A 128796-nucleotide genomic window follows, 5' to 3' on the forward strand; every position below is an offset into this window, starting at 1 on the left:
GCCGACAACGTGGAGACTTAATTACTACATACAAAATATTAAAATTCAATTTTGGAAATCTCAATGAAATGTTTACCATAAATCAAGATGAACCCTTCAGAAAAAGAGAACATTTTTACAAGATCAAGACAGAACTCTCTACCATATAGAGTTTTTCAGTGCTGGAATAACCTTAATAATAACATTGTCTCTGCACCATCTACCAACGCGTTTAAAACAGACTTGACCGTTTTATATTATAGTTAAAATATTGTTTTTATTTTAAACCAAAAATTCTAATTCTGTAATTTATTAGTAGGTTACTAATGTAATTTCTTTGTTTTTGGGTAAAATAGAGACTTGCTCTCTTCCCTTACTTATGTAAAATAATAATAATAATAATATTAACAATTTTTTGGATCTCATACTAGTTAATAAACGTATTAGACAAACAATACTTATTAATGTGGCGACACCCAACACCAATAATTTACGTGTTAAATATAATGAAAAGTACACAGATGTAGAAATAAAAATCAGGAGACAATGGAGAATGGAAAGTACCCAGACGGTACCTATTATCGTTGATTTTGGGTTATTCAATCAACGCTATTATTCTATCTACTACTGGTGTTATTCCCAAAAACCTCCTAAAGAACATAAAATAGCTGGGTCTTAATGAACATCTCTATAAGGTCATGCAGAAAGCTGTACTACTCGCGACGTCCAGATGTGTACGAAAATTTTTGGGAGATACTCCAGCACACCAAGTCACCTAGGGCTTGATAACACAGAAAGAGACCCACCAGAGCTCAATCCTTTTGATACCGTAGGTATCTGGGATGAGTGAATTTTCCTCTTAGAGGGAGTGTGAGCCGTATGGCTAAATCTGCATTAACAATTTATATCCACTTCGGCTGTATCTTTATTCGCGGTACACCATCTTTGATGCCATAAATCAAAATATGTTCATATTTTATAGATTTTACCTCATAATTCGATAATTTATAGGTGAGTGTAAGGGCTGGGCTGCATAGGTAGAAATTACATAAATAACAACTAATTCGACTGGCGGAAACGATCCTCTTAGGGTAAAGATGGGTCGTCATTGTGAATGGGTAGTTTTTTTAGTTTAAAGATAATCTTGTTATATAGTAAGTCATTCTGTATATCAATTATGATTTTTTTGTTATCAGAATAAATAAAAATCTTAACTGATTAATTTAATATTATCGATTTAAAATACAAGTGGTTTTGGTAGCACTGCGTATGTGGAACGAACCCGTTCAAAAATTAAGTGAAGTTCAGAAAAAAACTACAAAAAATGAAGCCAGGCACAATAGGTAATAATAATTATTTATGCATTTACAATTTTTCGTGATCTTGAAGTTATATCTTGAATCAGATAAATTATACATACGCACTTGTATATATTTTTCTTTTTTATATATGTAGATTCACTATGTTTGTTGGGAATTACCCGCAACTTTATTTTAAAATAAGTTTATTTGAAGTTATTATATGTATATGTTATTAAAATGGATCCAAAGTCATTGCCAATTCTTTCGATTGATTTTTCAATATCTTAAATCTCATTGAAATGAGTTTGTATTTATTTCTCCTATATATTTCAGTTGTTATTACCTTTATTTAAATTTTTTTTCTTTCTTTGTATAAATAGATTTTTATTACTTGTACTTTTTTTCTTTTATTATTATTTACTTAATTGTATTTACAGCCTGTTCACTTCTATAAGTACTTTTTGTTTGGCCCATGGTGCCAGTGGCGTAACCATAACATTTGAGTCCCGTGGCAAATTCATTGGATAAAGCCCCAATTATTAATTATTTATCCAAAAATATGCATTAAATAGGAGATTTGAGGAATACTTTTTGTATGCTTGATATCGGGGGGTTTATAAAAGGAAACTTTTTTCTAAATTTCTTCTGCAACTCTGTTCATTCCATGTGCTAAACAAGTAACGAGTGTTAAGTTGGTATACAATGTTTTTAAATTTTGTGCTGCCTTGACCATATATGGTGCAGAATCGGGTAAAAAATTATAATTTATGGCTAAAAACAGCTGCAGGAAGAGTTTCTTCTTGTACAAAATGTGATATTGTTGCAGAGTTGGTTTTTTCTAATTGCTTACATGAAATTAAATAGGATTTTAGTTAGATCTGATCGCTTAGATCACCAATCATTAAATGAACGATATATCTTCCTGACGAATCAGTGGTTTCGTCAACACACACGTAAAAGTAATTGTCACTAATATTAGTTTTTATATTATCTATTACTGATGAGTACAATGAGTTGACATGGTTTCTCTTTAGAGTCCTTTCACTTTTAATATCCAATTTACAATATTAAAAAAAGTTAAGTTTTCATTGGATAATTTTGAAAGCGGTATATTTAAAGAGATTAATGCACGACACAAGTCTTCATTAAAAGTATCTTGTTCGTTTCCTTCTTTCGAACTTGACCGAAAAGACTTTTCTCCAGAATTAGTTTTGTCTTTTTTTGGCTACATGTGAGGCAGTTCTGACATTGATCTATCTGAAGTTTATTTTAGCCATGCAATCTGTAATAGATGTTTTAATATAAATATGTAATTACCGTTCGAACCGATTTCTGTATAATCTTAAAGTAAAGGCATCAACAGATGAAATTCCATTCAAGTAACTGCACGATTATTGCATGGCAGTCATTAATATTTTAGCAATAGTTAAAATATTTATTTTATAATAAAATATACATAAATAGGTATTGGTATTATATTAAAATTTAATTATATTATTCCCGTTTTAATAAAATTAATTTATGCAATCATTCAAATATTTTAAAAAACATCAAAATATAGAAAAGTATTAAATATTTAGTACTTACACACATGTCCAAAAGTTTGGAATACGTACAAATAAATATCTACGCCTATGGTGGTTTTAAAATTGTTATTAATATTCATTCCAGAGCATTTTTAAATGAAAACGATAAAAAATTTGAATCGTTTTTGTATGATTTTGGTCACATTCTGGTACACATACGCTGATTAGCGTATTTACACATTTTTTCAGTTTTTGTTTAAATTTGAATTGGGTCATTTAAAAATGCCTAGAAACGTGATATCTCATTTTGACATATCTAGAGTAATTGCTTTGTTACAACAGGGCTTTAAAATTTAAAAAAAATTCCAAGATACAAATGACGTTAAGGATCGTCCCAGAAGTGGTAGAAGTCGATGTACGACAGCAGCACAAAACCAGCAAATAACATTGATAGCTCGTAGAAATCGTCTGGAATCTACAAGTGGTATATCCAGAGAAATTTCTAGGCTTCAAGGTCTGAATATTTCACGGCAAACAATAACACGCAGACTAAATGCGGTAAATTTGTATCGTAGAAGACCGCTACGTGTTCCTAAACTAAACTACCAATACAAAATAGTATGGTTGCAATGGGCTAGAGAAATGGTGTATCATGGTTCTAACTGGAATAACGTGATGTTCTCTGATGAGTCAAAAATTGGCTTGGTATCTGATTCACGAACTCAAACGACAAACGACAAACCCGAGTAGAAACAGCCCAACCGCGTGTGCCATTTGAAGGTGGCAGTATTATGGTTTGGGGTGGTATTATGAGTGGTACACGGACGCCACTGCTGGTTCTAGAGAAAAGAATCACTGGTGCTGTGTACAGCGAGGAAGTTTTAAGTGCTATTGTACGTCTATTCCGAGGGGCAGTAGGTGTGATAAATTTGTGTTTATGCATGACAACGCACATCTTCATCAAAAAGCAGCAGTACAAAATTTTCTGGAAGAAGAAGGAATATCTACATTACAGTGGGCCTCGAATTCCCCCGACATGAACGTTATTAAACATGCTTGGGAGATTTTCAAAACACGCATCAAGAAGCGAAACAATCCACCTATTACACTTCGAGAACTAAAAGATGCTGCCCGTGAAGAATGGGAGAGAATTCCGCAAACCCAACTCGACCAGTTAATCCGCATCATGCCAAATCGCCTACAGGCATGCATACAGGCTAATGGAGGAATTACTAATTATTAGTTTTAGTAAAAATTATTTTTTTCTATACTTATTTACTTTTAAATGTAAGTTGTACATTGTAAGTTTTTCACTCCAAGAAAATAAATATTTTTTCGCATATCGTTTATCTGGTTTTGAGATTTATTTAGTATTGCTAAGAATTGAAACAAAATGATGTTTAACTATTCAGAAGAGATTATATATAAAAATCAATAAAAAGATGAAATATTCCAATATTCCAAACTTTTGGACATATTTTGCCACAAACTAAACACTAAAATTTGTCCATATCCATATGATCTCTTTGATATGATATGAGCTCTTTGTAAGGTTTAATCCAAGTAGTGACACCAGTGCTTTTCGGCATTTTAAAATTAAAATAGTCAACAATAGAACAAAATGATTTGCAAAAGGACAATTCTATTCATATCCCATGCAATAAACTTTTGAAACACCATTGAAATTTCCAGTTACTTAGTCATACTATTATCTACGGTTAGATAAAAAATATTATTTAAAATCCGCAAGTCGAAATAAATTGACTTTTATGCACTTTATGCATTTTTTTTGTATAAATATGTAAAATCTCCAAATATTTGAATAAAATATGCAAAACATGCAATATATGCATTTTGCATATTAGCCTAAGTCTAATTATCACATTGTAATTTAATTTTAATAAATCACTGAGTCTAACATATTCTTAATAAAATAATAGTTTCATTGTTAATGTTAAGATATTTAGTGATAAAAGTCTTTTACCCCAGCTTAATGCAAAGATATGGCAATAATTTTATTTTTACATGAAAGCCTTAATCTACTTTTCTACATAATTTCCGTGAATATTGAGGCACTTGTCATAACGTGGCACCAGTTTTTGAATACCCTCCTGATAAAATTCTGCCGCCTGACTTGTTAACCACTGCATCACAAATGTTTTGACTTCGTTATCGTCTTGAAGACGCTGACCGGCCAGGTGTTTCTTCAAGTGCTGGAACAAATGGTAGTCGCTGGGCGCCAGATCAGGGCTGTATGGATGATCTAGAGTTTCCCATTTAAATAATTTGATGAGATCTTTGGTCTGATTAGTCACATGTGGACGGGCATTGTCATGCAGCAAAACGATACCCTTACTCAACTTGCCACGTGTTTTGTTCTGGATTGCACGACGCAGATTTTTCAATGTCTCACAATAAGACGCTGCATTGATTGTCTCATTACGAGGCAGAAACTCCACTAGCAATACTCCGGCGTGACTCACGATTGTTGGAGGCATCTTAAACACTGGAGTAAACAAGTATACAATGAAGAATCAGACTGTAATGGCGTCAGTGCGTAGACAAGAGATGTAGGTAACCAGCGCTCATGCGCGGAACGCCGACCGTAGCGCTGCGGCGGCGGAATCGCAAAACGGTACTTACTTAAAAAAAAACATGCCTCTAGTTAAAATTTATTAAATAGGTTTTTATTAATTTTAGCTTCGAAAATAATCTTTTAGCACTAGCTAAATACTAGGTATTATAACAAATCACATTAATGCAATACATACTTAAAAAGCTGCATGACATAAAATGATGCTTTGTTATTAGTAAATCAGCAAGTTGTGTAATACACGATAAATTTATATTTTATCCCTAAAGGTGGGCCAAAAACTGAGAATTTTCTGGCAAATGATTCAGATATGTCTTTTATATATTTCAACAAACTAGTGCTTTATTTTAAGCACTAGTTTGTTGAAATATCACCTTTTCATTATCATTATAAAGTGACAAGTTACAAAAAAATTGCAATTGGAAACAATTTCATTCATTATCAAAACGCTTATCATAGCAAAATTCATCAATACATATTTGATTATGTTAGTGTAGCCATGGTCTATTCGGCATTCTAGCAGTTTTTTTTTAATTTTCTGATGGTTTGTGGTGGTAAGATTTCTGGTAGTCCACGAATATCAGTGCCAATTGTTGTATTTTGCAGACTTCTTTTTCAGGTTCTTTATCACTAGTAAGTGGTCGTTACTGCTGCATCTCAATTTAAATCCAGCTTGGTCTCTAGGCCGATAGAAGTCTAACATAGCGTCCAGTCTTTTTCGATAATTTTTGTGAAAAGTTTATATATGTGTGAGAGCAGACTGATAGGCCGGTAATTTTTTAGATCTGTTATGTCTCCTTGCTTGTGTAATAAAACAACGATTGCATTGTTTTATGAAAAAGGAGTTTTTCCTTGGTAGATGCGTTTGGTAAAAGGCTTGGCCAAAGCCTGGATAATTTTATTTCCACCTAGTTTGATCGCCTCGATCACTACTTTATCATCGCTAAGGATATATTTTGGCATAGTTTATCTTTATGTATCAGAACGATCGGTTAGCACTTCAAGTCTTGTATATGTCTGATTAGTGTATCTTTATACAGGTCGTTGTTTTCTGGGGGAATTCATTTTTTTTCGTGTTTTTAAGATCATCTTTGTTCTTTTCAATTTGACATTTAATAGTATCTTAGCTCGGATTAATTTGTAGTTGCTTCCTACTGAAAATTTGTTAAGTACTTCGATGTCGTTGGCTGGTTTTTATTTCGTAGCTGTGATCCCAAGTATCCTTAATATTGCAGCCCAAATAGCATATTTTTCCACTCTTTCTAACGGTGTATATCCTATTGTAATTTGGGCGTTTATGTTGGTATTCTTACTAATGATCATTATTTTTGTCTTCTAGCAATTTAGTTTAAGATCGTATTTGTTACATGTTTCTACAACATTTTCTATCATCCTTTGGAGCCCCTGCGTACTATCTGCCAGCAACACTGTATCATCTGCATATCTAATATTGTTTATAAGTTGGCCATTACAGCAATCCCATCTTCTGATTCGTCCAAGGCCTCTCTAAAGATGTTTTCAGAGTATATGTTAAATAATGCCGGTGACAATATACAACCCTGTTTAACTCCTTTTTCAACTGTGAAGATCTCGGACAGGTCTTTTTTTAATCGCACTGTTGCTTTTTGTTGGAGATATAAGTTTGAGATCAGTCTTATATCCTAACCATCGAGTCCTTATGTTTTCAGAATATCGATTAGTTTCCCATGTGGGACTTTATCAAATGCCTTCTTGAAATCAATGAAACATGCAAACATATCGCAGTTGACATCCCAGGCTCTCTGTATTAGAACTTGCAAATTAAAAAGTGCTTCCGTCGTTCCCTCCTGCTCTGAATCCAAATTGAACTTACCTCAGGTGTTCTTCTAATTTCCTGTAGATGCGCTAGTGAATGATAAGGAGTACTTTAAGTACATGGCTCATCAAACTAATTAATCTATGTTCTTCACATTTTCTAGCATTGGTTTTTTAAGAAGTGGAATGAATATTGATAGTAGCCACTCTTTTATTAAGTAACCAGTCTCGTAGATGTTGTTGAATAGCTTCGTAACAGCTGTAAATTGGTGTGCCTCTAATAGCTTTAAAATTTCACCATGCACCTCATCAGGCCCTGGTGATTTCCCATCTTTAATTCGCTTAATGGCCACTTCTACTTCATCTTCAAATAATTCTTACATATATTCTTTCCATCTTCATAATTTATCTTCAATGGTAGTCAAAATCTGGTCTTCAGTGGCTACAACTATGCCTGTATTTCGTTATCTTCTGGTGTTCTGTACATATTTAATTTTTTTGCTCATATGGAAATCGTCATGTTGTGTAGCGTTGTAGTGTTTTAATTTCCGTACATTTCTCCGTCAGCCATGCTTTTTTTTGCTCCTTTTATCTCCTTTAGTATAGTCTTATGAAACTTTTGTATGCGTTGTCATTTCTACCTTTTAATTTTATATGCTCTTCTATCATCTGCAATATTTCTTTTCTCTTTTTGATTTTGGATGTTCACGCGAAATTGTGGTAATAGATGTCTTCATTTCGTTCCACTGTTCTATGCCTTTAGTAGTGTCTAACTTTAATATATTTTAAGTACTTATATAAAATTTATATTTTTTAACAAATTTTGTTAAAAATGTTATGTCACTTCTGAGCTCGTAGCCTCTCCGGCCATGACCCGTCAGGTCAGAGGCTCGTGGCATTTTGCCAGCTCTGCCACCCTATAGTTACGTTACTGTATGGTTCATTAAAAAATCAGTCTAATGCCATAAATCAAAATATTTTCATGTTTTATAGATTTTACTGCATCAACAGACAATTTATAGGTCAGTGTAATGGTTTCATAGTAGACCAACTGTTTTTGATAAATTTGGTGAAAACTCTATCTAATAAACAAAATATGCAAAAGTGTAAACTTACTTTTTTTACGTATAAACAATATATAAACAATTTAAGACAGCTATTTGATTTTAAATACTAAAAGTGAAGACCGCTAAATTATATTGAAAAGTGGCACACTTTTACTAAAAAAGCATAGAAAATCCTTTCAAATGAGGGTTCGTTAAGGTATTTGTGTTAATTTGATGCTTAAGTATTGCAAAAAAGTAGCTACAAAAGGTAATTTTTTGAAAATTATTAATAACTTTTCTAAAAATGCACAGAAAACTTAATTCATATAATTAAAATTATAAAAGTCGCCATATATCCGGTTCTAATCAACAAAAATTAATGTTTTTCTTTAATTTGGGGTACCTCGTGGCATAGATTATAAAAATGCATTTAGTTAATTTGTTAATTCTTTATTGAACCGAGTAATTTGTTTAAAGTATCTATCTATATAAAAGGCTATGATGACAAGTCACACCCCTTGTCCAGTAATGTAACGACGCCATCTAGGACAGAAATATAAACTACCATATTTCAATCATATGTTGTTCTTGAAACGATACGTTTAATTAATAATACTGTAATAATTTTATATTACTATAATTAATAATTAATTTGAATAATATTTTTAAGGTAAAATTTAATACATAATAATTTAAAGCTTTATATTAGTTTAGATTTAAAACCTAGCGCCATCTAGGAAAGATAATCTGAACTACCAAAATCTGACATTTCATTAATTTTTTGTTCTTGAAACGATACGTTTAATTATTAATACTATTTTAATTACATATTAATTTAATTGAAGGGCTTGGAAGGTCAAGATGCTATGTTACAAATAACTGAAAATGAGATAATCCAGGTTAAAGTTTTTTTTTGTTGCATTTTTACAAGAACATGTTAAAAACAAATTTTGAATTTAGAATCTTTGGATAACAAAAATTCTTGCGGTCAATTTTTTTGGAAAAATATACATTTTACCCTTCAAAAAAAATTCAAATATGTACATAGCACCTTTGTGCACCAACCTATTAGGATGTAGGGTATATGAAAACAAGTACATGGTGCTATGTGTAGATCAGAAGACAAGCCAAAGTCACAAATTAGAGTTATATTTTATTTAAAATAAATCAAAATAACATTCTGTTAGTCAATGCAAAAATGGTATACAAATATGTAGGACGCTACCCTTTTTAATTGCCCTGCAAAATTGCTTCGTAATACCATCTGTGTTCAAGGGGTACATATGGCAATAACTGCTTGATGTCTTCTTTGTTCTCTGCAGACAAACTGCCAATCTTCTTGTTTATTCTTGGAACTACAAAGTTTGGGGATATAACACACACAGTTTTATTTGTCTTATTGGTAGACCAATAACGTCGAATATCCACTTTCTTGAACGGCATATTGGGGTCGTAGCTATATTTAAATAGATAACTACCAAATTCGTCTACCCTTATCCATTTGATGCCATCTCTAAATTGAACAGTCTCTCCCAGAAAATTCTTTTTCCGGTTTACTAGTTTTAGAGATGTAGCTAATTCCTCAATGTTCCTAAAATGGGGTTCCATATTTATAACCTGGTTTTCTTTGGTTATTCGCAGTATAATCTGTCGATACGCATCTGGTAAGAATAAATTAGGCTGTTTCCGTAGATTCTTTTCGATGCGATTAAAGTCACGATCTGAGTCTAAGTAAGAGTGGCCCACCTCTGAAAATTTATGGTCAATAGTTTTGAAGTACCCTTTTAAAAGCATGTACTGGTACAGACAAATAATCTGGAAATTCTTATTTTGTCCGGCACAAGTGTCGGACCACACTTGCAGATTATTTTTTTCTCGAAGTGTTCTATCACTTTCAACCGCATTCAACAGTGAACTTGCAACTTCTGTACTGCCACGATTTGCTACGTCTTCTGTCCAGGTAAAAAATAGGCCCGTGTTTACATTTTTTGAAATTATATGCAGGCCGAGATTGTAAAACCACATCTGTCTTTTATAAAAAGCTTTTGATGTGGACAAACGAGGCAATGGCATAGTCTGTTGCAGATGCATAGTGACATATGCAACATCGTTCAACACATTGGCACTTTCTCTGTCAGCTTTTTGAGCCTCAAATGCAGATTTATAAAAATCAATATGTTCTTCTGTCCACTATCACATGTACTTATATTTTTTAACAAATTTTGTTAAAAATGATGTCACTTCTGAGCTCGTAGCCTCTCCGGCCATGACCCGTCAGGTCAGAGGCTCGTGGCATTGTGCCAGCTCTGCCACCCTATAGTTACGTTACTGTATGGTTCATTAAAAAATCAGTCTAATGCCATAAATCAAAATATTTTCATGTTTTATAGATTTTACTGCATCAACAGACAATTTATAGGTCAGTGTAATGGTTGCATAGTAGACCAACTGTTTTTGATAAATTTGGTGAAAACTCTATCTAATAAACAAAATATGCAAAAGTGTAAACTTACTATTTTTACGTATAAACAATAAATAAACAATTTAAGAGAGCTATTTGATTTTAAATACTAAAAGTGAAGACCGCTTAATTATATTGAAAAGTGACACAATTTTACTAAAAAAGCATAGAAAATTCTTTCAAATGAGGGTTCGTTAAGGTACCTGTGTTAATTTGATGCTTAAGTAGTGCAAAAATAGCTACAAAAGGTAATTTTTTGAAAATTATTAATAACTTTTCTAAAAATGCACAAAAAACTGAATTCATATATTTAAATTTATAAAAGTCGCCATATATCCGGTTCTAATCAACAAAAATTAATGTTTTTCTTTAATTTGGGGTACCTCGTGGTATAGATTATAAAAATGCATTTAGTTAATTTGTGAATTCTTTATTGAACCGAGTAATTTGTTTAAAGTATCTATCTATATACAAGGCTATGATGACAAGTTACACCCCTTGTTCAGTAATGTAACGACGTCATCTAGGACAAAAATATAAACTACCATATTTCAATCATATGTTGTTCTTGAAACGATACGTTTAATTAATAATACTGTAATAATTTTATATTACTATAATTAATAATTAATTTGAATAATATTTTTAAGGTAAAATATAAAACATAATAATTTAAAGATTTATGTTAGTTTAGATTTAAAACCTAGCGCCATCTACGAAAGATAATCTGAACTACTAATTTTTATTTAAATTTAATTAATTTAAAGTTAATTTAAGTTTAATTAATAATACTATTTTAATTACATATTAATTTAATTGAAGGGCTTGGAAGGTCAAGGTACTATGTTACAAATAACTGAAAATGAGATAATCCAGGTTGAAGTTTTCAGAAGACAAGCCAAAGTCACAAATTAGAGTTATATTTTATTTAAAATAAATCAAAATAACATTCTGTTAGTCAATGCAAGAATGGTATACAAATATGTAGGACGCTACTCTTTTTAATTGCCCTGCAAAATTGCTTCATAATACCATCTGTGTTCAAGGGGTACATATGGCAATAACTGCTTGATGTCTTGTTTGTTCTCTGCAGACAAACTGCCAATCTTCTTGTTTATTCTTGGAACTACAAAGTTTGGAGATATAACACACACAGTTTTATTTGTCTTATTGGTAGACCAATAACGTCGAATATCCACTTACTTGAACGGCATATTGGGGTCGTAGCTATATTTAAATAGATAACTACCAAATTCATCTACCCTTATCCATTTGATGCTATCTCTAAATTGAACAGTCTCTCCCAGAAAATTCTTTTTCCGGTTTACTAGTTTTAGAGATGTAGCTAATTCCTCAATTTTCCTAAAATGGGGTTCCATATTTATAACCTGGTTTTCTTTGGTTATTTGCAGTATTATCTGTCGATACGCATCTGGTAAGAATAAATTAGGCTGTTTCGCAGATTCTTTTCGATGCGATTAAAGTCACGATCTGAGTCTAAGTAAGAGTGGCCCACCTCTGTTGGATTATCTTATGGTAGATAATATTAATTGATGGTGTGGACTGTAAATTATCTTTTGTGTGAGTAAATAGGATTATTTATTAACTTTTTTTACAAACTAATTATTACAACATGTGAATTTGTGAATTACTAGAAAAACGTGGCGTCTTCTTGGAAATTACTTGATTAATGTCAAATTGTCAATTGCCGACTTGATCCCGTCAGATTGTGTGATCTTGAACATAAAACGCACAGACATATGACAGGCTCTATGTTGCCGCACTAAACTAATTTTCTAAAAATGTCCTAACAACCTCTGGAAATTTATGGTCTATAGTTTTGAAGTATCCTTTTAAAACCATATACTGGTACAGACAAATAATCTGGAAATTCTTATTTTGTCCGGCACAAGTGTCGGACCACACTTGCAGATTATTTTTTTCTCGAAGTGTTCTATCACTTTCAACCGCATTCAACAGTGAACTTGCAACTTCTGTACTGCCACGATTTGCTACGTCTTCTGTCCAGGTAAAAAATAGGCCCCTGTCTACATTTTTTGAAAGTATATGCAGGCCGAGATTGTAAAATCACATCTGTCTTTTATAAAAAGCTTTTGATGTGGACAAACGAGGCAATGGCATAGTCTGTTGCGGATGCATAGTGACATATGCAACATCGTTCAACACATTGGCACTTTCCCTGTCAGCTTTTTGAGCCTCAAATGCAGATTTATAAAAATCAATATGTTCTTCTGTCCACTATCACATGTACTACATGTATCACTCTTGGGTCGTCCAATGGATAAATTGAACTCGTAATCATAAATAAATCTGTACATGGACTCTTTTACTAAGAATTCGTCTGAAACTTGGTCTAGTATGCATTGTTCAATGTAAAGTTTGTACATTTTAGGTACGGACAACAACGGTGATACGTATTTTTAACTCAGCAGGAAACGAAGCAATATGTTCCATAACATATTTTTTTACATCTGGATCAAGTTTAGTAGGCCTGTTATTATGCTTGCCCCGATTGTCTAACTCCGGCGCTGACAAACCTTTTTTTATCTGATTTTGGATAAGAAATACTTTCTTTCTGCCTATTTGGTACAATGACATTAGGGCTGATTTACAAATTGGCACATGAGTTCCATTTACTGTAATACTGTACTTAAAATATGCAGTTTTATGTCTGTTTGTATCCCTATGTTTTCGCTGAGGTTCACTTATGGAAATTGATTTAAAAAAAATTACATTTTTCCCGTTAATACCATGTTTGTAGAAGTCATTAAAAATTGATACTCTTGTATCCTGGTTAATCCTAGTTGAACATTTTAATCGACGCTTCTCATTACAAATAATATTATCCTCATTAATGCGCTTGGCAGGAATCACTACACCTTTACGAGATAAGTAACTTTCTCCACATTCTCTTGCTTTAGCAGCCACATTTCTTTTCCATTGTTGTTTGTTTTTATGTCGTTTCCTGGACAATATTTGTTTTTTTACTTGTGGTTCTACATCTAAATGAGCCTGGTCACTATTAATAGTGCTACTCACATGGACGTATAAACATAGATGGACCCAGCAATAAGATACCTTAAACACACACTGTTTTGAAGCTTCGATATTCCTGGACAAGAGGGTAAAGGGGAGTAAAACGGGTATCGATAGACTGTGATACTTCCTCAATGAGCACAAGCGTGCTTGAATTTTTACTCGCGGGGATAATTATTCAGACGTTAATAATTGGAAGTAGTAATAATGTATAAAAACACGTTTTTATAGAAAAAATAAAATACAATTTTATTTGCTTTAAAATTAATACAATAAAATATAGTTGAGCTCAAGTTAATTTTTTAATAGGTATGAAATAAACCTACGATAAAAAAAAACAATTAAAAAATATACATTTGTCAAATTTAAGTACATACCTATTTATTGATAATGTGTTAAAACATATTTTTTCAAATTGTGACAAATTTGTTTTAATACAATATCAATAGATTCCACGTAGTAGTTCCCCGGTTTCTGCTACAAAATTATTTATTGATCATTCCAAAGCTCTTGCTGGCATTTGACATAAAATTATTTGCAAATATACCTACTTATTAAAAAGTAGGCGTGAAAATGTATAAATTATTGGAAAGCTATTTACCGAACAGAAATATTAAAGTAAAAATGGTATGATGAACTCATGAACGTTTCATGATGAATTCCAATTTTAAAATATTTCTCAAGAACCAATTTTAAAATTTGCATAGAGTGACCATCGATTGCATCTTCATCATACATATGGTCGCCAAAATGCTCATAGATTGATTTTGGGACATTTTGTATGGATTTATTAATCAAAATATTCATAAGGTTTTTAACTAGTCTGTTGTAGATATTTATAGTTTTATTAAAAAATCTGAAATATTTTTCAGCTTCCTTACAAGTTTAAATAACCAAAAAGGGTGCTTTTGAAAGGTTTTTCTATACTGTTTTCTCTGTTCTCTGAAGTTTAGAGTAAGTTTCATCATTAATCAATATTATTTGGAAACCTACATAGAAAAATAAATGAGTTTTATTCATTTCACTAATTTATTGTTAATTCATAAGAAATATTAAATTAAAAAGCTACTAAACAGATCTTTTTAATCAGATGATGTCTACTTACAATTTAAAAATGCCTATACTAATTTCATGAACTAATATCTTGTTCAATACATTAATTAATATGAATAAACCCAATGGTACGCCTATGAAAGACATATTTTAAAATGTAAACACACAGGCTTCCTCAGTTCCTCATCTTAAATAATGTAAACAAACAGTACTTACAAATTAAATGAGACATTGGGATGTAAATATTTCGTTTTTTTTGCAAATGCAAAACTGTAGCACCATTATTATAATTTGTTTATTTCACTATTTACAAATATCACTTAAAATACAGCCAAAATATCGAAAAACAACTTTTCCTCATCTTGGGCAAAAAGTAAACAAAACATGGACATGACATGGAACAGCATTTGAAGTTTGACGTAGAGCCATAAGACAGAGAAATGTAAACACTGTTGCCATTAATAAATAGGTTTCAGTGCTTCTACATATAAAATAATTGGTTGATATCTGTTATACGTTATTATTAAATGATATGCACACTATGTGCACATTTGATGTTATAATTACAATTAAATATATTAATATAATAAATTATTATTTTGGTTTGATAGCACCTGTAGAGTTTAAAATAAATATACTAATATTTTCAGCGATACGTGAATAAGATATTTTAATAAAAAAATGTGACAACATTTGAAGGTGCTGAGAATGTGACCTAGTCAAATAATTTTGGCTTCACATTTTTATGTAAATAACTGAGTCCATCTGTGTTTATACGTCCATGGCTACTCACCACTCTATCCTCAACACACCTACTGTTTGTAATTGAAATGGGAATTTGTAGGTTTACCACATCACTTTCCGCATCAGACTGTGGATGTATTTTTGCTGTAGAATTTGTACTTGTTGAAGGGGATTTTAGAAAATTAGTTTTATCTCGGCAAAAAAGAATCCTTCTAGAAGAGGAAATGCGAGCACATCTTGTATAATCATCATCACCATTATCCTCACTATCACTAACGATATCTGAGTCCGGTACATATTCATCACTTGATGGATCGTCGAAAATGCAACTGACATCTTCATTTTCACCTAAAACCAAACAAATATAGTAGTCTATATCATTGTTCTATAAGATAATAATTATAACATTGCGTTTATTTTGTTATTTGATAAAATATTGTCTACTTTAACTTTTAACACCTTTGATGTGAGAAAAACAATATTTTAATTTATTTTTAATGGTAATTTACTGTAGTATATTATTTTAGGTTAGTTATTTCATCAAGCTACCTTCATAACTGTCTTCTTTTGCCTGTTAAAGAGCCATTTATAATATTTGTTTACTTCTTCTCATCTTGCACTTTATTTTACAACGTCAACAAAGCACAGTGACTAAGTGGATGAAGGTGTTATGTGCATGCTGAAGACACATGGCACCTTCTCCCTCCAAACATTTTGAAGAACTGAATAAATACTAAGTAATGGCTAGAAGTGAATGGGAGATAGTGCTATGAGAAATAATAACACATAACGCCTTCATCCACATAGATATCCCAATTTTCAAGAAAATGTAACATAACACCTTCACCTTCCAAGCTCTTTAATTAATAATTAATATTAATAATATTTTTAAGGTATGATTTATTACAAAATAATTTAAAGCTTTATGTTAGTTTAGATCTAAAATCCTAACGCCATCTAAATAAAGAACTTTGAACTACTGACATTTCAACCTATGAGTCAATCATGTTTGGTTCTTGAAACGATACGTTTAATTAACTGGTTTTTGTACGTCGATTTTTAGGAAAAACAAAAAGAAGCTACAGTCAGCCCTAATAACAGATACCCCCATAAAAGACGCCACAGAGAAACAGCATAAAGAAAGATTGGCTAAAAAACACTTTCAGAAGAAAAAGAGGAGGCTTATTTTAAAGCCTAAAAAAGTTAAACGTCAAGTCTTTAATGACGACATTATTTCCAACAGTGATGTTAGTGAAGAGATTTGCAACGATTCTAGCGATTTAGAAAGCTTCACATCAGAAAATCAAGATTTATCTATTCAAAATCAGGAGTATGTTATAGTAAGATACATGACAAAAAAAACCGTTAAACATTATATCGATTTTGTATCGATTTCACAAGACGTCATTTAACTGTTTTTAAACTTTTTTAAATAACTCGAGAAATAACGGATATGTTTGGGTAATTTTGATTTTAAAATATTTGTATAAATATACATATGTATACCATATAATACAATAAAATAAAATTAAGTAAATTTATATAAATTAAATTATGTAAAACCGAATCGAATAAAATACAATAAATTCAATTAAAAACCATCGCTCCGTGCTTAGACAATAAGAAAGCTATGCTTCTACCCCCAGAATTAGAAACATATATCACTTTTTGATTAAACCATTATTTAAAACCATTTTAAGAAAATATAATGATAATCAAAATGAAGTAATTAAACATACATACACAATAATAATAAAAATGTAAATGATGAATAAATTCTATTTTATATTTAATAAATTTTGAAAATTACTAACAAAATTGGCAAAGGAAAAAGTTGTTCTAACTTTTAAATAAAGTGAAAATAACCATCAAAGAAGAAAATATATCCTTTGTTAGTTATTGGGTCGCGGTATTCTTAGTATTGGTTATAACGATGATCTCGGGTCAGAAGTACACCAGACCATTCTTCATATTTATAATACTTGGATTATATGCAAAAAGTTTATTATTTTAAAAAATTAATGACAAATTAATAACAAATATTTATCTTGCAAAATTTTACTTTTCTTCTATTATTTTAAGCAGAAAAGATTATGACATAATAAGCAACCTAAATATGTATGTATTATAGTTATAAATAATATCTTTAAACAATAGATTTTACAAAAATTAATTTTTATTTTAAAATCAAATCTATAGTATTTTTAATATAAAAATGCGCGCACGTCACAATTTATATAAAGTGAGGATATAAGAATGATTGTTGGATATTTTTAATAAGGTGAGAAAGTACATAAATTTACATGTAAATTGTGGTAACTCACCAGAATCTTTTGAAAGTTTTATTTTTCATAAAACAACATAACTTCGACTGCGCATAAGCTAAATAACTTCTTGTAACTAAAAACTCATTCCATTCCAAAAAAAAAAAAAAAAAATAACTGAACTCTCTTCCTTCATAAGATTCTGCCCGCCGCAATTAAACTCCACAACCTTTCTTCAGAACGTTCTGTTCCAAAAATGACCAGAATTTTAGAATGTCCAGAAGGAACAAATAAGGGTCTAACCACCTTCGGTCGGTGTCTCCGGGTGCTCTGTAGGGGGCTTCGAATATACTGTCGAGAGCTCCTCTACTTAAGTCCATTTTCGGGATATGGACTTGGAAAATATTTATCTTCTGTGTCTTGCCTTGAAAAAGGCAAGATATTTGTTACATGACAATTTATTCGTCGAAATAGTCAAGTTAAGTTGAAACAATTCTCAGCCACAGAGTATGGAAAATAAATGCAGGAAGGACTTGGCTGACCTGAAAATTGCCAATATTTATATGCGCTGTTCGAGCGATATATAGGGATTTCCAGGTCAAGAGCCAATGGGAAAATTCGAGGCGGGGCGATGCGCATCGAAATGCGTACTAGTCCACAGACTACGGCATTCGATGACAGTAAGTTGCCTACTTCAACGGCGGCAAATTAGTAGCTATCGTAGGGATTCGGTTTGATTATTTGACTGTGATTTTGCTAACGTTCGAAATGTTAGATTATTAACGATCGTATCGTTACAGTACCTCAAATAAACAAAAACATTAATTTTCTTTTATAAGAACCAGAGTTATTGCGACATTTATTTTGAATTTAGTAATTAGGTTTTTGAAATAGTAAAACCGAGAAATAAAAAAAAACTGCTAACTTGGGTTCTGAGGATCGTAGGACATTGAATTTTGTTTTAAGATTCGTGTAAAAATGCCGACATTTTAAATAAAAAAAATTACCTTTCTATATCTTGATGCGTTGTGATGAGTTATTTTAAATGTTTATAAGCTTAAAATCACAGAATTTTTTAAACCTATTTTACAATATTTAACATACTTTATGTAATCATTAAATTATTTAATTTGATAAAATAAGGCTTTCTCTTTAGTTTGGTGCTTTTAGAATTTATGAAGACCTAATAGTTGAGGCGTAATAACGTTGTAGATAAAAGCTTTCTGCGATAAACAATTTCAAGAAGTCGGTCCTGACAGGTATACTAATTAGTGCGAATTTGTCAGCTCCAAACAAAAACTGTTATTTATATAGTAGTTATTGATTAAAATTTTTTTATTTTATCAATATAAGTGCATAAGAGTGTGTTCTCTTCCATCCTGTAAGTACTCTTTAAAATTATATAAAACAGAGTCATTTCACAGGAATTTATTGTATTTATGATAAGTCGACTTCGTCGATATAAAAACTCCAAACAAGTTTATTCGTTATCTATAACGACATGATAAAATTGCCTGTTGTAAAACAGGTCCGTATTTCAGGTCTAAATTAAATTTTAAATTATAAAGAAAAGATGTTAAATCCACTGACGGGACTTCTGACTACGGAAGCTCCCAAAAGGAAAACCATACTAAAACTTATTCATCTGCTGTGATTGAACAACAATTTCCTACCAAAGATCAAGCTATTATATTCCCAGCTATTGAAAACCTAAAACTTCAAGATTACTTGATTCCACTAGGAATGTTGATCGAGCCCAAAAATATTCTATCTTCCTCACGGCTTTCTAACAAAAGAGTGTGTATGTACCTTGCAAACAAAAACATTGTTGAACATTTTATAAATAAGTATGGAGGGTTTATCGAAATTAATAATCAACGAGTCCAAGCACGCAAACTCGTCACTCCAGCAGAAAGACTTATTCTGTCAAATGTTTGTCCCACCATTCCGCATGCTTTACTAACTCAAGAAATTGAAAAATTGGGCCTTAAAACCATGTCTCCCATGTCATTTCTCAAGATAAGTGCCGGTTTGCCGGAATTCAGCCACGTTTATAGTTTTAGACGACAAATTTTTATCACACCACCACCTTCCTCAATACCTGAATCCATATTAATAAATTATGATAACACCAACTATAGGATTTTTTTGTCACAAGATTCCTTGGTATGTTTTTCATGTAAAAGGCAAGGCCATACTGCAGCAAATTGCAAAACAACCCAAGAATCAGTTTCTTAAAATTATAACCAAACTCCTCACTCTCAAACATCTTCGCAATCCACACCTACCCAAATACTTCCAACTAACCCCTCAAAAACTCCAACCGTACAACCAATCATCAATATAGATACAACCCAGTCTACACAAAATAGCTCAAAACGCAGTTTGGAAGAAATAATCACACCTCCTCCAGCGCAAGATGCTGATTTAGTCTAGACCCGTTTGTTAAACCAAATGATGCTCCATCCAAAAAACCAAAAAAAAGCAAGGAAAAGACACCAACTCACATACTCATGGAACTGGCCAAGGCATTCATCTGAGAGCAAAACCCTCCATTTATTCTTGATTTTAATCAAATTTCCGATCTATTTGAAAATGTTTATGGTGCACAGGATCCAGTCAGCCATAAAAAACTACACTAACGATTTAGAAGCTTTAGTGAAAATGCTAACAGCAATATACCCTTACTTCAAACAAAGATCCAATAAATCTAGATGTACAAAAATAAGAAAGAAACTACTGATACATTTACAGATGACCTACTCGGATAGTGAGACATCAGAGACTGAAAGCGAGTTATCTCAGGGATCGAGTCATAAACTTCTGTAACAATCCCAAGTTTCAGTTTTTATTTATTATACACGGGCTTCTCTACAATTTTGCAATGGAACATTAACGGTTTTTACAATAACCTTCCGATGCTCCAAATAATTCTGGGTAGATACAATCCAGACATAATTTGTCTTCAGAAAACTAACTTCAAAAATGAAAAAATACAAGCTTTAAAACAATTTAAAAGTTACTGCAAAAATCGAACTAGCCAAGAAAAAGCCAGCGGCGGAGTAGCTATCTTTGTAAAAAAGTCAATTGAAACCACTGAAATTTCTCTCCAAACTAATTTAGAAGCAATTTGCATTAAACTTAACTCAAGTCCAAATATCCACTTTTGTAACTTATACCTACCTTCATCAACGCAAGTCGACTCAGAAGCATTAACTGAACTATTACAACAAATTCCCCAACCCAGACTTATTTTGGGCGATTTTAATGCCCACAACTTTTTATGGGGCTCTTCTACTATAAATACTAGGGGAAGACTGCTAGAAGAGATATTAGAACAGTCCAACCTTTCAATCTTAAACGACGGCAGGCCCACTAGATTCAATATACAGAACGGTGAATCTTCATGTATAGACCTTACGATATGCGAACCAGGTCCGACCCCACAGCTCACCTGGGATAGGCTCGACTTTTTATACAATAGTGATCACTATCCACTTTTTATTCATAATAACAAAAACCAAGGTGGACCGACATTTACTCCAAAATGGAATTTAAAAAATCTTAACTAGAATCTTTTTTCCAATTTAATCGAAAGCAGTATGACCACATTTAAAAGTACCCCAAATATAGAAGAGACACTAGAGAACCTTGTTACCATTATCACAAAAGCAGCAGAAAAAGCAATAGGAAAGACCACATGCATAAAACAACGCAACCCTGTCCCATGGTGGAATCACGAATGCAAAACACCGGTGGAATCTAGCAAAAGAGCTTTTAACCAATACAAGCGCTACAAAACTGTTGAGAATAAAATTGAATTCAGAAAACAACGTGCTATAGCCAAAGAGACAATTAGAAATGCTAAACGCCAGTCATGGACTGAATATGTATCAACGTTAAATGCAAAAACTCCCATGACTGAAGTATGGAACAAAGTCCGAAGAATATCCGGATTAAATAGCAATCAGAATATTAAAAGCCTTGAAATAAATGGAAAGGCAGTTACTAGTAATACTGAGATTGTCAAAATCCTTGCTAACATACAAAAACCGATCCAGTAATACTAATTATAAAAAATCTTTTATTAATTACAAACAGCAAGAAGAAAATAAGGAAATGAGCATTATACCTAACACAGGTGAACCGTTAAATTTACCCATTTCTGAATTAGAGTATACAGAAGCATTATCAAATCTCAAAGAAACTAGCGCTGGTGCCGACGATATTCCTAGTATTTTTATCAAACACCTTCAAGATAGCGCTCACAAACAACTTCTAAATCTGTTTAATATTATTTGGCTACAGCACAAATTTCCAGAAAAATGGCATGAATCCACTGTTATACCTATACAAAAACCTAATAGTATTAAAACAAGTTACTAGAAAAAATTATTAAAATTAGACTAAGATGGCACCTGGAGAGACAAGATTTAATTATTCCAGAACAAAGTGGTTTTAGAGAGCAAAGGTCAACCATAGATAATATCATAGATTTAGAAAGTGACATTTCTGAAGCATTCGCACTAATCTCTAGCGGTTTTCTTTGACATATCAAGAGCTTTCGATACAGCCTGGCACGATTATCTAATAAAAAAATTACATAGATGGAACATCCAAGGTCACTGTTTTTTCTTTATTTAAAACTTTCTTCAAAATAGAGCTTTCAGAGTTAGGACAAACAACACAACATCAGATAATGTATCCAGAAAATGGCATTCCTCAAGGCTCGATTATAAGTCCTACTCTCTTTATAGTGGCAATCAATGATATTCTCAAAAATCTAAAATCGCCTATAAAAGCACGCGTCTACGCGGATGATCTTGTAGTTTTTTGCAAAGGTAAAAATATACAAAATATATTTTGTCACACCCCCAACCTAAGACTATGTGATGAGAACCTAAAACGTGTAACGTCAATAAAATTCGTGGGCATGAAATTCGAAGAAACTCTAAGCTGGAAACTTCATATAACAAATTTGATCTTATCTTGTCATAAGCGATTAAATCTTCTAAAAACTCTGGCCAATAAAGAATGGGGTGCGGATCGCCAAACACTTTTAATGTTATACAGAACATTAATCAGATCAAAATTAGATTATGGATCTACTGTGTATTCTACAGCCACTAAGACACTACTAAAAAAACTTGACAGTCTTCACAACCTATCTTTACGTATAATATCTGGAGCTTTTCGCACAACACCAATCGAAAGTATTTATTGTGAAGTTAGTAAACCGTCCTTAGAAGACAGAAGACTTTATCTAAGTGTAGCATACGCCGCAAAAATCAGGTCTAACCCAAAAAACCCTACTATTTACAATTGTTTTACAGAAAAATTCCCAAATCTCTTCATAAATAAGCCAAGAACTGCCAAACCTTTCTACGCAAGGATTAGAAGCTATTTAAATTATTTAAACTACACGTTCCCAGAATGCTTTTCCTCCCAATCGTCCTCAATTCCTCCATGGCAAATAAAGAGCCCTCAGTGCCTAACCCGCCTCATTTATTTCACACAGTTAATCAAATCTGCGTTCAACGATATGCTTCACAACTACAAGGATTATACACATATATACACAGACGCATCTAAATCAAATGAAGGTACTGGTGCTGCAGTCATAACCCCAACATCGACAAATAAATATAAACTCCCTTCAGAGTACTCCATTTACTCTGCTGAACTATATTCTCTGTACCAGGCCACCATTGCTGTCAACAAATCCAACAATACCAATTATATTATACTCACAGACTATCTAAGTTCCGTACAGTCAATCCAATATGTCTATCCAAGTAATCCTTTAGTCATCAAGATAAAAGAAGAAATCCACACAGCTCAACTGAATGGAAAACACATTATATTATTCTGGATACCATCCCATATTGGAATCCCAGGAAATGAACAGGCAGACAATGCTGCAAAAGAAGCTGCAAGTAGTGATAGTGCGGAGTGTACTAAAACATTTACGAGTGCGGACGTGAAAGCGGCGGTTAAATATAAAGTGCGATATATGTGGGAAGAAAAGTGGAAAGTGTCATCGGCCAAGCTATGCGATGTTAAAAAATCGATAAAACCCTGGCCCACATTACCAACAAGTCGGAGAGACCAGGTAATATTAACGCGACTCCGACTGGGTCATACGCGAATAACTAATAGCTACGTGTTCTCCAACAAACAAGAACCAAGATGTGACAACTGTGATGAAAAATTAACAACCAAACATATATTAGAGAAATGTCCAGCACTAACGCCAAAGCGCATGTTGTACAATATACCAAACAAACTTAGTGATATTTTAGGTCTACAGTACAATATTTCAAACAAAAAGTTTCTTAAGCTCAATTAACGTTTTAAATGCTATCTAAACTAACATTATAAATGTAATACAAATTATTGTTCACTATTCTTGTTTCGCTAATAGCCAATTTGGCTGATGCGATTTTGTTAATTAAAAAAAAAAAAATTTCAAGAAGTGAAAGTTGTTGAACTTTTTATAGCTGAATACATGTAAAATATTGTCCCTATTATCACGCAAAATTAAAGTTTTTTGTGCATTTTTAAAGCAGTTATTAAGAATTTTTAAAAAATCGATTTTGCAATAATTAAGCAACAAATTAACAAAAATATCTTTATAAGTTTTATTTTAAAGTTTTTTTTTAAAGTTTTATTTTCTATAATTTTTCAGTAAATTTATATCTTTTTTCCATATAATTTGCCGATATTTGCCTTTAGTATTTTAAATCAAACAGTGATTTTATATTGTTAATATAATATTGTTTAAAGTAAAAAATTATGTATAATCTTTGGCATATTTTGTTTATTACGTATTGTTATCACCACATTTATCAAAAGTAGTTGTTAGATAAGTGTATCAAAGAGTGTCTCGAAAAAAGCTTTTTATTTGGTGATTTCTCTGGTCTATAGGTAGAAATTACATAAATAATAAACTAATTCGACTGGCGAAAGCGATTCTATAAGGGAAAAAGATATGTCGTTATTGTGAAGGGACAGTTTTTTTGGTTTCAAGATCTTCTACTTATGTAAATTATTCTGTATAGATATCATTACTGATTTTTTTGTTATCAAAATAAAAAAAAAACCTTAACTGATTAATTGAATATTATCGATTTAAATTACAAGTGGTTTTGGAAGCGCTGGGCATGTAAAACGAAACCGTTCAAAAATTAAGTGAAGTTCATAAAACAACTATAAAAAATGAAGCCAGGCACAATAGGTAATAATAATTATTTATGCATTTACAATTTTTCGTGTTCTTTATACATTTATAGTATATTCATTACCAATTCTTTCCTTTGAATTTTAAAAATCCTCAATATCATCGAAAATCTGAGGTATATATTTATTTCTACTATATAATTAAGTTGCTAGCTATTTATTTGCATTATTAATACCTTTATTTTACCTTTATTTATATTTTGTTTCGTTTTTTTGTATCACTAGATCTTAATAATTTTATTTTACATTTATTATTATTTATTTAATTTTATTTATTGTTTGTTTACTTGGCACTATAAATACGTACTTGGTCCATTAAAAAAATTGAAGGTAAGGTGGTCCATTAAAAAAATCCATCTTATCTTCTATTGTCCATTCGAGATTTCAAAAGCTTTGATCCAAAATTTCTGATAACAAAGCCAAGGTATAAAGATTTTTTTATGTGTATTTACATATTTACATGTCTCACAGCCCTTTCAGAGAACTTAGTAAACAGGGCAGTAAACGAAACATAACCGTAAATTGATGATGAATGACTGGTTACGATGTTAGCCAGTAACCTAGGTGTTTAAACTTTTTCACAAGTTCTCCATTTTGACATACTTTTTTATGCCTGGTAATGGAGTATTTCTCTCACTAATAATCATTATCTTCGTTTTGATAGTATTTATTTTAAGGCTTAAATAATCTCCTTCCTGAATGATCTAATTAGAGAAGTTATTGAAGGGAATACTACTTGTCAGCAGTACCATAATAACCTTTTGGAGCATTTTAACTAATTAAATGTATAACTAATCATATTTGCTATTGTTTTGAAGCTATTGTCTTGTGGCATTTTAAAGTAGTTACTATTTAAATGGGAATACGCCACAATTAAAGGTTAAAGTAAGTTTATTAGACTCTAAATATCGATTTTGCGAACGATTTTCGAAGTGGAAATTGAAAACGTCAATAAGCTTACTTTAACTTTTAATTGTGGCTTATTCCCATTTAAATAGTAATTAATCATGTCTTGTAATTAATCAGTCTTGCCATCGAGTCCTTAAATGAAACGAATTTGAATGTTAATGTTTTTATTAAATTTTTATTATACTTATGTATTTTTTAGCATTAGTTTTAGAAGGCGTATATTGTAATTATTAATTAAAGTTACTTCTTTTAGTATCAAAGTTGGGTATCCGTCATGTTGAAGCCGGACTTCTTTTTTTACTTACAACCGTCATCATCGGTATGCGCGCACAACTTTCTATGGCCATGGTTGCTATGACAGACTTAAACAAAACCACCACTGCAAATCCCGATGTTCCAGTAAGTAAAGACAAATAATAAACTTAAAGTAAAATCATAATATTGAGTTTCCCAGAAAGGCGACGGTGTTATCAAGCGACAGTCATATGTCTTGATGATAAGAGATTACAAAGATAGTCCTCCTTACTGTGATTAAAACTGTAATACTTGACAGCGTCAACTAGGTATTAGTTAATGTAGAATAGATGATCTAGACATTCATTGCTTTACTTGGAAGATGACAAATCATTAGATAATGTAAATTACTGTATGTATAAAAGTGAATTTATTGTAAGTCAGCTATAGAAAACTCTCAACGAGAGTCATCCCGTGAACTAACTTAAAAAATACTCACAATACTATTTCAAAATAAATAATTTAAAATGTATGCATGTTTTGGCCTTCTGGCGTCTTAATGCAATCTAGTAGGAGTCAATATGTGCGGTTACGTCTTATCTTCCATCGCACTACTCATCTATTGGATGAGCCTTAAGCTAGCAGGGACAAATGAGCGATATCCAATTTAACCTACGTAATATTTTTTCTACTCGTGACTTGCTGCTGTTCTCTTGATTATTTCGATTACAGTTTCCATACTCAGGTCCTGGTGGAGGTTGCTGTTACGGATATACCAAGGAGCATCAACAACGTTTCTCAGTACTTTGTTTTGAAATGTCTAGATAATATGTAGATTACTAGCTTTGGTACAGCCCCAGAGTTGGCACCCATATCCCATATACCCATACTGGCCTCAGTACTTGCTTGTAGGTGGATAATCTATTATGAATGGATAATGTTAAATTTTTTCCAATCAGCCAATACAATTTTTTATATCCAATATCAAGCTTCTCTCTTTTCTTTTTGACATGGACTTTCCAGCGCAGCTTCGCGTCTAGGGTGATGCCCAAGAATTTTGCTGATGTTGCATAAGGAACTTGGGTATCATTTATTCTAACTGGGAAATTTTCTATTTTTTTATTTGTAAAGTTGATGTGTGCTGATTTAGTCTCATTTAATTTTATTCGCCATTTTGTGGTACAGTTATGTGTTTTATTTACTGATAGTTGCAACTTATCAGTCGTTTCTTCACTAGTGTCTCCTATCGCTAGTATGGCTGTATCATCCGCGAAGGTGGCAATAGTGTTTTGTTTTAGCTCTGGATTGTCACACGTATACAATAGGTACAGGACCGGACCTAAGACACTCCCTTGTGGCACGCCTGCTTTGATCTCTCTTGTCGGTGTACGCTTCTTTTTATTTTACTCTGAAATATCTATTCGCAATGTATGATTTTAAGATTTATGAGTTCTGTTTAGGCATGAACGTTCTTAGTTTATAGTTTAAACCCTCATGCCAGACTTTATCAAACGCCTGTGCTACGTCCAAGAAGATTGTAGAGCAGACTTTCTTTTTTTATAATGTTTTTTTTATTATATTCGTTAGTCTGTCAACTGGATCTATAGTGGAATGTTAATTACTGAAACCAAATTGATGATTTGGTATAAGATTTTTGCTTTCTATTATTGGTTTTAATCTTTTCAATAGAAGTTTTTCAAATATTGTTCTGAAGCTATTTTCTTGTGGCATTTTAAAGTAATTAAGTAATTACTATTTAAATGGGAATAAGCCACAATTAAAGGTTAAAGTAAATTTATTGACGTTTCAATTTCCACTTCGGAAATCGTTCTTGATTTCTTTTGAATTTCCGAAAGTGGAAATTGAAACGTCAATAAACGTACTTTAACCTTTAATTGTGGCTTATTCCCATTTAAATAGTAGTTTTTCAAATAGTTTTGACATCACCGGAAGGAGTGATATTGGTCGATAGGATGTCACTTAATTAGGAGGTTTACCTGGTTTGGCGATCATAATGACTTCGGCTACTTTCCAGAGTCTGGGAACATAAATCTCAATCTAAAAGCAGCATTTATTAGGTGTGTCAGCTTAACTATGGCTTTTCTTGGTAGATTTTTTAATAGTTCTTCTGTTATGAGATCATATCCCGGAGCTTTCTTAGGATTTATATTCTCTTTTATCTCTAATGATACTTCTCTAAATGATGTCAACGTTATTCTTTCTTCAGTTTGGAATGGTTCTTCCCATCTCAGTTCTTAACCATCATTGTCGTTGGATTTGAACATGCTTTCTAAATGATCTGCAAATTGTTCTGCTTTCTGTTTGTTACTTCTAGCCCAGCTTCCGCATAATAGCTTAATATTGATTTCCCACAAGGAGTAGTTAAGGGGTGAAAAATTACATTATTAGTACTTCAAAAATATTTTTTTAATTCTGCTGGCTCGAATATTTAGCTAGCGGAACGTTTCCAAATAAGATTGCTTTAGTGAAAATTATCAAGGTGATGAAAGTATAGCAAAAACTTACCAGATCACTTTTTTATTTCAATTATATGTAAGTAGAGTACAGTGAAATATAAAAAAGAATTTTCGCCATAAATTTTAACTTAACAGAATTATTGATTGATAGAGTACAGTAAAATTGTAAAAATTGATTTTTCATCGCCTTAAATTTTTAGCTAAAAATTGTTAACTTTCCACGTGGGTTATTTGAGGGTGAAAAATTACTAGTTTGGTAATAAATTCGTAAAAACCTAGCAGAACACTGTGGTATTTCAAAAATAATTTTTATTAATTAAGCCAGCAGGAACGTTTCCATATAAAATTGGTTTAGGGGTGAAAAATTATCAAGGTGAACAAAGTTTAATATAAAATTAACAGAACACAGAGTAAAATTGTAAAATAATATTTTTTCACCTTAAATTTCAACCTAGCAGAATTATTGGCTTCCCATAATAGGCAGTTGAGGGGTGAATAATTATTAGGGTGGAAATAAATTCGTTAAAACCTAGCATAACATTGTGGAATTTCAAAAATGTTTTTTTTTTAATTTTGCTTGTTCAAATATTAAGCAAGCAGGAACGTTTCCAAATAAGATTGGTTTAGTGGTGCAAAATTATCACGGTGGTAACAGTTTAGTAAAAACTTAAAAAATACTTTTTTATTTCAGTTATAAGTAGAGGACAGTAAATTTGAGAAAAAATAATTTTTCCCCTTAAATTTTAATCTAACAGAAATATTGACTTTCCATAAGGGGTAGTTAAGGGGTGAAAATTACTAAGGTGGTAATAAATTCGTAAAAACCCAGCAAAATACTTTGGTATATCATAAATATATTTTTTTTAAATTCTGCTAGTTTTAACCGTAAGCCAGCAAAATCGCTCCCCTGAAGGGTGGTTTGGTGATGAAAAATTATTAGGGTAGTAATAAATTAGTGAAAAATGGGTGAAAAAATATGCAATCGGCAAAAAGTTTTCTTTTTAATTCTGCTGGCTTGAACCTTAAGCCAGCAGAATCGCTCCCCTTCTGGTTTGGTGGTGAAACATTATTAGGGTGGTAATAAATTAGTGAAAAATGGGTACAAAAATATTACCTAGGTTAAATTGGATTCCGTTCCTTTCTCCCCGCTAGCTTAAGGGTCTCATCTATTGGCGTAAGTTAGGAAAATAAGATTAATTACATTATTAAAAGAAAAACTGCCCTATTTCGTTTACTACAGATATATTCCAATCGGAGCACGAAGAAGGAATGAAAATATCTAAAAATTATTCTATTCACTTTAAAAAGCTCAGCTAATTAGTATATTGCAAGCCATTAAAAAATAGTCATATATCATATATTATTCTATAATTATTACTATAATGTTAGTCATAACTTTACCCTTTACTTGTGCACATATTAGCTCAGAGGGGTTTCACTCACAGTTGTAAGTTGACAATCGAAGCATAAATCTACTTAATGACTTAAGAATTTCCGTTATTACATAGTTTTGTTTTGTAGGAAATTTTTTAGTAATGTTAGTAATTCTGCTTTGACCATGTCGTCAGTAAACATAATATTTTTTGTCTCAACCATTCTTGAATATCAGGTTTTCGCATAGCACTGGTTGGTATTTTTTTTGTATTTTCTGCTATGGTAAGACAAATTATCTAAAACAATAACTTCAAATTGAGTTAAAGTAAGTTGACAGTACCCTTTGCAACCACTATTCAAAAGGGTTTAAATTCAAGTCTCATGGTAGTGCCCATTTTGTTGGATTCAAACAAAAGCAGTCCACAAATCCATCTTTGGAGCCGATGTGTCAAACAATAAGCCTTTTGCCTTTCTTAAAAAGATGTTTAAGACCGATAGTAATATATATTAGTGACTTCCTTGGGCCTGTTTTTGCCGAGCAAAGTTTATCAAAACAGGGTGTAATATTGAAATAAACGCTCTCAATTCTTTTTGTATATTTAGTTGCGATCTATATTTGGTATTTAAAGCAGCCATCGAGGAAAATTCTGTTTCGCAAAGGTAAGATGTTGAAAACAGTGTAGATTTGCGACAGTATACGACACCATCCCAACGATCACGTGACTGAAGCTGTTTACATCGACTTTATCTTGAAATGTTGATATTAAACGAAGTATAGAGACAAACTAGACCTATGCGATAGTGTGACCATAGGTTTATCGCGTCATCTATTAAACAAGGGCTGAAATATCTTTTTAGTGACTTGTTATACTATTACTTTTGTAGCATTTCCACTCATTATGTATGTTTAAACACCCAAATATTAAGGAAAAGACAAAAAGAAAGAGGAAAATAAATCTTTTCTGTCTTAGAAAGCAACTCTAACATGGCTTCGCATAGACGCAAATAGCGACATCTGATAATAAAATTTTGGTTTCGAAAATTAGTTTACGGATTTTACCCAAATATTATTTCAATCCTTTTTTGCGTCGCCGAGATTAATAATAAACACATTTTAAAGTTTGTTGATATATCACAGATGCGTATTTTTTCGGTATTTCTATTGATCGTTTCCGCTTAATATTGCGCGTTAAATAAATATCTACTTGGGTTGATGGGAACGTTATGCGGAGAGGTAAATGATATTTGAGGATTATGAAATCACTCTCATTGGATTATGAATTTAGCTTCAAATTCGTAATGGATTTTCGTTTTTTGCCTTTTTTCATGGGAAAATGTGTAGTATTGTGGCAGCTAATTGTGCAACATGTGTAGTTACGGAGGTTTGGGAAAGATTTTATAGAAAGCAGACGAGGCGTGGGTAGGTTGAAGGAACCGGCAAATTTGTTAAAAAAAGTGAATTATACTCGTATGAAATGTGTCAGTTTTCGCAAGAGTAGTCACTGTTTTGTTTCGAGCCGTCTCTCATCTGAGGGATTTGTAAAACGGCGTTTCCAACAAATTTGAAAGATACTCACATGGTTCCATGGTGTCTGAGTTTTTAAGAAGCCGAGTTTCAAAGTTTGCATCCAGTGCCCAGCTTCCATCCTCAATTTGTTTGTCTTAAGTCAGTCCAGGCTATTATAGCATATATAACATTTAATATATATAACATTTAGTGAAATTCAGGTAACTTTTTTGTTGAACTTTTAAAGTAAAGAGAGACATTTTCCATCAATAATTGCTTTCATGACAAGTTAACAAATTGTAATAAATATATAATTTTTAATGTTAGGGTGTGGCATAGATGTCATATTAATTATTCTTAAAGTTTTAAGATTTAGTATTGACATATGACAGTTAGCACTATTTTTTTGAGAGTAGATACATACCTAATCATAATTGAGATCTTGTTTTGTTTTGTTTTTTAAAAAAAGGTTAAGACATAATGTATGTCTGAATTGTCAATACAAATGAGTCAGATAAAATTAAATTATTAGAAGAATTTTTCACTAAGTAACAAAAAAACAAAAATTTGTTTAATTTACTAATGTTTGTATTTTGAGAACGATTTCCGAAGTGGAAATGGAAACGTCAATAAACGTACTTTAACCTTTAATTGTGGCTTATTCCCCTTTAAATAAACATTAACACATATTTTATTTGTAACAATTTGTTTATAATGACATTACGACACTAATTATAGTAATAATTTACGATTACTTTATTGCTCAGTACAATACACCGCTACTGTTCAGATTCAGAACTAGTTTCTTGATCTGTAAAGCACTCTGGTAGAATGTCTTCACTAGCAGGCCGCAGAGAGTTATAAAACCCATGGTACATTGCTGGTATCAAATTTATTATGGACTTAATAGGTCATTTAATTTTTTACTGTCGATTGGTAAAAGACTTTGGTATAAACGTGGTAGTTTATATTTTTGGGGTTTACGTAAGTTTGATGTTGCAATGTCGAATTCTTTGTAATTTTCTGCAAAACTGTAAGAATCTTTATAAGAATTCTTCGGTTTAAAGTTAATTTCCCTAATTGTGCTTATCTTTACCACCTCCGTAGTGTCAGTTTTCTTCCAGTTTTGTTTCTAAACCATTGGTTTAAAACTAAAAAAGTCTTCTCGAGACATTTCTTTCAATCTTTACTATGGGGAAGTAACTTTTGCCCCCTTTATGAGGCTAATCCACTGGTCAGGAGTATAAGTATTCGAATGTCGTTTCTTTGCAACTTCTGTCATAGCGTGCATGCTGTCATTTTCGTTCTGGGTATGATCCATCTCAAGGAAACGGTGGGTTATTTCCAGATCCAAAGTCACCGATGCATGAGAAAACATCGAAAAAATAAAACGATTGCGGTTTTGCCCTCCGCAATGGTCGCGATATAACACGACTTTTCGAATGCTATCTTGTTTTGCACCTTTTAAAAAATGCCAAAAACAGCTTGCTATTTCATTCGGCCCCCTTTTTGATATTTGTTCATGCCATACGTAGCAATATCCATGATTATTATCCGTTTAAGTCGTAAATAGAAAAATTATAAGCTTACTCTTATAATAAAAGTTACTTACCTCTGACTTGGGCGTTACTAATATCTTCTGCAAATCGAAGCATATTGTTAAAAACGATTTATCACTTTTTGACAATTCCTTATTAGTCAGATTTCTAACACACCCTTTGTTTAAATCACGGCTAGTGTAATTTTCTTCCGTTGATTGGATTTTTCCCCGGATCTGTATTGTTATAAGCACTGCATACTAAACACTGATTGATCTTTCTTGGGCTTAAAAAATGCAATATTGAATTGTGAGTTTAGTGTATCCCTGTATTGTCTTACTGTAGCGATGGCATCCCATTTTTTGAGTTTAGCATATTCCACGTACATTCGGTGCATCACAAATGTGTTTAAGCCCCCTTATAAGTACATGCGTTTTGAGTTCTTCCTTGTATAACGATAAGGTACATTTTTATGTGTTCCACAATTTTATCTTTTACACTATCCGAAATCATGTGCGGTCTACTATTATTTTTTCCTCTCTTATCTGCTTCTATGGTACTAGCTTCACTAATTTTTTTTTAATGCAGTGCTAACAAAAGTTTCAGAAATCGTAAGCGTATTCAAGAACATTGTCTTGTAAATTTGGGGAACATATTTCGGATCATCATCGAAATAATCAGAAGGAAATATATTGGTATCAATGTCAACGGTATGATTGTCGTCGTTACTTTCATTTTCCAAAAAAAAATTAAAAGTTTAAATAGAAAAAAAAAGAAACGTTTAAATAACTAAATACCTAGATTTTTCCTTGATCCTGAGGAAACACAGTTTGGATTATCATTGGAATAATCAGAAGGAAATATATTGGTATCAATGCCAACGGCATGATAGTCGTTACTTTCATTTTCGTTTTCTAAAAAAGAAAAAATAAAAAAATTTAAATGAAAAAAAAAAACGTTTAAATGATTAAATACCTAGATTGTTTCTTTAAAATTAACTTTTTTACTGTCCATGCTATGTAGAACATTCAGATTTAAGCAGATACTCAAATAAATATAATGATAGCAACTTACCTGATGCTATTTGTGTATTATTATTAACAAGTAATCCCAAAATTCGATTAGTTCTCTGCGACATTATTATAAATTATTATAACAATAAACAAGGTTCTCTTTAGTACTTCACTTAGTGAAACGACATTTAACATAACCTACAATTTTATTCGCTTGAAACGTATAGCTGTATCTCGGTCACAGACCATACATACAGTCTGTCCCAAACCCTTCTTTCAGTGCGTCACTAATTTTGACGTCATATAGGATTTTAAGAATGTCGAGAATTATTGCATGACATTTTAGTTAAATCTGACAGTTGCAGGAGTGTAATCGGCTAAATGTGAAAAGATTATTTTTTTAAAATGTGAAGTAAAAACTTTAAGAATTCAATTTTTTTTTTACTTTACATATTAGAGGTCCCGTCCCGTATAACAATTTTTATTGCGCATTATATTGGAACGGCATTTTGTCATAATTGCTATTCTATACATTCCAAAGAAAGTGCTTAATTAGCTAAGATTTATTTATGGATTTATTAGTATTTATTATAAACACTATGGAATTGGAATGTTTGTTTATTTAAAATAATGCTTCCTCCTATAGAATCTTTTAAGAGTTGACTGCGAGATAAAAAAATTTACTGGCAATTGCAAGGCATCAAAGCAAACATTCCTGTGATAAAATAGCATCGATTGAAATCAGTCATATTCGGATAAGTAATTTTCGGAAAGTTTCTGTGGCAGCCATTAGTTTAATTTTGTGAAGATTTATCATAAGATCGTGAAAATAGTTTAAATAGTGAGTTATTCTACTAGATTGGGTGTGCAAATGAAAGAGTGTTATGAAGTTTAGGTAAAAAAACAATGGACAGTTTAAATAGTAAAGCAGTTGATTTTTGAGTTAATCTACCAGTTTCGGTATGCAGATGAAATAGTGTTAATGGAGTTTAGTTAAAAAACAAGATACCGAATGTAAGTTTATGTAAATAGTTTAAATAGTGAAACAGTCGATTTTTGAGTTAATCTACCAGTTTCGGTATGCAGATGAAATAGTGTTAATGGAGTTTAGTTAAAAAACAAGATACCGAATGTAAGTTTACCTTCTTTTTTATGAATAACAAAAATGAATATTATATTTCAAACAATCCACAATCCGATTTAGAACCTAATTCATTAAAATCAATGATTACAGGGGATATGTGGCTGGCATCAATTATATCTTATATTTTAATAAAATGTGGTTCTAAAAAGAACCGTTTTAATACATATGAATATCTTCTAATTGAAAATAATTTAATAATTTTAATATTAGGCTTTGTTCTTTCTCGGTATATCTCGGCATATTTAAAATATTTTTATGACAATAAATACAAAATTAAATTTTCACTGTAAAATGCCTGAAAATACTAACCTGGAATGACAATTATCATTTTATCAGTTGACATTATCATAGTTCTGTCACTATTGAGACCATCTGCGTCAAATTATATTTATGCGCATCATTGATTGGATATCTATTTAGCGCATTCTAAACTCCAACCAATTATATATCCGTAAGTAGAATTCGCTTTAATATGCAAATACCCGTGAACGATACATAATTTTCTAAGTTCTATGTATAATAATCACAGACTTACGTTTTTCTCTGTCACTTCTAGCTTAATGCGTTAGAGAGAATTCGATCAACTATGACGCACTGAAAGAAGGGTTTCTCTCTAACGCATTAAGCTAGAAGTGACAGAAAAAAACGTAAGTCTGTGATTATTATACATAGAACTTAGAAAATTATGTATCGTTCACGGGTATTTGCATATTAATGTGAATTCTACTTACCGATATATAATTGGTTGGAGTTTAGAATGCGCTAAATAGATATCAAATCAATGATGCGCATGAATATAATTTGACGCAGATGGTCTCAATAGTTACAGTACTATGACAATGTAAACTGATAAAATGATAATTGTCATTCCAGGTTAGTATTTTCAGGCATTTTACAGTGAAAATTTAATTTTGTATTTATTGTCATAAAAATATTTTAAATATGCCGAGATATACCGAGAAAGAACAAAGCCTAATATTAAAATTATTAAATTATTTTCAATTAGAAGATATTCATTTGTATTAAAACAGTTCTTTTTAGAACCACATTTTATTAAAATATAAGATATAATTGATGCCAGCCACATATCCCCTGTAATCATTGATCTTAATGAATCAGATTGTGGATTGTTTGAAATATAATATTCATTTTTGTTATTCATAAAAAAAGAAGGTAAACTTACATTCGGTATCTTGTTTTTTAACTAAACTCCATTAACACTATTTCATCTGCATACAGAAACTGGTAGATTAACTCAAAAATTGACTGCTTCACTATTTAAACTATTTACATAAACTTACATTCGGTATCTTGTTTTTTAACCAAACTCCATTAACACTATTTCATCTGCATACCGAAACTGGTAGATTAACTCAAAAATCGACTGCTTCACTATTTAAACTATTTACATAAACTTACATTCGGTATCTTGTTTTTTAACCAAACTCCATTAACACTATTTCATCTGCATACCGAAACTGGTAGATTAACTCAAAAATCAACTGCTTTATTATTTAAACGGTCCATTGTTTTTTTACCTAAACTTCATAACACTCTTTCATTTGCACACCCAATCTAGTAGAATAACTCACTATTTAAACTATTTTCACGATTTTATGATAAATCTTCACAAAATTAAACTAATGGCTGCCACAGAAACTTTCCGAAAATTACTTATCCGAATATGACTGATTTCAATCGATGCTATTTTATCACAGGAATGTTTGCTTTGATGCCTTGCAATTGCCAGTAAATTTTTTTTATCTCGCAGTCAACTCTTAAAAGATTCTATAGGAGGAAGCGTTATTTTTAATAAACAAACATTCCAATTCCATAGTGTTTGTAATAAATAATAATAAATCCATAAATAAATCTTAGCTAATTAAGCACTTTCTTTGGAATGTATAGAATAGCAATTATGACAAAATGCCGTTCCAATATAATGCGCAATAAAATTTTTTATACAGGACGGGACCTCTAATATGTAAAGTAAAAAAAAAATTCACATTTCACATCTTAAAAAAATAATCTTTTCACATTTAGCCGATTACAATCCTGCAACTGTCAGATTTAACTAAAATGTCATGCAATAATTCTCGACATTCTTAAAATCCTATATGACGTCAAAATTAGTGACGCACTGAAAGAAGGCTTTGGGACAGACTGTACGTACATACAGAGTATGTATGGTTTGTGATCTCGGTCCTTCTCACAAATTTACAGCGAATACTATACTACTTTCTTCGCGGTAAAGTACAGAGAGCATTGAGATACTACATTTACATTAATGTATATTGTGTTGTCCATATTAAGATTTGAGTTATTATAGTATTATTTGGAAGAAATTTCGGTATCATGAAATCTGTTTATGGTAATAACTCAAAATTGAAAAAAAAAGAGACAGTTTTCTTTGGGAGGGTCGACCTATAATATGCATATTATATAAATATATATATATATATATATATATATATATATATATATATATATTTATATATATATATATATATATATATATATATATATATATATATATATATGCGTATATATAATGTTACTTTTTATACTGTATAGTTGCCTGATTTTGTTGATAATAACATCTTGTTAACATATAAATATATTTTTTAAGGTATATGATTGGAATAATCAGAGTACAATGTTATCATCCTTTTTGTGGGGTTACCTTTGGCTTCAAGTAATTGCAGGGAATGTAGGAAGAATATATGGTACCAAATGGTTTCTTCTAATAGCGATGACTATTAACTCTACATTAAGCTGCCTTCTACCTCTTTTTGCTCATTGGATGGGTTCCTATGGAGTTATGTTGTGTAGATGTTTGCAAGGACTTTCTCAGGGATTTTTCTACCCATCTATTCATAATTTGATATCATTATGGTCGCCTATATCAGAAAGAGGAGTATTTAGTTCAATAGCATTTTCTGGTAAGCTAGAAATTTATAAGCTACATATCTATAAATCTATACATACTGTGAAATTTATTGGAACGGTGTGGTGTTAACTATATTTACAACTTTTTTTATGTTGTAACGAATTTAAAAAGAATCACACGAACAAGTATATTGACTATTAGCTATATACTTTATTTAAAGTTTTGGTAGATCCGTCATCATAAGAAACCAAACAAGATACTTAGAAAAATTGAAGGCAGCTAAATGTATTTTTTGACGTTGGCTTCGTACCAGACAAAGTTATATTTTTTAACTAAAACACATTGCAACAATATAACACTGTAATTGTTCTACATGGAATTTCAAACTTTTATCTTAGTTCGATGTTTAGAATACCAACTAGACGGTTCTGAATTTCTATCTTCTATTTTAAACAAAAAGGTGCCTTTGCGGTTAAATTAAATTTAATTAGAAAAGACGGTTAAGATTCGATTTCTAGTATTCTGCCTCTACAACTCGCTTATATATATTTCGTTTAGTAAAAAGCCCTAAACGTGAAATCAAATCTTTTCCGTCAAAGTAATAATGAAATAACTTCCTAAAAATGCATACGGTAACAATTACGAATAAAGCAAAAAGTGCAGACGATGAATTGACCGACATGGTGAATCTAAAAGGCACAGATTTATGTAGGAATTTAAATTTTGGTTTTGAACATGAAGAAATCTTAGGATTTTTACTTTTGCTATAAATTTTAGTTATTTTATTATCAAAAAGTGTCACGAAAATTCGCAATAAACTATGGTTCTTATGTATCTCGTCAAACTAGAATATTGGCTATCATTTATAAAATCACATCAAAAAGTGCCAATACATATCAGAAAGGATTGTAATAGTAAAGATAAGAACGGAGAAGGAGGACATGAAGATCAAGTCAGAGGGAAGATGATAATATTGGGGGATTTTAATGCTCGAATAGGCAATCCAGTAATACCCAGAATTAAACAAAAACATAACGAAAATGTTAAAAATGAGAATGGAGAACTTATGATAAACTTTTGTACGAATAACGAACTTAGAACAAAGATCAACACAAATATTCATTTAATAATACCCGTGCACAAAGATCAATGATAGATTAAATTATAACCAATAGAGATATACAGCCATACTTCACACCACACGTAAGATGCCTCAACTCAGCAGATGTATGTAGCGACCATAGCCTAGTATTATGAAAAATAAGAATTATTATCCTAATACTTCACACTGCACGTAAGATGCCTCAACTCAGCAGATGTATGTAGCGACCATAGCCTAGTATTATGTAAAATAATAATTATCAGAAAAGATCGCTGGGAATAAAATATTAGAAAACGATAACATCGAGTAAATATGAGGAAAACTCAAAAATAACATAATTAACGCAGCAACAGAATCACTTGAAGAGATGAAAGTAACGAACACCAACATATAAGAGCCTAACATAGCAAAGTAAATGGCCAATTTCTTGCAAATTTTATATTTCTCTGGAAAATGTTTACTCCAAAATTCTTATGTGGATGCAGTTTTATGTATGTGCAACAAATTATCTTCCTGTAAGTCTATAATCTTCATTTGGAGCAAGAGATTTGAAATGAAGAACAAATTCGCAGCAACATCAGTGTACTTCCCTGCTGAAGGAACTTCAAAAGGCTCTTTTAAGAATGCCGGCAACTTTTCTACCTCTGCAAAATCTTCAAATCTTTCTGCGAATTTCTTTTTAAGACCTTCAATGAAATCTAAGAATATTGAAATGTCTATTTCTGATTCTTTTTTTATTTCTGGTTATTCTTCTGTTCAAGAGTTATTGGACAGTGAATCAGTTCTTGACATGCAATGTCTGTTTTAAAAATATCGAGCTTATCGGCGGAACCAGGACACACTTTGTATCACATCACATATTAATTTCTTATTTCCTTGTAGTTCGGTATTGAGCACATTTAAGTGTTGTAAAATGTCTTTCAGGAAAGCCACAGCCTACATACTTTTTTCGTTTGCCAGGAACTCCAAATGATTTATTGCTTCTTGGATATTCAGATTTTATAAGAAGGTAGTTATTTCTTATTTTATTTGCCAAAAACGTTTAATCACTTGACCTTTACTTAGCCAACGAATATTGTGTTGAAGTCATTCAGAATACGTTGAATTACACTCAGACAGAAAAACTTTTAACTGCCTGTGCTGAAGAACAGAATGGCACCTCATAAAATTAATCAACTTAATCACATTGTTCATTACCACTTTCAGAGTGTCATTAAGTTTTCCACATAGGGTTTCCTGGTGAATTATGTATTAATAAGATGGTAGCCCAGCAGTCTTTTCTTTAATTCGCTTTATAAGCTCCCTTTCTTTATTGATCAAAGCTGGAGCACCTTTAGTTGCAAGACGCCATTTTATCGTAATTAATGTTTAATTTTGTCATGAACTCACCAAAAGTCGGGAATACATCTTTTTCACGAATGTGGCCTTCAAACTATGGCAAGACTGCAGGCAATTTTTTCCTAAATATTTTATTTTCAATACCATAAAATCTCACGAAAATACACATTCGTCCGTCGTCAACAATGTTACATGATTCATAAAGTGTTCGAGTAAATCCGTTTTATTGCCTGCAGCGAATATTTCGGTTCTACTTGTATTGCTTTTTGCCGACAATGGAATATCTTGAATGGCGGCAACAATATCCTTTTTATTTTCAAAAAGTGCTGCGGCCACTCCATACATGCTTTACCTATCTAAGAGTCTAAAAATGGTTTTTATTGTTTATCGAACGTCCAAAAAACACGCAAAACAGAGCCTGCAGATTTTTCTTGCTTGGTCATACTTCGAAGTAATATGGATGCGCCTTTTTGCTAAGAAGCTAGATATGTCTTTGATTTTTTTCAGCGAGCTTCACGTTCCAGAGGAAACTTTGGAACATTTATAAAAATGTTGATGGGTCATTCCACAATTTTTCTTTAAATTAATATTTTTAATAAGAACAACAGTTTTAGGCAAACTGAAACAGTGTCAGGTCTATCAGGAAGCGTAAAAAGATACTGTTCAGTCCCTGCAGTCACAAGGATCGTCAATTACAAGTTAGCCAAGCGAACAACACAAAAGACAATCAGCAACAGTCACAACGACACTCACTTGCTCTCAGTTCTAGTACGACAGGCTAGCTATGTTCAATTGCTCAAGCTAAGCAGCGGCGGTATTGCCAAGTCTACGTTACCTATCGACGCAAGAAACGGCTTTTAAAAATTCCGAAGTTGGACCGCGGTCCGCCAATTATCGACCGTTGATCTAGAAGCTCTAAATAACCCAGAGGTTAAAAAGAAATACAAGCAAGAAATAAGTGAAAACAACGAAAACACATAAACAATATTCAAGAATATTTGAAAATAAAATAAAAAAAAACTAATGATACAAGCAACAGATAAAATTATAGGAGTGACAGCAAAAAAGTGAAGAAAGGTTTAAATGGATAAGAACCAAAAAACTAGATAAATTAAAAAATAGCAAGAAACAGAAAGGAAGACCTAAAAAGAGATGGGAAGACGAAGTCGATGAGGATGCCAGGAACTGCCTGGGAACGGGTTCATGGAAAAGAACAGCGGTAGATCGAGATGATTGGAGAAGCGTGTTGAAAGAGGCCAAGGCCCGATTTAAGCTGTAGTGCGATTGGATGGATGGAAGAAACAGAAAAGAAAATATTTCCAAAAGAAAGAGAAATTACGCAAATACAAAAAAAAACAGAAGCAATAGAAAAGTCAGGATTTTCTCCAAATCTGAGGAAAAGAGAAGCATATATCATTGATTATAATTATTATGTCATTGATAGATGATTGATTTATGCTGTATTTGAGAAAAACTAAATCTAAAATTTAGAAGTCTTCATCTCAGTGATGCAGCAAAAATAAATTTTTGCTGTAGAATTAATGATTTACAAGCATAGGTCAAAAAAATTCTACAATAAATTGAAAAGAGAAAATGGTCAAGAAACAAAAGCAAATCAACCCCATGTGCTAGAAATTTCGGTTATTTGAACAGAAAACCTTTTATTTGATGTTTTTCTTATTCACCCCATATTTACCACGTATATTTATCTATACCACGAATGGATCGCCATGGAAATTAAATGAAGTGTTTTTAGCCCTTATCGACATTGGTCGGTTCAATCGAATTGAGCAGTATTTTTTATCAGAGGCCACTCCTACCTTCCCGGTGACAGGGATTTTTCAATCATCGAGAGAAAATTAATAAGACATGATAGGGTGTACACCTTACATCTGATAACCGAAATTATTATCACTTCTAGTAATAGTACAGATACGTTGACAGTTGAAGAAGTTAGCACAGAAGATATATTAGATTTCCAACATTGGTGGCCAGTCTACTATAAAAAGACGTGCATTTCTATGAAAACAAGAACACAAAGTGTTCCTGCTAAGGATAAGATACCTTTGGCATAAGTTCCTTTATGTACCTTACTTATGGGCAAACTGAGTCTGTGATTATTTGTAGATATTTTATTGATATGTTATCGAAACAAACATAAACATAAACTTTCCATCAATTCATTCGTCTGGTGTGTAGGTGTTACTTCGTTTTTTTGAACTCGAATGATAAAAGTAAAGTCACAATTATTAAGTAAATACTTATGACCTGTAACGAGATAGTATACATAAATTTCTTAAATATTGGGCAGCACATTTACCATAAAAATCATAAAAAGACCATATTCCAGTTGCGATTTTGACCACCGCAACAGTCACTCAACAATATTAATTTCGTAGCAGACATGGGTGTATTATTTTTAAAATACTGGTACAAACAATGGTCAATTTTAACTTGGTGGTCTTTTGATCGTTTACGTGGTCTTTTTGGTACCATTATTACTATAGTGCTGCACAACCAAGCTGTTTGAGCATGCCAGGATTTTAACTCATAAAATATCTCATGAATGTTTTTCTGGATGTCATTAGGTACCTTCTCATTACATTTGAAGCGGCAATCACACTCACTGGCGATAAACGTTTTAGATTGCACAACATTACAACTAATATTTTAGTACTCTTCACCGGCATCTCGTTTTGTTTTTCTTACATGTTCTTCCCATATACTTTCATTTCTTAACTTCTTTCTTCCGCTTTTTGTAAAGTCTTCAGCTATATTATCGTTTCCAAGATTTTCCATATTCGACACATTTGATACAGTAGTATCTGTATTTGACTCTGCAATCATATAAAACAATACAATTTTCAGACATTGCAGAATAATCTTTAAAAATATTCAGAAGAGCGAAACGTTTTTAAATTGGACAACCGCGTATTTTATAATTTACTTACCCATAACTGTAAAAAAATTCTATAGTTTGTGTTAACTTATTTTTTAGGCTCACCCTTTGGTACAATTATTACTATGCCAATAGTAGGATATATTTCATCTAGCTGGTGGGGCTGGCCAGCTTCATTTTACCTTTACGGAGGCTTAGGATATCTCTGGGTGATACTTTATTTTTTTCTTGGAGCGGATAGTCCTGACAAACATCCATGGATATCAGAAAGGGAAAAGCGGTACATAAAAAGTGATTTGGGAGAAGAAACAGGAAAGGTTAGTAACTAATTCTATATATTATTCCGAAGATCCAATCCGTCTGTGATTTAAAATATTACTAGTTTGACAATTGAATCGGTCATTTCAAAAACAACACGAGTCACATATTCCTAATTTTACAGGAGAGCAAAAAAACTAAATAGTTGACAGATGGATAAAATGGATGACCACAAAATCCAAAGTTATATTGTTATTGTGGTTCTAATCATAATGATCTATAAATCGTCTCGAAAAAAATTAAGGTTTTTTGAAAAATGACTTTTGAAATATTGGACTAATGCTGTTTTTGCATGAAACGAAAAAAAAAACAGAAATACAACCATTTATATTTTTATTTCGAAAGTATAGTAACTACAGAAACTGGTAATTATTAAATAATAATATTATGGAACAAAATCAAATCATTATCTGATTCAGGGGCTACGTCGTCAGCTTACTCACTGGTAGGCCACTAAAAAGTTTTCTCGTAAAATGGTTTATATTCTTCTAAAATGCTGTTTTGAACTTGCTTGATATTTGCAATTTTTTTGAGATTAATGACTACAGCATTATTTGGGTAAGCTAATGATGTTGATAGCAACACAAAGCGTTTGATTTTGGAAAGACGAAACGTATGACTAATGAAACCGTCAATAAAATCGTGAGTCACAACTGTACCTTTTGCATGCTTATCGTATTCAAACGACATAAACGACGATGAAGAGAAGGTTCTTTTTTGTTGCTTTTGTACCTTTGAACCTAGGCTTTCATTGGAGAGGCAGTTTCGCTTGTAATATGTTGGCCACCAGTTACGATAATCTAATATCTGACATGTCTTCATCTCAAAAACGGAACAATTTGTCCCAGCTCCTGCCATAAGGGAATAATATTGGTCTGGCACATAAATTCTGTCATGCTTCTTAATTTTTGATTTCAGCACCCCAAAATCGCGATCATTCGGCAAAAATAAATGTCCTCTGATTGGAAAGTAATGGATTATTTTGGAAAATCTGCCTGTATCCGTCATTGAGAGCAAAAACCAGATCATCATATGGTTCTTATTTTGTCCAGGACAGTTCGCTGTCAGGTCGCTGAACAGAAATTTTTCTTGTACGTTATCGGGTAAAAAAGTTTCAAAATAATGGGACAAAAACATCGAACAAACTTCATTAGCGCCTTTATTGGCTTGGCCTTCATGATAAACGTAAAACACAGATTCCTTGGTTTTAACATTTTTTATACAAGTTGGTCTCAACTCCATCTAACCTTCTAATTCGCAGTCGGCTTCTGTTTTTTGTTTCTATAAGTGTTCCTTCGTTATTTTTTTAGCAATCATATTGTCAGACATTCGTATTAAGTGTCCAGCCTATCTAAGTGTAATGCATGTTACGATATCTGGTTCATTAAAGAGTTGATATAATTCGAAATTATAGCTTTTGTGCCACTGCCCTTGATTGTTTATAGCTTTAAATATTTTGCGGAGTATCTTACGCTCGAATATTCTCAAAAGTCTTTCATCCTTTTGCATTAGAGTCCATGTTTCAGCCCCATGTGTAAGGGCCGGCCTCATAAGTGTTTTGTATATTGTAACATTTTTTTAATTATTATATTAAATTAATTTTAATTCCTTTTACCCATGTGGATGATACGCTTATGTTCGGTTTACCGTCTTCAAAATTTTATTGAATGCCCGGAATTTCCTTGCGTCCGAAAGGTTTTTAATCCTTTCCGTCTTAATCCGGGTCTTTTATGATAGATTTGTAAATATTCCGAAGGCCCGTATAGTAATTTTTCTGTAAAGACCCAATCTCGGGATTTCATATTTTATCACGTGCCAAATTACCTCGAACTTTCCGATAGCCGTTATAACCTTATCTTCTCAGAAATACATACAGCTGGCCTATCATTTTTGGGGGGAAGATACCCTCACCTTTTCTTGGGTAGCTTGGTAAAATTTTAGAGGAACCAAGTTACTTCTCGGTGGGCACTCGTAGAGAAAACAACTTCTCGGTGGGCACTCGTAGAGAAAACAACTTATCGGTGGGCATCCGTCGAAGTAAGACGCTTAGTTCACAATATCGTATCTGCTACCTTACCGTCTCTGTGCATTTTCTTTATAAGTGTGTATACACTTGCTTATTAGAGTTTTTTTTATCTTACACTATATTAGTTTAAGTATAGTTGTAAAGCACCTTCAAGGGTAAATAAATTCAGTGTTTAATACCAGTACAGTATTAACTTCAGTGAATTAAAGCAGCAGCCTTCAGGAATAATTACTGTAAGTGACATAATTTTAATATCTCCACCTATCTGGGCAAGTAACATGGTATAGCATCATATCATCTCCCATTATCTGGACGTATCGAACGATCATACATGTCTTCAAATGTAATTGAGAGTAGCTACTGAATTTTGCAGTCAATTAAAGAACATTCTATATTTTTTTTTGTTACGAACCAAATAATCGATTTAACCAAGTGCGGTTTGGTTAAATTTTTATGTTTTCACGTCAGTAAACTTTTTTGTATTTTTGTAAATTTAAATTTTATTAATTTTTGTTATCTTTTGTGTTTGTTATAATTTGTATTCAATTTTATTTGCTATAATATCTCGAGATTCGCCAAAACTTTATTTGTGCATGCTTGTGTTATACTTATATCTTTGTAAAGATATTTTCTAATTATATTTCTGCCTATTTTTATATGTATACCACCATTTTATAGTTGTTGGTGTATCTTTATTACTTGTGTTGCATTCAGCAGCGTCGTAATTGTGTTGTTGTTTAATATATTGTTACTGTTTCATGTATGTATTTTATTTGTCGAATCCTAACAAAGTTCCCTGATATATTTGCTTTTTACCTTTAAATATAACTATACCTTTGACCAGTAGAAAGATCAGGCTTATTAAGTTTCGTAGGTAAGTAAGTGTAATACCTTATATATTTATTTTTTGTTTATGTAGAGTGTTGACCAAATTTATTCAATAATTAACTGTGATATCTTTTCTTGGGTTTGGTCTCAGAACCTAAACATCTTTCCTTATCTCTTTTCTTTTCTAAGGTTTCTTAATTTTCTCCTTAAACCCCAAAAAATTAAGTGGTGCCCTGTTCCCTATCTTATCTTATCTTTGGTAATTTTACCCATCTATCTTTTTGTTCATTTCTGTGTCTTTTCCAATATCTCTTATCGTATCTTTACTTATTTCGTCCGTTGGACCCATTCCTGGTTCCAAAAGCTAGTTTCGAACCCACGACTCGCTCTCCACCAACCATCTGGCTGCCGTCCGCAGTGTCTCCATTGGTGACCTTTCTAGCACCATCCAAAAAAGGTTTCCGAGGTTACAATATAATAAGTAAAGTGTTTTTTTATATTTCTTGAGTGGAATTGTTTTTGGAGTCCATAGTATGTATGCCCTATTTGTAAGGTCTTTTATTTTCTTCTTGTTTTGTTAGTAGTAGTCACTAACGAGCCAATGTATATGAATCTGCCACAATGTAGCTTATATTAAGGTAAATTTAAAATGTAAAATTTTCTTCACTAAGCATTAAAATTAATATTATTAATAATAAACCAAATTTTCAGATGCAGGTTCCTTGGAAAGCTATTTTGACTAATCGACCTTTCTGGGTTATTTGGATAAACGCAGTAGCCCAGTTTTGGTGTTGGCAAACACTTCTAGCGGAAATGCCTACATATATGAGCAAAATTCTGAAGTATGATATAAAATCCGTAAGTATCTAAATTGAAAAATGATTAGATAATAATTTCTATCTACTTTAATATATGATTAAAGTAAACAACAATAATTACTTAAATACCCTTGACATCAGTATTGTCTTCTTCTTCTTATTGTGCAGGTTGGCGATCTAAATGGTAATTGTAGCTTTGAAAACTGCTGCCGAAAGATCTCTGCAGATGAACGGCCAAACCATCTCGTTAACTGACATCTTTTCTAAATCATATAATTATAAGAACAACTTTAATATTATTGATTCATGTCACTTTAGTGACTTTATTAATAATTTTGAACTTCCACAAGGTTACATTTTAGTGAGTTTTGATGTAGTATCTCTTTTTACTAATTTACCTTTATCTAGTGTCATAGACACAATGAGACGACTTAACGCCTTTGAAATGTGGACCTATAGAAGAATTATGAGGGTTTCCTGGGTAGATAGAGTTACGAACAATGAAGTACTGAGAAGAATAGGTAAAGAGAAGGAAGTTGAACTTACAATTAAAGAAAGAAAGCTACAGTATCTCGGACATGTGATGCGGGGCGAGAAATATGGCATCCTGCGACTCATAATGCAAGGAAAGATAGATGGCAGAAGAAGCATCGGAAGAAGACGAATTTCATGGCTCAAGAACCTGAGAGAATCGTTTGGATGCAGCTCAAAACAACTTTTTAGAGCTACTGCCTCAAAAATTAAAATAGCTATGATGATTGCCAACCTCCGTAGCGGAGATGATACCTGAAGAAGAAGAACTGTCATTACCTCCCTAAGAAATCACTGGAACTCCATCCAACCTAACTGTCCTGTATCCTGGAATGTATTTGCAGAACTGTTGCAATTAGTATTTAACACCAACTTCTTGGTTTTTGATGTTAATTATTATCTACAAATATTTGGGACACCTATGGGCTCCTCAATCTCTCAATTCTAGATGAATTTAATGACAAAGTGAAAAACTATCTTATTAATGATGTTGCAGTAAACTACTACTACTAAAATAACTCATTCAATTTTTTACTCTGGACTTCATGAACTTCTTGAGGGGGATTTTGGTTTGCAAGATTACCTTAGTTACCAAGACTAATGAACTAGGGCCTAATAATATGGCATATATTGTAAGCCCTGAAACCGGTAGCCCAAAATTTACCATCAATAAAAAATAGAAACTACCTAAGATTGTGCGTATTGACTCATTTACCATATATCAGTATTATGGGCTTACATTGGCAACATTTTCATTATTTTTCAAATGTGTTACGAACAAGCAGCTGAGAATTAGAAGAAGAAATTAGGAAAATAATGTAAACAGTGATCAGATTAGCAGAAGTACAACGAAAAGGAGAGCAATGTACCGGACTAAAAAGCGGCCACCAATTATTCCACAAGGAGATGAAAATAAAGCAACAGTAGGCGGCGTAGGCGCACTCATTAATAAAAAGGTGACATCCAGAATCACACAGTATAAGGTTATATAGAAAAGAGTAGTATCAATAGGTATAAAAGTTAACCAAGATCATACATATAAAATTATTTAGAACAATGCCCCGATGTTGGGTCACGAAGTTATAGAAGTATAGCAATTTTATGAAGAAATTATTGAAGCAATGATGGCAAAAAAAGCAGAGTATGTAATCTTAATGGGCAATTTTAATTGAAAATAGGGAAACCTACTGCTATTTATTATAATACAGGGCGAAATAATACAAGCAGTACTTCAAGGTCATGGTGAGTGACAGAATAGGGAACAGAGACATACAAATAATATGCGATGCTGCATTAGTCGCCGAGATCTAAGATGATCTTTCAAAAATACAGCAAAAAATTATGATAATCTTATCTAAAAAACCAAATTTATGACACAAACATCGAAATACCCACTATGATGTAAAATAAAAATCGAAGAAAAAATAATAAGGCAGGAACTGCAGTTGAAATATCTAGGAATAGATTTAAATAATTATAAAGACATTGAATAAAAAGTTCGACAACAAGTCTTGAGAGCAAATAAAGCGGCGGGATCTGTTAATGATACAGTTTGAAGAAACAAGTACAGAAAAGGAGACAAGACAGAAAAGGAAGGATCTATAAAACAGAAATTAAACCTATAACAACCTATACGGTGGAGACGAGACTCGACACCTTCGAAACGAATCATCGAAAACATCTATTTCCATAATCGAATACAGGCAAAGATAAATGGAAAACTAATACAGTGTATACCAGTACAAAGCGGAGTCAGACAGGGTCGAATGGACGAAATAATACAAGCAATACGTAAAGGTCATGGTTACAGAATGGGGAACAAAGAAATCCAATATTATGTTATGCAGACGACGCCGCATTAATCGCCGAGACAGAAGACGAGCTTAAAAGATTAACACACATCTTCAATACAACAGCCAAGAAATACAATATGATAATATCAGCAGAAAAAAAAAACAAATGTATGACAACATCTAAATACCCACTACGATGTAAAATCGAAATTGATGGAAAAATAATAAAGCAGGAAGCAATGTTTAGATATCTGGGAATAGACATAACTAGTTACGGAGATGTCGAAGAAGAAGTACAACAAAAACCTTAAAAGCAAGTAAAGCGGCGGGATCTCTTAATGACACAATGTGGAAGAACAAGCACCTAAGACAAGACACAAAAAGAAGAATCTATAAAGCAGCAATTAGACCTATATAACATACACGGCGGAGACAAGACCTGACACATCTAAAACAAGGCGACTACTAGAAACAAAAGAGATGAAAATACTCCGACGAATATCAGGGAAAAGTCTGTTGTATAGGGAGAGAAGCGAAAACATAAGACGAACATGCAATATAGAAGACATAAATGGATAGGTGACAAAACGGAAACAGAAGTGCAACAAACACATTAGTAGAATAGAAGAGGATAGAATAGTACGAATAGCATGAGATAAGTCACCAAATGGACGAAGAAGTATTGGAAGACCAAGAAAAAGATGGTGCGACAATTTAAACAGTTTAGGAGGCTAATATAAAAGAAAAAACAGGCTTTAAAGCCTACATAAAAGAAGGAAGAAGAATAAGAAGAAGAAAAGATCAAGCCTGTCCTCTACTTATATTTACACGCTTATATTTATCTAATGTTGTTTATATGCACTCCATTGATTAAAACGCCTTCCTGTAGTTCTCGCAGGGCTTGCTTGAATATGATATATATTAGTAAGACTTTTACAACTTAAAAAATTTATTCAAGAACGACTATTTACGGTTACTAGTGACAGGGTACTTATTATCCATATACAATAGAAGAAATGTTCAGAGTACGTGGTGGATACGAGTAGTATGGAAGCACTTATAAAGCAAATAGCCTTTGGGTGTCGCGGAATATGAATTCTGTCCATAAAACTTGTTCTCCGCATTTTTTATATATTCTATTTTTATATATTAGTAAAAATAGCCTAATAATATGCTATGGCATACCAAAGATGGTGTGGTCATATGAAAACTTAGACTAAAGCTGATATTAAACCAGACTGAAACTAATAACAGTACAATTAAATTTTATTGAAATAAAATTTTTTTGATACATTTTCTATTTTAGAATGGTGTTTTATCATCTATTCCTTATATTGTTAACTTTGTGACCTTAATTGTGGCTGGCAGTTTATCCGATATAATTATAAAGAAAAATATAATGTCAACAATATGGACCAGGAAGATGTTTACATTATTAGGTAAGATATTTAGGTAAATATTAAAACATATTTTTCTTTTTAGTATGATTGATTATCAAATTTTAGTTTCAATCGGATAGGAATTCTAATCTTTAAAACAGCTACAATTTATTTCTTGCTTTACTTTACCCTGCAGCTGGGAATGTAATTCTCTGGCCTTTCTTACCAGCAAATATCACTGTCATTTGTATAGATGTTAAAATATTATATCAATTATTTACTATTTTAAATTGAAATTTTGAGGTTTGTAACCACAACGCAAACAGTTAGAGGGCCCGTCGGCAAAAAAGTTTATTGTTTAGTCTATTTCTTGCATTCATACTCTACGTCCACTTCAGTTGCCCCAAACTAACACCTTAATTATTACTAACTGGTTTGAGTGCGAGATCTGGATTATGCAATCTACATAAAATAATCGATATAATTTCATATTTCATCAGTTGACTTCCTATAGTAGTGTCAGTTGGACCTTTGGTCAATGCTCTGTTTCAAAGAATTTTAAAATGTGCAGATTACATCACCATGATTGTGACTGACCAGCCATGTTGTCATATGTCAGATATCACTTTAACATTTCCGAAGCCATTCTCTCTCCTGGTGTCAACCAATATGTAGCTTCTTCGAATTTTATAATAATTTTTAAAGTGTTTGTCCTTTGTCTCGTGTTGTGTAAATGTATACGTTATAGTTTATGACATCACCATGTTGGGTAGCCTAATTTTAACGAAGTAAGTCTAAAACGTTATATTACATAATTTTTTTATTAACCATCAACTTCGAGTTTTTTCAAAGTTAATCAATTTTTCTTTAGTTAAAAAAACGTTCTTGGCTTATTTCAGATGCTTCTGAAGATGCTCTAGGAGCAAAAGTACTTGGGCAAGATTTAATAAAAACTGTGCCTGATATCTGCCTTTTATTTGATTAAAACTAATAAAATTGATGATAGATACTCTTCCCAGACTGAGTATCGTTTCCTTAGGCCGAGTCTGACACGGTTTCCCTGTGCGACTTTGTTTGGTTCTGGGGGGTTTTTTCTTAAATTTTCTAAACATGTCAATTTTACGATCTGCCAGAAATTTATAAATACTGTTATTCTTTTTAATTAAATAGCTTAAAAATTGTAAAAAAGAACATGAAAATAAAATTATATGAGATGATAAATATAGGTCATTCAAAGCGTCTGATGATTCGAATATGTCGGAACAACTACTGTGTCGGAATTCATAGATAATTAGCTACAATAGAACCTCGATAAGTTAAAGTCCAAGGGAAAAACCAAATATTTTAAGTTATAGAGGTTTTAAGTTATCAAGGGTCTATGTTGTGATGGATTAATATAGGTCAGAAGTTATATAAAATATAGGCATCTATTATACACTACATTACTACATACACTACATTCATTTATTATACACGTTAAAAAAAGTTAAAGCAATAATTAAAGGTATAGTCTGTGATTTTCTTCTGTTTTAAACAATTCATAGATTCTAAATCCATTTGATTTTCAATGACAAATAGAGAAGAGAATACGTTATCTTTTATGTTGCTACACTGCTCTATAAATGATCGTACAGTCGTTATAGCACTCTTTGCTTCGTTGATTAATATGCTCGTAGATGAAGTTTGTGGGTCGTCGTTAAATTCATCGTCTTTATCACTTTCAATACAGTTGTTAACTGATTCCAATATTTCTTCCTCTGTTAACGTCCCTGCTGTGACTACTTTATCATCACAAATAACAAAGTCGTCAAAAGTAATTTTTAACGCAGACATGTGGTTATTCCATTCTTCAGGTACATTATTATCTTCCTCTTCAATGATTACTTGAGGTTCAATGATTTCTTGAGGTTCTGAAGAAAAACCACAGGTTCTAAAGCAGTTTTTCACTGTGAGGAGTGTTACGTTTCGCCATGCTTTGTCCACCATCCTCATTGCTTGAAGAACATTGATAGAAGAAATCGTATTTTGCTCCATATCAGCTATCATTCTTCTAACAACTTCTTTTCTGTATGATGTTTTAAAATGTTTAATTATACTCTGATCCAAAGGTTGAAGTTGTGATGTTGTGTTTGGTGGAAGAAATTGTACTTTGATTGCCTTTAATGGTGGTATGTCCCCGTGTGCTGTGCAGTTGTCGATGAACAGAATAATTTTTCTATTTGCAGTTAACATTTGCTTATCTATATTAATCAGCCATTTTTTAAAAAGTTCTGCTGTCATCCATGCTTTTTTATTGGCTTCATAATCCATGGGCAGTGATTTTAAACCTGCAAAACACCGAGGTTTTTTTGACTTACCTATAATTAAAGGTTTCAGTTTTTCTGTGCCCGTAGAATTTACACAAAGCAGAATCGTAAGTCGTTCCTTGCTGTGTTTTCCTCCATGACATTTTTCATTTTTGAATGTTAATGTTTTTTCGGGAAGACATTTGAAAAACAGACCAGTTTCGTCAGCATTAAAAACATCATTGGGATCATAATTATTCACTACATTATGCAATTCAGATTTCCATTCTTGGCAGACTGATTTGCTTACGCTCGCACTTTCGCCGCACATTTTTTTGAAGGCTAAATCATGTCGTTTCTTAAAATTCTCTAACCAGCCATTGCTGTCTTTAAAATTATCGATTTTTAGTGAATTAGCGAACTCTACAGCCTTTTCTTTCAGTATAAGTCCACTGAGACTGATGTTTTTGTTTCGACACTGTTTTAACCACGTAAACAAACACTGTTCCAAATTAGGGAATTCGGCAATTTTTCGTTTCTTACATTGAAGATTGCCTCCTGATTCTTGATTTTTCAATAGTTCAGCTTCTTTTTTCATGATGATTGATAATGTACTCTCGTGTATTCCAAACTCAGCCGCAACTTCTTTTCTTTTGAATCCATTTTTCACTGCTTCTATAGCTTTTAATTTATCAGCATATGTTAGCGTTGTTAATTTTCTTTTTGAACTCATTTTAAACAAGTTATCACACAGTACGTAAAGCGATGTTTCTAGGACAGTGATCAAAAACTTATGATACAGTAAGCTGTTCAGCTGTTGTCCTAATCCTAACCGCCGCAAATACAGCTTTTAAGAGATTCCAAGAAGAAAACAATAAGACATTATGTAGTTTACATTAAGTGAACACGTGCAAGCAATAAATATGACCGAAAGCACGTTCTTTCAAAATGACTTATTGGTAAACAATTTTATGTTATAGAGGTTGTGGAAACCTTTCTTTAAGTTACTGAGGGCCAATACTGATATTATTTATTTAAGTTATCGAGGTTGTGTATTTTAAGTTGTAGAGGTTTTGGGCTCCGATGGGAAGGGAGCATATAATTTTTTGAAGTTATAGAGGTTTTTAAGTTATTGAGGTTTGACTTATCGAGGTTCTACTGTAATTTTTTTCAGGGTAATTTCATTAACACCAGCAAAAACTACTTTTCATATCGCCTGACAAAACGTGTTTTCCGATTTTCCTGTCTGACGGGTGAAAGTGGTCGATTTTATGACTACCAAAAAATTTATTAATAACTGTTTTTCCAAATATTTTGTTTTTAAATGGAATATAGAATATTTTTTTCCTATTTATTTACGTTAATAATCTAGTCATTAATCACCAATACGCAATTTTAATCTATCCTTATCAGAAATTAATTGTTTCTGAGTTGCAGAAGTTCAAAGTTTTAGTCCATTTGAATAATATATATTGTATAATATACAAGGTATTAGCAAATAAGTGCCACAAACTTCAGAAAGTACTTCGGCATGAAGAAATAATGGCAGTCTGCTATATAAATGTATGTCTGCAAATGCTTTGTTTTTCGAGATACGGGATGTTAAAATTTTTTCTTATTAACTGTCCTATTTAGCCCTATTTAGTCTTCTTTTTAGCCCTGTGTTGTCAAGGAGGTGGAATACTTCTACATTCACATGTCTATGTAATCGCTTTTCATGATTTTCAGTCGTCTTCTTAATAATTGTAGCCACAGTTTCTATACCCTGGTCCTTATGGAGGTCGTTGTTCCTCACGTACCAAGGAGCATTCACAATGTTTCTCAATATGTTATTCTGAAATTTCTGGATTATTTCTGTATTACTTTTCTTGACTACCAGAAATCCAAATAGGTCGTAGTATTTGTTTATAAAGTAAAAGCTTCTGGTATATAGATAGGGAAGACTTTCTTTTAACCATCTAATACATTTTTTTGTATCTTATGAAAAGTTCTTCCATTTTTTTCTTAACATGAAATTTCCAGCGTAGTCGTGGATCTAATGTTATAGGTAGATATTTTGCCGTATTTGTATATGGTACTTGGTTATTATTAATTGTAACAGGTATATTTTGTATCTTTTTATTGGTAAAGTTAAGGTGCACAGATTTATTTTTGTTCGACCTATTTTTCCATGTTTTTTTTTGTCAAGGAATCTATTTTGTTAACTGCTGTTTATAGTTTGTTTATTGCCTTTTCGATAGTGTCATCTACCGCTAAAATGGTAGCAATGGTTAGCAAAGGTGGCAGTGGTATTATGTTTTAATACGGGTATATCGCACATGCATAGCAAATAAAGGTCCGGGCCCAACACGCTATCTTGCGGAACTACTGCTGTAATTTCAGTTGTCTAAATAGGTGTTTTCTTGTTTAATTTTTAAGTATCTTTCAGATATATAAGACTCTAAAATTTGCGAATTTTGCTTGGGCATAAATGTTTTTAGCGTATAGATCAAACCTTCATGCCATACTTTATCGAAGGCTTGAGCAACATCAAGAAATATAGTAGAACATACCTACCTTATTTTATTCTAATGATTTTTCAATGGTATTTATGATTCTATGCACTTGATTAATTGTTTTAATTAATCTTTAGTTAAATGCTTTTTTGTGCATGTAATACATCTTGGTTCTCTGGCACAGTATTTTCAAGTATGCCCATATGCTTGGTTTCTGTCATATTGTGGCACTAATTTCGAGCTCTTAACTGGCTGGATCTTCACTCTCAATCCCAAGATGTGCGTAATCCCATAAATCTTATTGATATCTTCATCTTGCTTTAAGGTTACTATAAACATGTCTAATTAAACGAATTTCTAAGTTATTAAAATAAATAGAATGACAAATGAAGAGTTGAATAAAAGCTTATAGCCCAAAGAAAGTATTAAAGATGAAAAACTTGACCTCGGGCTTCCGGTTCCAAACATGCAACCTGAAGTACTGTTTTAAAATCACCGAAATACTACATGTGATATATCAATCGACGCGTATTGAAAAGTCAAGTTCGAATATTCAGTCCCTATTTTGAAAGTATATCCAACTTTTAGGCTATAGCCACGTGCTAATTTATTTCCTTGTAGTTGCTTATGTTTATTCTTATTAATTTTATCCTTTGATCTAGTTTTATTCTCATTAAGATTTTATATTTGATTATTTTTTTTTTTTTTTTTTTTTTTTATTTAAACAAATATACCCGCATCAACCACTAAGGGTTATTAGCGGGGGGACATACACAAACAGTAAGATACATATTGTTGCATAAAAAAAAATATTTTTTACAATCTGGTATAGAGTTTAGTCATTTTAAGATAACTTAATAAAGACTGTAAATTTGACGTTAGTATACTTTTTAAATTATCACTAAGGGCACACGCGATTCTTTCGTTCTGGTACACTGGACACTCAACAATTATATGTTTCACTGACAACTGAGTATTGCACTTGGTACACAACGGAGCAGCCTCCTGGTTGAAGATATGCTTGTGTGTAAGGAAAGTATGTCCTATTCGGAGTCGGTTAATGATGACTTGGTCTTTTCTATTATTTGGTAAGATGAGTTTGGTTCCTACTTGACTTAGACATTCTTTGAGTTTATTAGCAGTGTGATCCCAAGTAGTTTGCCATGCTCTGTATACGTGGGCTTTGATATTTACTTTGTGATCAGTCCAAGGCATTTGATTTATGATAGCAATACTTTGGTCGGTGGTTGCATTGCTTGCCAGAGAGTCCACTTCCTCATTACCACTTATTCCCATATGGGAATTTGATTATTTAATGTGCATTGTAAACGCTGTTTGGGGTGATTGCTTGGTGGATTAAGTAGCTCAACTTCCCAAGCCCGGATAAAATGTGGAGGGTGATTATCAAGGTTAGCAACCTACAAATCGTAAAAACGAATACTGCTCAAAGAAACAATGTACAGCCTCAGAATTGGATTGATACTATGAAGACGACCACGGCAAGAAATAAGAACAAGCGAAAAATATCCAAAACCCAGGAACTGCTAACTGCAAAAAGGGGACTTGCAACAAATTTTCATAAATTGACTTTATGTTATTATTGCGTTCTTTACACGTAAACACATCGTTTTCAACAAACAGGGGACTTCTGTGTCTATTCTAAGTATATTAAAAATGGCGGCTAAAATTTCTTTAACTGCAAAAAGGGGACTTTTACAGCAGAAGTTTCCTTTTTGCAGTTAACACACAGCCCGCAGTGTGGTGCTGCGCTCGTGTCGGCCCATATTGTTTTCTCTTCAATACCGGCACGACTACCAGTAGACAACAGCGGTGTCCGCGGTAGTTCGACTTGAATTATTTATAAGAGAGGTGTTGTTGTATCATATCTCTAACTTTGTTTGCAATGGCTCGTAGCAATGCTAGTAGTGATAGTGATTCGGATACACCTTGCATAAGAAAAAAGGGTGTTGTGAATTCTTATAAATATGCACGAAATAAATATCGTGATGTAAGAGTTCGCGGCATTTCTTTTGTCAATGCAGCCGGAAAGGAGATACTAGCTCGTGTTCCCGCCTTAGAATGTGGGTAAGTAGCAGTTTTAGCCATATTACTCTTCAATTTCTTGTGCTTTTATTTTGTAACTTAATGTAATAATCATTTGCATTGCATTTGGCTGACATTCTAACACAATTTACTAAGATTATTTAAGTTATGTTAATCTGTCAATTATTTTAAATTGTTTTAATATCTGCCTCATTTATTTCAGATGCAAGTTGAAGTGTTTGTCTCACTGGAATGCTGAGGAGAAGACCACAATTCTCTCCACATTCAACAACTTATCCAATAAAGATGAACAGAATGTTTTCTTGCAAGGCCTTATGGATTGTGCTGTCCCTAAGCGGCGATTACCCGCCGATAAAAACAAAAAACCTAAATCCAAGACAGTGATGTACAATTTACTTCTTAATGGCAGTAGAGTTGCTATTTGTAAAAAAGGATTTTTGGCGAGCTTTGGAATCACAAAGAAAAGATGTGAGCGGTTATCTAATCTGCTTCATAAACAGCAAACTCCTTGTGATCGACGCGTGAAAAGTAGCAGTTATAATAAAATACCAACTGAAGTACTTTCGGAAGTACATAAACACATTGCTTCGTACCCCACTAAAACAGCTCATTATACTTCTCACGAAATCTAATATCTTGATTCCACACTTAATGTGCAGAAAATGTACGACATGTACAAAGTTAAACACGCTGATCATAAAATTAGTTACGAATCTTTTTGGAGATACTTTAAAGAAAATTTTGATCTCAAATTCGGCCAACCTCAGCAGGATACATGTGTAACTTGTGAAGAGTTATCACTAAAAATTAAAAACAAATTTTTAAACGACAACGCAAAAAGAGTGGCTGTTGCTGAGTTGCTAGTTCATAAGCGAAGGAGCAAAAAATTTTATAATTACCTCAGAGCAGAACGGGAGGATAAAGACCAAACAACTGCCGCAATTGCAATAGATTTCATGGCCAATATATCTTTACCTATTATACCTATGCAAGATCTCTACTATGACAGAAAATTGACAGTTAGTGTTTTCGGAATTCATAATTTGAAACATGGAACGATGGTCTGCTATGTTTACCACGAAGGAGAGGGTGGCAAAGGCCCGAACGAGGTTTTAAGTCTTTTGAGTAATTATATTGAGACATACATTTTATGTGACCCTCACGTAAAAAAATTGAAAATTTTTGCTGATAACTGCGCTGGTCAAAATAAAAACCATCCTATTGCAAGGTTTATCATGACACTTGTTGAACTAGGTAAATTTGACAGCGTTGAATTGCTCTATCCGATTAGGGGTCACTCATACATGCCGTGTGATCGAGATTTTGCCTTGATCAAGAGGAAGCTAAAGAAAATTGACAGGCTGTATCTGATAGAAGAAATTCTTAATGTGATAATGAGTGCTTCTAAAAACCCGTCAAAATTTATTTCGAGTACACCTGCTGAGACACGATGCTTTTCTCGACTTCAGTAATTGGTGGCCAAGGAAAGAAAAATAAGGTTTCAAATTTCAACTTACCATCACATGAAATGCGATAGAGCGGAACCTGGCATCCTCACATGCAGTGAGTTCATTAACGGTGCCATATCTGAGAAGTTTAACCTTCGAAAAATAACCGAAGAAGTGATAGTTTTGCCTTCAACGCGAGCTTACTCTGAAAAAACCTTAATGGCATCCAAGGTTGAAGACATTAGAAAAATGCTAAGATTCATCGACGATGACAATATCCAATTTTGGAGGGAAATAACAGAATGGCCCACTGTCCACCAAGTTGACAATTAATACTATCGACTATTTTCTACTCCTAGTTTTTTACTTATAGAACTGGTACTTTATATTACTTGATTATAATGGCAAATAAAGATGTTTTTTGGCAAGTAGTGTTTATATTATTGAATTATTCCTCATAATTTTTATTTGAATTACAGTTAACTGCAAAAAGGGGACTTCTACACAACATTAAAATGTGAATATTATACAAATATAATTAAAATTATATACCACTTATTTACATCATTGTATATAAAGTTATATTGAACATGTATACCAAGTTTCCTGATTCTAAGTGATTTGGTTATATAATTATTTAGTTTTTACCTTCTCCTGTAAAATTTACTTTTATGCAGATGTCCCCTTTTTGCAGTTAGCAGTTCAGATGAGAATTACTACTTGGAATATCAGATCGCTCAACTCACGGGACCAAGAAATAACCCAAGTACTGAAAGAGAAAAAAAAATAGACATTTTTGCTCAACAAGAAACAAAAAAGAAAGGAAAAGGCCAATCAAAATTAGGTGAATACATACCAATCTACAGTGGATTAGAAAAGAAAACAGGGCCAAAGAAGCTGTAGCCTTACTAATACACCAAAGGTACCAAAATCACATCAAAAAGTGTCAATACATATCAGAACGGATTGTTACAGCAAGGATAAGAATACAAAAGGAAGACCTGAATATCATCGAAGTATATGGACCAGAAAATAACAAGCCTCAAACAACAAGGGAAACGTTTTATGGCCAATTACAACAAGTAGTAGATCAAGTCAGAGGGAAGATGAAAATGTTGTGAGATTTTAACGCTCGAATAGTCAATCAAGTAATACCCGAAATTAAGCAAAAACCTAAAGAGAATGTTAAAAACGAAAATGGAGAACTGTTGATCAACTGATCAAAAGTTGCTTTAACTCAGCAGATGTAGGTAGCGACTATAGCCAAGTATTATGTAAAATAAGAATCATCCTGAAATATTTCACACCCAAGAGAGCGACGCCAACACAAACAAAAATCAAAGTCAAAGAACTAAATACGAAATCCACGGAATACCAATACAGAAATATCAGAACATATCGCTGGAAATAAAGTAGAAAACGATAACATCAAGGAAATCTGGGAAAAACTTAAAAATAACATAATTAACTCAGCCACAGAATCACTTGGAGAAAGGAAAGTAACGAACACTAACATATCAAAAAATAAAACACCATGGTTTAAACAGTAAGTGAAGAAAACATGTGAAGGAAAGAAGAAAACCTTTTTACAATACAGAACACAACAAACATAACAGGCATATAATCACTATAAACGAATCAGAAATGAAACGAATGCTTTAGTTAAAGAAATAAAAAGGGAGCACTGGCAGAGCTTCTCAAAACAGATGGAACACGACTTTTACGGAACATAAAAAGAAAAATGGAGAATGATCAGGAGATAAAGAAAAGAGATAAACGAGCTAATAAAAACGAAACACATTCAGAAGGAAACATGGGTAGACTACTTTCAATCCTTATTTGCTAAAGGTGACAATAATGAACCACCAACACCAGAGGTGACGACAAACGAAAAAATAAATATTGAGGAGGTAGGGATAAAGGAAGTATCAAGTAAAATAAAAATAAAAAATCACCACGAGAGGACAGAATACAGAACTACTCTTAAAGTACGGAGGACCAGATTGGACCAAACTATTAAAACTAATCCAAAAAATAATAGAACAAAACAGAATTCCTCAAGAATGGACATCAAGCATTTTAATAGCTCTCTTCAAAAAGAGAGACAAATCGGACCCGGAAAATTACAGGGGAATTAATTTATTAAACACAACACTAAAATTAACAACCAAAGTGATAACAAATAAACCGAATGAAATTATAACACTAACAGAAGAACAATAAGATTTTAAATCGGGAAGATCATGCACCGTGGCTATATTAATAATGAGGTACGTATAAGAGTAATCATTAGAATACAACAAACCGGCATATCTATGTTTTGTAAACATTAAGAAGGAATTTGACCGGGTCAATTTAAAAGAAGTTATCCACTCACTATACGCAAGAGAGAAACCTCTAGGAATAAACAATAAAAGTAAAAGTAGAAGAAGAACTAACCGACCTTATTGAAGCTGGCAATGGGATAAGACGGGAATTTTCTGAGTCCTTTATTGTTTAACCTGATTATGGATGAAATAAAAAAAGAAATAACTAAGAAAGAATATCAAATGGGAGAAAAACAACTTAAAATAATCTGCTATGCAGACGACGCAATACTACTGTCTCAAAGTGAAGATAATTTACAACGTATGCTGCACCGATATAATATAGCCGCCAGAAAATTTAACATGTTCATTTCCCAAAAAATACAAAATGCATGGTTCTTTTTTTTATGTAGACATGACTCTGTCTGTTTTTCAATGTGCCCCCAGTAAGTTGTCGTTTCATCGTTTTTGTGGGCTTCCCACTGATCTTTTTCCTATTGGAGAACCGTCTCTTGCCGTCTTTACTACTCTATTTGTTATCATTCGGCTTATATGATCCATTTCCGTTCTACTCTTCTATTTCTTACCCACTTCTTGATGTATTCCACCTTGCAATTACGTCGTATATGTGTACTTCTAGTCCTGTCCAATAGTTTCTTGCCATCAATTTGTCCAAGTGTTTTTTTTGCTTTTTCTAACATCCTTTTTGTCCTCTCTATGTCAAGTCGTGTTTTTGCCGTGTATGTGAATATTGGTCTGAAGACTGTTTTGTAAATTCTGCCTTTTATTTCTTTCCCGATATTTTTATTTTTCCATATTGTTTCATCCGGGCAGCCTGCGGCTCTGTTTGCTCTATTTACTTGATCTTCCACTTCAATTTCGAGCTTTCCGTAGCTAGATAATGTGATGCGTAGATATGTAAACTTCATCACTTGTTTTATTATCTGACCTTCCAGCTCCAATTTACATCTTAGTAAATTTGCTGTTGTAACCATGCATTTTGTCTTTTTTGGAGAAATTAACATGTTAAATTTTCTGGCTTTTCTGGTTTTTCTGGCTAAATCGTTTTTACTTTGAGAGATTAGTATTGCGTCGGTTGCATAGCAGATTATTTTAAGTTTTTTTCCCCATTTGGTATCCTTTTGTAGTTCTTACTTTTTAGTTTATAATCAGGTTGAACAATAGAGAACTCAGGGAATCTCCCTGTCTTATTCCAGTGCCAGCTTCAATAGGGTAGGTTAGTTCTTCTTTCACTTTTACTTTTATTGTGTTGCATGGTTATAATAGCAAATTTACTAAGATTGGAGCTGGAAGGTCAGATAACAGAACAAGTGATGTAGTTTAAATATCTAGGCATGAAATTATCTAGCTACGAAAAGCTCGAAACTGAAGTGGAAGATCAAGTGAATGAAGCAAATAGAGCCGCAGGTTGCCTGAATAAAATAATATGGAGAAATAAAAATAGTGCGAAAGAAATGAAAGGCAGAATTTACAAAACAGTCATCAAACGAATAATGGCATACGCGACAAAAACACGACCTGACACAGAGAGGACAAAAAGGATGTTAAAAACAGCAAAGAAAAAACAATTAAGAAAATTGATGGTAAGACACAATGGAACAGAGCTAGAAGGACAGATATACGACGTAGATGCAAGGCAAAGAACATCAAGAACTGGGTAAGAAATAGAAGAGTAGAATGGGACGATCATATAAGCCGAATGACAATAAATAGAGTAGTAAAGACGGCAAGAGTCGGTTTCCCAATAAGAAGACAATCAGTGGGAAGACCACGAAATCGATGGAACGATAACTTGGTAAAGGTACATTGAAAAACAGACAGAGTACTGTCTACATAAAAAGAGGAAGAAGAAATAAGATGTACATTATTAAATTCATGTCGAATAAACATTATTATTACTGTTATGTCATTTTGATAGCATTCTTTCTAAAGCAATGCTATAAATGGGAATACCAGAAAAAAAATTAGTGGAGCTAACTCAAATGTGCACCACAGACTCATATGCGCGTAAAGGTAAGAGAAAGATAAGAGGTTGCTGTTTAATTTGGCCTTAGAATATGCAATAAGTAAAATATCGTCTGAGCTGACAGGGGATTTGCGAATCAAGGATCATAACTATTGTTGGCCTTTGCTAATGATCTAGATGCAGTCGCTCATTCTACAGGAGACGTTATAAAACAGGTGATCTGGGTTTTCGAATAAATGAAGAGAAGTCGAAATACATGCTATAATAGGATAATAGCTAAATATAAATAATAGTAACCAAAAATTAAAGACCAAGAGTTAGGCAGAACATAACTATTAATGACCATAACTTCGAAGTAGTAAAAGAGTTTAAATATCTGGGAAAGATACAGATGAATACATAGAAAAAAAAGAGTGGCTGTGGGTAAAAAGCATTATACTCCCTATTATCATTATTAAGATCTAAGTTTCTTAAAAGATAATCTAAGTTAAGACTGTACTTGTCAATTATTCGCCCAGTTATTACATATGAAAGTGAAACGTGGACTTTATATCAGCGGAAAATAAATAGGCTGTTGGTATTTAAAAGAAAGGTTCTCATAATAATATTTGAACCTCAAAGAGATAAATTGACAGAAGAGTGGAAATGGCACCACAACGCTTTCCGGTGACTCTCTATGATACTGAAAATATCGTCAGACTTATAAAAGCTAATTTGATAAGATGAGCAGGTTATGTGTTAAGATCAAACGAAGACAGAATGCTAAAGACAGTGTGTTTTGTTTGAAGGTAAAGTTGATTTCATGTAATCAAACGAACTTTAATATTTTCAAATTTTATTACTTTAGTGTGCGGTGACAATGACAGGATCTGATCTCTTTGTTGAATATATACAGTGATTGTCATTTGTTTTAAATAATCTACTACTGTTGAATGTACTAAACGTTCTTTCGTTTTGAATCGCATTAAATAATTTCTTTGTGTATGCGTACATTATTTCTCTATTAACAACGAAGAATATGCCTTATCAATTCGGCAATGAAAAATATGTGGATATGGTATATGGTAACTAAGTTGGCATATAATATTCCTACAGTTCTGATGTAGAAAACTCTTATGAGTAGGGACTTATGTTTCCTGTTGGCAATCCAATTTCATCGGCATACTGCCAGATAATTTAATAAGTTCAAGTATGGTTTAATTCATTTAATCTCAACCACTGTTTGGTTTTGAGGTTATTTTGCAAGTACTACAAAGTTCATTGAAGATGAACTGATTAGTTCGAAAACGTTTTAAACTTAATCCTTCTGGATTTTTAAATTTAATTTTAACTTAATATACCAATTACAACAAAAGTGGTTTACTTGGATGTTCGAATTATTATCCTCTTTGTTTATCATATGATTTTCCATATCTTGTAACTTTCTTTCCCAGTGTTCTCGTTTCTTTTCCCTGCAGGTCAGGTTTATTTTTTCTTTGCTGCTTCATAACTCTTCCTTTCGTCTGTTTAATCCCTTTTACATTATGTATCGAAACAATCGTTACTGTTTATTTTGTTTATTTTTCCTACTGTCTTTTCTGTCATTTTCACTATTATCTTCTCTATTTGGTCTCTATATTCTTGGTCAGTATCTTAATTTGGAATTGTGTCTTCTGACCTTTTTGTTATTTTCGATTTTAACTGGTTTTTTATGATTTTATTCTTTAGATTTTTTACATTAAAACTTGTTTGGGTTCTTTTGGAATTTCTTTTTTTATAGTCGCTACTACCATAAAATGATTGATCGTGTTGCTGTTCATTTCTCGAAAACTTTGAACATTCGTGATGGTATTGGCGTATTTATTTTTAATTCAAACGTGGTCTATTTGATTTGCAGTGTTACTACAAGGTGAGATCTTTGTTGTTTTATAGATGTTTTTTCCGTCAAAATGTGTAATACTGATTTACATCTTTTGTTCTATTGCAAAATTTATTAGCAGCATGCCGTTTTTATTTGAAGTTCCGTGTTAACTTGTGATATTTTTGTAGATGTTTTCTCTTCCCATTTCTGCGTTAAAGTCGCCTATTACTACTTTTCGGTAGGTGGTTTAAAAAGTCTTCTAATTAGTGGTAAAAATCCATTTTTATATCCTTTCCGAGATTGATTTAAAGTCTAAATACTACACTTGTGACTTTTCTTTATTAGAAACCTCGTACCCAACATTCTATTTGCCTCACCAATATTAAATAAGATTGCTTTATCATTTTCTGATATTTTAGTTGTCTTAAGTTTTGTTTCTTAGAGAGCAAGAAAGTTCAGTTCGTATTGATTCAAGATGCTGATTCCGTTTTTCACTGCTCCCCCTTCCTAAATACCTACTTCTTACATTCCATATGGATATTTTTAGTTGGTTTTCCTTTAATTTTTATCCTTTTTTGATTGTTTATGTTTGTTTGTTTGTACGTTGTTTGTTTTGTTTGTTTGTTCGTGTGTTTGTTTTGTATGTTTGTTTGTTTGTTTTATTTGTTTGTTTGTTGTTTATTTGTTTGCAATAAAAAAAGTAGTTTTCCATTTAAGATTTCAAAGTTGTTTCATGCCCAACCCCCAGGGGGTGAGGGTGCGTGGTCATGTTAAGTACCATTTAATAGATTTTTAAAAAATATTAAACATGTTTGTTTAGTTTTTCATTTGGAAGTGTATTTCTCGAGATATTAAACCGTTTCCATAATTTTCCAAAAGTATCATGATAAATCGTTTTTTTTTCGATTTATATATATCTAGCAGCGATTAAAAAAATATTCCTTACAAAAGTTACTTACTTTTTTCAAGAGGAATTCAAATCTGCAATAAATATACTATATATATATATATATATATATATATATATATATATATATATATATATATATATATAGTACTTCTTTTTTCTTATATATATATATATATATATATATATATATATATATATATATATATATATATATATATAAGAGTAAGAAAAAGAAGTACTTGTGACTCGTTTGGAAAAAATATATAAATATGTTATGGATGGGTTGGAGTCAATAAAAGGGGCTATTGGCTAACTATTTTTTATCTTGGGCTTCCAATTGTGTTTACAATTATTTTCAGGAGCTGCTAAAAAATACAAAACATCTTACAAAGTGGAACTAGAAACAAAAACTATATTAACTCACCAAATAAAATTAGTTTTGTTAATAAATTGCTGCTAAACATATTAAAAAAAAACCATTCTATAAACATTTTAAACATTTTCTTATCTAATAAATGTTTCTTAAATTTTGTAATATAATTTTCTTTTTTTGTGTTAAAAAAGTTTTTCCAAATTATATTACAAAATTTAAGAGACATTTATTAGATAAGAAAATTTTTAGAATATTTTTTTATTTTTAAATATGTTTAGCAGCAATTTATTAACAAAACTAATTTTATTTGGTGAGTTAATATAATTTTTTTTTCTAGTTCCACCTTGACACAATTGAAAGCTCGAGATAAAAAATAGTTAGCCCCTTTTATTGACTCTAACCCATCCAAAACATATATATATATATATATATATATATATATATATATATATATATATATATATATATATATATATATATATATATATATATATTGTGATGATGTTTTATTTGTGAATGATGAGCAATGAGTGTTTTTTAATAATATATATATAGGGTTTTTATCGCGGTTCTCAAGGAATTAGTTTGTAAGCACTTTTTTAAATTATCTTTGTTATATCTATTATGAAACACACATATATATCTAACCTAGCCAATGTAAATTAAAAATAAACTATCTTTAAATTGAAATTCTTATGAAACTAATTAAATTCTATAGACAATGTAAAATTTAAACAAACTATCTTTAAAATTGAAATTGTTATGACACTAACTAAATTATATTAACAAAATTGTGTACCTTTCTGTCACCGAATGCCTAAATGAAACTGTTCTCCACTATATAGATTTTAATAACCACTCAATGTCTTCGTTCTCAGCTTCGGTTATCCTTGTTTTTGTGAAATTCCTTTTTCCTATTACCAGCTTCCACCAATTTAACATATTTTTCTTCTTAATAGCATTTATATTTATTCTTCTTTTCAATATACCAATATCCAATCACCAAATATATTATATAATTTTAATTTTCAATTAATACTTTGTTCCATTATCCAATCACCATTTATACATAACATAATTTTTAATCTTCAATAATATTTTCTTTATTCTGTTTCTTAATCTTCATTAAACTTACTATATTGAATATTTCACCAACTGACTGACTGTATTCTATCTTGAACTATATTGAAAATAGGACCGACTGACTTTATACTGACTTCATAACTGTAACTAACTGCCTGACCGACTTCATACTAACTGACTGGCCATTTTGAATCCAAATCACCGAGTATTTATACCTTTTTAATCTTCCAGAACCATCTGGCAAGAAATCCTATTCGATTTATTCCATTTCCTACATATCTGAATTTTCTGGAATAGTCTATTTCGCAAACAGGCCATCTTCCGTGATCTAGAGAATTCTTTACTCTTCTATCGAGAATCTTATCGACATTTAGGCTTTTCAGATCAGAATATAAACTTATATGTAAATTAAACACCTTAATTAATAAACTACACTACTTCAAATCCGTAACTATATGTAAACTAAACATTTTAAACTAACACATAACCCTATTTCACATTCGCAAATTATTAATTTCTGTAACTGTCATTTATTCCGAGTAGGTATATTTGGTTACCTAATCACATGGCTCACTTACATATATTTACAATATTATAATTATTAAAATAAAACTTTTTACACTTATTATATGCTAATTTCTTAAGAATACCCTCATATAAATAATTTTTATAAAATTCTCTAGTATATAACTTATTAAAATAACCAAATATTTTTTATATCTAACATTATCTAGTGTGTAACTAATAAATTATTTTCTTTAAACACCAATCATCTCAATATATATATATATATATATATATATATATATATATATATATATATATATATATATATATATATACCTTTCGTCACTTAATAATTAAAGGATTAATTAATTTATTGTTTTATTTCAGGTTCTATGATACCAGCATTATCATTACTTGCTCTAGGATTTGTACCAGATGATGAAAGAACATTGTCTGTTATATTATTAGTAATAGGAGTAGGAATTCCAGCTTCTTGTGGTGTTGGTAGTGGTATAAATCATATCGATATAGCACCATCATTTGCTGGGATTGTTCTCGCTATAATAAATAGCTGTGGAAGCTTTGTCTCCATATTCGGACCTTTGTCGGTACAACTTATAGACGAGGTAAGTCAAAATGAAATCAGAAATCCTCATAACCTAATTTTATAATATCTACAGCCAATAATATTCATATTTGGGCATATACATCTCCCTTTAGTCTCCACCATTTGTCTTTCTGTTGTGGAGATGTGGAAAATCCTGAGATTATATGGACTAAAAATTATATGGATCACTAAAAATTATATATTTTATTTAACTCTTTTACAAAGGATACAAAGTCAACTGGAACACTCAGGTAAAGTAACAAAAGAAATAGCCATAAAAAGTGGAGTCAAACAGTATTGTGTACTCTTCTACTCTATGATAGATTTGGTAATGAGAAAAGTAACCGTCGATCGAACAGGCATCAGATGGAACCTATTCAAGCAGTTATAAGATCTTGAATTTACGGATGACATCTGCCTACTAACTGAACACCGAAGTCATATGCAAACAAAAATTGACAAGTTGGCACATCACTCTGATACGACTGGACTGATATTAAACACAGAGAAAACTGAGAGTAAGGAAGTAGAAGAGGTAGACAAGTTTACACTTTTGGGGTTTCATACAAAGAAACAGGAGTGTAAAAAGGATATATAGACGAGAATAATAAAGGCTCAACAAGGCTCAAAAAACTACAAACTTTTCTAAACAAATGTTTAAGAAAAATCCTGAAAATATACTGGGCCAATAGAATAACTAATACAAAACTACGAAAAAAAAACAAAACAAACCAACATATCTAATACAGTAAAGGACAAAAAAGGGGAAATGAATTAGCCACACTTTGAGAAAAAAACAAAGCAACATAACCAAACACGCACTTGAATACTAACCAGAGGGGAAAAGAAAGATATGAAGACCAGCTAAAAGCTGGAAAAGAACTATAACGAGAGAACACGAAAACATTGGAATAAGATAGGGTGAAATTAAAATGTGTGTTACCTGTACTCACTTATGGAGTGGAAACATTAACACTCACAAAAAAGGTAGTTATTAAGATTGGCGTAACTCAGATGGCTATGGAGCGCCAGATGTTGGGTGTCTCTCTGAGAGACCGAATCCCAAACGAACAAATACGTCGTAGAACAAAAACAACAGACGCTATCGAAAAAATCGTGTCGTGAAAATGAAATTGGGCAGGACACGTTGCCAGATTATCAGACAACCGATGAACAAAACGTATTTTAGAGTGGAGACCAAGGTAAGAAGCAATATGGAGCAGAGAACGCCCACCAACTAGATGGACTGACGACCTAAAGCGTGTTGGCAATAACCGGATGCAAGCTGCACAAGACAAAGACAGATGTAAAGAGCTGAGGGAGACCTATGTTCAGCAGTGGATACATCCAGGTTAATGATGATGATGATGATGATGAAATTAAAAACAGAGCAAGAAATAGAAGATAATGGAAGGAACTAGCACACAGTTTATCCAGAGAAAAAATAAGAAAGAAGATGCGCTAGCCCGACCAGTCAGCAATCTTACACTTTTAGCCAAGAAGCGCATAAGCGCCCAATACTCCACATGGAGGGATTGAACTAGAGAGAGATACTATGTTTTTTTCCATATTAACTCTATTCTTCTGAAAAAGTCTTAGTATTTTGAAAGTGTTAAACCCCTTTAAAACTAAACGTAACGCCTATGTTTTGTCAGTGTCAATGGTAAATTTTTTTCGTCACGTCAAAAACTACAATAAAACAAAATTTTTAACATTACTAGGAAACTTTATTAAGTGTAACGTAAATCAAATGGACTAAATTTTAAATTAATAAATTCATACTTTAAAACAGTTTAATCAGCAGCTATTTTTTTATTTTTAAATGCATAGTTATAATACACTCATAAACAGTACATTAAGTAATTAGTATTTTGTTATTAGTACATTATATTAGCCATCAATGTACAATGTACATAGTACATTGATGGCTGATATATTTCACTAAAAATTTTGGCTGTGGTGCGTTGAATTCAGAATTTTGGCCTAGTTGGCGTGAGGTGATATGACATCTTTTACGGTTGGTGCTCCTAGGTCATTGTGGATGATTGCATTACTCACATAGCAAGGGGCGTTAGCTATTATACGCAGTGTTTTACGCAATGACAGTTGTGAGTTTCTGTCAAGTAAGCAATTCATTTGTTTTAATTTTATATTGAGCTGAGTGTTTTTGGCGTTAATGTGTTGCTTCCAGGTCAGCTTTCGGTCCAAATGCAACCCAAGATATTTCACAACGTCCCTAGCAGGAATGGGGCATTGTTTAGACTAACTTGTGGACAAGTGCGAGTTGTTGTTAATGTGATTTGGGCTGATTTTTTGTTATTGACTTTAATTTTCCATTTTGTCAACCAATTCGGTAATGTTTGCAAGTAATTTTGTAGCTTTTTAGATGATATGTCTGGGTCTTTGTTTGGAACTAAAACGGCTGTATCATCGGCAAAAGTCACCACTATGATGTCATCTATAATAGGTATGTCATCACTAAAGATAGGTACAGAAAGGGACCGACGACACTTCCCTGAGGAACTCCGGATTGAGTTGAGTGATAGGTTGAGAAATCATTATTGATTTTTACTTGGAACGAACGTTCGTTAATATAGAACTTCAAGACAAGGTACATATAGCTAGGCAGTAAAAATTTTAATTTATATAGCAAACCGTTGTGCCAGACTTTATCAAAAGCCTGCTGAATATCGAGAAATACTGAGCCATACATAGTCTTTTCTTCCAAACTTTTCTTGATTTGATTTACTATTCTATAACACTGTTGGATTGTTCAATATTTTTGACGGAAACCAAACTGATGGTCGGGTATTATGTTCTCGAGTGGTATAGTTTTGCTTATTCTATTTAGCAGGAGTCTTTCAAATATCTTGGACATTAGGTTTTCTTAGTATTGGTTCCTTGAATTTTTACTTACTCTCCATATAGAGTGGTCACCTGGAGAAATATTGTTAATATAAAAATTCAAGGTGTCATTACGAGCTTGATTTAGCGCATGTTGTGTTAGTTTATTTAGCTGTGTCTTTTTAAATGGATTTCAGGACCTTTGTCATTTTGCACGTGTTCTCCTTTTTCTATTATTATTTGTTTAATATGTAATGGCACATTGTTGTCTTCCTGTTTAAAATTACGACGAACTTTTTGAAGCATATTAGGGGTTATTAGACTACATTCATAAATTATTCATCGTCTTAGTTCTTCCAACGAGCAATGCATTGTTTCGTGATAGAAAATAATGGAATAAATTGAAAGGAAGGAATGGTACTGATTGGATATCGCCTAATGGTTATGCTATAAAACGGAGGTGCCCTGCATTGTTAAAAAAAAAACACACAAATCATCTTCTAAGTACCTGTTTTCAGTTTTGATTATATTTTTCACAATGAGATTAACTGTGTCCTCTAATAATTCTAAATATGCTTTTCCGTTCAAATTTTGTTGCAAAAGAATTGCCCAAAAACACGATCCCCATAAATTCCTGCATACACGATTATACAGTGTGGAAACCACTTATGGAATAAAATTGTTTGTGTCCTTATTTAAAAAAATAATAAAACATGTTGGGATACCTTAACTTTTAAATTTAAATGTGCGCTTTTTAAACATAAATTTGAATGTACAGGGTAATCCACGCAAGTCTGGCATAGTCCATAATCTGTATTTTAAATGAAACATCCTGTATATTTTTATGTTTTTAAAAGCTCCTTAACAACCTGATCTCAACGAACTATATCATGTAGGGTCTACTACGAATAATACAAGGTGAAATTTTGAAATTAAGTATAATTTTCTTCAAGACAAATAATTCATAGAATACTTGAGGTAATTAATTAGACTACATTAAAATAAATGCTAAAAATGTTCTTCACCTTGTTGTTGGCAATAACACAGTCTCCTATAAAAGTCGTCCCGAACTTTGTTTAAAGTTTGAGGTGAAATATTCCGTATTTCTGTAGTTATGCTTTCTTTGAGGTCTTCAATGCTAGTTGGTTGTGTTGCATATACTTTGTTCTTGAGATAACCCCACAGAAAAAATCCAAAGGCGTCAGATCTGGCAACCCAGCTGGCGACTCAATAGTACCCCTTCGTCCAATCCATTTATTGAAAAAGATTTCATTCAAGTAATTTCTCACCATTAAAGCATAATGGAGTGTTGCACCGTCCTGCTGGAACCAGACAGTTTCATGCGGTAGGGTAGGATCTATTGAATTGGAATATAAGTTAGCCAACTGAGGAAGAACATCGTCTCTTAGGATTCTTAAATATCTTTTCGCTGTCAAATTACCATCTACAAATATAGGACACATAATATGATCTCCTATAATACCTGCCCAAAAATTCAACTTTTGAGTATATTGAGTGTGTATTTCACGCATTCAATGAGGTTCTCCGCTGACCAATATCTACAGTTTTGTCGGTTTACCTCTCCATTGGACGTTGGATTCCCTGCGACACTTAAAAAAATATCCACTTTTACCTCATATTCAATGAATTTCGGTTTTCTTTTTAACGGTTTGACATGTCCAAGTTCTCTGAATTGTGCATTAATTTTAGACACAGTACCTTGTGCATAATTAGGCAACTGAGGATACCTCTGAATAAATAAGTTTACTACTTCAACTTGACTTCTACAATTCTCCCCGTAACCGATCATCATTAAAATCTCAATTCGGTGGGTCTCAGTTAAATATTTCATTTTTATTTCTGCAAGAAATTAGCTTTTAACTAGGAATTTATTATTTTAATGTAAAATGCCAACACATCAACAACTGATTGATAACAATCCGCAATATTTACCGATTTAGTTTAATTAGCAGACTATCTAGGCAGTTTTTACCTATTAATGACAAAAAATGAATGATGAATGAAATTTGACGATACCTCGGCCATATTCTGAGAGGAAAACAAAACGCAATCCCTCAACTAATCATCCAGGGAAAGATTGAAGGCAAGAGAGGAGTAGGTCGCAAACAAATGTCGTGGCTACGGAACATAAAGAACTGGATAGGCATAAATAACACTGGTGATCTTTTGCATGCCGCAAAAGACAAACGTCTGGCCTTAAGATAATTCGCCAACGCACTATAGGTGCACGGCACTATAAGAAAAAGAAGACAAAAAATGTTAACACGGTTACTTAACATAAATTTTCCCCAATATACTGACACTAAGAGTAGAAGTGTATTGTCTGTAGGTATTTAGCTAATTTAAAATAATATCATAACACGTGATAAATTATTAGTTTCAAAATTTAACCTTATATTATTCATTATAGATCCTACATGATATGGTTCGTTGAAATTAGGTTGTTAAGAATCTTTTAAAAACATAAAAATATACAGGGTGTTTCACTAAAAATAAGGATTATGGACTATGCCAGACTTGCGTGGATCACCCTGTAGATATAAATTTACGTTTAAAAAGCGCACATTTAAATTTAAAAGTTAACGTGTCCCAGAGTTTTTTAATATTTTCTATAATAAGGACACAAACAATTTTATTCCATAAGTGGTTTCCACACGGTATAAAGTTGTTGTATAATAGGTGTTGTGGAAATATGTTTTTTGGAAAATCCTAGGACTTTCCACAACACTAAATTATCTCAATAACAGCAATTATTGTATCGATTTACAGTACCAGTTAGAAAAAAAGAACATTCATCCCAAGAACGAATATTAAATAAAATCACTATTTCGAATCACTATTTCGACCTTTAATTATTGACGTATAAGCTACGGCAATATTAATTATTTCAAATAATCAAGTTTTTATACTACCAATAGTGGCAGTAGTTGCTTATGTTTTTACTTATATTCTTATTCAAAACTAATCTTTATTTTTTCCTTTTAGAACAAAAAAGGACAATGGGCAATAATATTTACGATAGCTGCAGTAATGTATGGGATATCATCCATTTTGTTTTTATTTTTTGCCACAGCTGATATTCAAGACTTTGATCCTGCCAATAAGGAAAAGATGACAAAAAGAAAAATGAGGGAGAAGAAACATTCTGTAATATCTGTAATCTCAATGTAAATACTTTAATAAATAATAAAATAGTAAATATTTTAATTATCTAAGAAATCAATTAACTCTTCGGTACACATGTGATACTTTGATACACGTAAGCATGGGTTAGGTCTGAGAAACCCACAAATTAAACTAAGAATTTTTTATGTTTAATTTTGTAACAACAGGTTTGCGTTGCATATATTAGAACTACTACTAAAGTCAACTTACATGCATTAAAAGAAAATGAACTTCTATTATAGTACTAAAACTATAAAAGAAATTACGTACTACAAAATGATCAATGTTTAAAAAACACCTCGTATATAACTTATTTAGTCATTTTATCAAAGCATATGCGACAAACAGGTACGGTATGTTCCAAGCAAATACAGTTTTTTACAATAGTGACACATATATCGAGTTTTACGAAATCTACAAAAAGCACAACGCCCCCATTTATTTTGCAATTCCGCAAGTGCTTGTACTGGTTTAACACCACTGAGTTTAGCAGCAAGCTCTCTTATATCTTGTGCCTAATGAGGAGATTGAGCTCTTTCTTTTATATTGTCCATTACTAACTGAACAGCTAGTTCTTAAAAAAAATCTTCTTCTTTTGCTTGTTTTTAGATCCAGTTTGTTAGTTCTATGTATCACAAATGCATTTATTGCAGCAACATTAAGCAATCCATAAAACATGACCATGGGCAAACGTTTTGTATTTCTTGCGACAGTATACGAACCTCGAAGTTGGTCAACCGTGTCCACACCACCTTTTGTAGAGTTATAGAACGTTATTACTTCAGTTTTACTGTCGTCACCCGTTGTCGGATCGATTTGGTCATCATGGTTTAGGGTTGATAAAAGAACATATTTTTTTGGTTTTGGTATATATGACAATATCGTCATATCTGTGGTAAATCCAAAAATAGTTGATTTTGGCGGTTTATTGTTCAATAAAAATTCGGTTGGGATATGCCTTTTGTTTTTCCGTAGGGTGCCTACAATTGTTAGACTATGATTTGTCAGTAAGTTTTGTGCGACTTCAATCGATGTAAACCAATTGTCCATTGTGACATTTCGGTTGGATTTGGAGATTGGTTTGCAAAGCCGCTCAACCACATCGTAGGCTACAGAACTGATAGAATATGGACCTGGTGGTTGTGTACAGGCATAGATTTCTAATTGATAAGTATAGAAAGTGCGAGAATCCACCAAAGAATATACCTTCAGACCTTATCGGTCCAGTTTGTTTGGAAGGTATATTCGAAAACTACAGCGACCTCTAAACCCTAAAAGCATCTCATCGATAGTGACATATTGGCCAATAATATTTTTGAAAATTTTCAACTACATCCTCGAATACGACTCTAACTGCTGCAAGTTTGTCTACTTGTTTCCGTTCGTCCCTTGTACGATTATCATCTAGGCGTAAGCACTTCATCAGAAATCTAAATCTACGGAGAGCCATCGTTGCCGGAAATATGTCAATGCCCGGACCATTTTTTTCTCAAAACTCAAAAATTGAAGTTCTACCTCCACGGTAAACTCCAGCTAAATCAGGCCAATCAGAGCTTTTAGTTCACATATATTTGTTAGCCTCGCATCGAAACTGTCTTTATATCTCACGGACACACGCTCGATATAATATACATTCGTACATTCAACAATATGTTTTATAATTTTGTCATTAAAAAACAGTTTCCAGCATTCCTTTTTAGTTGTGCAACTTTTCGCTTCACGAATAACTCCAGGAAGTTTTGTGATGATATTTTCTCGTCTAATTCTAACATTTCGTGATCCACATTCGTCTTATCCGTCTTATTTCATTTCATTCCATCTTTGGTATTGTAATAAAGGTGTTGGTTTGACCCACCTTGTGGAATACATTCTTGTAAGTTTAGTTTGGTGTTTGATAAATTGAATTCAGACTCTGAGTTATGATTACCATCTTCATTTTCTAATTTTCCAACAATAGACTCATCGGAATCTGAATCTTCATAATTTTCTTCCTCGTCGGTTGCAACTTCCTAGTAGAGACATTGCAAACGTTTTACCTTTCCCTCGTAAGAATAAATTGTTTTGTTAAGCTCTAAAAATAATGCACTGCAAATTTTGCTTTGTACTTTCATAAAAAAATACTTACATTAAGGAACGGGTTGAGTCTGAGAGAACGAAAACAGATATAACATCGACACTATCGCTTCAATACGCATTAGTAACTGAGGGATTATAGCTGGCCATGCCATCGAAAGGTACCTAGACCGCCAGGACCGTACTTAGACTCGCTGACCGAATAGAGATATTAGAAAAACCGAATGGGCCCGACAGACCCAACCCGTGCACCGCAGGGTTAAACGACTGAAACAGTTGCTGTAAATGGGATTATTAAAAAGTTTTTATAATAAATACTAATTAAAAAAAAAATTAAAAACATTTTTTATTACTGTAGTTATTTGCTAGAAAACTGTATAAACATATATCATATAAAGTCCAAAATCTGTTCATCTTCTGATCTAATTCAAAACAAAAATAATAAAGTGATTGTCAAGGTTATGATTTATCATCTACTTGTACTAATTCCTTAAATATGGGTTAATAATGGCTTTCTATATTTTTCTGTTACTTCAACATTGCTATCATGTAAGGAAGTCATCGTATCCCATTACGTATATTAGTCAAAATTTAATATAGAGAAAGGTCGCCTAATATTAGGATAGCGCCTGATATTGGATAGGTAAATATTGCAAAAACAAATAGAATAACAGGTACCATCCATCCATGGAAGGCTAGATTCTGGTTCAAAACTTAATGTAGGAGTAGTTGTAGAATGTAAAGAATAACCATCTTAGAATACTTGCAAATTTATTGAACAGCACATCCCTAAATTGTTCCCTAAAACATTCGACCATATCGGATATACCGAAATAATAACACGTGTAACATGAGTTTAACATACGACTGTTAAATCACAATCACAGGTAAAAATCACAATGAATAAAAAATCATCATCACAGTTATACCTGTGATTGCAGAATCACAGTTTAGCCCATTACTAGTGGCTACGAAACGAATTAGTTTGCTGGGCCCGACTACCAAACAATGAGACATTGTCATTTAAATCAATTCTCCCAAATTTGATTGTCTAAGCACATTTTTCAAGTACTAAAAAAGATGACAGGGCCAAATAAAAACAATACGTTTGGCAACAATGTTAGCGGATTTCTTTCACTAACAAAATTATTTTAAATTTATGTGGAGGTGTTTTAGGGTGTTTTAGGCAACTAATATTGCTACGTGCTTGCATGTATAATATGCTTTTCTTATTTGCTACCGTTGTAAATGTATACCCACCTTAAATTCTTTCCCAAAGCACCTTAACTTTCTCTTCAACTACAAAAAAATGATAAATGGATACACAAGTCCAGTTAATTTTGTGAGGTAGTGTAATTTCAAAACCAAATCATGTAGTGCTATCTAGGAGCTAGATTTGTTTATTTCAATGTAAAAAAGGAACCCAAACAGATTATATTAACTATAGAACAATAGAATGCAAGTAAAGTTCTCCTTAATATCATCAATGAAGGGCTAAAAATGTTTCTGCTACATCAAAATCTCAGAAGAACAATCGGAGTTTGTTCCAGGCAGAGAAACCCATGATCAAATCTTAAATGTCTGTCAAATTGTCTGTAAAACACGCGAATACAATGTGGAAACTTATTTATACTTTATAGATTATTCTAACGCATTCGACTATGAAAATTGGCATAGAAGGTGGAAAATACTTTAAGTTGGGTGCAGGAAATCGCCAAGGATGTGTATTGTCGCCACTTCTATTTAATATATTCAGTAAGCATATAATACGAACAGTTTTCGATAGATAGATATGCACACGATACCCTGATATAAGCTGCATCTCAACTGTAAGCCAAGAATACGCACTACTATCAATGCAAACAAAACAAAGTAGTGTGAAAGTACAACCACCTAAGATCCATATCACACCGATTAAAACTGGTTAAATTAGCAACAATAAAACTATTGAAAGGTAAAAATATCTATATTGGCTCAATCATTATCATCATCAAGGCCTTTTATTCCTGATTGAATGTTTGACGGTCTTACTTAGACCTCGCAGATTCGCGTATTGCGCTAGTTATAGTACAATGACCGCTAGAATCCATTATATTCGAACAGGCAAATTCAATCAAAAGTTACCGCATTTCAGCATCATTATAAATAAAGCACTGTAAAACCACCTGTTTAGTCTGATAGTCTGACAGTATATTTGTATTTGAAATCTGAGTAATATATTTTGAATTGTAACTAAAGTCTTTGCCAGTGTAAACAAAAGTTTATTTTGAGTGTTTCTGCGTTTTAAAAAAGTGTTTTCCAAAAAAAAAACATTCATAATTCGCTGAATCACTTTGTATTCTTTATGTGCATTGTCAGAGTTTGTTGTCTAAGTTGGCTTTCGTTATAATTTTCTTCCATTCATTTCGATCTGTGCATAGTTCACTCCAGTTTCCCACTTTCAAGATTTTGACATCTCTCATGACCTAGTCCTCCTATCTCCCTTTGGGTCTTTCCCTTGGTCTTTCAGTTTCTGGCTTCCATCTGGTGACCTTCATAATCAGTAAGTCGTTTTGCCTTCTCGCTATGTGGCTCAACCATCTTAACCTCTGCGCGTCGTTATATGACACTAATGTTTTAATGGCACAAAATTTAATTTAACTTTGACTTATGGCACAAAAGGTCCAATGTTACTTTTATAAGAATAAAACAACTAATAAAAGAGTCAATCGTGAAGGATATTCGACTCGATGGCTTTTTGATGGAATGAAATAAAATAATTTTTTCCTTGACTATCCCTGTACAAAAACGAAAAATATTTACATTGCCGAATAGAGCATTATAAACTCTTTATCAGAAACGCTACCCCTTTTAATTTAAAATATTTGCAGAGGTAATTCCTACCCCTAGGGAGTTCAAGATACATTTAAATAATGTCATGGGGAAAGTGTATTTTCATATATAAATATTGACTTATTTCAGTATTTTCCATTTGTATTTATAATATTGTATAAAATAAATTTATCCGTTACTTTAGGACCTCACTGTATATGTTTGCTAATAATTTCCCTTACTATATAAGTTTTACTCGTAATTTTCTATTTACTGCACTTTTTTCTCCCTCCATTCTGCTTTCTGTGTACATTTTTTTATTTATAACCACTATATTTAAATTCAAATATTATTGTGTAAATTAATTAAAACATTTCTCCTTTATTTACCCTTTGAATCCTATACCGTCGGTCAAAAACTGGATTTGCGAGATCAAGAGCGATTGCGTCATTACGATACCCCAGACGCACCTAGAAATTCGACATTTACATACAAACATCTACAAATTTGCCCGTTCGTTGTGGTTAAATAGTGCAAAACACCATTGAAGTTTACCGGTAAGTCTAACCTTAGTTTTATCTCAAGAATTTACCGAATCAGTGGAGTAGCTACGGTGTGGCGGGGTGCGGCTGCTCTAAACCCGAACGGGTGACACCCGAAAGACCCGATCACAAAAAAATTAGTCGTTAATTTGTAACTACTCACTTTACACTGTTGATTATCAGTGCAGAGAGGTGCTTGAAACTTCTTCTTTGCACTTTATCTTAATATTGAAGAAAAACGTGATCATATTACAGAGGAACCAATAGATTTTACCATGAAAAAATATGAGGACTACAACATCATTCTGGCTTTACAACTCTGCGTGGGTCCTAGCCTCCTCAAGAATTTCTCTCCAGTCGTCCTTATCCATCGCCTTTCTTCGCCAAGCACGTATTCCCATATTTCTCATGTCTTCATCGATGTTATCAAGGAACCTTGTTTTGGGTTTTCCTCTTCTTCTCTGACCAATGGGTCTATCAAGGAGCGTTTTTCGAGCTGGGTTATTTTGTTCCATCCGCATTACATGTCCTATCTACCTCAGACGTCCTATCTTAATATGTTTTACGATATCAGGTTCCTGGTATATTCTATAAAGTTCGAAGTTGTATCGTCTTCTCCACACTCCATTGTCATTCACTGCTCCATAGATTTGCCTTAGTACTTTTCTTTCGAAACATCCTAACATGTTTTCATTAATTTTTGTTAGAGTCCAGGTCTCCGAACCATATCTTAGGACTGGGCGTATGATTGTTTTGTATAGTTTTATTTTTATATTTCTCGACATAATTGTGGATTTAAGGAGAAGATTAAGTCCAAAATAGCATCTGCAGGTTGTGCAAATTCTGCGGTTTATCTCTGCGGTAGTAATATTTTCAGTGTTAAAGAGCGCTCCCAATTCGTTCACTGCTTCGATGACGTCGTTTTATATGACGAGTAGTCGTAGGATTTGTGGTTGGGTGCTTATTTTCATATACTTCATGTTGTTGGTGTTTATTATTAAACCCATTTTTGTAGCTGATTCTTTTAATGCTTAAAATTTGATTACTCTTTGCATCTATGAGTTAAAGTTTATTTATCTGCAAATATATTCGATATTAATTTAATTATTATTGATTATCGCGTAATAGACCATTGCTTGTTTAATTCGCCACACACTATTAGTATTGGCATAGGCAGAATATAACAAGTCATGATTCAAATGTAGGAAAAAGTCGGTCTTTACAAAAAATATTTAGAGAAAGATATAGAATTGTGATATGGGTTACGGAACAAACACAGAGAGAAGCAAATACTGGGATAGTTGAGGAACCAAAGAATACCAGAGATGGAACTACCTAAAATAATAATGACTGAAAGAAATAAGAAAAAAAGTTATAACAAAAGTTATATTATAAGTAAAACACGATATGAAAAGGATGGAAAAGATACAACAGAACTTAAAATTCAAAATTTTAACAATAAAGCAAAAATCAGGAAAGATTTTTATGATTAAATTTTCTACTTCTAACACTGCCAAATGCTTGTTAATCTTGTTAAGCGTATTGATACAAACAATTAAAACTGAATTAATTGCCTTGACTAAAAAAAAAACCGAAGAATTTGTGACACGCCGGCATATTGTTCTCCTTTTATTCTTGATAGTTATTATCGTGAATATCAATTATTAAAACAAAAGATACTTCAGGAAAAATCTACGTTTGTTTAGATATCTCAACTTTTTATCTTACGTTTGATGATTCCCTGCGATCTAAAATCAACTTTTATAGTATGACAAGTTACAGACTATGTGTGACACATTTTACAGTAGGTGATATTTAAAAAAATTAAAATGAGCAATACAACAGATCTCAATAAACCTGGTAAGAAGAATATATATAAGCTAGTGTTTGCTTGTAATTATTCGTTTCATACGATATATATATACATATATATATATATATATATATATATATATATATTTATATATATATATATATATATATATATATATATATATATATATATATATATATATATATAGACATTATATTTTTTATTTTATTGCTAAGGACTGTAACTGTAAAGACTATTATTTATGGGCATTCTTATTTAAAGTTTTAAAATTACGTCTTGACTGTTAATCGTATAAAAAGTATTCTTAATTATATATTGTTGGCCATTTTGATTTGCACTAAATTAAATCTAATTATTACAATTCATTGTAAATACCCATTTCTAATCTGACTCACAAATAGATAAATTCTTTTAACTTTTCAAATCTGTATTCCTTCAACTAACGTTCGTTTATTTTCATCCGTGTAACTTTTTACGAAATTTTGTACTACCTCTCACAATTATGTATTGAGTCTTACTTTCTTGATTCCTATATTATTTTCATTTAGCAAGGTTCCTTAAAAACATGTCGATTATTCCCATTATTCACTGTCTTCCTTGATTCTAAATTTTTTTCAACATTTTTATCATTTGTTTAAACTCTTGCTCATTCTTCTTCTTCTTCTTTTAGTTCAATGACCGTTATCGATCGTTGAATATCCCATTCTCCAGCATATTCGCAATCGCTACTTTATTGATAGCCGCTCTAAATAATTATGTAGTCGATTTTCCGTACCATTGGATTAGATTTTGCAGCCATGATGTTCTTCTTCTACCAGGACCGCGTTTACCTTGGATCTTTCCCTGAATGCTCAGATGTAAAAGTTCATATTTTTTAGAGTGTCTTATGTGACCTAAGTATTCCAGTTTGCGTCTCTTTATTATATTGACCAGTTGTGTTGTTTGGTTCAGCCGTCTAACGATCTCTTCATTTCTAACTCTGTCGACCAAGATTATATTTAGTAGTCATCTGTATATCCACATCTTAAAGGTTTTTAAGCGTTTAAGCATCGCTTAACTTGCTCATGCTTATGCCATGCTTACATTTCGTCTGGCACTGGCACTTCGTTCGAGCACTGGCTCCAGATATCTACTGCTAAAGTTGTAGCAATGTGTCATTTTAACTCATAGATCAATACCAAGACCGTGTCAGTAAAGTACGTTTCTGATTTTTACAAATATAGATTGGGTTCATTCCCTTCAGCTGAATCTTCCGAGATACACGAGTTTCTTTACTCTATCCAGTACGGAATCTCCGAATTTTTTTCACCGGCATCCTGTATCTAATTTTGTTAGCTATCATATATTTAGTTTTCCTAACGTTGAGTTTTACTCCATACAGATCGGAGGTCTGGTTTATTTTATTAATTAGATTTTGAAGGTCTTAAGTGTAATTAGCCAACAATAGGCTATCGTCGGCATATCTATTATTGTTCATGGTTAAACTATTTACAGTAATACCTTCTGATATGTCGATTAAAGCTTCCTTAAATATTTCATCTAAATACAAGTTAAAGACTAGAGACAAGAGTATATAGCCTTGTCTCGCTACACTTTTTATATTTATTTCATTCAACAGTCCTTGTTCAACTTTTATTCTTGCCACTTGATGCCAGTATAGATTTGTAATTATTTGTAAATCCAATCCAGCTGGTTTCAATAGTTTTGGCTATATAGGACCTTCTCAAAAGCAGCCTTTTCAAAAGCAACTGCGCTTCTCTTGAACCCAAATCACTCCTAAATCGGAAACGAGTATAACTAAATATCTCCCATAATATCCTGTAAATTCTGATCTATGTTACTCACAGAAAGACTAAGCTTAAGACTTAAGCCAATCAGCTGGTAATATACAATAAGTCATATATTCTGCAGAAGGGACAATACAGTGCTTTAATCCGATTTTCTCCCAAAAACTTTAGTATTTAAGTACTGACTTCTTAATAGCCAAGTCAGATATATTCCACATGTAACCTCACATTCTGTTGCAGCTGAACTAATTATGGCAATCATTGTATACTGTTCTTGTTTTTGATCCTTATATAATTCAGAAATGTAATTTTTCCATTCTTTTACCCATTCATTGATATCTAATATTCTGTGTACGTTTTCGTCTTCTAAGCTTTTGAATAGTGTTTTTTTTGTTTTTTTTTTAATTGCTTGTGCAGGTGAATTGTATCATGTTTCTTTTCATGGTGCTCAATTTTATTACATTCTCTTCTATAAAATTGTGTTTTAGCATGTCCTCTCTTCTGTTTGTCTTATTATTACGTAAGTACTGTTGTATTCGTGTTTTCAAATACGGGAATACACGCTTAGTGGCGAAAGGCTATGGATAGGGATGACTGAAGAGAAATTATTGAGGAGGAGGCTAGGCAGGGTTGTAAAGCCAGACTGATGATGATATTCTATTAGTTTTTTTTTATGTTTAATTACTTTAATAATTGCAAACAGCTCCTAAAAAACTAACTAACACCGCAATAAAATAACTTTGTCCTGAGTACTAAGTATATCTTAAATAAACTCCTGATAATGAGCTTGATCAAAGTATTGCCAAAGAAGAACTTTAGAATTTCACCGATTTTATCAGAGCACAACCATTCTACGGTATCCCAAAATCAAACTTTATATCCTTCTGTCCGATACTCAAAAACACTCTAGAGCTTCAGAATACAGAATTCTGGATAATCACATTATGTTCTTACTTGATACCTACTGCTTATTCATATACCATGCCTTTAAAATGAGTGAAATGTACAAAGCAAAATGAAGATTTTGCTAAAGGTTCTATGTGTTTTTGAGGAAATATTTTGGAACAAAGTGTAAATCAAAATGTACAGACATTTAAGCAAAAAATGTATATAAATAATATTCTCTTAATTTCTAGCTCGTGGACATATTTATTTCATAATTAATTTAAGTTATTTTGCGCACTTTAGATAAACAATCTTAAAATAATTCCTCTAAAATAATAAAAAACAGATTAAATTATTAAATTAATGGACTAATTAGATTTGTTAACAATATGTATTAATCATGTTATCTACAATAAGATAAGATTTGATTAAAATAATACAAAATAATGAGTTTACAATTTCTTCGGCGGTGCATAAATTTGTCTTACTAGGTGTTTTCCGCACAATAACAGTAAATCTATTTAAACTAAAGAATATCAGGACAAACTTTAATAAAGAAACTTCTACATTTGGTTTGAATAGTATTAGTTAGATCTCTGTTTAATCTCTCATATACATTATCAGAATTAAGCAATTCGAGACATAGTTCTAAATATCTTTGCTTCTCCAGAACTACAGTTACATTATATTTGTCTGAAGGCATGACAATAATGTTAGTGTTTTCACTAAGAAATTTACGAGTTTCAGGTAACGTAGTTCTGAAAAAATTAAAGTTATTTTTGTTGTTGTTTTTATGTAAATAGTCAGTTATGATGTACGTAGATTTAGCTATGAGTATGTCCCGCTGCAGTGCATCAGTGACAGAATGCATAATTGTTTCAACGTCAGCCAACATATCCTTGATAGGGATATCTTTACCTACGATAGGTTCTATACTAAACTTAGGACCCAAAGACAAAAATCTAGAAATATCACCTGGTAAAGCTACATTGGAAAGGTTCTTAATTCAATCTTGAGCTGAACTTAAAGCTAACGACAAAGCCAGGTTGTATTAAGAACCTTTACAATGTAGCTTTACCATATGATATTTCTAGATTTTTGTCTTTGGGTCCAAAGTTCATTATAGAACCGATCGTAGGAAAATATATCCCTATCAAGGATATGTTGGCTGACGTTGAAACAATTATGCATTCTCTTACTGATGCACAGCAGAGGGATATACTTATAGCTAAATCTACGTACATCACAACTGACTATTTACATAAAAACAACAACAAAAATAGCTTTAATTTTTTCAGAAATATGTTACATAAAACTCGTAAGTTTCTTAATGGAAACAGTAACATTATTGTCATGCCTTCAGACAAATGTAATTTAACTGTAGTTCTGGAAAAGCAAAGATATTTAAAACTATGTCTCGAATTGCTTAATTCTGATAATGTATATGAGAGATTAAACAGAGATCCAAATACTACTATTCAAACCAAATGTAACAACCTCATCAAGGAATTATGCAGTTCAGGACAAATAGATGATGTTACAAAGAAAAAATTAACCTGTTATAAAGGAGCATACCCAAATTTTACGCTTTACCTAAGATTTATAAACCACAGCTGTCAGTGCGTCCCATTGTTGCATGTATTGGTGCTCCTACTAATTTATAAGCATCCTTTTTGACTGACATATTGACCAATGCATATTTGTGTCTAACGAATACTACATTAAAAATTCATTCGATGTTTTTAACAACTTCAATAACTATCAGTTACCTGAAGGCTATGTTATTGACAGTCTGGATGTAGTCTCATTGTTCACTAATGTACATCTAGATGCAGCTTTAATAGCTATTGAAAACAATTGGAATTTCTTCAGTTCTAATTCAAATATCAGCTTTTATTATTTCAAAAAATTCATCTCATTTCTTTTCAACAACACCTATTTCACTTTCAATAATACTGTGTTTAGAAAAACACAAGGAACTCCTATGGGAGGTACTATCTCTCCCATTTTGGCCTTTTATGTGATGGATCATTTACTGTATATGGTGATCTTAGAATTTTTCTTCTATATTGCTCTTGTAAAAAAGTATGTGAATGACTCAATCTTTGTTATTCCTAGTAATAATTCCACAGAAATTCTCTAGGTATTTAACAGTTATGACCCTCTACTACAGTTCAAAATCGAACATGAGGATGATCTATGCTCAGTCCCCTTTCTTGATACACGGTTCATCAGAACCCATAACAACTCCCTGAGAATCGACTGGCATAGAAAACCTCATAGTTCTGGACGTTTTCTTAACTATTGGTCATATAGTCATTCAATAAAAATCAATTTGCTGAAGCAAATGAAGGCTAGAATTACAGCTATCAGTGATCCTTGTTTTCATCAGAAGAACCTGAGAATCCTTTATAACTTTTTTTATCAACAATTCGTACCCAAAACACCTAGTCACCAAGATATTATTCAGTTTGACCCCTAACATAGTACGCCAAAATGATGAGATGCAAATTATTGTCACAAGCGGAGAACCGAAAGCGAATTGCTTATATACTTCTTTAAAATATGTTAAAGACATAATACCCAGATTGGCAAGATTGTTCAAGGATACCACCAACTTAAAAATAGTCTTTCTCATTAACTTTAAGATCTATATTTTCTAAAGTTAAAGATAAGAATGACAGGATTGTTCCAACGTTGTCTACCAAATTCCATGTAACAACTGTAATTTGGTACATGTGGGACAAACCTCACGCAATTTAGGTAGTCGTTTAATTAGTCACCGGAGTGATAGCAGATTATATCCTGAAAGATCTGCTCTTGCAACATCTTGGAACATGTTAACAAAGAACATCATAATATGAATTATGAATCGGTCAGAGTTTTAGCTACAGAGCCCAACTATACTAAAATACTGTTCTTAGAAATGGCATTCATTTTTTAGAATGAATGCAATGAACAAAAGGAGTATAAATCAATTAAGCACCATTTACTCCTACCTATTATATTTGGATAACCATTCTCTATTCCAATGATGCCTCAGCAAATGATTCATTGTAATGTTCCAACTTTCAGTCTATCTTAAAGTATTTAGTATACAATTTTAGTTTTTTAACTTCAAACAACTTTCTGGTATTTTGATTTGTATTCTATCAGTAGTAGTACATAAGAAAAAGAAAAATAAAAGAAGAAGTGGTGTCATTTACAATCTTCAGAAATGACATTTACTATTAACCTTACATATCATAGTTGGCCGCCATACGTGTCTTTTAAATTGTTTTTAATTGTCTTTTTCTTATGTGTCAGTGTATATAAGAATTTGTCAATTTGGTCTTTTAAACCATGTATTTTTTAATATTTGACTCAATCAATGAGTGGTGCGTAAAATTGTCACCTGTTAGTAAAACATCCATCAAAGACAAATCTCAATAACGTAAGTTAAAAAAACCTTTACTCCCTTTAATATATTTTTCGAGGATGCTATACTAACAGTCGAACTTTATTTCAGTTTTTCCTGATGATGAAAATAAACATTTTCGAAAGCTCAAAGCTCATATATATATATATATATATATATATATATATATATATATATATATATATATATATATATATATATATATATATATATATATATATATATATAAAATAAGTTAAGTTTTAATGTTTTGCAAATTTGAAAATTTAATGGATTAACCTCATGTTGTAAGTTTTTTTACTAGTTTTATACAATGCTATTTAGTTCTAATTTCGTTGTATTTACTAATACCATATTTTAGCATATCCTGAAGAAGCAAATAAATTTTGCGAAAGCTTGATTTAAGAACAAAGAGTTTTACTTTCCTGCCCTATTAATGACTGCAACCTCAAAATAAAACTTTATATTATATATATATATATATATATATATATATATATATATATATATATATATATATATATATATATATATATATATATATATACCGGAGAAATGAGTACGACTGTTGAATTCTATAATAAATGTAGTTCACTATGATAGTGGAGGGTTCTCCGTCAAAAGTTGAAGAATACACGAAAGGATATCAGCTACTTCATCTTTTTATTGAAGACGTTTTGTTTAATATTTGGTACACATTATCGGTTTATCTACAAAATTATTTAAATATACAAACATCCATGATACAAGTAATTAGCACCTTTAAAAAGATATGCAGCATAGATCGAATTCCATCTTCCATCTTATTATGCTGCAAAAATTATCTTCCGCGATGAGGTCCATTTTTTAATTAATGAGTTCGTCAACACACAGAATTGTCGACTTTGGAATTATACCAATCCAGAGGAGTATATTTTTTTGAGAACGACGTTGGCCAGGCAATCACCGCCAACGGCGAGCACTGTAATTACATTATTACCAATTTATTTTAGGACGAATTGGATGATATGTACTAATGATAACACTGGATAATGCATGTTTTTCGACCGAATAAGGAATACCAAATCATGGGAAAAACATATAATCTTTAAAAATATTATGTAATTTGAATCACAGATGATTACGTTATGTATGTATGATGAAGTTATGATGAATAACAACATTTTGTTGAGCATTATTTGTTGACAGTAAACAAGTGTGCTTTTCTTCATAAATACTACCTGCTTCTGAGAACAGCAACTCACCATATACACCACTGACAGAAGACGATAGATAAATCGTATGGTTTGACGTCTGATTAAGATGAATAGTTTTCAAATAAAATCAATTCTTTGCTCCTCACTCATTGCATTAAGACAAGTATCCTGTCACGCGCCAAATGCACACATCTTTTGCCGAATATTCGGCGCTTCTCAAATCACTATTAGTAGACTAGCATCTCTAACTCATTATAGAAGTTTTGCATTCAACATATAGTCACAAATGACATGTGGTTACAACAGGAAGGCACTACGTTCCACACAAACTCTGTCTAGTGGGGTTTTCTTAAGTCGCAGGTCTCTGCAAATAAGTTAAAAACCATAACCGCTCTCGAAGCTAACATAACCTAGACCATAGCTTAAATTCAGCCTGATTTATGCCCCAGAGTAATCGCCAATGGGAAATTTCAAATGGGGGCAACCTAGCGAAGCCACGGTTGATATATGAACGATAATATATTCCATATATAATGGTATTAAAGGGCCTTTCAAACAAATAAAAATTTCTATGATATTTCATATAAAGTTTATTATATTTAAAGTAAAACATCAAAGTTCTTAAAGGCAATATATTAATAATTTATTATAGAATAGAATAGAAATATGCTTTATTGTCACTGAAAATTTTACAATTTTATGGACAAAGCTTATACAAGTTAAAAAAAAGTAATAATAACAATAACAATTAAAATTTACTAAAATTACACAAAACGTCAATATCACAGAATAAAACATAAAATATACAATCCATTGCAAAATTTCACTATATTGCAAATTGCATAATAAAACCTTACGAACTAGTTTACGAATAAGTTTAAGCTGCTGCATGTGATACCCAAATATATAATAAAAAATACTTTGTTACTTGTACCTAAACGAACTGTATTTTCTTAATTATTCGTTGTGAAATTCTTCCACTAAATAATAACGTCTTTCAGATAGTTAGGCTTTTGTCAATTTACGGAACTTAAGGAAAGAAGTGTTAACCACAAAAATATTAATAGAAAAATGTAACGAATACAAGTTTCCAGTTTTCCTAGCATTTGTAGACTACGAAAAAGCTTTCGATACCATAGAACACACGGCCGTAATAAACGCAATGCAAAATTGTAGAATAGACAGCAGATATATTAACTTAATAAAAGAAACTATGAACCAAGCTACAGCTACATACTACCTTAATGAAAATGAACACACGAACCCTGTACCATTAAACAGGGGAGTCAAACAGGGAGATACTTTATCACCCAAACTGTTCACCTTATTTTGGAGGACGTTTTTAAAAAAATAAATTGGAAATATAAGGGAATAAACATCAATGGCCGCTACCTCAGTAATCTACGATTTGCAGATAACATAATCCTGATAGCTACTAACCTACAAGAAATGCAAACCATGCTTTTAGAACTACATACCGAATCTTCTAAAATAGGACTGAAAATGAATTTAAACAAAACAAAAGTCATGCACTCCGAAGACACCGTGACAATAATAAACGATAAAGTTATAGAAAAAGTTGAAGAATATATATATACTTAGGACAAAAAATAATACTAAATAGGGAAATTCAAGCTGAAGAAATAAAAAGAAGAAGAAAGTTAGCTTGGGCAGCATTCGATAAACTGAACTATATACTCAGAAATTAACAAATTCAATTACATCTTAGATCTAAAGTTTTTGATGCATGCATTATTCCGATATTAACTTATGCGGCACAAACATGGACAATCACAAAAAAGAATATGAATATACTTAGAGTCACTCAACCCGCGATGGAAAGAGCAATGCTAGGTATATCACTTAAGGACAAGAAAAGAAACACATGGATAAGACAGAAAACCAAAGTCACCGATGTGGTGCAAAAATCATTAAAGTTGAAATGGGAATACGCTGGACATGTAGCTAGGAGCAATCTAAACAAATGGCACAGATCAATTTTAACCTGGAGACCATACCAACACAAAAGACCCAGAGGCAGACCTCCTATGAGATGGACAGATGATCTGAAAAGGACTGCCGGGAAAAATTGGCTACAAGTAGCGTACAATAAAAAACAATGGAAAGGAAGACTTAAAGAGGCTTATGTCAGATATGGACGTGAATGGCTAGATGAAGAAGAAGAAGAAGAAGAAGGAAAGAAGTTGTAGATTTAAGTTGCAAAGGGAGATGGTTTTATAATTTTTTTGCCGAATATAATATAGATTTCTTTACTACCTCAGTAGATGGGATCGGTAAATACACATAAAAGCTTGAATTTCTAGTGGAGTAGTCATGACTAGGTCTTGCTGGAAAAACATATAGGTGTTTACGATTAATTAAGCAATCAGTTTTTAGAATATATAGAGAGGGAAGAGTTAAAATCCTGTGATTTTTGAAGTAGCTTTTGCAATGTATTATTGTACTGAGGCCAAAAAGATACAGTATTGCTATTTTTTGTAATTTAAAAATAACATCAGATTGGGCAGCTGTACTAGAACACAAAAAGGAAGGCCATATAGAAGATGAGCCTCAAATAAAGAAAAGTCTGTTATTTTGGAAGATGCTGAATTGATTTTGTTCGAAACATATCTTATTGCATAGCAGGCTGAGGCTAGTTTCTTACTTAACAAATTGATATGAAGGGACCATTTAAGGTTGCTGTCTATAAAAATACCAAGAAATTTTACAGAATCAATTATACTAATCTGGCTGTTATTAAGAAGCAAGGGTTAAAGAGCTCCTTCATAGGATAATGCTACTGTCTTATCCACGTTAAAAGAGAGTAAATTAGAGTTGGACCAGGTTTTTATTTTAAGTAGATCAGAAGTTATAATTGCGTTGCAATATTAGAGTTCTTTCAGGTAATACTGGTATCATCAGCAAAAAGAAAAAAATTTTCCATCGATTTTTAAGTTAGTGATGTCATTTATAAAGATAAGGAAGAGTAGAGGACCCAGTACTGAACCTTGTGGTACTCCACATACAATGCTTTTGTGACTAAAGTCAGTATCATCTGATCGAACTAGTTGTTTGCTATTCCTCAAATAAGATTGGAACCAATTCAAAGAAATACCTCGAATTCCGTATAAATTTAGTTTTTTTATCAAAATGTCATGATTTTCACTATCAAAAGTTTTGGCATAGTACACAAAAAACAGTGGCAGTATAAAGATTATTGTTTAGTGCTTGATAGACCTCAAGTAGTACAGAAAACATAGCATCGCTGGTACATTTAGATATAAAGCCAAACTGACTTTGTGATAAATTGTTGTTTTCAACGAGAAAGGACATAAGTCGGGCTTTTATAAGTGTCTCAATAATTTTGGATAGGACAGGTAGTAAGGCAATAGGTCTATAGTCGCAGACATTAGATTTATCACCATCCTTATGAAGAGGAACAATAATGGCAGAGTCTTTAGGCACTCTGGAAATATACCCTTTTCAAAGGAATCGTTAATTAGTAAGACCAGGACTTTTAACATATTATTTGTGAGATTTAAAAAAAATTTATGGATAGTCCATCAGTACTACAGGAAAATTTGCTTTTGATACTACTGATCGATTGGATCAGTTCAGATTTATCAACTGGTCTTATAAAGAATGAATTAGAGACCTTTTTTGAATTGGGGAGACAGGAAATAGGATATTGTTGTGGTAAAATAGCTGATGTTATATTTTTACTCACATTAACGAAGTATTTATTTAGATTTTCATGGATTGGAAGAGAAAATATTTGAACTGTGTTAGTTTTATTTCGAAGATCGTTTATTATTGACCAAGTTTCCCTTGCAACATATTTAGAGCTTCCCAGACGATTCTCATGGTACATTTTTTTAGCTGTTTTGATAAGTTTTAGATAGGTTCCTCTGTACTTGGAGATATATTCAGTGACAAAGACATTGGTAGTAAATTTCTTGATGTACAGTAGTAAATGCATATTCTTGGCTGCTATGCGGATACCCTTGGTAGTCCAGGGTTTGTGATGTTTTTACTTAATTTTTATTAAAGAAAATGCCTTATTAAAAATACAGACAAGCTTATCTAAAAATTTACTAAAATTATAGTCCACGTCCACAGAGGGAAAGTGCGATCCAGAAGTCAAGCACAAATTTTGGAATTTACGAAAGTTCTGGTCTGAAAAAATCCTACCTTACCGTTGGGTTTTCGTGGATTGTTTGTTAAGAATGTTAAACTTGGTATATACTGCTTAAAGGACAGAGAATCCTGATTTAATAATTGTAGAAGGTACATCAAGGGATGAGAAATCTGAGACAATATAATCAATTATGGTAGATGTTGTTTTAGTAATTCGTGTAGTAGAATTAACGTGCATTGTAAAACCATACGATTCGAATATATTGTGTTGACTTATTTTATTGGATGACTTTTATTTTGTTTACTACAAATGTTTTCTATCATATCATTCAGAACACCAAATACTTTATTATTTACGTGCTTCTGCTTTATACTCTATAGGTTGCGAAGGCCATTCTCCACATAATGTGCATATCTAGAGAATATTCATTTTTTAGGTTTTGTCATAGTATAAGTTTAGTTCTTTTCCTCTTCACTCTTAGTACTACTTTTTCTCCCACAACTTGACGTCACTATCTACAGAAAACTTATGATGTAATATACTTAGATAACTTATTTTTGATTAGATTATATGTAAATTATTTAATTTCTAATGACTAACCTGTAAATCCCATATCCACTAAGATATTTTTTTGACTGTATTCATTATGTAAAAATAATTTTCCGTGACAAGTCATAACTAATTCTTCTTTATCTTCTTCTATTGAAATATTTTCTATTTATTTTCTCTATTTTCTTATTGAAATAATTATTATTGCATAGTAAACTTTTGAATTGTTGACTTCATATGTAACATATTCATAGAATATATCCACTTCTTTATCGATATGAGAACTGAAACCTAGGTCTGAATTATTTTAAAGTTTGTCCCTTTTGTTCAGTTTTGTAATAATCTTCCTAGTACTAATAAGACCCTATTTTAATTGCTGGATTTTTAGGCATAATCCTGGCATTGTATGTTAGAATATGCAATGCTCGTCATCTTTTGTAGCCTGGTTCAGTCTAAAAAAATTTAAAACTCTCCATTATTTGCCTTATCCTAATGCTAAGAATATAACGAAGTGTAAGTAATCAAAATAACTGCCGGTGACTAAGAGCTATCTTGAAAAGTCTTACGATTGATAGTTGCATCATGATAGTTCTTAGCAAGTTAATTTCTGATATGATATGATAGCTTCAATGTTCATCGAAAGGTGAAGGAAATAGCTAAATAACCAAAGAAGGTAAGAAGAAAGTATGGGAAGAATACTTGGAGAAGCTTTTCCATGACCTTAGAACAATACAAGAGCCCACCATTGAAGAAAATTCAGGTCCCGAAATCCTATCAGAAGAAATAACGGCAGCCGTCAGACAAATGAAAGATGGAAAGGCACCGGGACTTGATCAAATTCCTGCAGAACTGTTGAAGCTATTAGATGCAGAACAAATAAAAATAATAACTGAAATATTTAATGCAATATACAAGGCAGAAAAAATACCAGTAGAGTGGCTCAAATCGGAGTTCGCACCATTGCTCAAAAAACCAGGAGCAAAAGTTTGTGAAGACTATAGGACCATAAGCCGAATGAACCATCTGCTGAAGCTGTTTTTAAAAGTCATCCACAAAAGAATTTACCGGAAATGCGAGAAACAAATTGCGCCCAATCAGTTTGAATTTGTTAACGCCGTTGGTACGAGGGACGCTTTATTTAGCGTGCAGGTATTGCTTCAGAAATGTAGAGATATCAGCTGTAATGTTTTTGCATGCCTGATTGACTACAAACAGGCTTTCGATAGAGTCAGGAATAAACAAATTATTGGAGTGCTAAAGAAAACAGGAATTGACGGAAAAGACTTAATAATAATAGCTAACCTGTATTGAGTTATTTAAAAGTTATTTATATTTATTCTAGAGATATATATTAAAAAAAAAAACTCATTGTCTCCAAGTAAGTAGTGCTTTCAAGTCCTCCCCCTTTTTAAATTTAATGTGTCTTTCGTCCCCCCCTTTTTAAGTGTTTTCTGTATGTTTTCTGTGTGTTTTCTGTGTGTCTTAAAGTGTCCTTAATTTTTAATTTTTTAACTTTAAATATTGGACTTTACAACCATTTGCCACATATTACAACAGAACTTTATCAAAGAAATTTGATAATTACAAGTTGATAGAATTGCACAACCACACAATTTGTACATCTAATCTCATTCATTGTCTCACAACTTTCACCTTCTAAAATAAAATCTCAATAAATAACACACATTTCATAAATATATCTCTAGAATAAATATAAATAACTTTTAAATAACTCAATGGTATAGAACATTACTTTCATCAAACAAACAATTACATTACACCTATCTCTGCTTCATTGGATAAAATCTGTCTCCTCAAGAACTTCCCCATTTACTGTCAAACAATTACAATAGCAGACTTAAGTTCTCCAATCAACAATACAGGTTAGTTTGAACCATGTTCTTTCACCCATCAATTAATAGAGTACCGGCATCATTTATTTAACTTTGTATCGAGACCTGAAGATGCTTTGCATATTGTAGAAAGCGAAACCGGTCGTCTGGATAGTTAAATTAAATTGATTGTGAGTAAGTCTAACTTATTATTTCTTTTACCTTTTGAAATGGACTCACACAAGCAACACATACATATTTTTTTATACTTGGTTTGTAGTCATTGATCCTACTTTTTACCCCTGGTCCATCTCTCCCAAGCTACTGGTCCATCTCACCCATACACGTCTGGGTGAGATGGACCATGCAAAGTTTTGGAAAAAATGCAATGTAGCCTTTATTAATAATATTAAGTTAGAAAATAAACTATTAAGGGTATAAAACTAAATTCTTTACCAAACGCTTAAATAATAATGTTAATAAGTTGACAAATATAATTTTAGTGAGAGTCCAAAGAAATGTGGTCCAACTCTCACGGACTTACCCAAAGTATTTCCTAAAGATAAGAGAAAAGGGTACCACCGTTAAGATATACAAAATCCTCCCCTCCCAGAATGAAATTGTTTTCATTTATTTAAGTTCTATGTGATCAAAAATAAGGCTCAGCTTCATTTTAACCTGTCGCACCTCCCAGACCCCCTACTCCCCCAATTTAATAATTTCAAAAAATTCACACACATAGTGGAGGCTTTTACAAAACTTATCTATTTACATAACCTAAAAATTAATTTTTTGCTTCCAAAAAAGCGTAAACCTTTTTTTGAGGTGGCTACAGGTCCAAGTTTTTTTATTTTATATATTTAATCAAAAAATATATTTCCGATTTTTTTTAGATTTCACCATTTTTCATCTTCAGCGTCTGCACCATCTTCAAAAATCCAAAAAACTATTTTTTTACGGGTTTTGGGGGATTTCTTCATTTTATAGGCTTCAAAAACATAAAATCAAGGTTTTTGTGGATTATATATATTTCAGATATTAGCCGGTTTGATAGTAGTAGAATGATAGTAATAGAAAACTAAATATATTTTAACATGGCTCTAACTAATTCAAACTTATGTGAAGCTGAAAATAAAATATATTTCCTTAGAATATACACAGCAATAATCATACCTTTTATTATTTTGTGTTTTTATTATTCATTAGTATATCTAATTATTTCCTTATTATATCAGTTTGATAAGATATAATTTTTAAAATCAAAGGTAATAACTAGTTTTACTAATGTATATTGGATAATGTGTTAAGTTATTTTTTACTGATAAAAATACAGCATGATCAACACATTTTTTCATTTTTTTCAGATATCTTACTATTATTCACTGTCCTCAATTTGACGCAATATTTGCTTAAAATTTATCTAAGTTATCTGTCCATTATTTTTCTTATGTACTATATATTGAATCAGATCTCATTGCAACAGATAACAAAACAATTTCTACTTTTATTACATATATTTACATTTATTAAATTATGTGAAATATAACTAATCTCTAATTTATTTCGTTTTTTTAATAATCTAATTCGTAATTTATAATCTGAGTGATTTTTAATTATCTTTCCAGATTTGATTCAGGTATCCTTTTGCTGTTTTTTTTCTGGCATCTCATCTTGAACCACTTTGGTGGTCTTTTGTTGGCATTTAGATCACCATATTAGTGCACCATACGTAATCATAAATCTGACTGCAATTATATATAGCCTGTACATCTGTTTGGGTTTCAAACCCCATTTTTTTTACATACCCTTCGACATGTCCAAAGGGAAAGCTTCGCTTTGTTGGTTATTCTGACCAAATGGGCGTTCCATGTAAGCCGCTTATATAGAATTATTCCTAGACACAAAACGAAAGCTGGAAGTATTCAAACGAAAAGTCCTAAGGAAGATATTTGGAGCTATTAACAAAAATAAAGTATGGAAATATGAAGTATCCAGATATAACCATGAACTCTACCAACTGTTCAAAGAGGCACTGATCTCAGAATTCGTTAAACTTCAGAGACTTTGTTGGACTGGTCATGTAGTGAGAATGGAGACTGGAAGATTGCCAAAAAGAGCGATAGTAAAATGTAGGGTGCAAGACTAAAAGAAAGACCACGAAAAGGTGGTAGGATGAAGTGGCAGTGGATGCGCAAAATTTGCTAGACGTGAGAACCTGGAGAAGATCGGCGCAGGACCGGCAATTTTGGAGGCACAGTTTGGAGGAGACCAAGGCTCGATTTGGGCTGTAGCGCCAATGGTGTGATAAAAAGAGCATAGACGCCATTTCTTCTCTACAATTCTGTAACTAGCTTGGATATAATAACATAAAAATTTTCGATGTGAAATTTATCTAATCCAGATAGAGTACTGGCTTGTATACTTCCATCCATTAACTTTTTTATAATTGTCCATCTTATTGTATCAGGATATTCTATTTATTCTATATTACCAACTTTTTAGTATTACTCTAAATTTCAGAGAACTGGTCTCGAAATCTACCAACGAACGGAGCATATATTATATCGTACTGGATAGGGAAGGTTTTGTGGTGGCACTTTTCTTTGATCTCTCAAAAGCATTTGATACGATAAACGTAAGAGTTGCTATAGAGAAGTTAAAAAATCTTGGTTTTAGGGGTCAGTTCTCATTATGGCTGTCATCTTATATACATTTTAGGAAGATCCTCGTTAAACTTAGTGACTCACGATCAGATTATGGTGATATTTATATTGGAGTTCCTTAGGGTTCAATATTGGAGCCATTAATATTCCTATGCTATATTAATGATATGCCCAGATATGTCAGTTCAAATAACATATTTATGTATGCAGATGGCACAACTATTGCTACATCTGCTTCAAGTGCCGAGAAATTAACTGTTAAACTGAATGTTATATCAGAAGATTTTACAGAGTGTTGTAAAAAAAAATGCTTTGATTGTTCATGCTAAAATAACCACATGCAATTCTACTATAGATTAAATTCAAGTTACCAGTTTTCTATAAAAGTAAATGATAGCCTGGTTTATTCTATAACTCCCACCAAACTTTTAGGTTTGTATCTTGATAGTAAAATGAGCTGGGAATCTCAAATTAATCATGTTTGCAAAAGAATAAATAGTAGTTATCACGCAATATTACAATTAAGGAGTTTTCTTAAAAAGGAACAGTTATTGAATGTTTATTATGCAAAATTGTTTATTCTCCCTTGACCTTCAATATAAATCTTTGGGGTAGTGAATGCTGCAAGAGTCTGAATGAAATGTCTCTCAGAAAAGGATAATTCGGTTAATTTTTAATTTACCATATAGGCATTCATGTTGACAATATTTTAAAAAATATAACATTTTAACAGTAAGTTCTATTATATATTTTTAAATGTATACTACATATAAAAGCCAATATAACTACTTTTCATTTAAACTCTGATTATCACCAGTACTCAACTAGGCAAAATGACTTCATCAAAGTACCAAAACATAATACAGCACGATTTGAAAAATCCCAGTATTATATGGGTATAAGACTTTTCAATCATCTTTTTAACAGTATTAAATCTGAAATGAATTTAAATAAATTTCGAGGTAAATTAAAATCTTTTCTATTGCAAAATTGTTTCTATAGTGTAAGCGAATATCTGGGTGATGTAAATAATTAATCCTATGTACTTTTTAACTTTTAATTCTGAAATTGTGATGTTTTATAAGTATTTATATTTTTTATTCGACTTATTCTATTTCATGTAAATGATCTTTCAGGATAAATAAATTATTATTATTATTCAGATTTAGCCATATGGCTCACACTTCCTCTAAGGGGAAAATTCACTCATCCCAGATACCTACGGTATCAAAAGGATTGAACTCTGGTGGGACTCTTTCCGTGTTATCGAGCCCTAGGTGACTTGGTATGCTGAAGTATCTCCCAAAAATTTTATCATTTGAAAAAGTTTCTAGTTTTTTTTTTAATTTTTTTAATTTTATTTATTTTATTTTATTATTATTATTATTATACATTTTTTTTAAACTTTACTAAACATCTAAATATATTACAAATATAACATTTTACATCTAGAATTCAGTTACGCTGCATCAATTTAGAAATATTTTTCCAAGGTGGTGCCATTTTGAATTGTATATACTAAGGGTTTTGGTTATTATTAATATACTATTAATATTTTAGGTCTGCCTCGATTTGGCGAGAGACACCGACAAATTATTTTATTATTTTGTCTCATAGCAGTCGCCGTAGCAATGAGGGTTCAGCTTTCAGTTGCGGTAGTAGCGATGACTGATCCAACAGCTTCGCCAAATCCAAATGTTCCAGTAAGTTTTAAACAAACATGTTTTACTATAGTATAGTCTTGAAATTGTAGACAATAAATTCCAAAAAATGGTGATGATCATTCTGGAGTTATGGTGATAAGTTATTCTGAGTCTTCCAGTAGTCTACAATTTTTTTTGTAAATTAGTTATTTTATCAAGACTTTAACTTTACATTTAAAAATAAAAGTTTGTTGTTGCTATTACTAGAGTAAATCATTACTATATGCGACCTGAAGCGTTTAACGCGTTTTTATATAGTTTCAATAAATATGGAAGGCGAAAATAGTCAAAGAAAACGTCATCGGAAAATTTTTCGGAAGGTGAAAAAACTATTATATAAAACGTGTATTGTGCACTCCGTGAAAGGATTGGAAATATTAACGATAGAAATGTTAAGATTTTCTACTTGGTGAAAATATATTCAAATTTTTACTACTATGCTTTTAACAACTTGCAAAGCAGACCGATTGATAAATTAGTCGACAAGGGAATCAATCATTTACATTCCACATGCCGTTTATCACAGCAAAAATTGTTAGTGAATTTAGTTTCTAGTACTCGAATCCGAGTAAAAAACTAAACAGAAAGACGCGATTTATCTCGATTATGCGATTAAGTCCTCCAGAGCATGTTGTTAAGTCCTCCAGAGCATGTGATTAGGCCTTTCATACAGCTGCAGTTATTCTTCTGCTGCATATTATTATTATTATTTCAGAAATTATCCAATAAAATATCCAAATAACCCAATAAATTCTCCAATAAATTCTCCAATAAACTCTTCAACAAACCCAATAAATTCTTCAATAAACTAGAATATAAGAACAGCTTTAGAGAGACATCAAAAGGTTTTAATTTTCTTGCCAATTATTTTACAAAAACTATAATTAAGCAAATAGCAGATGGCAAGGGTAAAGAGAAATAGAATAATTTTTAAACTTCCTGCATGCATATAATTGAAAACGTGGCTTTAAAAGAAGTGAGGTTATGAATATTGAAAATGATGTCAGAATTATAGAATATAGATTACAATGAAAGTACTCACCCCAAGAGATTTCTGCAGACGATAAAATGAACCTTAAAATAATTTTTGCTATCTTTTATAAATTTCAATTACAGACAAAAAAGAATAGCCCATCATGAAAGTTGATTGACAGAAAGTAAGTGGGATATTATAATGAAGTATAGCACAGATGTCATAGGACGTATGCCTATGATTGAATTAGCTTTTCTGTCAACATAGAACAGAATATTTACTAGAGGACAGAAAGAGAGAGGGCGAATATTTATTTTACCGGAAAAAAAGAGAGAGGGAAGAAAGAGAAAGAGAGGGCACCAACTACTTTTTAAAGAAAAAATAGTAAAAAAGAAACTGAAGATTAAGGAATTAATAAATTAATAAAGAAATTAAAATAAAATAATTATGTAAATATAAATAAATAAAGATGTGACGTTTATAACGTTACAACTGCTTATCTATTTCACTCTCTTTGCCTCCTCTATTTGTATCTTTTACTCCAAGGTACTCAAAATCTGTTATCTTCTCAAATTTATACTCTTCCTCATTCGTTTTTAGAGTAATTCATTTATTTTCTTTTGCATTTTCCCCTCTTATTTTCAATTACTTGGTTTTTTTCTTGATTTATGGACAGACCATATTTTCTAGCTTCTTCAAATTTTGTAAACATTTGTTGAAGTTCTGTTCTTAAGCGTGTGAGAAATACCGAGTCATCTACAAAATCTATGCATTGTTGTCTTTTGTTAAGAATCGTGCCGCTTGTCTGGATCCTGACTAATTTAGATATTTTTTCTAGTATTATGTTTTCTGTTTTTTAAAATTTAAATAATATTTTTGAAATTGCATAAAGTAATTTTATTAATTATTTATTTTTTTATATTTTAAACAAATTTAACATATAGCTAAGTTTGTCCCTAACGCCACCTGTTACCGTACTAACAAAGCATACGTTGTTTACTTCTGACGTACGTGTCAAATTTAAACCAAATTTAAAAAAAATAAATAGATATCATTTAATAGTAACTTTACGTAACGGTTACTTTATTAGTAACCTTACGGAAGGAATAACTTAGTAAACAAGTAAATTAAATGTATTAAAAATATAATGCAAAGAAAAAAATGTTGACTTACGTAAGAAACAACTTAGGACAGAAATATAGATAAATGAAATATGTAAATGTGAGAGTAAAATATGGAAATATTTCTAAGTGTTTCTTGACGACTTACGGAAGAAACGACTTAGAGTGGAAAAATAAAATACTCAAAATATAAAACGAGAAATGCAAAAATGAAACAGATTATAGAAATATATCTAAGTGTTTCTTGACTTACGGAAGAAACAACTTAGAACAGAAAATAAACAAGAGAATCAAATATAGTAAAGATGTAGAAATATTGCTAAGTGTTTCTTGACTTACGGAAGAAACAAATTAGCATAAAATAGAAAATGAAAGAGACAAATGTATTAAGTATTTTCTTAACTTAAGGAAGAAAATATCTTAGATAAAATATCGGAAATAATAATGCAACAATGATTATGAAAATATTTCTAAGTGTTCTTTTGACTTACCGGAAAAGAACGGCTTAGACAAACAATTAAAATAACAAGTCAAATATTCAGAGAAATATTTCTAAGAGTTCTTTGACTTACCGGAAAGAACTACTTAGACAAAGTACAAATCAAAATATAAAATAGAAAAAGCAAGATAAATATTTCTAAGTGTTCTTAACTTACGGAAGAACAACTTAGACACAAAATACAAGAAAAATAAACAATCAAAATAATCAAATAAAATATCAAACAATCAGTACATGAACAAATATAGATCAATGTAATATTCTAACCTGAAAAGGTCTGAATATATAATAATGCTAAAATAAAAAATGGTATATAGGAAATCAGAAATAAAACAATAACTTAGTTGGAACAATAATAGCACCGACTAGGTCTACAGTAGAAGAGGCAAGCTCGACTGATCGATGAGAGAAAATCTACCTGCTTTTATGTAAAACAAATTCTTTGTTTTACGTAGCAAAAGTGGAATTTCCCTGCATCGAGTCATTAGAAATTTGGATTTGGCCAAACTTGGAATTCCCAAGTATTTTGACCAATATCCAAATTCCTTGATGCGTCCGGCACGGCTGTCAGCTCCCGACCGACACGCCTCCGGAGGACAGACGAAGCCATTTTATGGCACTAGTTGCCTAACGCTCCGCTCAGCATTTTACTGTAGAGATAAAAAGTAATAAAGCTCCAGTGTAGAAGCTTCGCTTCAAAAAACACGAAAATTGTCTGATGATAAATATGTCATTCAAGGCGTTTGGTATCGGACTCGAACACGTCCGAAAAGCGATTGTGACGAAATTTATAGATAACCAGGTAATTTTTCAGGATACTTACATTAACACCAACAAAACAATTTTTATATTGTCTGACGGAACTTGTTTTCCAATTTTCCTGTCTAACTGGTAAAAATTTTCGGGAAAATTAGAGGAAAAACGCACCAGAACCAAAAAAAGCCGCAAAAGGAAATCGTGTCAGACTCGGCCTAATTAAGTGATACTCAAAGTTTGGAGAAAGTACCTATCATAAACTTTTTTGCCGACAGGCACTCTAACTAATAACTTTCTAATACGTTTAAATCATAAATTTAAATCGATAACTTTTCATCATAGAAAAAAAATCGGTTGCCTGTAAAGTCGGTTTTACGGGCGAAGATTTTACGTGACAACGTCTTTTTCTCGGTAGAATATTTATTGATATGACTGAATCGACTGAATTACGATTGATTGCAGAGTGATTTAAACTAATAATTTACTTAACACTATCAACATTTGTCAATAGTATGACATAACCTATAAACTCAGTTTCTCAACTTTTGTATCAATCTAACAATTAATCAATCAATCATAGTTTACGATAATGAAATATTAGTGTACAATTATTTACCTTTATTGTTGTAGTTGTTGTAAATGACGAATCTAAGCACTCCACATTTTCACTACAGACACAGCTGACGATACTTTAACCACACGTGTGAACTTGTATTATGACGCTTTCTCGGTTTTCCAACGCCAAGAACGCTCGAGAAAGACAGAGACACAAGCACGCACCGATTCAACGCGCCTAATTCTCTAGTGCTGCGCGCGCAGCGGACCGATCATGTTTGAGTGGGAGAGAGACGCAAGGCATTCGCCGGTCCGGCGGGCCTCTCTCTCGTTCGGTGACTCATCGTAACAGACGTGAGCGGGCGTTACACTTTTTCATGAGTGACTCCGAGCCACAACCTAATTTAAGACGTTGTCACGTCAAAAAATTTTGCAATAAATAAACATGTACATTAGAATAATATGTACATTCAAGTGCTGGATAAGAAAAAGAATCGTTTTGTTTTTTCCTTTTAGATGATTATGGTTGTATCATTCATATACGGTAGATGCATGGTTACCAACATTTTTTTATTTTTTGTAGGTATATGACTGGACGAATAAAAGTGTTATCTTGTCATCATTCTACTGGGGTTATATTGGGCTGCAATTATTTGCAGCGGATTGGGGCAGAAAATACGGATCTAAACGATTTCTATTAGGATCGATGACTATAAATTTTACAGCTGTAGCTCTGGTCCCACTTCTCGCAGAAAAATTTGGATCGTACGGAGTAATGGGTTCAAGAGTGGTTCAAGGTTTATGTCAAGGATTTGTTTACACTTCAATAAGTAATTTACTTGGCAGATGGACACATATCACAGAGAGATCAAGACTGGGAAGTTTAACTTTATCAGGTCAGTTATTAAACTAATTGAGTAAATGTTTTTCAAAAAGAGTTACTAACATAAAAACTTTACACAACACAAAACAGAAATAATTTTATTATTTGATAGCAGCTGAATTTTATCGCATCATAAATCGCTTTACCTTTATTTCCTTGTCAAACGGGTTAAATTAATTATGTTTTTCAACAAGTTTATATCTTAGGTTATTCTAATATCAACCCCTGCTTTTGTTAACAAAACAAAAACTTAACTTCTTAACAAAAGCAGCAGCTACCAAACTGAGAGTCACGCAGAGCAGAATGGAGCGGTCCATGTTAGGAATAACTCTGCGAGACAGAATAACCAACGAAGACATCAGGAGAAGAACCGGAGTGACTGACATCATCGAGAAGATAGCCAGACTAAAATGGAGATGGGCAGGACACATAGCCAGAATGACAGATGGTGGATGAACAAAGAGGTTATTGGAATGGAGGCCAAGGGAAGACAAGAGAAGCGTCGGTCGACCACCTAAAAGATGGACTGACGATTTAAGAAGACTCAATAAAAACTGGATAAGCGCGGCGCAAGATAGACGGGGTTGGAAACATGAGGAAGAGGCCTATGTTCAGCAGTGGACTCTTGAGGCTGGATGATGAATATCAACCCCATTCACAAGCCCTGATCATTTTATTAACCTAGGCTTTCTTTAATAAATTCTTTTTTAGATTAATTTTCCAATTAATGTAAATTTTTTTCTATTTCAATTTAATTAATTAAATTTAATTTTTAGTTAATTTAAGTTAAAATTTAGGTCAGTCTATGTTCTTATACATTTAACGCACCGGTTATTCTGTAAAACATTTAACGCAGCTGAAGATAGGAACCCATGTAAGCATCTAGTTGATTGTGTAACGAGAAATCATGAACCTTTGTAATAGAGCAACGAAAGGAGAGAAGAAGAACTCACTCAGTTTTAGTGAAGTTCTTTATTACACTGAGAACTTATAGTGGCTTATGATCTTGTTTAGGTATACCCACTTTAAGTAAGGATGGCCCATTCTACACTAAATTAATTTTTGTTTATGATTGAAGTTTTTACTTGCTGGGTCCCTACATATATTGATTTACCTTGTACTTTTTTATTGACTGCATACTGTCACTAGATGTTCAAACATTGCCTGTCTCGGTGGACCGCCAGAACCAGCTCCCTAGCGGCCGCCACTTGACCCCCGACCTGTTCAATATCTCAAGCGTGAATCAAAATGTTTCACACTTCAACGGAATCTCAGCGGTAAGAATTACCCCAGCTACTTAAACTCGAATAACTCGGTCGGTGCTTTCTAGACGCAAATTAAATAAACAGTTTGATCTTTATTCTATTCAAAGAGATACTAAAGTATTTATCTTCTAATATTTTTTAAAACGCAAATTAAAATCTTATACAGAATGGAATTTGAAATACGTGAATTAAAACTTTATAAAGATCGGAATTTAAAAATGTTACAAATCTCACATTAATTAAATAGATAAATCGATTTTAATAAATTGAATAGAAATAATAAAAAAATGTACCGTTTAAATAACCTTCAAAATTAATTGCTGTCTATTATTATAATATACTTATTTTCCATTTTTTTCCTTTCTTCTTAATTTTGTCTTTGTACACATGCATTCACCGTGGTTCAGTAATCGCTAGATCTTTTTGTGATGGTCCACGCTCCGATGTTTTGCAATTGATTTTTTTGATCGATTCTTGTCACTCTTCTTTCGTCCATTTTGTTAATGTGGTAATTCTGCTGTTTGTTTTTTAATTCTCATTTATATGTATGTCTTATGATTTCACTTCTTTTTCTAACTAGAAATATCTTTCCGGATTAGAAGTATATGCATCTCTATGGTTTTCAATTGTCATTTGTTTTTGATTTTTCTGGTGTAATTTCTGCAATATAATATTATGGTAGATGTTACAGCTGTTGTAGAATATTGATTTGCCTTATTTTTTTGCAGAGATTCTTAATTTGGCCCCGATGCCAATATTGTTATTTTATATTGCCATTTTTGTTTTCGTATTTCGGTTATATTATCAATAAAACTGGATATTTTTGTATAGATAAAAATAAAAAATATTGGGATCAAACTTCACAATTAATTTAAAATGTCTGTTAGATAGAAATACTATCAAAAACATTTCGCTATCTGATTGTGTCTGTCAATTTGTCTGACATTGACAGACACAAAATTTAATTGTTGTTTGTTGTGTATATTTACATTATATATACACATTTGAACTTTCTTAAGATATTTACAAGTTTTAATTTATAATTTAACATGCCTAACGAGGCTCAAGACAAATCTGAACAGAACGGAAAAATAATAATAATATTAATAAATATTCAATATATTTAAAAAAGGAACATTTTTATTTTCGAGAAAGAAAGAAAAAGAAAATATATCTTCTGTCTCTCTCTTAACTATATCTTACATATGTAATGATTTTGTCAATTCAGTCCCGTACAAATGTCCAACGTTGAATGCGCGTATAGAAGTATAACTTCAAAAATTTTTATTAAGCTTTTATTTAGCCAATTTTATTTATTTTTTAGGTGAATAATGTAATCATGAATTTTGAGGTTTCAAATAAGAACTATTTTTCTTAAATTGTTTAATATTATAACGCCACTGCATAACTGTTTCTTAAGTCTACGTCTACTGTATCTACCTGTACCATTATAATACATTTACGTATTAGCAAGTCAAATTACTAATAATTACTAATTACATTACATTCATACATCTAATTACATTAAACAAATAATTTGTGTTAAAATTCAAATTATTAATATTATTAATAACTTAAATTCCAGGTGCTCCATTTGGAACAATTATGAGTTTACCAGTTAATGGATTCATAGCCTCTTCCTGGCTTGGATGGCCCTATTGCTTTTACATCTATAGTATAGCTGGTTATATATGGGTTGTATTATTTTTCTTTCTTGGTGCTAGTACTCCCGCAGATTCAAAAAGAATATCAGCTGCTGAAAGGGAGTACATTGAGAAGTCTACCAATATCAAAGGCCAAAAAGTAAATATTATATTATAATATTAGTCCGAAAATGCTTCCTAAGGGAGCTAGAGTTCTTTGAAGATGGCGCCTTGTAATTAGTTTTCTTTAAATACCTCCAGAACGCTTTTATTTAGAAAAACGAAAACTGAAACGGTTATTTATCCTCCAGATTTGAATCAATTTCATAAATTAAGAATTTCTAGTACCTATCATAGACGTTAGTTTTGGGTTATTTTAACGATTATTTTAACGCATAACTTTTTTGTCTTTACCTTTATTCTTAATACTAGATTATTAAAATTTCAGGTATTCTAGTACTAAAAGCTACTCTTACTTTAAGTCGATAGGATACACCGTTGTCAAGAAAAATCGATTTGTAAATTTTTCGTTTTATAGTCATGAAAGTTAAATTAATATTTTTTGCGCTAGTTGGCTGTGACCCGCCAACAGAAGTATAACTTACGTTTTATAACCAACACAATTTCAATTCAACAAAAATGGTTTTTACTAATGAGGAATACGCTGATAAGTTTTAGTTTATGGCGAAATGGGGTGTAACGCTCAAGCAGCACAACGTATATAACCTGAAGAATTTCCCAATCGTGATCCGACTCATTCAATATTTACAGCTCTTCATCAACGATTAAGAGTAACAGGTTCAGTGGTCTCAGAAAAAAATTAAGGAGGACGACATGATTATGTAACAGCAGCACATGAAGATGTTATTTTAATGGAAGTTGAGGAAAATCCAGAAATTAGCGGTCGAAGACTATCTGACATGTATTCCACAATTTTAAAATCTTCCGTAGGAAATATCTTATACAACGAAAATTTATATCCTTTTCATTTTACAAAGGTACTGCTACAAGGAGATTTTCCTGCTCGTGGAGAATTCGCTAAATGGTTCTTCTTCTTAGGGTGCCTGTCCGTTCCGAACGTTGGCAATCATTCTGGCTATGATGACTTTGTTGGTTGCTATACGAAATAGCTGTGTTAAAGTCTTTCTATAGCATGATCTCAGATTAGCAAGCCAGGATATTCTTCTTCGTCCTGGGGCCCTTTTTCCTTCAATTTTACATTGCAAAATGCATTGAAGTAGCTTGTATCTGCCTTGATTTCTCATTATATATCCTAAGTACTGCAGCTTACAGCCCTTCACGATGTTGACCAAATGCGCAGTTGTGTTTGTCCTCCGCAGGAGTTTCCGCCTTCAATGTCCACGTTTCTACTCCTTACAGAAGCACTGAGTACACATAACATTTAAGGAGCCTTATTTTTATTTCTAGGGTGAGGTCATGGCTCTTGAGCACAGAGCTAATAGTCAAGAATGCACTCTTTGCCTTTCCGATGCGACATTTAATCTCTTGGGTATTGTTCCACGACTCATCGATTATAGTTCCCAAGTAGTTGTATTGTGAGACACGTTCAATTCTCATTTGGTTCAAATACAGATTTGCTCCAGTTATGTTTTCCTTGCTGATGATCATTAGCTTGGTTTTGCTGGAGTTTATATCCAGTCCATATCTTCTACTTGTTTCCGTTATTTTGTTTATTAAGTTTTGCAGCCCTTCTAAGGTTATTGAGCTTGACTCCATTTATTCAGATGACATCATCAATATCTTTTAGAGCCTCTTTAAAAATGTGTTCTGAAAACAGAATGAATATCAATGGTGAAAGTATGCACCCCTGTCTAACTCCCCTTAAGATTTTGACCTGATCTGTATATTCTCCATCTATTTGGAGCACCACTGATTGATTCCAATACAGGTTAGCTATTATTATTAAGTCTTTTCCATCAATCCCTGTCCTCTCCAGTACTTCCATCATTTGTTTATGCTTTATCGAAAGCCTTCTTGTAGTCAATCAGGCATGCAAAAACATTACAGCTGACATCTTTACGGCGTTCACTTGTATATTTCATTAAATATTTCAGTTATTATTTTTATTTGTTCTGCATCTTATAGCTTCAACAGTTCTGCAGGAATTTCATCAAGTCCCGCTACCTTTCCATTCTTCATTTGTCTGACGGCTGCCGTTATTTCTTCTGGTAGGATTTCGGGACCTGAATTTTCTTTAATGGTGGGCTCTTGTATAGTTCTAAGGTCAGGAAAACGTTTCTCCAAGTATTCTTCCCATACTTTCTTTTTATCTTCCTTGGTTATGGCAAGATTGCCTTCATCATCTGTTATTTTTCCACTGTTGCATTTTCGGAACTTTCCAGCTATTTCCTTCATATTTCGATGAACATTGAAGTTATCATATCGACTCTGATACTCCTCTATTTCTGGACATTGTTCTGTTTTTTGTTTCTCTTTGGTTTCTCTTGTTTTTCTATTTACGATGGTATGTACTCTCTTATATTTTTGGAGATTTTCTTTGTTTTTTTTTCTCTGATCCATAAGTTCAAGTATTTCATTGGTCATCCACGATTTTCGTTTCTCTGTATCTTTCTTCGTTTTTTTGTATCACGGTCAGACTTTCCTCTATAGTTCCTGCATTTTTGCATTTTGGCACCTGTGTATTTGGTTTTCACTTACCTTCAGTCGAAAATTGGGATCTTTCAGTTTTTTAGCATCACACTTCTTCATCGACTTACTTTTAACCTTCTTCATTCTGACTTTGAAATTACCTACAACTGGTACATGATCAGATATTATATTTTCAGCATTTAGTTTACTATATACCGTTGACCTGAAGATGCAGAGCAAATTATAGTATGTGAAATCGGTCGTTGGTGATAGAATAAATTGATTGTGAGTAAGTCTTATTTCTTTTTATCTATTTGATATTATCATTATTAGCAGCAAGTGCATAGTGACCGATTTTTTGTTGTTTTACCGATTAGGTGGTTTTTGGAGATGAGGCTACATTTCACAAAAATGGAACAGTGAATCAGCATAATTTTCATTACTATGCATCAAGCAATCCCTACTTTATTAACAGTTATAGTAAAACTAAGTGGTCTATAAATATTTGAAGTGGTATTGTTGGATACTATGTGATTGGCCCACATTTTTTAGATGGCTGTATGAATGGTCGTATTACACGACGGTGCTCCAGTTTATTACATTGCTCTTATCCGTGATCATCTAAATCTAGATAATAACTTTCTTGTAAGGTGGATAGGGAGACGAGGACCATCTGTTTGGCCAACGCGATCACCGGAATTGTCAAGAATTGATTTTTTCATGTTTGGCTACATAAAAAACCTTGTGAACCAGAAGCCTTCAATAACGCCAGATGATATAATAAATAGAATAAGAAAGAAGAATAAAGAATATTTACTTTAGACTTATTGGTTTAATAGCACATTATTAGTTACAGTCATTACATATTGAAATGGTTTATATTTTGTGTTAGTTATTGATTGAATCTTTATATTATAGCATTGATTGAAATATTGGATAATATTTTAATCAACGATTTGTGGTCATTATATTATATTATTACACAAGACTAAGTTATTTCTACATAGAAAAATTGAACGTAATTCCAAAATTTGAAAAAAACTAAAAATATGTCAAAAAGTAATAAGTATAGAGTATAGGAAATGCTTTATAAAAATAAAAGATTATTCTAAATAAGATATTTAGAAAAATTAAAATACATTTAAAAAATATGTATGAGGAAATGGTAATCTTATTAAAAAAAATTAATAATTATTGATGTATAACTTCTTATATACAGGATGTTTATTTCATAGCGATATCGAAATAAAAATGATCATAAATCGGTAAACATTCTGTATTTCTCAGAAATTTTGAAGAAATCTTAATATAAGAAAATATATAGGGTGTCAAATGTCAGTTTTAGACAATTCAGTCATGGCTTACTTAAAAATTGTAAAAACATTAAATACAAGTTAAAGTACCTATGGTAGTGGTACTTTTCAATAGTGACATAAAATACTAATAAAAATAAAATTACTGAGAAAATTTTGAAAACTGGAATATTTTGGCCATGTTATGCGCCACCCAGCGAGATATAATATACCCCATATAATATTGCAAGGCAAGATAGATGGAAGAAGAGGGCCAGGTCGAAGACAAAGGTCATGGCTTAAAAACCTGGGGGAATGGTTTAATAGATCCTTTGCATCCCTCTTCCGAGCTGCCGTCAACAAAATCAGTATAGCCAATTTGAAGCCAACACACGATAATCGAGCAGAGCATAAGAAGAAGAAAAGAAGAGAAAATAATGTACTTGCGTTTTGACTCACCCCATATTCGATATTAAGAAAATTGACAACATCAATTATTTTTGAAAATTTCAACAATCAATAAAAACATGCAACAGCAACAGATCATAGTTACTGTGCTTCTTTTTAATTATAAAGGGAATTGAACTTTTTACCATTTTCATAAAAAATTGGTTACACTAATTATTCACTTTGTATATATATATATACTTATATATATATATATATATATATATATATATATATATATTCCATCCGCTAATAATATATTATCTACAGTTTGAAACATTACTTAAATTTTTTTATTTGTTTATAACATTTTTAGTTAACAGTTCCGTGGAAAGAAATTATTAAATGTAGACCATTTTGGGCGCTGTTTTTGGCACAAGTTGGCCAAATCTGGGGTTACAATACATTACTAACTGAGATGCCAAATTACATGAGCAACGTTATGGGCTTTGATATATCGTCGGTAAGTTTTCATATACTAATTTGAGGTATATTTTGAGGTAAATACTAGTTTGTGCTCGAATCGGTATCAATATAGTGTTATGACGTCATTTCAGCAATCCAGCTTCGTTAGACACTCGGGATAATACCAACTTAAACTCAGAAAGTCCAACAAATTTCTCCTAAATGTTTACCGCTGCAGTGCTAAGATAAAAGATTAACTTTAATAATAATAATATTAACTTTAAGATTAATTCTTTCAGCAAAACATGCCATCGCTTTGAATAGCTAAATATATGGTCTAGGAGGATATTTCATACAGCCAAGAAGACAGAAAACAATATTATTAAATGGTTTTCGTTCATGGCCACCAAAGGGAATTCTGTACGCTAACCACTGCAGTGGTAAAGATAAAGAGGCATTCGTTGAACTTTCCGAGTTTGAATTTTTATCAGCCTGAGTGCCTGAGTGAAAACAGTATATTGTCTGACGGAACTTGCTTTCCAATTTTCCTGTCTGACGGTCTGAAAATTTTTGGGAAAATTAGAGGGAAAAAGGAACCAAGAAAAGTCGCAGAAGTAAAACGTGTCAGACTCGACCTAATCAAGCGATACCCAAAGTTTAGAGAGAGTAACTATCATAAACCTTTTTTGCCGACGGGCACTCTAACTATATGAAATGTATGCAATATGAATACGCAGATATGTACACATTTTCTTATTAAAATATATACAACAGAGTTACTTATTTTTTCTTAAAAAGTAGTCGATAATCTTAGCCTGATTTTTTTTTGTAACAATAAATACCTAGCACTTATTTGTTGCTCTAAATTATAGGTAAAAATTAGAAAAATTGACATTGGATTGGCAGTCCAGAAATCTTCTTATAATATTACAAGCGGTTACGACTTACCAATTGTATGGAATTTCCACGAAATCGGAAAAATCTTGGTCTTCTGACTCATCTGTGGCTTTAGTATTAAATTGGGTGGTTTCATTGTTTGGCTGTAGTATCTTTAAAAATAGATAAATTATCGTTAAAAGAACCACATCTCGAAAAATCTTAGCCCATCATTTCAATTTCTAGGTTTTCCTACTTTCTACATGTGATACCTAAAGTTTTTTCATTTTCGAAAAATTTGCACTTCATAAAACAATTTTTTATGCAATTTTCGGAAATACTATGCCAACTTTTTTTCATCATATGAATAGCAGAGAGAACTGAAATTTGTCTTGCCATGTCATTGGGACCAGCTGACGACGTCGTGTGATAAAAATTCGTATTTGCTATAATTTTTCGTGCAACTTTTTTTCTATAATTTCTCTTGTCTCTAAATCTTGTATCTTCTCTAAATATCTAAACATTAATTATTATAAATAAAATAATTAATGTTTGCATTTTGATGACGATTTTCGAAGTGAAAATTGAAGTGGAAATTGAATATTATATATATATATATATATATATATATATATATATATATATATATATATATATATATATATATATATATATATATAATACGGATACTAGATAAAAGGATGTACGGCTGACGCATAGTCTTAACAGATTCTTATATTTTCAGAATGGTCTTCTCTCGGCTGTACCATATTTAACATGTTTTTTGATGTCTTTTGTATTTGGATTTAGTGCAGACTATAGCATTAATAACAAATACTTAACTAGAACCACAGCAAGGAAAATTTTTAATGCAATTTGTAAGTATATTTTTTCAATAGTTATTATTTTGGGGTACCTGTATTTATGTGGGTATGGATAGTGGCTCGTTTCATTTAACTTGTATGATTACTACTTGTCAAACATTTCATAAAATCTGAAGTCTTATATTAAAAATACTCTTTAGAATGTATGTATTATCTACTTTATATAGGGCTCACCAAATCCGGAAGTTGTAGTATATGGTGCCCAGAGTGGAGCTCGTCTCCTAGAATTTCACTCTAATTTTATTCTAGACCAGTCGACAGTCATAACTCAGGGGTTTTCTAGGTAGATGAACTAGTATATTTCGTTGATAAATGAATCAGTGGGAAGAGAAAGCGGACAAAAAACTTCCTCTATTGAAAACTATCCACTTAGTATTTAACACAATTTTAATTACCACTGTATAGAGCAATCTATCCATGATAAATATTGATACAAAATTTAATGAAGGCAACTATTAATGTGTAAATCCTATCAGTCTTTTTTATTATTCTCTTTGCTACAGCAAAGTTAGGGTCACGGTATGAACGAGTGACCACGAATAGGGTAGTACTGGTTTACCGTTTCAAATCTTCTGAGGTCTGTTAACGCTCTGACGAACCTTAAAACTGTGTGGTTTTTGTTTAACCTCCAACTCTATCAAAGAAATGTGTAAGTGTATCACTTCCTCAGATATATTATGTTTTAATATAATCCATTATGAAGGAACACATCTCGTTAGGGTTCTTTTTGCCTTATCCTTTATGATATACGTGGAAGTAGCTTTTACCGGTTTTAAGATCGTGTATATTAAAAACACTGACTGTAAGTTGAATTAGGTAAAATGTATCTTGGATAAGTGTTACTAGTAGAAATAGATTTTGCATATAGTCAATGCATATTTCTCCTACCGATGGATCCACTTTGGTAAGGGCTTCTAACTCATTCATTTTAGCAAAAAACTTTTTTGATTGACGTACATGCATCATCTTTTCAGCTATGGCTATTCTCTTAGCATTATTATTCAAATATTGGGACTTTTTTTAAATCTAGTTCTTCGCATTTGCTGCAGATGACAATCTGAGGCCTGCCGAAGCGTAACTGATAGAAGTCAGTAAAGACAGCTCTATAAAATCCATATTTAACTGGGACATCTGGAAATTTTTCTGAAAATAACAAATGCATTATTTTTATATTTAGTTTTTTGTTCAAATATATTACTTCGCGTCCAGTGTAGTGTGCTAGTTTGAGAGGAAATGACTCAATATAGGCTTTTATACTCTTGACTATTTCTTCAGGTTTTACATTTGCTGGTTTTTGTTTACCTCTCATGTCAACAGATACTTGTCCTTTTTCTAAAAGTTCTATCAACCGACCTACTCTGTGTTTCGTTATAGCATGCAGACTTAAAAATGCAGATTTACAAACAGAATAAACTCCTTCACTTGTTGTCACTCTGTACGAAAATAAGTGTTCATGTGGTTTTCTCCTGTTATCTTCAGTTTTTTGTCTAGGGCGCCGTCGGGCAACTGTCAATATTTCAATAAGGGACTAAAGATAAGCGTCTTAGGCATTTCTGTTTTCTAGTTTATAAAATTTTGTAAAAATCTCTTCTCTACTGTTACACTTCTTAAAAATGATCTTTATTCAACACCAACAATATTACAATACTTTTTAACTAACTGACAACTATATATTTCAACGTTCCAAATTAAAAATAATACAACTGTTCCCCAACTGTCAAAAACATCTGTTATATATATATATATATATATATATATATATTTTCTGACGTTCCAAACTTCACTAGACATTTCAAGAATTTTCGATGTCATCTTGAATGTTCTCGAACTACTTCTTCTTTTTCGTCAATGGACTTTTCCTATGTGGGATAAATCTTTTGTAACATTACTTCCTCCTTTAGTTATTCGCCTCGAATATTTGGACTATCGGGGATCGATTGAAGCCAACGGGGTGGATCAGTTCCATGGTATGGAGCTAGTCTCTCGATATGAACTACCTTGGGTTTACTTCTAGCTGAAAACTGGATGCGATAGATTAGATCATTTATTTTCTGCAGGATGGTATACGGGCCTTCCCAGTTGAAGTTTCGGACTAAGTCCTTTCTTCCGTGTGGGATTGTATAACCATACTGGGTCACCTCTTGCGAAAGTTGTACCAGTAGCATGCATGTCGAGCCTGGCCTTGGCTTTATCACTTTGGAGCTTCAAACTTTTACGGGCAAATTCGTAGACTTTTTCTAATTTTTCTTTCAAATTTTCAATGTAGGTCGGGGATGAACGTTCTTCTTCGCAGGGAGGCAATCTTCCGAAAATAAGATCTTGAGGAAGCTTCATTTCTCTTCCGGTGATCATTATTGATGGAGAATAACCAGTTGCTTAATGTTCGGAACTTCTATAGGCTAACACGAACAGAGGAATTAAACTATCCCAATCTTTTTGATTATCAGAGACAAACATTGAAATGTATTCACAAACAGTTCTATTATGTCTTTCGACCATTCCGTCTGATTGAGGATGGAGAGGCGTAATGCGAGTTTTCTTAATACCCAAGGATTTTGATTAATTCTTGCCATAATTCTGATTCAAAATTCCATCTTTGATCAGAATGTAACTCTAAAGGAACTCCATGTCTTGATACGACGTGTGTTATAAATGCTTCTGCTACTGTAGTCGCTTCTTGATTAGGAGGGGGTACAATTCCAGGCCATTTTGAAAAATAATTAATTGCGACCATTAAGTACTTGTTCCCTCTCTCTGTCATCGGAAGTGTACCAAGAATATCCACTGCAAGTCATTCAAAAGGCTCTCCGGAAAGATATTGTGCCATTTTATCACGACTTCTTGTTCTAGGGCCTTTTTTACCATTACATAAATCGCATTTCCTACACCAATCTTCTACATCTCGGCGACAATTGATCCAGTAAAATCTGTCTCGAACTCTGGCCAGTGTTCTTTTGACTCCAAAATGTCCTCCAAAAAGGCTGCTATGAAGTTCTTGCAACACACTTTTAATGTGTGATTTCGGCAGTACCACTTGTTGAACTATACGTACTCCATCGGGACTTTCCCACTTCCGATATAATAGACCATTGAAAAGATACAGAGATTCCCATTGAGCCCAGTACGCTTTTATAGTTCCACTGTATTTGGTTATTTTCTGCCAAATAGGTCTTGCTCCATTTTTAAGCCATTCTTGTATGACTTTTAAGTCATTATCTTTCTTTTGACTCTTTTTAAGGTTTCCAGGAAAGTCTAATCATTATCTTCTTCCTGTATAACTGTGGTTACCTGGAGATTTACTTCTTCGGTTATGTTCTCTTTATCTTCAAGTCTTTTACAGTACTGGCATTGTCGTGCCAAACAGGGTCGCCTAGAAATAATATCGGCATTGTTATGAAGACGCCCTTTTCTAATAGGACTATGTGATGGGCTTCTGGATGTCGATCTAGGCTACCTTCTAGCCTCATTCTTTGGATGTTCTCTCCTTGTTTGGGATCGGCTTCTGCAATTGTTTTGAAAATGTCATATTCTCCCGCAATTAAAACATCTTCTGTTTTCATTTCGAGGTTTTTGTTGAAGATTTTGCAGTATGTTTAAAATTTGGGATAAAATAGGTTGTTGGTTATCTGCGGTTGGGATTTCTTCATTTTCTTGAAATCTTATTTCTCTTAACTTTGGGCGAGATCTGAAAATGCTTTTTGCCACTTCATACTCCTGGGCTGAGACTAGTGCTCCATTTAGCGATTTGTGATGTTGTAATCGGAGAGCTTGTTGCATTTCAACATCCTGTAGTCCATCTATGAATGCCTGTATTCCAATTTGTTCTAGAAAATCTTTAGGTGCCTGAGGGTATGCCAAGTGCAATAGTCTTTTAATGTCGGTTTCAAATTCTTACAGGTTTTCGTTATGTTTTTGATATCGAATTTTTAGCTGACTTTGGAAAACCTGCTTTAGATGCTGCTGGTCATATCTTGTCTTTAAAGCTTCAACGAGAGAGGTATAACTGGGTGCATGTTGGGGAAGGAATTGCAAAACGGTTGCTGCCTGTCCTCGAAGCGACACCACCAAAGAAGCTGCCACCTGTTCTAATTGTACCTGGTTCAATTATGGAAGGTGATGAAGCTGTTTGTTTAGATTCGACCGTTAGTTACTGAAACAATAGATAAAGAAGCTTGGGTATAAATTTTTTTTTCTAACTCAACTATTTGTATTTGTAAATTAGATTTCAAATCATTTTGTTGTTGTTCTATTTTATTTTTAAAATTGTTTTGTTTTTCTTCTAATTTATCTATTCTACTAGTGATTTGACTTATCTCTAACCGAAAATTTTCGTGAATTTGGAATAAACCATTTATGATATCTACCTTTATTTTTTTACGCTTTTCCTTTTCCTCTTTCACTTCTTGCCCACGCTTCTCATTTTCCGCTTTATCTTCTTGTCTACGCTTCTCTTCATCTTCTTTTATTTTTAAAAACCATGCAGAGAGTCCGGACTTATCCATTTCTTTGTCAAACTCAGTGGATCTTGTATTTACCATTAACAACTGCTAAATATTTCTTTATCCCACCGCTGTCACCAATATTACACTTCTTGAAAATTTACTTTATTCAACACCAACAATATTACAATACTTTTTAACTAACTGACAACTATATATTTCAACATTCCAAATTAAAAATACAACTGTTCCCCAACTGTCAAAAACATCTGTTATATATATATATATATATATATATATATATATATATATATATATATATATATATATATATATATTTCTTTTTTTTTACGTTCCAAACTTCACTTTTCAGAATTTTTTCACATTTCAAGAATTTTCGATGTCATCTTGAATGTCCTCGAACTACTTCTTCTTTTTCGTCAATGGACTTTTCGTATGTGGGATAAATCTTTCGTAACACTACATTCACAAGAAATCGCAAGAAAGCATTTCTTCTTATATCTACAATGTAATAAGTATAGTAAGAATTAAATATTTAACAAAATTTGAGGTTATAACAACATACCTGCATGGTTCTCCAATCGTTTTGCTTGGAATAGTACAACTTTTATAACTAGTATACTGTTGTCCAGATTGTCTTGCTTTTTTATTGATAACAGGCTTCCAACACTCTGGATTTCGCCTTTTTTAATTTTTAATTCGAGATTATCTCTTGTACACTTTCCATAGTGACGAATGACAAATGTATATTGGGACGAATAGATATGCGTGGTAGCTTTTGTAGAAAAAGTGGACAAGTCCAGGACTAATCCTGTTTTTCCACAATACCAAAATTTCTAATACACATAAAAGCATTATTAGTATGAGGATATGTCCGGTTAATAAAATTACCCAAAATAATATTTTTTAAATTTGTCGCTTTGGTATTCTAATCTTCTCTGTAGCACCTTCGACTTTTACTTTTACATGTGCTTTTATACTTATTCCATCACACGTACTAGTACACGGATATCCTCCAGGTTACATAGAAAAGAGCGTTTTTCAAAAATGTAAATGTAGACGGAATTGCTTGGAATGCAATTTGGCATGTAAAAATTTTGCTTGGTACAATTGCTCGAATATGGAAAACTATAAAGAAAATCAATTATTAGATAATCTGTTACTCATATTTTTTTACTTAATATATCTTTTTTGTATATATATTAAAGAAATCATGTTCTCTTATTTGATACCTTACTTTCATAAAATGTTAAATAACATTAATAAAAAAACTTCCAGAGGTGAGACGCACCCTGGGTACCAGATACCTTGGAGATGATGGCTGTCATAATGTTCATGTTCAGCAACCCCACAACCTCCGAGTAATGATTTTTGACTGATTTCGAATGAAAATATTATAAATATTTAGGAAACGAGGTCCATGCACTTGGGCACCAAGTAGCTTAAGGACTATTGTCATCATAATATTCGTCGTGTTTAGCGTCCTCGAAAATTCCCGAGTAACGACTGTATATATCAATTTTTCATTTTCTACGCTTTTTGGAAATGTATTTTCCTTATGCACAACATGCAATTGTCATTTTACCTCCATGAAGCAATTCCATATTGCTGCTGACAATTGGTAGGCTTAGTGCTTCGTTGCCTTGCCTATTCGCTATGTGTAAGTTCGGAAGAGTGACACCTAGTGTCGTAGATCAGCGAAATTGTTAGCACTTTTAATTTATTACTAGTATGTAAACAACAAATAAAATTACCTACATAAACTTGTTGATTTAATACAATAATTATTGTAATTTATATCAACATTTAACGACGAAAAATGTTTAATGGATTTTTAATTGTAAAAATAGATAACTATATTTTTTACGTTTAGATTTCATCATTTGAACATTAAAGATAATATATGTTGTTAAAAAGTAAACATTTCGAAACAGCGACACCTAGTGGCAGAGATCAGTGAAGTTTTTAGTAAACTATAAATAAAATGACTTAAACTTGTTTATTTAATACAATAATTATAGTAATTTATATTGGAAGTTTTATTATTATACTTCCGAGGCGTTAGCTGGGTTTTTTTGTTTTTTTTTATCATAAAATAGGTAGCTACCGCTACAACCCTCCTCCGTTATCAGGACTTGGGACCGGCAGTGACAACTGTGAATCTGCTTATTTCCTGTCCCAGGAGGAGTTACTATATTCCTTAAATTTACCAAATACCTTTCGTTAAGAGAGATCTCGTTTTGACTTATGAAACACGCGCTACATATGGCTATTCACGTATTGCGGTGAAACGTAGTCAATGAAAGTAAGATTTCTGAAGCGTAGAATAGTATAGAAAAAGACAATGTCCTTATTTTCAAATTTCTTTCTTGTACTGTTGGAACTATTTTAAGTGTAGTCTCTTAATGACCAAATAACATCTGCCCAAACAAATATCAACAGTTAGTCTATTCAGTCTAATACACAAGTTAAACAGAATTTTTGATTTTACCACATTTAGCCAAAAACTTAGCTTTACCTAAAAGTTAATAATTCAATTACTATCTGAATAAATTATAATTTCCTCTCTTTTAGCTGGTATTGGAGCTGGAACATCATTATTGGTACTGAGTTTTTTGCCCGAAAGTGCTATTACTCTATCAGTTGTTATGTTAGTCAGTGCTGTAGGAATACAATCGGCAGCTACTGCAGGATATACATTAAATCACATTGATTTGTCACCGAATTTTTCTGGGACCCTTCAAGCAATCTGTAATAGCTGTGGTAGTGGTTTATCGATCCTTGCACCATTATCAGTTCAGTTCATTGTAGGTACTGATGAGGTAAGTTGTATGTTTTGAATTAAGAAAGTTTATTAGATATTTTATCTGGTCAAGGTACCCTTGTCAGGGTCTTGTCGGTTTGTGTCATAGGACAAAACGCTAAAATTATCCACATTTCCACCCTACACATAGATCTCGTGGACTCAGCTTTTTCGCACTCCTATCTCTGGACCTTAGTATTTTATAATTGATCCTTTATATATACCAGTATATATACCAATGTGACACTTATGTTCCGTCAGTCCATCAAGTTCTCCTTGACATTCTCGCATTAGCCTAGAGTCTACCTTAGGGCTTCCATAAGTCCCCATTACTGCTTAACTGTCTGTACATATCTTGATTCGCTTAAGTTTCAAAGCCTATTATTTCCAAGTTAGTCTCGAGTCTCAAGGTACTTTACTTCACTCACAGATTTAAATGTATAGCATCTATGTTTATTAGAGTCCTCACACCCTATAAGTTTCTTCTAAATTTTATAATTTTGGATTTCTACAAGTTTGCTAACCCTTAATCGGTAAGATGAAAAAATATTACACAAACGTTAAGGTATAGTCTATTAGACGGCTATATTTAGAAAGTCATAAAAAATAAAATATACAAATGTTTTTATTTTATATACCAGATATATACTAAAAATATCGTTAGTGTGTCTAATACCAAAAATTTAAATACAGTTTAATATAAAACAACTTTGCATTTGTAATAATATAAACGCAATACCTAAATGAAACAGAACAAACATATCTGAAAAGATAAAAGCAGCAACAATCCCAAAACGTATGTGTTATTTAGAATAGAGCACCTATTCTAAATAACACAGGTTATGGCGCTCTCTGGTCCCTTACAAATTTCATTCTTATTCGCCCATAACTCTCCAATTAAAGGAAGGTTAGCTGACCTGAGAGCTCGGAAGACGTTAGGTTTGCGTCAATCGCGGCCAGTCGGAATCAGAGATTGGTGGCTTAACGTGAGTAAATTTTTGCCTTGTGGAATAATCCTGAGCATAGCATGTTTATTACCATAAAACGAAGTTAAAACAGGATATACATACAACTACAGTTAAATAAAAGCCGTAAAACATCCGTAAAGTAGAAATGTTTATCGAAGATTAAGTATAGATATAACAAAAAGCCACATCAGCCAAATCCACGGTGTTCAGAGATTCGTCCATTACCAGTACCATTACCATTACACCAATCTTAGGATTACCACCCTAGGTCACTAGGCTTCAGTTCAGGACATAGATTATCTATATACTTCAGTGTATAATGACAATTATTGACTTTGAGTGACTCATAGGCAGTATTCATCCCAAGAAAACTGAAACCAAGGGAAAATAAACCTGCCACTGAATTTTCGAACGAGTCCTCTAAATCTAATACACAGTCATATCCAGATAAATCAAAATTTTGGTAATAAATTTATGAATTAAATATTACTCCACAGTCATATCCAGATAAATCAAATTATGGTAATAAATTTGTAAATTAATATAAATACATTGTCATATCCAGGTAAATCAAAATTTTGGTTAACTAATTCCATATAAACTATTAGATGCGCATATATAGGGAACACTCAATAGTTTTCTTTGTCATTTATTGACAATTTTCATAAAGTTTGGATTAGGTAGTGGCAGTATCATAAAATTTAGTAGTCTTTTTGAACTGATCTTAGGGAAGTAAACATATACTAAGGCATATTCTGGCCCAGATTCTGATTTGACTCTTATATTTCTGACTTAACATGAATTAAATCTTATGAGATCGACCTAGTGTCATTAATCTATTAAAATTCAACATAATTTTTATGTAAGAAAAGGATTTCTACATCTGTTTACGCAGCTAGTTCAACTCCTTTTAATGTTTTTTCACTGAAGATGGTCCGACTAGACCGAAAACGTTTTGAAAGTTTGTAAGCCTTTTTGATAAATTTTTCATTATCTTTAATAAATAATATACTATTATACACAAGAAGTTCTTACTTCTAAGAGTAAATAATACAAAAGAATTCTAGATGAAAGCAGTGGCGGATCTCGACATTTGCCTTGGGAGGGGAACTTCCAACTTAGGGGGGGGCCTTCCAATGGAACACCTACCAAAAGACATAAAAAAGATAATGTCAAACTACTCAAAGGACATAACTACATAGGTTTTTTTAATTTTGGACCTTTGGAGGGGGAATTTTCCTATTTTCACCCCCCGTGTATCCCTGGATTAAAGAAATTAACAAAGGAAAACCACAAATATTAGAAGACATAAATAAAACGTGGAATGGAATAAAAAGCTGGATATATTCAGCGGAAAAAGAGTGCACACAGAGTAAAACCCAAAAGAACATGGATGTCAGGGGAAACCTTAGAATTAGTGGAAAAAAGAAGCATTATACTAAAACATCACAAAAACAGGAAGCTACACTTAAGAAATAGCGGAACTAAACAGGAGAATAAAAGGTATGTGCTCCAGAGATAAAAACATCTATATAAATAACGTGTGTCAAGAACTGAAGTAACATGCAAACCGCCATGAAAGTCATGAACTGTTTAAAAAAGTTAAATATTTGGTCCGAGAGATCAAACCACAACTTCTAGCAGTTCAAGATTATAATAGAGAAGTAAAAATCGACATAGAGAGCATTGCAGAGACATGGAAAAGTTACTGCTCAGAACTATACAAAAACACTTCAAAGGGTACATCAGTCTTAGAACAAAAGGAATATGCAATTAAAGAGAAAGAACAAATAATCTTAAAAACAGAAGTAGAGAAGGCTCTCAACCAATTTAGAAACAAAGAATCCCCAAGGATCGATGGCATACCAGTGGAGACTCTAAAAGCAAAGGGTGAGATTGGCGTAGATTTAATACTGGATATGTGCAACATGATATGGATCACTAGTAAATGGCCTGATGAGTGGTACGAATCAACCTTTATCCCTATCCATAAAAAGGATCACTAACCTTACGCAGCAATTACAGAACTGTTACCCTTATTCCTCAGGCAAGCAAACTCCTGCTACATACAATCAATGAACGGCTAAAGAACGTTCTACTTCCAGAGATAGGCAACGAACAATGCGGATTCTTACCAGGAAAAAAAATGCGAGAGCAGATACTGAACACCAGGCAAAACATAGAAAAAGCGAGAAAACACAACATACCAATGCTGCTCTGTTTCATAGATCACACAAAGGCTTTTGATTAAGTAAAATGGGATCCAGATGACACACTTATACTGGCAGCGAATTAAGTCGAAAGGATTACCATCACTGAACGGATTCAAACTTCAGAGAAGAATTCGGACTTCAGTTCAACACCTAGAAAACAAAAATAATGATCGTAGACTGAGCAAATAATAATTTACCGCACATACACCAAGTGTCGAATTTCAAAGTGGTAGACAGATTTGTATAATTGGGCTCTCTGATAACCAACAATGGCGATTACTCCTTAGAAATCAAGCGTCGACTAGAAATGGCCCGAACCGCAACAGCTAAACTGATTAAAATATAAGACCAAACAATAACAAGGAATACTAAGCTTAGGTTAGTCAATGCCATTATTTTTCCCATTGCTACATATGCAGCTCAAACATGGACTTTAAAAAATTGTTAGGAGTAAGATCGAAGCTTTGAAAATGTAGGACCATAGAAGAATTATACGCGTGTCTTGGACAGAACATAGAACCAACCTGTCAATTCTGGAAGTGCGTCATATAAAAGACAGGCTATCAAAAAAAGTAAACTGAGTATACCTAATTTATTTGGGCCACATGGATAGAAGAACGGCGACCATGGAACTATTGGTAGTAGAAGGAAAGGTAAAACGACATAGACCAAGAGGAAGATCTCCAACACGATGGGCAGACCAAATGAAGACTTTTGGGAAAATCCCTACATGAAGCCGTCCATATGATATAGACTGGCAGCCACTGGAAACAGCAAGCTAATAATATTTAGAGTATCACCATGCCCTCGCAAGAGCCCAATTGTAGATAATGTCATATCTTGAGAACTACTGAGAGAATCAATTTGTGACAATAAAGTTGAAAGACCTTGATGGGTTCCATACCATACCAACTAACAATAATAACAGAGGAAGCTAGAGCTGCCTGAGGAAAGGAATGCCAAATGTTAAAACGTAAAATGTCTTGCAAAACAGAAAAACAAAAAACCAAATAGGTATATCGTATCGATGCAAGGTAATTGTAAATACGTATTTCTGATTATTTGGTCGTCATCAGTACGGTGCAGCCATGTTATAAAAGAAACATATTAACTTAAGAAAAAGTCACTACATAACCAATGGACCAATTTGTGGCAATAGAGTTAACCAGCTACTTTTCCTTCCATGCTATGCCGTTGCCATTGCCGTTGCGAGACACTTTTACCTTTATTATTCACTCGTATTAACATTTTCTATTTGTTTTAAACGTTTTAGCGTTTGGCATTCCTTTTCTCAGGTAGCTGTAACTTTCCCCGAGGATATTGGTAGTTGTTGCCCTAGAAATAATCAGTCTTTTAACTCTATTGTCACAAATTGGTTGCATTGCTCCTGTAGTGATCCTTTTCCAAGTTACATGCTCCTTTTCTAACTTGGCTGCACCGTACTGATGACGACCAATATATATATATATATATATATATATACATATATATATATATATATATATATATATATATACATATATATATATATATATATATATATATATACATATATATATATATATATATATATATATATATATATATATATAATACTGTTGATCACAGCTTTTAAAGTTAGAAGATAAACTTTGAGATTCTTTGGGAAAAACAGCTGAAAGGATAGGCTAAGTATCTTATAAGTCCTTTCTCGAGAGTTTCGATTTCGATTTCGAGTTTCGATTTCAGTCCGATGCATAAAAGGAAACACTTGTTCGTTGTTTTTGTACCAGTTTTGTGAATTTACACTACATGTTTTTTGTAAAAAAAACTTATACAATTTTGTACAAATTTTTTTATAACATTGATCAGCTTTCATTACGGCGCTAATCTCAAATTGTAAGTATCAACTTAATCAAATAGACTGTCAATTTTTCATGTAAAACTACTTGTAGCTTATCCTTGATGATGTCTATGACTATTGACGAAATATTGGAAAAATAAAGGAATAAAGAATACACTTAGCCTAATATATCGGTTTTAAAACGTCTTGCGTCGTTGTCCGATGCCTAGTTTCCACGAATTTCTATCATTCCATTGTTCTTCGGTCAAGCTCATTGCCTTTGTTATTCCCTCCTTCCATGTTCTTTTTGGTCTTCCTCGTTTCTTACGAATTGGTGGTATCCATTTCATGGCGATTTTTGGTAGTCTTGTTTCTGGCATTCTTTGAACATGGCTATACCATATAAGTTGTTTCCTTTCTATGTCTGTTGCCAGTAATCCATCTACCCCCATCCGATTCCTTATTTCATCGTTTCTAATTCTGTCTGCCCTAGATATTCGAAGTGATCGTCTAAATACATCCATTTCTGTTGCTTCGAGTTTTCTTTTATTGCTTTCTGTTAGTCTCCATGTCTCTGTACCATAGGTTAATAACTCGTCCTTAGCAGCAATTGATTCGTCATCTGAGATGGCGTAGACTCCAAGGATTGTCACTGGCGTTTGATTTATGTTGATATTAACACGTATGATGTTTTCGTCGATTGTCTCGAAATCAGTTATTTTGTGTTTGAATTTTTTGTGTATCATTACAGAGACTCCTCTCTTTGCTCTTTGGTGTTTTGGGATGCCACTGAATATGTGTGTATAGTTATTTACAGTTTCTGTGCCAGTTCCTTTTTTCTTAGTCTCCGTCAAGACTACTATATCCATGTTGGCATTTTTCAGTTCATGAATAACTTCTTCCATTTTTACTCTTATTCCCTGGACATTCCATGTACCAATATTCAATATCCGTTTCCGTAGCTTGTGTCTTTTTCCATATAATCCGTCCGAAATTCTTAGGCAAGCATTAGGCTTTTTAGTAATTTCCAGTTTTTACAAGTGACAGGGAACTGACCTGACGCCTAAACCCCCAACCTGGAGGACCAGGTAATTTTTCCACAAAGTTTTCTACCTCTAGATCGATATATATATATATATATATATATATATATATATATATATATATATATATATATATAATAAAGATAAAAGGTATCGGCATAGCTCGCAACAAAGAAAAAAAATATAATAAAATTTGTGTATAAGATGGAAGGCAACTTGATATATTTTATTAATTATTGTTATTATTTATTTTAGTCAAACAAACTTAAATGGCGAATAGTATTTATAATAGCCGCTATGATGTATATTGTTCCAAGTATACTGTTTGCCCTCTTTGCTTCTGGAGTCCGTCAAAAGTGGGATGGATCAACTGACGCAGAAGAAAGAAAAATATCTGAAGCTAGAATGAAGAAAGTCTCTGTATGGTCTATTATGTCTGTGTAATATTTATATAAATTATATTTTATTTATTTTTTATAATTTTTTCTGTTAATTGAATATCATTCAAACGGTTTTTACTGAAATCGTATTGGCTTAAACCAAGCTGATTTGACTGCATATACACATTCCTAATTTTTGTAAAAATTCATAAATGTGAATAAAAGTTTATAAAAAAATCGCATGGAAATTTATAAAAATGTCACATCAAAGATACAATTATTAAATAAATATAAAAAAATTGCTTATATTGTATGGTAATACATATAGGGGATTTATATCACATCAGTTTTATAAAA

At 32.2% G+C, this 128796-nt stretch overlaps 2 protein-coding genes across 3 annotated transcripts; both read left to right on the plus strand.

Annotated features, from left to right (window-relative positions):
* Positions 1–1195: 1195 nt before the first annotated feature.
* Positions 1196–75152, plus strand: LOC140443427 (sialin-like). 2 transcript variants are annotated; one of them, XM_072534681.1, is made up of 8 exons: positions 1196–1322; positions 26220–26365; positions 37883–38195; positions 43582–43799; positions 47366–47512; positions 51103–51235; positions 68861–69099; positions 74931–75152. In XM_072534681.1, the coding sequence occupies exons 1-8, from the start codon at positions 1304–1306 to the stop codon at positions 75114–75116; spliced, it is 1401 nt and encodes a 466-aa protein (XP_072390782.1). In that variant the 5' UTR covers positions 1196–1303; the 3' UTR covers positions 75117–75152. The 2 variants fall into 2 exon arrangements, with proteins under 2 accessions (XP_072390782.1, XP_072390781.1); XM_072534680.1 differs by lacking the exon at positions 1196–1322 and adding an exon at positions 24801–25055.
* Positions 75153–82250: 7098 nt separating this feature from the next.
* Positions 82251–128539, plus strand: LOC140443428 (putative inorganic phosphate cotransporter). Its single transcript, XM_072534682.1, has 8 exons — positions 82251–82396; positions 100399–100541; positions 105029–105341; positions 108179–108396; positions 112902–113048; positions 114612–114744; positions 121785–122032; positions 128315–128539. Exons 1-8 carry the CDS (start codon positions 82366–82368, stop codon positions 128501–128503), a joined length of 1422 nt encoding a protein of 473 aa, XP_072390783.1. The 5' UTR covers positions 82251–82365; the 3' UTR covers positions 128504–128539.
* The last annotated feature ends 257 nt before the right edge of the window (positions 128540–128796 follow it).

The sequence above is a fragment of the Diabrotica undecimpunctata genome, chromosome 6 (assembly GCF_040954645.1).
Source record: "Diabrotica undecimpunctata isolate CICGRU chromosome 6, icDiaUnde3, whole genome shotgun sequence".
Lineage (NCBI taxonomy): Eukaryota > Metazoa > Arthropoda > Insecta > Coleoptera > Chrysomelidae > Diabrotica > Diabrotica undecimpunctata.

Excerpts from the sequence above, each read along its gene's own strand:
- LOC140443427 (XM_072534681.1), top strand. Across the intron at positions 38,196-43,581 it reads TAGTTCAATAGCATTTTCTG|GCTCACCCTTTGGTACAATT; the intron begins GTAAGCTAGAAA and ends CTTATTTTTTAG. Across the intron at positions 47,513-51,102 it reads TGAAGTATGATATAAAATCC|AATGGTGTTTTATCATCTAT; the intron begins GTAAGTATCTAA and ends TTTCTATTTTAG.
- LOC140443428 (XM_072534682.1), top strand. The coding sequence starts at position 82,366 with ATGAGCAATACAACAGATCTCAATAAACCTG. Across the intron at positions 108,397-112,901 it reads CCAATATCAAAGGCCAAAAA|TTAACAGTTCCGTGGAAAGA; the intron begins GTAAATATTATA and ends TAACATTTTTAG. Across the intron at positions 114,745-121,784 it reads GAAAATTTTTAATGCAATTT|CTGGTATTGGAGCTGGAACA; the intron begins GTAAGTATATTT and ends CCTCTCTTTTAG.